This window comes from Pseudophryne corroboree, chromosome 10 (genome assembly GCF_028390025.1).
Source record: "Pseudophryne corroboree isolate aPseCor3 chromosome 10, aPseCor3.hap2, whole genome shotgun sequence".
NCBI lineage: Eukaryota > Metazoa > Chordata > Amphibia > Anura > Myobatrachidae > Pseudophryne > Pseudophryne corroboree.
The window spans coordinates 251461423-251605601 of NC_086453.1; the positions used below are offsets into that span (position 1 = coordinate 251461423).

General features: G+C 44.1%; 1 protein-coding gene and 1 pseudogene across 1 annotated transcript; one reads left to right on the forward strand and one right to left on the reverse strand.

The window, feature by feature from the left end:
• The first annotated feature begins 13710 nt into the window (after window positions 1-13710).
• LOC134965478 (5-hydroxytryptamine receptor 3A-like) lies at window positions 13711-85429 on the forward strand. Its single transcript, XM_063941890.1, has 9 exons — window positions 13711-14497; window positions 14988-15133; window positions 53988-54032; window positions 57862-57971; window positions 61717-61886; window positions 74752-74909; window positions 76036-76246; window positions 79137-79367; window positions 85032-85429. The coding sequence occupies exons 1-9, from the start codon at window positions 14431-14433 to the stop codon at window positions 85313-85315; spliced, it is 1422 nt and encodes a 473-aa protein (XP_063797960.1). The 5' UTR covers window positions 13711-14430; the 3' UTR covers window positions 85316-85429.
• Window positions 85430-129348: 43919 nt separating this feature from the next.
• LOC134967171 (5S ribosomal RNA) lies at window positions 129349-129468 on the reverse strand (annotated as a pseudogene).
• Between the last annotated feature and the right edge of the window lie 14711 nt (window positions 129469-144179).

Below are 144179 nucleotides of genomic sequence, written 5' to 3' on the forward strand. Positions count from 1 at the left end.
AAAAAAACACAAGACACACACACCGTGAAAGTATAATTTTATTACATACATACACACATACATACATACTTACCTTATGTTCCCACGCAGGTCGGTCCTCTTCTCCAGTAGAATCCAAGGGGTACCTGTTGAAGAAATTCTACTCACCAGATCCAGTGGTCCAGGCTCCTCGGATAATCCAGGGTTAATCCACGTACTTGAATAAAACAAAAAAACGGTTGCCCGACCACGAACTGAAAGGTGACCCATGTTTGCACATGGGTCACCTTCCCACGAATGCCAGAAACCCACTTTGCCTTCTGGCTAAGTGGGTTTCTTCAGCCAATCAGGGAGTGCCACGTTGTAGCACTCTCCTGATCAGCTGTGTGCTCCTGTCCTCACTGACAGGCGGCACACGGCAGTGTTACAATGTAGCGCCTATGCGCTACATTGTAACCAATGATGGGAACTTTCTGCTCAGCGGTGACGTCACTTTAGGTCAACCGCAGGGCACAAAGTTCCCATCATTGGTTACAATGTAGCGCATAGGCGCTACATTGTAACACTGCCGTGTGCCGCCTGTCAGTGAGGACAGGAGCACACAGCTGATCAGTAGAGTGCTACAACGTGGCACTCCCTGATTGGCTGAAGAAACCCACTTAGCCAGAAGGCAAAGTGGGTTTCTGGCATTCGTGGGAAGGTGACCCATGTGCAAACATGGGTCACCTTTCAGTTCGTGGTCGGGCAACCGTTTTTTTGTTTTATTCAAGTACGTGGATTATCCCTGGATTATCCGAGGAGCCTGGACCACTGGATCTGGTGAGTAGAATTTCTTCAACAGGTACCCCTTGGATTCTACTGGAGAAGAGGACCGACCTGCGTGGGAACATAAGGTAAGTATGTATGTATGTGTGTATGTATGTAATAAAATTATACTTTCACGGTGTGTGTGTCTTGTGTTTTTTTGGGTATTTTTTTAGTGGTAGTACTACAGGTACCAGCGGGCCCGTTTTTCCGCCGCATGCTGGTACTTGTGGTTCTCCAAGTACCAGCATGCGGGGGAGGCTTGCTGGGACTTGTAGTACTGCTACTAAAAACAATATCTTTTATTTTACAACAAAGGCTATCAGCCCTCCCATCCGCAGCCCATTGGATGGGGGGGGACAGCCTCGGGCTTCACCCCTGGCCCTTGGGTGGCTGGGGGGGGGGGACCCCTTGATTGAAGGGGTTCCCACTCCCCCAGGGTACCCCGGCCAGGGGTGACTAGTTGGATTTTTGATGCCACGGCCGCAGGGCACTATATAAAAGTGACCCCCGGCTGTGGCATTATCTGTCCAGCTAGTGGAGCCCGGTGCTGGTTTTAAAAATACGGGGGACCCCTACTCTTTTTGTCCCCCGTATTTTTGGGACCAGGACCAGGCGCAGAGCCCGATGCTGGTTGCTTAAATATGGGGGAACCCCTGTCATTTTTTTCACCATATTTCTGCAACCAGGATCGGCTCAAAGAGCCCGAGGCTGGTTATGCTTAGGAGGGGGGACCCCACGCAATTTTTTTTTTAAAAATAAGCACTTTCCCACCCCTTCCCACTGATATACATGCACGGATCTCATGGATCCGTGCATGCCTATCCAATCACGAATTAAAAAAAAAGTTCTGTTTTTTTTTAGCACTTTTTTACGAGTTGTAATTTTTCACGGCAGTGTTTGTTCTTTTTTGGCTTTGCACTTCTTAGTAAATGACCGAGATTCATACTTAAACAGCCGCGTTTTGACCGATGGTGTATTCATTCGTAATTTTTTACCTGAACTTGCAAAAAATTACGAATGCCCTCATCACTGCCGTGATTAGTGTTTAGTAAATGACCGAGATTAACCGAGATGACACTTTGAAGAAAAAACGGCATCTCGGTCAAAATCGGGAGCTTAGTAAATATACCCCACAGACTCAATATTCAAAGTGCTTCACCAATGCCAGTAGCAATGCCAGAAAGCATTTGCTAATGAGCATTTGCTGGAGTTGGAGGAGAGCGCTCTGCTCTGTCTCCTCTGAGCTGTCGTGACCCCATACTACTGAAGCTGCGTCACTGCAACTTTCGACCCTGCCAGCTTGATGTGCTACTGCGCACGTGCAGCTTCTTCGCGCGTCTTCAGCAAGTCCTTCATTGTGGAAGGAGTTCCCCATGTGCTTCGCTCCCATGCGGAGAGGAAAAGTTACACTAGAGACCCTGCAAGTGCCACTGTGTCACCATCGCAAATTGCTGGGTACAATCACGCATTCGATGCAATGTTACTTTTCAATTTTATCTATGTGCGGAGGTCCCAATCACAGTGCTGAAAAGCACGTGCACACCTATACTACTGTAGCTAGCTTACTGTCTAAAAAAAAATCTGCTGAAAAGACACAAAGGTGGCGCTGCTACTGGAGGAGCAGCCATAATGGCCAGTAGTGCATAGACACTTACTGTACCTTAAACCTGATCTTCAGATGTGACCTGTTTCTTCTGATAACCTGGTTAAAGCTGCATACACACTCTTAAGATATCTCATGAACGGGTCGGGAATCGAAAGTACAGCCTGACGATGTACAGGTGTGAACTGAGCGATACATGCCTCACTATGCAGCACACCAATAGCTGCCACTCGTAGTGTCACCAGAGTGAACACTATACTTTAACATTATAATTTATTTTCCTGGTGTCCTGGGCAGGGGGGCCCAGTGGTCCCAAGAAGTGCCCAGTGCAGTTCAGCATTGGGCAAGTTTCTCTAGGTGTGGGGGACCAACCAATTTTCAGGGGGTGAAGCCTCCTTGAAACATTGGGGCATATGAGGTAGGGTCTGAGCTTGTCAGAGGTGCGGGATGCTGGAAGATCTCTGCCTTTTTTCTAAGGCTGCATTCATTTACAAGGAATATCCATGCCTTGTAAGTGATTGAAGCTTTAAAAGAAACAAACTTTGAGATTGACAGACATCCCGCACCTCCGGCAAACTTGGACCCTATTACATATGCCCCATTGTCCATATTACTTGTCTATACAATAAAATAGCAATATCAGGCTTTTGGAAAGAAGAAGAAGAGAAGAAGAGTTGTTTGACTATGTGCCGACGGCATTTCTTTGTTTTCTGTGTATTTCCATTATCTTTTACATGTTATTTATTACCAGTTATTTAAGTGCTTGTTGTACTTCATAAAGCGAAAGGGAGATCACTAAAGAGCACCATATAGATTGTTCCCACTTGTGTTGTGTATGCAATGATTCAAACAGCACTTACTGTACACATAGGCAATACTGTCTGTGTATCATGTGTGTAGTATAAGTGATCTTTATTTACATTTCCCTTCAAATCAGATTTGTATTGATGTCATCCATTAGTTTCATGAGAATCCTCTGTTGTGTTGAGTTGATTACAGTGCCATATTAAATAGGGTACTACTGTATTACTAAAAGCAAATGCACTAAGTACAATCACATACAATGCTTTTTTTTTTTCGAAGTGGAGAAAGACATCAATTGATTGGCTGGCCTGATCATCATATCTATTGCTACTGCTATCTGCAGAACTGGTGTCAGCAGTTCTAGGGCTGATAATTGTTGTCTAATTGGATTAAGTTCCAGGGCGAGCTGGGGAGAGAGACTCACTTCCTGAGCTGTTTGTTTCTTATTAAGTTTGGATAATAAAAAGGGCATTTTATGCTCACACTGCTGTCTAAACGGTGTAAGCAGTGCGCTACATATCACTTTTATAAGGATTGCTTGCCACTAACGCTGTTAAATGCCTTCATATTCACTAGAGACTAATATAATACTAAATATAAATATTAAAAAATATAATTTGTGTGCATTGCCTGTTTTAATATCTATACTGTATATACATTTCTAGATAAACAATGAGACATTATAATAATACATACTAGTGGATCTAGCCAACTCATAGTGTTAACTCTAATTCTGTGTATGTATACAAATATTCCACAAGATGCAATATCAGTATATGACAGTTAATTCATTTTTCTTTTAGATAAATAGTGCAATCTGACATCCCCTAAAGGGCTGTGAATAGGTTGTATCAAGAACACGGAGGACATTGCTATATGCCGGCAGTGTCATAAACCTCCTGGCTCTGCAATCTTGGGCTCCTATCAGGCACACAAAGGGTTAGTGAATTTATTGGGAGGGGTTAAAGGAATAGTCATCGGAATGTGATTGGAAGTGGCTGTAGAGGAGGAGTTAGGATATAAATAGGTAGGGAAGTTTCTAGAAGGTTCAGCCTCTTTTTGGACATTGGACAGAGAAGTACAGTGTGCTCAGCACATATACTATTCACTTCTATTGTCTTTGATATTCTCTTCATTCTTCTACAACTACAACTATTCTGCTTTGCTCTTCTGCTCTATTTCTATATTATTCCTTCCTATTCTATATTCCTTTCTCTCTCTTTCTGTTTATTCTTAATAAATATCTCCCCCTACCAGGGCTGTTTCTAGCCAATTTGGCTCCCAGTGCGAGATTTAAAAATGCGCCCCCCCATGACATAAAAAAATGTGCCCCCCCACACACCTAGATAAAAAAAAACTTGCGTGCGCAACCGGCAAGGGGGCGTGGCCTCATCTAAATGGGTGTGGCCTCGTCTGAAAAGACTACCTCACAATCCAGTTTTTTGACCCTGCTCCAACAGATCACGACCACCAAAGGAAAGAAAAATTCTACCATATTAAGCCCCACACAGTAATGCCCCCTGCACCATATTATGCCACACACCGCAATGCCCTTGATACATTAAATCCCCACACTACGGCAGGCAAGAGTCCCCATTTCACACATTACAGCAGGTGTCCCCATTTTACACATTGAGAGAGAGAGAATACTTACAGAGGCGATTACCGCTCTTCGGCCCGCCTCACCTGTCGCTCCTTGTGCCGGCCTTTCCCTCTTCCTAACTTGGATCCCCCTCTTTACTCCGCTCGGGGGGGGGGGGGTGTTTCGCGGAGTGACGGGGGTTGCGTCGTGACGAAACGACGCAACCCCGTCATTCCGTGAAACTCCGCCCCCCGAGCGGGTTACTCGGGGAGAAATAGGAGGGGGAAGCTGGGAGCCACAGTTAGTGCCGCGGCGGGCGCCCAGTGCGGCTGCACTACTCGCCTGCCCCAAGAAACGGCCCTGCCCCCTACCTGTATTTATGGAGCCCCTCGCTGAGACCACTGCCAGGCCGCGTAGAGCGATTGATGCCCCCGCCCGTTACCTCTCATCACCCGGCCGGGATCAGGCGTCAGGTGGCGGGGCCGCGGACGGGGCCGGAGCGCCACTTCCTGTGCGCTACCTCGCGGGCTCCGGCAGGAGTCGGGTAGCGGGCAGCGCGGGGAGGGACGGGGGGGGAGCAGGACGCGGGTGCTCGCGGCTGCGGGCGGCCGTGACTGACACTGTGATGGCAGCAATTAGGGGTAGGGGCCGTCCCAGGGACCGGGCTGCGATCCGTGGCCTTTCAGGTTCTATGGGACGAGCCCCTGCTGCAGTGGCCGCTGGGTGCGCATCTCGGCCGAGACGCGGGGGGGGGGGGGGGGCTGTTAGGGAGGATGGCAGAGCCGGGGGCAGTAGGGCCAGCTCTGAGCGGGTGTATGCTCGGGAGCGACCAGCAGGGCGCGCTTCCGGCAATGGATCGCACAATGGCGCATATGGTGGAGGGGGGCGGAGCAGTTGCTCTGAGCAGCGCACTTAGGGCCAGGCGGCCCGCGGGCAGGGGTGACCCTCCTATAGGTGGAAGGGAGACGCAGGAGTCTGGGTCTACTGACTCGGACGTGGGGGTCAATGCTAGGGCCCGCAGGAGAATTAGGCGCCAGGGGCAGCATGAGAGCAGCAGCTCAGTATCAGGCAGCAGCGTCTCTTCCACGGAGAGAGGAGTGCTGGGGGATGACACCGTTATGGCATGTGCGCCCACCTCCCGTAATAGGAGGGGCTCAGCTCCCTCTTTGAGAGATGGACGGTCGTATGCCGCGGTGGTTAGGTCTCCGGCCAGGAGGGGGACAAGGAGACAGAGGGCTACAGACGGTGGTCGAGCGCTGGGGGCGTCAGTGGATACTGCGGGCGCGTCGGCTATATGCGCGGCGGTAGTGGCGGCCTTGGTCCCCCTGCTTACCACCGGACCCGGTGGGGCGCTAGGGGGTGGCGCCGTGGATGCTGGGATGGTGTCGTCCCGAATAGTGCATGCATTGGAGCCAGCACTGGCCTCCGCGTTAGCTGGCCCATCGGGTAATGGTTCGCTTGCAGCTCCTAGTGCCAGCAATGTTCCTGGGGTGACGGGTGTGTTAACCTCTTTCACATCTGCAGCAGCGGTTAATCGACCTGACGAAGACGGGATGGATCGAGACCGGGCTTCAGATTCCAGGTGAGTCCGCGTCTGACCCCGATTGGGTCGGCTCTGCAGTGAGCGTTGCGAGTGCATCTTCATCTGCTTCGCAGGGGTCCTCTTCCCCTGCATATGACAGAAGGCGTAGGCATAGACGGCGCAGGAGGGCGCGAGACAACACTAGTTTGTCCTCTACATCCTCTGGGTCCTTGGAATCTTCTAAGGAAAGGAGGCTCGGCTCCAGGCGCAGGGGCGGGAAGAAGCGCAGGCGCTCGTCGTCATCCAGCATGTCGGTGGAATCGGGGCAGTCCGACGAGGTGCGGTGCGCGAACACGGCGGTCCTTCGGGGTCTACGGCCAAGGGTGAAGGAGCGGATTAGAAAGGGCCATTATGTGAACATTTTCGCACTAACGGGCAAGACTAAAAAGGCGCTTGCAGCCGCTAGGAAAAAAGGTGGTGCGGCGGAAGATGCCTACATGTCCTATCAGAATTGTCTGCGAGGCATGTATGTCTTTGCAGCCTGTTACCTGGGGTCGCGACCGGATGAACATATTAACGTTGTTCGTTATATGTTCCTCATTCACAAGCTTTGCACCAGGGGTTCGGCATGGCGCTCCTATGATGAGGAGTTTCGCCGAAAGCAGCATGGGCGAGACGTGATGGACTTTGGCAAGAAGGATGTCAAACTCTATGTGGAGGTGACGAATGACGATGACTCACCGACCAAGGCGGTGCCGGCTCGGCGAGCGGGGCGCAGTTTCTGGAATGCGCCGGCCAAGACGGCCACCAGTAGGTCAGGCGGGTCGCGGATCGACCACGGAAAATGTTTCACGTTTAATAATTGGCAGTGTTCGTTGAGTGCAAAATGCAAATTCCGGCATCTTTGCATTCGGTGTGGAGGCCCACACCCGATCAAAGATTGCTCGCGGTCGGACGGCTTGGGGTGGGGGTAGGGGATCTGCAGGCCAGCAAAACCGCGGTCCCGCGGTGGCCAACTCTAAATAGAGCCCCCACTCCTGTCCGCGTGGAGGCGATGTCGGGGTGGCTCAATGATTATCCCGATCGTGCGGCAGCGGAATTTCTGAACTCCGGGTTTTCAGAGGGGTTTTGCCTGCCTATCACTGGGGAAGTCAGGTCAGGTACGGGCAAAAATTTGCGTTCAGCGAGGGAATTTCCTGGTATATTACGGGAGAAAGTGATGAGCGAAGTGGTTTTGGGACGCATGGCAGGTCCCTTTTAGGCTCCTCCGGTCGAAGGCTTACTGCTATCGCCGGTGGGCGTAGTACCCAAAAAGGCTCCGGGCAAGTTCCGGCTGATTCAGCATCTATCTTCTCCGGAGGGTTTCTCGGTGAATGATGCCATTGAGGGTGGCCTCTGCAGCGTGACTTATCAGTCATTTGAGTCTGCGTTGGCGTTAATCCGCTCTTTTGGTGCGGGTGCCCTCCTATGCAAGCTGGATGTTGAGTCGGCTTTTCGCTTGTTGCCATTACATCCGCCGGCATTTAAATATATGGGTTTTCGGTTGGACGACGGGTTTTATTTTGACAAGTGCTTGCCAATGGGTTGCGCCATATCCTGTGCGTATTTTGAACTCTTTAGTTCATTTTTGCACTGGTGTTTGGAGCAATACTCGGGGGAGGAAGGGGTCGCACATTATCTGGATGACTTCCTCCTGGTGGGTCCGGCGGGGTCCTCACATTGCGCTCAGCTCTTGGAAAAAGCGGAGAGGCTGTTCCGCGGTTTTGGGGTTCCCATAGCAGAGGACAAGATGGAGGGCCCTGCGGAAGTCATTACATACCTGGGTATTGAAATAGATACCATGGCAGGTTTATGTAGGCTTCCTCAGGAAAAAGTGGCGCGTTTGCACGACGGAGTCCTGCTGGCATTAGCCGGGGGTAAGGTTACACTTAAGCAAGCCCAATCACTCTTGGGTTTGTTTAATTTTGCATGTCGAGTAATCCCAATGGGGCGGGTTTTTTGCAGGAAGCTTGAGAGAGCTACGGTAGGGGTGCGACGTGCTCATCATTACATTCGGTTATCCAGGGAGATTCGGAGGGATCTTCTGATCTGGGACATGTTTTTGGTTAGCTTTAATGGGGTTTGGATTTGGTTGTCGCCCCCTATCGCCAGCCCTGTTCTCCAGCTCTTTACCGATGCGGCCGGGTCCACCGGGTTTGGAGCAATTTTGAATGGAGCCTGGTGTGCAGCTCCTTGGCCGGTTGAATGGGTGCAGCAAGGGCTGACCGTAAATCTGTTGCTGCTCGAGATTTTTCCCATTATGGTGGCTCTCGAGTTATGGGCTGGGGAGCTGGAGCACAGGCAGGTGGTGTTCTGGTGCGACAACTTGAGTGTGGTGCAGGCCATTAACAGGCAGCGGTCAACGTCGCTTCCCGTTATACGAGTGGTGGCGCAGATAGTATTGCGCTGCTTGCAACACAATATTGCGTTTAGCGCTCAGCATGTCCCAGGCGTGGATAACGGGATTGCGGATGCACTGTCGCGTTTTGACTGGCCGCGGTTTAGACGGCTGGCCCCAAATGCTAACTTATGTGGTGACTCTTGCCCTCCTTATGTATGGCAGGTTATCCATCCGACATGGAGGGACTAGCCCACCGTTCCTTGGCCCCGGCGACTTATGCGGCTTACCTGGCCGCTTGGGAGCAGTGGAGCAATTTTTTGATCCGCAAGGGTGCTGGAGGTAAGAGTAAGATGTCATTACTTTTGACTTTCGTTTGGGAATTTTATTCATCGGGAAGGTCCAGGGCATACGTCGTTAAGCTGCTGGCGGGAATATCCTATTTCCTCCGTTTACGGGGGGAACAGGATATTACCAAATCCTTCTTCTTGTCGCGGGTCCTAAAGGGTTGGGCGCGTGCAGCGCCTACCCCCCCCTCCGGACACGCGTTTGCCTATAGATGCGCCCCTCCTTGGGCGACTGTTACGTGCTTTACCTCTGATTTGCGCTTCTCGGTTTGAAGCGGCATTATTCAGAGTGGCATTTTCGGTGGCTTTCCATGGGGCGTTTCGGGTGGGGGAGCTGGTCGCACCCTCAAAGCAGTCGGCTTCTCCTCTGACGACGTCCCATGTGGTACTTCAAATCGATACCTTGTGGTGTCAGGTGCAGCGGTCCAAGACGTATCAGGTTGGTAGAGGATATTGGATCTCCATGGGTCGCTGCTCGGAAAGCAGGATCTGCCCTGTGGCCTTGGCAGCGGCTTATGTGGTTCTACATCCGTCGTTTCCTGGGTCTTGGCTGATTCATGCCGATGGTAGCCCGTTGACCCATTATCAATTCGGGTGGGTCTTGAAGCGTGTATCTTCCACCTGGGTCTTTCGCTGGATGTCTACGGTACGCATTCTTTCCGTATCGGTGCCGCTACGGCAGGTTGGTCCGTGGACGAGATCCGGGCACTCGGCAGGTGGAGGTCTGGAGTATTTCGGAGATACGTCAGACGTTGACCTGGTTGGTGCAACCTAACTTGAGGAGTAGCCACTCGTCGCCATTAGGCGGGGGTCTTGAGGAATTTTTTGTTTAACCGGCAGTTTTAGTTACGGTTTCTACCAGCTGTCGGATGTTTGCGTTTTTTGCCTCAAGTCAAGTTAGGAGACCCGTGCCCACTAAAGTCCTGTCCCGTCATCGGCTAGGGTTAGGAGTGTTGCCCAATTTTAGCACCCTCTGTTCAATTTAGTGGTTGTTGTTGCTTGGCAGTTGCTGGTTTAGTTTTTCCGTTTTAAATTTTTGTGAAGTTCTGGTTATTAATGAAATTTTATATTATTCTACAGGAAAGCATGTTGACGAGCAGTTTATTTGGGTGCTAGGGCACTCGTTTGTGCATTGGGCGGCTCGTTCATCATTGCTGGCGGATTGCGCCACTTACCCGGAAGTCGGTTTGATGCGCTGGCTTGGTTGGAGAGGCATGCGCTGGGAGGCTTTCCAGCAAAGGTTGAAGGAAGCCGTACAGAGTTTTGGTTTCCCGTTGTTCCTCATTGTCCATCTTGGGGGCAACGATCTGACGTCGAGGTCATCCCTGGACCTCAGAAGCCAGATCAGGCGTCAGTTGGTGGTGTTGGTGGCAGAATGGCCATTCTGCAGGGTAATCTTGTCGGATGTTGTACCGCGTTTGGTATGGCAGGGTGCCGACAGGCCGGGTGCCATAGATTTGGTATGGAGGAGAGTGAACGCGGTGGTGGGCCGCGTGGTTGTGGCTGCTGGGGGAAGCGTGATCTCGCATCCAGCCATCTCCTATAGGGAGCACACCCTGTTCCGAGGTGATGGTGTGCACCTGTCAGAGGATGGTATGGCTAGATTCCTGGAGGATATCTTTAGGGGGATTAGGTTAGGTTAGGGGTAAGTTGTAGGATAAGCGTTAGTGTATGGTGGCGGTGCAGGTTTGTCAGCAAACCTTTTTGTTGGCCGGTATCAGAACGGCTTAGGTATTGTTTTGGGTAGGCATTGGTTAATTTTCCCTGGGGAGCAGTTCAGTCACGGAGGAGTATGGGCATGGTAAGCAGGGGCGGAACGGAGGACATCATCGGACCCGGTGGGCCTCCTTTCTCCTTACGCATGGCTGAACTGCTGCCTCAAGTCGATGCTGATGTGGGCAGATGGCCTCATCAGTTTTGAGTGTTGTCCCTGCAAGGCGTGGGCAGTTGGTCCTGCCTTGGCGAGTTTAGATGGACAAGGAAAGTGGCAGTTGGCCCTTCCTTGCCTGTCGGGCAGTTGGCCCAAGTTCATATAGTTATGGTTAAGAATGTTTCGCTTATGCTAGGCCGTTCTTATCCCGCCACCATACCTTAGTTAGTTCTAAAAATAAATAAAATAGTTAGTTTAAACCCTCTCAATAAATAAGCTGACCCATTTCACCGCAATTACAGTTGTCCATGTATTTATTTATAGATAAGTTGGTGTGCATGGAGTGTGGGAGTGCATGAGCCATGGCATGAGCCATGGAGAGTTTAAGAACACGGAGGACATTGCTATATGCCGGCAGTGTCATAAACCTCCTGGCTCTGCAATCTTGGGCTCCTATCAGGCACACAAAGGGTTAGTGAATTTATTGGGAGGGGTTAAAAGGAATAGTCATCGGAATGTGATTGGAAGTGGCTGTAGAGGAGGAGTTAGGAAATAAATAGGTAGGGAAGTTTCTAGAAGGTTCAGCCTCTTTTTGGACGTTACCCTCCCGTCCCTCCCTTGTTGTGGAGCTGTGCTTATGTGTCGGCTGTTTAGTGAGTGGGTTGTCTGAGGTGGCCGGTATCAGAACGGCTTAGGTATTGTTTTGGGTAGGCATTGGTTAATTTTCTCTGGGGAGCAGTACAGTCACGGAGGAGTATGGGCATGGTAAGCAGGGGCGGAACGGAGGACATCATCGGACCCGGTGGGCCTCCTTTCTTTTTACGCATGGCTGAACTGCTGCCTCAAGTCGATGCTGATGTAGGCAGATGGCCTCATCAGTTTGGAGTGTTGTCCCTGCAAGGCGTGGGCAGTTGGTCCTGCCTTGGCGAGTTTAGATGGACAAGGAAAGTGGCAGTTGGCCCTTCCTTGCCTGTCGGACAGTTGGCCCAAGTTCATATAGTTATGGTTAAGAATGTTTCGCTTATGCTAGGCCGTTCTTATCCCGCCACCATACCTTAGTTAGTTCTAAAAATAAATAAAATAGTTAGTTTAAACCCTCTCAATAAATAAGCTGACCCATTTCACCGCAATTACAGTTGTCCGTGTATTTATTTATAGATAAGTTGGTGTGCATGGAGTGTGGGAGTGCATGAGCCATGGAGAGTTTAGGTCTCTCTGTATCCATGACCCCTCCACTGAACTTCAGTGGTATCACAATGGGGTTAAGCATGAAAGACACAATTGATGCTCAATGCCTCAGGCACTTAATAGCACAGTTTTCCTAAAAGTGCTCCAATTGGAAAAGTTCAAAAAGATTGTCATCGGTCATTTTATCAGTACAGGTTATGTTCTAGCAGTTACCTTCCCTGCAGACTCTCTATCTTCATGCAGCCATTTATAAATCCCTGTATTAGCAGCCGTGACATATGCTTTAAACTGGGCATACACTATTCAATTATCTGGCAGATTATCTGCTAGATCAGGCTGGTTGAAATGAAAGTCTGGTAATGGATGAGAGCAAATGACAATCGACTATTTGCTCAAAAACACTGAAAAACGGACAAAAACTATTGTTCATTCAAATTGGTTAAGGGGGGTACACACGGAGCGACGTTCACTTAATTTCTAAGACATCTGACTAGATTGCTTAGAAATTAGGAACACATCACTCCGTGTGTAGGGGTGCCGGCGACAGTGATGCGCGGTCCCGCGCGTCGCTATTGCCGGTGCTAGATTGGCCTGCATGCAGGCACAATCTAGCAGGTCGCTCATTTCACCGCTGGGTGAAATGAGCGGCCCCCAGTGCCCTCCCCCCTCGCTCAGCACATGGCGCTGTGCTGAGCGGTTCGCTCAGCACACATCTCCCTCCACATTTCCCCATCTGTACGGCCCTTAAAAGCCGTGATTTAACCAATTTGTCTGAACGACAGTTTTTGTCTGTTTGGGAGCAAATGGTCAATTGTCATTTGCTCTCATCCATTACTGGATTTTCATTCCAACCAGCCACATCTGGCAGATAATCTGCCAGATAATTGTATAGTGTATGCCGAGCTTTACAAATGTGGAATTACCTTTAAAGGCAAATTAAATTATTCAAATACATTTTGTTAGATATCCGTATCATATATATATATATATATATATATATATATATATTCTCCTAATATGCCATGTAAAATAGGAATATGCATTTCTAAAATAATATATATATATATATATATATATTCTCCTAATATGCCATGTAAAATAGGAATATGCATTTCTAAAATATATTGACTTAGCACAAATTGTTGTAGGTATAGCTTACATTTTTATGAGTAAAATCTGAGTTTAATGATTATAACAAAACATAGTTTCATTTACAATAAAATAAACACCACAAAAGGTTTAGAATTATAATAATTCAATAAACATAATTATATTTATTATAGATTCAAGGATCATTTACAAATGTATAAATGATAAAGTATGTACAAGAGGCACCTAGTGAGGAAATGAGGATTTGAGACAAAGAAAGAGACACCTTTATCACAATACTATCCCTGCATTGGGATCTGCAGTCTGCATAGGTAACCTGTTTAGTATAGATGTCTCTCGACCACATACATATTTTCAAGCTCCTTCTTAGCGGTCTCAAGGCCTACACTCCAGCAGTCACATATGAACAGGTCTGTAGGGTAGATGTGGCAGAAGAAGGGTTAAAAAGTTCTCAGGTAACTAATTGCTGTGTGCAAAACCATACGTCTGTCTGATTAGCATTGAGTGGACATGACAGTGCTAATGGGCAAAAGGGAGCAGGGGCAATAGGTTCAATCTGACTCCTTAGATTACAGGGTGACATCACGCAGAGGAGTGACAAGCGGGCAGCTGTGGACAGCAGAATAACATATCCAGGAAAGTTCCTGAACACCAAATAAAAAGGGACAGAAGAAGAGATGGATGGACAGTCAGAGAAGTATTGCTAGGATTAGATAGATATGTGAGTGATCACTAAATGGTTTATAGATTAAGATCAGCATTTCAGTGAGTTTGAGAAATAATAATTTATGTAAAGTATAAAATAACTGAGAGGGATAAGGTAGGTACAGGCTAGGAGGGAGCTTTAGTGCAGGCTGAAGGAGTGCTGTAAAGTAGCTTATGAAAACTAGAGATAGATAGGGGAAACCTAAGTAGTATAAATAGAAAAGACAGATAAAAAGAACCAATAAATTAAAAAAAGAAAAGAAGGAATAAGACAAACCTTTTTCTGATTTAGAAGGTCGAACATCTTATAATTGGGCCCGATTGACAAGCCCATAACGAGGGTTATATCAGGTATCTCTGGCTAACAGCTGAAGGAACGGTCTAGAGGCAGAGCTGGATGTTCTTGTGAGGTCTCTGCAATAAAAAAGATCCTAAAACGTATTATGCTTTGCTGAAAATCAAGAGCTTTCCAAGAAGGGTCCAGCGGATATATTGCTACAAGATTACGTGGATACTGTATTAGGCTAGCTGCCAAAATGGTGCCAAAAATAACCTGGATTCACCACAGTGTGCTTGTCCCAGCCCTCCTCATGATAAGTGCAGGTAGGTCAAGGTACTTCTTCATAACAGTATCATGTACATATCTATCGCCTTCTTGTCTCTCTTATGTTCTTATTTATGTTTAGGTTTTATTTAGTACATACATAGGTATACTGTACATTGTGCATACACACTCATTTCTTCAAATTAATTTAAGAAGATGACTAGCATGATTATCATTCAGTGTTTTGCTAATGATTTTATATATTTAAATGTAACTGAGTCATTTTTTATTTGAAATAGAATTTAATTTGCAGTAATACAATGTAAGACAATACATGTTAATCCTTCTATAGATGTTGCTGGTTGGTTTTAATAATGATATTGATAAGGCAGTCAGTCCTATATCTGCTGCAGTAATCAGCTGTACAGTTTCATAGCTGATAGATACAAATTTGCATATTGCAATGATTATTATTACAAATTGGAAAGTATAGAGATTTTTAAAATAGCTATTAGAGGTGTGAATTTTTCATTTGTTCATTTCTCAAAGCCCATGATAATTCCTCCAAGCCAACCCTACTGCGTCTCTCAGACAAACTGATGGCGGGATACAAAAAGGGTGTACGACCGGTGTATAACTGGAGGCAGACCACTACTGTGTTTATTGATGTCATGGTCTATGCAATATTAGGAGTGGTGAGTACAGCAGTAAACATGTATAAATAAAGTTATACAATTCAGAGACACATTTGTACCCTATACAAACATGTATAAATAAAGTTATACAATTCAGAGACACATTTGTACCCTATACAAACATGTATAAATAAAGTTATACAATTTAGAGACACATTTGTACCCTATACAAATTATTGACCATTTTATTTATCTTTGTGTTTTATTTCTATATTTTATGTTTGTATTGAAGGATCAATGAAATAGCTTTAGAGGGTTAATTTTAGCAGTTTCCATCTAATTATATCTAATCTAAATAGGCAGCTAAATTCACATAGGTGTATTCAGGACTTCCCATACCATGAAAGGCATTAAGAAATGTATTTTAGATTTTATTCCGCAATCCATCTACTAGTACCATTCATCTAGATCAGTAGCAAGTAACCCATTATGCATGATAAATCTTAATTGAAACACTTACTTGAAATACTTACATATGAGTTTGTTAACATTTGTACTGTAGTACTCATTATTGTCAATTGGGTTTTAGGTTACTATTTCATATAGTGGTATGCTATAGTCGGATGACTTCATTTAAAAACACACACATTGCAAGACTGCACTTATCCTGTTTTTCTCAAATGCAAAATCTTAAATTCCCTAAAGTTACTGAACACATATGATAAGGCAGAATGGAGAATTCCATAAAAAGGGGCATTTTAAATGTTAATCTCTAACCTCCCAAATACCAGAACAGATTCAGTACATATAGGGCTAATGCAGACCTGATCGCTGCTGTGCGTTTTCGCCCAGCAGGCGATCAGATCTGAAATGCGCATGCATATGCACCGCAGTGCACTAGTGTGTTGGACGGCTACAACGGGCATCACTGGTCAGTGACGGGATGGTGCGAATGATCCATTCGCACAGGCGTTCGCAAGGTGATTGACAGGAAGAGGCCGTTTGTGGATGGCAATTGATAGTTTTCAGGGAGTGTCCGGAAAAACGCAGGCGGTCTCAAGCGTTTTCAGGGAGGGTGTCTGACGTCAGCTCCGGCCCCGATCAGCAGGATTCAATTGCACGGGATAAGTAAGTCCTGGGCTGCGCAGAGACTGCACACACTGATTTTTGTACAGCTCTGCAACACATGCGATCTCACACTTGCATAGCGATAATACACTCCCCCTGTAGGCATTTGATCGCAGGGCATCAAAAAACGCAGCCCAGCGATCAGATCTGAATTAGGCCCGTAGTACACTCACCCTTGCTGGATATACTAACAGATGACCTAGACTGGTTTTATAACACAAACTGCTGTGCAGAATTATCGGAGAGACTATCATTGGCCAAGACCACGATGAGGTGTGGATAACCTTTGACTTCACTATTTGGGGGATGGCAGTTTAATATTAAACATGAGTTTCTGCATAGAGTTTGTACCATGTTACACGCACACACCTGAGTTTCTGCATAGAGGGGGTAATTCCAAGTTGATCCCAGCAGGATTTTTGTTAGCAGTTGGGCAAAACCATGTACACTGCAGGGGAGGCAGATGTAACATGTGCAGAGAGAGTTAGATTTGGGTGGGTTATTTTGTTTCTGTGCAGGTTAAATACTGGCTGCTTTATTTTTACACTGCAAATTCGATTGCAGATTGAACACACCACACCCAAATCTAACTCTCTGCACATGTTAAATCTGCCTCCCCTGCAGTGCACATGGTTTTGCCCAACTGCTAAAAAAAAATCCTGCTGCGATCAACTTGGAATTACCCCCAGAGTTTGTATCATGTTACATGCACACAGGGCCGGCTCCAGGCCTACTAGCACCCTGAGCGAGAAAATGTAAAAGCGCCCCCCCCCCCCATGCGCGCGCCGAAGGCGCGCGCGCTCCCGGAAAAGTGGGTGTGGCCTCTGGAAAAGTGGGCGTGGCCTCATAACTTCATATCATCAAACTATAAACATATTTTCACACAATTAGCAGCCTTACACATAGCCACAGTAGTGTTCCTTACACACAATGTCTCCAGTATAGTGCCAGATACACGACATGCCCCGCAGCAGTGCCAGCTACACATGACATGCCCCGCAGCAGTGCCAGCTACACATGACATGCCCCGCAGCAGTGCCAGCTACACATGATAGTGTTCACTTTTTAAGGCATGGTGCTGATCACAGGGAGGGCACATTTTTAAGTTAGGAGGGCAAAATGATGTACATACTGCTTGTTGTTCCCATACCTATATGTCAAAGAATGGACAGTGCGCGCCGAAGGCGCGCAGCAAAAATTAAGGGGAGTTACTTCGTGGGGAAGGTACGTGGCCACATAATAGTGGCAATTTGCATTACACCACACAGTAGTGCAGCTAATACACACTGCACCAGGTAGAACCTCCTATACACTTTGCGCCAGGCACAGCACTGAGACACATTGCCTAGCCACAGACGCCTAGCGGGAACACTACATGACACGCCCCCCAGCAGTGCCAGCTACACGCGACAAGCCCCCCAGCAGTGCCAGCTACACGCGACAAGCCCCCCAGCAGTGCCAGCTACACGCGACATGCCCCCCAGCAGTGCCAGCTACACGCGACAAGCCCCCCAGCAGTGCCAGCTACACGCGACAAGCACCCCAGCAGTGCCAGCTACACGCGACAAGCCCCCCAGCAGTGCCAGCTACACGCGACATGCCCCCCAGCAGTGCCAGCTACACGCGACATGCCCCCCAGCAGTGCCAGCTACACGCGACATGCCCCCCAGCAGTGCCAGCTACACGCGACATGCCCCCCAGCAGTGCCAGCTACACGCGACATGCCCCCCAGCAGTGCCAGCTACACGCGACATGCCCCCCAGCAGTGCCAGCTACACGCGACATGCCCCCCAGCAGTGCCAGCTACACGCGACATGCCCCCCAGCAGTGCCAGCTACACGCGACATGCCCCCCAGCAGTGCCAGCTACACGCGACATGCCCCCCAGCAGTGCCAGCTACACGCGACATGCCCCCCCCAGCAGTGCCAGCTACATAAATGGCCACAGAGTGCCAGATACATAAGTGCCCACACAGTGCCAGATATAAAAATGCCCACACAGTGCCAGATATGTCCCCACAGTGCCATATATAAAATTGTCCCCACAGTGCCATATATAAAATTGCCCCCACAGTGCCAGATATGCCCCCACAGGGCCAGATACATAAATGCCCCCAGTGCCAGATGCATTATTTCCCCCCACAGTGTCAGATACATTAATGCCCCCAGTGCCAGGTATGCCCCCACAGTGCCAGATATGCCCCCACAGTGCCAGATATGCCCCAGTGCCAGATATGCCCCAGTGCCAGATATGCCCCCACAGTGCCAGATAAATAAATGCCCCCCACAGTGCCAGATAAATAAGTGCCCCCACAGTGCAGATATACCCCCACAGTGCCAGATACATAAATACCCCCACAGTGCCAGATACATACATGCCCCCACAGTGCCAGATACATACATGCCCCCACAGTGCCAGATACATACATGCCCCCACAGTGCAGATACATAAATGCCCCCACAGCGCAGATATGCCCCCACAGTGCCAGAAATGCCCCCACAGTGCCAGATACATTAATGCCCCCTCACAGTGCACAGATAAATGCCCCCCCCGCAGTGCCAGATAAATGAATGCCCCCCACAGTGCCAGATAAATGCCCCCACAGTGCCAGATACATAAATGCCCCCACAGTGCAAGATTCATAAATGCCCCCACAGTGCAGATATGACCCCACAGCGACAGATATGCCCCCACACTGTGCCAGTGCCCCCACAGTGCAGATATGCCCCCACACAGTGCCAGTGCCCCCACAGTGCAGATATGCCCCCACACAGTGCCAATGCCCCCACATAGTGCCAATGCCCCCACAGTGCAAGATTCATAAATGCCCCCACAGTGCAGATATGACCCCACAGCGACAGATATGCCCCCACACTGTGCCAGTGCCCCCACAGTGCAGATATGCCCCCACACAGTGCCAGTGCCCCCACAGTGCAGATATGCCCCCACACAGTGCCAATGCCCCCACATAGTGCCAGTGCCCCCACACACAGTGCCAGTGCCCGGCCCCGACGATCCCAACATACCTGCGGCGACGCTGGGAGGGGAGGGGACGTGCTGCTGTTGAGCCTGAGGGCCACCGACTGTTCCCGGCCGCTTGGTGCGCGCTGCGCGGCGTCTGACGTCAGACGCCGGCGCCGCGCAGCGCAGCGCAGCGCACAGTTTTGAAAGGCCGGGGACGGTGGGGAGAGCTGCCAGCAGTGTACAGGGCCGGCTCCAGGTAAGACTATGGCGGCGCCAGCGCGCGGCGCCCATTAAGGGTGGCGCCCCGCGCGGCCGCTCTAGTCGAACGTGCCTAGAGCCGGCCCTGCATGCACACACCTAAGTTTCTACATAGAGGTTTTACCATGTTACATGCACACACCTGAGTTTCTGCATAGAGGTTGTACCCAGTGGCGTAAGTTTGTCACAGTTGCCCGGAGGCAAGAAAAATATTGGTGCCCCCCTATTTCCTATATTAAGATAAATATATGTATGTATGTATGTATGTGTGCGTATGTGTGTATATATATATATATATATACGTGTGTGTGTGTGTGTGTGTGTGTGTGTGTGTGTGTGTGTGTGTGTGTGGAGTGTTCTGAAAAAAAAAGTATATACTGTATTTATACATTTAATTGTCTTTTATTTTAAATCACACATTTCTTAGCAGTCATACCCAGGATTATAAACCATGACCTGTTACACTACCAGCAGATACTTTACTGATGGAGAGATTTGCTCCTGTAGAGGAAGCATGAGAATTCTAACTATATGAAGTTACGTGTAATTGTCAGAGAAGTAACTTCATATAGTTAGAATTCTCATATTTCCTATATAGGAACAAACAGCTTCATCAGTAAGGTTTCTGCTTCCAGTGTAATAGGTTGTGGTTTCTAATCCTGTGTGTGATACTTGTAAAATGTGTATATTCAGTATAATAAAGAGGGTGTGATTTGTAAGGTGCAGGGACCAGTGAGGAAGTCGGCCACTGAAAAGACAGCGACAGCTATCAATTAACTTAATTCAATGGTGTCACAGAATAGGAGGAGAGGTGCCCCCCTACAGAGCAGGAGCCCGGCGGCAGATGACTCCATTACCTCCCAGAGTTCTGCCTCTGGTTGTACCATGTTACATGCATACACCTGAGTTTCTGCATAGAGTTTGTACCATGTTACATGCACACACCTGCGTTTCTGCATAGAGGTTCTACCATGTTACATGCACACACCTGAGTTTCTGCATAGAGGTTGTACCATGTTACATGCACACACCTGAGTTTCTGCATAGAGTTTGTACCATGTTACATGCACACACCTGAGTTTCTGCATAGAGGTTCTACCATGTTACATGCATACACCTGAGTTTCTGCATAGAGTTTGTACCATGTTACATGCACACACCTGAGTTTCTGCATATAGGTTGTACCATGTTACATGCACACACCTGAGTTTCTGCATAGAGGTTTTACCATGTTACATGCACACACCTGAGTTTCTGCATAGAGGTTGTACCATGTTACATGCACACACCTGAGTTTCTGCATAGAGGTTGTACCATGTTACATGCACACACCTGAGTTTCTGCATAGAGTTTGTACCATGTTACACGCACACACCTGAGTTTCTGCATAGAGGTTGTACCATGTTACATGCATACACCTGAGTTTCTGCATAGAGGTTGTACCATGTTACATGCACACACCTGAGTTTCTGCATAGAGGTTGTACCATGTTACATGCACACACCTGAGTTTCTGCATAGAGGTTGTACCATGTTACATGCACACACCTGAGTTTCTGCATAGAGTTTGTACCATGTTACATGCACACACCTGAGTTTCTGCATAGAGTTTGTACCATGTTACACGCACACACCTGAGTTTCTGCATAGAGTTTGTACCATGTTACATGCACACACCTGAGTTTCTGCACAGAGGTTGTACCATGTTACATGCATACACCTGAGTTGATGAATTGAGTTAAACAGAAAAAAAGGGAAGAACAGGTGTGATTATACAAACATTTGGAAGTAATAGTAAGATATTGTCACTCATTGTTTTTTTTTATCCAACAGAAAATACTTATAACTTTCTGCTTATAATCATTTTGACTTAGCAAATGACGTCATTAATTTGATGCAGTGCAGTGGTGATTCCATGCACACCAATGCTTGTGTCCCTTACACTGATAACCACAGAGATTTGGCAGTTCTTGTTAAACTTCAAGCAAGGACACATCTAATTGAAAACCTATTCTTACTGACATTTTACCAGCAACAAACAGACACAGCTTTATGGGGGAGATGTATCAAGCCATGGAGAGAGATAAAGTGGAGAAATTGGCCAAAGCAACCAGTAAGCTTCCAAGGGATAAATTCAATTAACCACAAGGGGGGGTGAGTTGCCAATGTAATGGCATCGAAACCCACCAATGGCACCCCAACTTGCCACACTTGGGGCCCAATCTTGCCAGGAGGGAATTCACTAATTCTAATTGAATAAACTACTTACTGCCATTCATCTGGCACAGTTTTTGAAATTAGTTAGAAGCTGATTAGCTACTTTGGACAACTTGTCCACTTAGGGGTGTATTCAATAATTGTCGGAAGCTGCCATCTTGTCGGAAAGACGGCAGCTTCCGACAGTTTTAGGTCGGAAGGGGTTCCGACCTGTTCATTATGGCCCCATTTTTTTAACCCGACTTGTCGGAATGCACAGCCACCGATCAGCGTGCATTGTCGACAGGTTTTAGCCCCGTTTCCGACAATCTCAATCCGACTTTAAAAAACGTCGGATTGACATGAGGGAAATGAGAGCAGGAGACAGGGAGAGCAGGAACCCAGCGCAGCATCCACCTGGCTCCAGCAAGCGATGTCCCACTTGCTGGAGCCGGGTGGACGCTGCCGTGAGCTTCCAGTTATGCTGCTGCAGCCACTGCTCCTCCTCTCCTCCCCCCGTCCGCTCCGTCTCCTCCGCTGCTCCCTCCCACTGCCGCAGACATCTCTCCCCTGGCGCTGCAGACATCTCCCCCCGCGCTGCTGACAGCTCCCCCCCCCGGCTCCGCTGACAGAAACCCCCCCCCCCGCTGCCAGCGCACCTGCTGACAGCTGCAGCAGGACAGGACACCGGGAATGGTCAAATCCGACAGTCGGATTTGGCCGCTCTTTGAATAAGGGTTGTCTGGTCCATTCCGACAACTACATGTCGGAATGGACCAGACTGTTATTGAATATACCCCTTAATCTCTCTCTATATGGCTGATACATATATGTGTGCATATATATATATATATATATATATATATATGTAATATAGGTAGTAGGCACTCTTATGCTATGCCCTGTTTACATACCATATACAGTGGGGTTCCCTGGAGTGAACTTTCATACCTGCCTGCTCTGGGGGATATGAAAGCTATCTCCAAGGACGGGAACCGTGTGTGTGTGTGTGTGTGTGTGTGCGTGCGTGCGTGCGTGCGTGCACATATATATATATATATATATATATATATATATATAATGAGGGGTACCCTACGGCGCTGTGTGAATGTGAACTGAGCTGCACCTCAGAAAGAACCTCCTGTTAGACAAGGTTCAACCAATAAAGATACAAAAAAATGATTCCGAGTGCGCTAAAGAAGAATGTACTGTTGATCAGATCAGTCTAGTTAGCATACACAGCATTTGATAGACTCATTTTTCAGTTTTTATTGAAAAAGAAGTTTAACACAATATAAAAATTCACAGTAAAGTTTTTCATACAAAACAATTCACACCATTATATGGTATACATCCAATGTGGACTTGGTGTCTTTGATTGACTTATATTCACAACAGGTGGCGACAGATGGATACAGTACTTGAGAAAACCCAACGCGTTTCGTCCCTTTCTGGGACTTCCTCAGGGGTATAAATCTAATGCCAGATATTTAGATAATATCCTGAAAGGATATGGGCCTCACTGTGTGTAACGTTAAAAATAGGTAAAACGCCAATCACTCTGAGTTCTGAGAGGACCACTATGTGCTAATCTTGTCTTCTTATTGTGGTGTGATTATCATTAGACGTTGTCCATCAGCTACCTACTCAGAGCCAGAGTTAGTCTGTATCTAGACAGAAGTTTGGTCACTAGACCACATTTCTAAAAACATGGTTCCTTCCTAAAATGTAGAATCTTGTCCGTAGACCATTTGATATAACCATTATTGCCGTTTTCTCAAGTACTGTATCCATCTGTCGCCACCTGTTGCGAATATAAGTCAGTCAAAGACACCAAGTCCACATTGGATGTATACCATATAATGGTGTGAATTGTATTGTCTGAAAAACTGAAAAACTCTACTGTGAATTTTTATATTGTGTTAAACTTCTTTTTTAATAAATACTGAAAAATGAGTCTATCAAATGCTGTGTATGCTAACCAGACTGATGTGATCAACAGTACATTCTTCTTTAGCACACTCAGAATAATTTTTTTGTGTATGTGTGTGTATATATATATATATATATATATATATATACTGTATATATGTATGCACACACACACACACACACACACACACACACACACACACACATATATAGATATAGATATTTATATAATCCATTAAGCTCTGGGGGGATATGGTAGGAGGGCAGACTGTGGTGGGGATGCATTGGGGGGTATGCTGTGTTGGGGATGTGGTGGGAGGGCAAGCTATGGTGGCGATGTAGTGGGGTTATATTACTGCAGGGGCAGGCTGTGGTGAGGATGCAGTGGTAGGTGGTACAGTAGGCTGTGATGGGGATGTGGTAGGAGGGCAGACTGTGGTGGGGATGCATTGGTGGCTATGCTGTGTTGGGGATGTGGTGGGAGGGCAGGCTATGGTGGTGATGTAGTGGGGGTATATTATTGCAGGGGCAGGCTGTGGTGAGGATGCAGTGGTACAGTAGGTGGTACAGTAGGCTGTGATGGGGATGTGGTGGGAGGGTAGGCTATGGTGGTGATGTAGTGGGGGTATATTATTGCAGGGGCAGGCTGTGCTGAGGATGCAGTGGTAGGTGGTGCAGTAGGCTGTGTTGGGGATGTGGTGGGAGGGCAGGCTATGGTGGCGATGTTGTTGGGGGTTATATTATTGCAGGGGCAGGCTGTGGTGAGGATGCAGTGGTAGGTGGTACAGTAGGCTGTGATGGGGATGTGGTGGGAGGGCAGACTGTGGTGGGGATGCATTGGGGGGTATGCTGTGATGGGGATGTGGTGGGAGGGCAGGCTATAGTGGTGATGTAGTAGGGGGTATATTATTGCAGGGGCAGGCTGTGGTGAGGATGCAGTGGTAGGTGGTGCAGTAGGCTGTGATGGGGATGTGGTGGGAGGGCAGACTGTGGTGGGGATGCATTGGGGGGTATGCTGTGATGGGGATGTGGTGGGAGGGCAGGCTATAGTGGTGATGTAGTAGGGGGTATATTATTGCAGGGGCAGGCTGTGCTGAGGATGCAGTGGTAGGTGGTGCAGTAGGCTGTGTTGGGGATGTGGTGGGAGGGCAGGCTATGGTGGCGATGTAGTGGGGGGTATATTATTGCAGGGGCAGGCTGTGGTGAGGATGCAGTGGTAGGTGGTACAGTAGGCTGTGATGGGGATGTGGTGGGAGGGCAGACTGTGGTGGGGATGCATTGGGGGGTATGCTGTGATGGGGATGTGGTGGGAGGGCAGGCTATAGTGGTGATGTAGTAGGGGGTATATTATTGCAGGGGCAGGCTGTGGTGAGGATGCAGTGGTAGGTGGTGCAGTAGGCTGTGATGGGGATGTGGTGGGAGGGCAGACTGTGGTGGGGATGCATTGGGGGGTATGCTGTGATGGGGATGTGGTGGGAGGGCAGGCTATAGTGGTGATGTAGTAGGGGGTATATTATTGCAGGGGCAGGCTGTGCTGAGGATGCAGTGGAAGGTGGTGCAGTAGGCTGTGTTGGGGATGTGGTGGGAGGGCAGGCTATGGTGGCGATGTAGTGGGGGGTATATTATTGCAGGGGCAGGCTGTGGTGAGGATGCAGTGGTAGGTGGTACAGTAGGCTGTGATGGGGATGTGGTGGGAGGGCAGACTGTGGTGGGGATGCATTGGGGGGTATGCTGTGATGGGGATGTGGTGGGAGGGCAGGCTATAGTGGTGATGTAGTAGGGGGTATATTATTGCAGGGGCAGGCTGTGGTGAGGATGCAGTGGTAGGTGGTGCAGTAGGCTGTGATGGGGATGTGGTGGGAGGGCAGACTGTGGTGGGGATGCATTGGGGGGTATGCTGTGATGGGGATGTGGTGGGAGGGCAGGCTATAGTGGTGATGTTGTAGGGGGTATATTATTGCAGGGGCAGGCTGTGCTGAGGATGCAGTGGTAGGTGGTGCAGTAGGCTGTGTTGGGGATGTGGTGGGAGGGCAGGCTATGGTGGCGATGTAGTGGGGGGTATATTATTGCAGGGGCAGGCTGTGCTGAGGATGCAGTGGTAGGTGGAACAGTAGGCTGTGTTGGGGATGTGGTGGGAGGGCAGGCTATGGTGGCGATGTAGTGGGGGGTATATTATTGCTGGGGCAGGCTGTGCTGAGGATGCAGTGGTAGGTGGTACAGTAGGCTGTGTTGGGGATGTGGTGGGAGGGCAGGCTATGGTGGTGATGTAGTGGGGGGTATATTATTGCAGGGGCAGGCTGTGCTGAGGATGCAGTGGTAGGTGGTACAGTAGGCTGTGATGGGGATGCAGTTGTGAAAGGCAGGCTTGAGATGCAGTGGGTATGTGAAAGCTGGAGTAGGGATGCAGTGCCCCTACCTCTTTTTCCAACAGCTGCTCTCTGTGCACTGTCTGTGCAATTCGAGTACACACTTCCAATAAAGAAGTGCACATAGAGAAAAGAGGGGCACAGAGAAAACGAATGAAGAGGAAGAGGGGGATTGAACAAGAGTGAGATGGAGAGCAAGAAACAGGGAAACGGGGTAAAGATATGGAGATTAACAAGAAAGAGATCTGGGGAGATGATACGAGATAGGGAACATGTTTCATTTACCTACCCCTTTTGAAGTTTAAACATATTGATTGGCTTCCCACTATATTTCTAAAGTTTATATACTTTATTAGTTAGCAAATGATTTCCCTGTATCCTTCAGAGTCATAGTAGTTTATTGTTGCTGTGTCTAATTCTTTTGGAAATCAGCCATGCAATTCACCCTGAAATTGCACATTTTGGTTAGCAACCACATAGGGGTATGTACATTAAAATAAGCAATACCGGGCTTACCGTAGGTGCAGCATTTGTGCATACAGTAGATCACAGGCATCATGGGGCATAGTTCATAGCTGTTCTGCGCTTTTCTTGTCTGTAATCAGTTCCATAGGGCAATAGAGTGCTCTTGGATGGCGGTCTGGTTATTGATAGACTGGATGCAATGAATCTGCCAGTTTTATTATTATTGTTTTACTGAAAAGAAAATTGACCAAAGAAATGGAAGTAAAACTAGTGATGTCGATCTCATTAACTGAATGGTGAGGTGGCAGAAACAAAACCATTTGGGCACAAATATCCATAACAAATACAATATGACTAAACAGTGGAGGGGAGAGCTTGTGTAGTACAGTATAACAACATTGCTGCGTTCTGAGACAAAGCCAGCATGTGCATTGTATAATCTCTTTTATGTCCAAGTGTTACATTTGTGAATTTCAGAAATATTATACAGGTTGTTTTTAGAGATGAGCGGGTCCGGTTTCTCGGAATCCGAACCCCCCCGATCTTCACCCATTTTACACGGTTCCAAGGCGGACTCGAATCTTCCCGCCTTGCTCGGTTAACCTGAGCGCGCCCGAACGTCATCATCCCGCTGTCGTATTCTCGCGAGATTCGTATTCTATATAAGGAGCCGCGCGTCGCCGCCATTTTCACTCGTGCATTGGAGATGATAGGGAGAGGACGTGTGCAGCGTTTTCTCAGTTGTGTTCAGTGTGCTGCAAATATCTGTGCTCAGTGTGCTTGCAAATATCTGTGCTCAGTGTGCTGAAAATATCTACGTTCTCTGCCTGAAAAACGCTCCATATCTGTGCTCAGTGTGCTGCAAATATCTGTGCTCAGTGTGCTTTCTTGTGGGGACTGGGGACCACCAGTATTATATAGTAGGAGGACAGTGCAGAGTTTTGCTGACCAGTGACCACCAGTATTATACGTTCTCTGCCTGAAAAACACTCCATATCTGTGCTGCATTGTATAGTAGGAGGACAGTGCAGAATTTTGCTGACCAATGACCACCAGTATTATATCAGTACGGTACAGTAGTCCACTGCTCTACCTACCTCTGTGTCGTCAAGTTACTATCCATCCATACCTGTGGTGCATTTTAGTTGTGCGCAGTATATATAGTAGGAGGACAGTGCAGAATTTTGCTGACCACCAGTATATAATATATAGCAGTATGGTACAGTAGGCCACTGCTCTACCTACCTCTGTGTCGTCAAGTATACTATCCATCCATACCTGTGGTGCATTTTAGTTGTTGTGCACAGAAGTAGGAGGACAGTGCATAATTTTGCTGACCACCGGTATATAATATATAGCAGTACGGTACAGTAGGCCACTACTCTACCTATCTCTGTGTTGTCAAGCATACTATCCATCCATACCTGTGGTGCATTTTAGTTGTTGTGCGCAGTAATAGGAGGACAGTGCATAATTTTGCTGACCACCAGTATATAATATATAGCAGTATGGTACAGTAGGCCACTGCTCTACCTACCTCTGTGTCGTCAAGTATACTATCCATCCATACCTGTGGTGCATTTTAGTTGTTGTGCGCAGTAGTAGGACGACAGTGCATAATTTTGCTGACCACCAGTATATAATATATAGCAGTACGGTACAGTAGGCCATTGCTATTGATATATTACTGGCATATAATTCCACACATTAAAAAATGGAGAACAAAAATGTGGAGGGTAAAATAGGGAAAGATCAAGATCCACTTCCACCTCGTGCTAAAGCTGCTGCCACTAGTCATGGCCGAGACGATGAAATGCCATCAACGTCGTCTGCCAAGGCCGATACCCAATGTCATAGTAGAGAGTAAGTAAAATCCAAAAAACAAAAGTTCAGTAAAATTACCCAAAAATCAAAATTAAAAGCGTCTGATGAGAAGCGTAAACTTGCCAATATGCCATTTATGACACGGAGTGGCAAGGAACGGCTGAGGCCCTGTCCTATGTTCATGGCTAGTGGTTCAGATTCACATGAGGATGGAAGCACTCATCCTCTCGCTAGAAAAATGAAAAGAGTTAAGCTGGCAAAAGCACAGCAAAGAACTGTGCGTTCTTCTAAATCACAAATCCCCAAGGAGAGTCCAATTGTGTCGGTTGCAATGCCTGACCTTCCCAACACTGGACGGGAAGAGGTGGCGCCTTCCACCATTTGCACGCCCCCTGCAAGTGCTAGAAGGAGCACCCGCAGTCCAGTTCCTGATTGTCAAATTGAAGATGTCACTGTTGAAGTACACCAGGATGAGGATATGTGTGTTGCTGGCGCTGGGGAGGAAATTGACAAGAAGGATTCTGATGGTGAGGTGGTTTGTTTAAGTCAGGCACCCGGGGAGACACCTGTTGTCCGTGGGACGAATATGGCCATTGACATGCCTGGTTAAATTACAAAAAAAAATCACCTCTTCGGTGTGGAATTATTTTAACAGAAATGCGGACAACAGGTGTCAAGCCGTGTGTCGCCTTTGTCAAGCTGTAATAAGTAGGGGTAAGGACGTTAACCACCTCGGAACATCCTCCCTAATACTTCACCTGGAGCGCATTCATCAGAAGTCATTGACAAGTTCAAAAACTTTGGGTGACAGCGGAAGCAGTTCACTCCCAACTAAATCCCTTCCACTTGTAACTAGAGATGAGCGGGTTCGGTTTCTTTGAATCCGAACCCGCACGAACTTCACTTTTTTTTCCACGGGTCCGAGCGACTCGGATCTTCCCGCCTTGCTCGGTTAACCCGAGCGCGCCCGAACGTCATCATGACGCTGTCGGATTCTCGCGAGGCTCGGATTCTATCGCGAGACTCGGATTCTATATAAGGAGCCGCGCGTCGCCGCCATTTTCACTCGTGCATTGAGATTGATAGGGAGAGGACGTGTCTGGCGTCCTCTCCATTAGAATAGAGATAGATAGATTAGATAGAGAGAGATTGTGCAGAGTCGCAGACAGAGTTAGTTTACCACAGTCAGTGACCAGTGCAGTTGCTAGTTAACTTTTATTTAATATAATATATCCGTTCACTTCTCTCTGCTATATCCGTTCTCTGCCTGAAAAAAAACACGATACACAGCACAGTCAGTCACACAGTGTGACTCAGTCTGTGTGCACTCAGCTCAGCCCAGTGTGCTGCACAGTCATCAATGTATAAATTAAAAGCTTATAATTAATTGTGGGGGAGACTGGGGAGCACTGCAGGTTGTTAGCAGGAGCCAGGAGTACAATTATATTAATTAACAGTGCACACTTTTGCTGCAGGAGTGGTGACCAGTGCCTGACCACCAGTATAGTATTGTTGTATACTACTAATATCTCTTTAAATATCAACCAGTCTATATTAGCAGCAGACACAGTACAGTGCGGTAGTTCACGGCTGTGGCTACCTCTGTGTCGGCACACGGCAGGCAGTCCGTCCGACCAGAATTGTATTATTTATTATTATATACCTACCACCTAACCGTGGTTTTTTTTTCATTCTTTATACCGTCATAGTGTCATCCTAATTGTTACGAGTATACTACTATCTCTTTATCAACCAGTGTACAGTGCGGTAGTTCACGGCTGTGGCTACCTCTGTGTCGGCACACGGCAGGCAGTCCGTCCGACCAGAATTGTATTATTTATTATTATATACCTACCACCTAACCGTGGTTTTTTTTTCATTCTTTATACCGTCATAGTGTCATCCTAATTGTTACGAGTATACTACTATCTCTTTATCAACCAGTGTACAGTGCGGTAGTTCACGGCTGTGGCTACCTCTGTGTCGGCACACGGCAGGCAGTCCGTCCGACCAGAATTGTATTATTTATTATTATATACCTACCACCTAACCGTGGTTTTTTTTTCATTCTTTATACCGTCATAGTGTCATCCTAATTGTTACGAGTATACTACTATCTCTTTATCAACCAGTGTACAGTGCGGTAGTTCACGGCTGTGGCTACCTCTGTGTCGGCAGTCGGCAGGCAGTCCGTCCATCCATAATTGTATTATTATTATAATATATACCACCTAACCGTGGTTTTTTTTTCATTCTTTATACCGTCATAGTGTCATACTAGTTGTTACGAGTATACTACTATCTCTTTATCAACCAGTGTACAGTGCGGTAGTTCACGGCTGTGGCTACCTCTGTGTCGGCAGTCGGCAGGCAGTCCATCCATCCATAATTGTATTATTATTATAATATATACCACCTAACTGTGGTTTTTTTTGCATTCTTTATACCGTCGTCATAGTGTCATACTAGTTGTTACGAGTATACTACTATCTCTTTATCAACCAGTGTACAGTGCGGTAGTTCACGGCTGTGGCTACCTCTGTGTCGGCAGTCGGCAGGCAGTCCGTCCATCCATAATTGTATTATTATTATAATATATACCACCTAACCGTGGTTTTTTTTTCATTCTTTATACCGTCGTCATAGTGTCATACTAGTTGTTACGAGTATACTACTATCTCTTTATCAACCAGTGTACAGTGCGGTAGTTCACGGCTGTGGCTACCTCTGTGTCGGCAGTCGGCAGGCAGTCCGTCCATCCATAATTGTATTATTATTATAATATATACCACCTAACCGTGGTTTTTTTATACCACCTAACCGTGGCAGTCCGTCCATAATTGTATACTAGTATCCAATCCATCCATCTCCATTGTTTACCTGAGGTGCCTTTTAGTTCTGCCTATAAAATATGGAGAACAAAAAAGTTGAGGTTCCAAAATTAGGGAAAGATCAAGATCCACTTCCACCTCGTGCTGAAGCTGCTGCCACTAGTCATGGCCGAGACGATGAAATGCCAGCAACGTCGTCTGCCAAGGCCGATGCCCAATGTCATAGTACAGAGCATGTCAAATCCAAAACACCAAATATCAGAAAAAAAAGGACTCCAAAACCTAAAATAAAATTGTCGGAGGAGAAGCGTAAACTTGCCAATATGCCATTTACCACACGGAGTGGCAAGGAACGGCTGAGGCCCTGGCCTATGTTCATGGCTAGTGGTTCAGCTTCACATGAGGATGGAAGCACTCAGCCTCTCGCTAGAAAACTGAAAAGACTCAAGCTGGCAAAAGCACCGCAAAGAACTGTGCGTTCTTTGAAATCCCAAATCCACAAGGAGAGTCCAATTGTGTCGTTTGCGATGCCTGACCTTCCCAACACTGGACGTGAAGAGCATGCGCCTTCCACTATTTGCATGCCCCCTGCAAGTGCTGGAAGGAGCACCCGCAGTCCAGTTCCTGATAGTCAGATTGAAGATGTCAGTGTTGAAGTACACCAGGATGAGGAGGATATGGGTGTTGCTGGCGCTGGGGAGGAAATTGACCAGGAGGATTCTGATGGTGAGGTGGTTTGTTTAAGTCAGGCACCCGGGGAGACACCTGTTGTCCGTGGGAGGAATATGGCCGTTGACATGCCAGGTGAAAATACCAAAAAAATCAGCTCTTCGGTGTGGAGGTATTTCACCAGAAATGCGGACAACAGGTGTCAAGCCGTGTGTTCCCTTTGTCAAGCTGTAATAAGTAGGGGTAAGGACGTTAACCACCTCGGAACATCCTCCCTTATACGTCACCTGCAGCGCATTCATAATAAGTCAGTGACAAGTTCAAAAACTTTGGGTGACAGCGGAAGCAGTCCACTGACCAGTAAATCCCTTCCTCTTGTAACCAAGCTCACGCAAACCACCCCACCAACTCCCTCAGTGTCAATTTCCTCCTTCCCCAGGAATGCCAATAGTCCTGCAGGCCATGTCACTGGCAAGTCTGACGAGTCCTCTCCTGCCTGGGATTCCTCCGATGCATCCTTGCGTGTAACGCCTACTGCTGCTGGCGCTGCTGTTGTTGCCGCTGGGAGTCGATGGTCATCCCAGAGGGGAAGTCGTAAGCCCACTTGTACTACTTCCAGTAAGCAATTGACTGTTCAACAGTCCTTTGCGAGGAAGATGAAATATCACAGCAGTCATCCTACTGCAAAGCGGATAACTGAGTCCTTGACAACTATGTTGGTGTTAGACGTGCGTCCGGTATCCGCCGTTAGTTCACAGGGAACTAGACAATTTATTGAGGCAGTGTGCCCCCGTTACCAAATACCATCTAGGTTCCACTTCTCTAGGCAGGCGATACCGAGAATGTACACGGACGTCAGAAAAAGACTCACCAGTGTCCTAAAAAATGCAGTTGTACCCAATGTCCACTTAACCACGGACATGTGGACAAGTGGAGCAGGGCAGGGTCAGGACTATATGACTGTGACAGCCCACTGGGTAGATGTATGGACTCCCGCCGCAAGAACAGCAGCGGCGGCACCAGTAGCAGCATCTCGCAAACGCCAACTCTTTCCTAGGCAGGCTACGCTTTGTATCACCGCTTTCCAGAATACGCACACAGCTGAAAACCTCTTACGGCAACTGAGGAAGATCATCGCGGAATGGCTTACCCCAATTGGACTCTCCTGTGGATTTGTGGCATCGGACAACGCCAGCAATATTGTGTGTGCATTAAATATGGGCAAATTCCAGCACGTCCCATGTTTTGCACATACCTTGAATTTGGTGGTGCAGAATTTTTTAAAAAACGACAGGGGCGTGCAAGAGATGCTGTCGGTGGCCAGAAAAATTGCGGGACACTTTCGGCGTACAGGCACCACGTACAGAAGACTGGAGCACCACCAAAAACTACTGAACCTGCCCTGCCATCATCTGAAGCAAGAAGTGGTAACGAGGTGGAATTCAACCCTCTATATGCTTCAGAGGTTGGAGGAGCAGCAAAAGGCCATTCAAGCCTATACAATTGAGCACGATATAGGAGATGGAATGCACCTGTCTCAAGTGCAGTGGAGAATGATTTCAACGTTGTGCAAGGTTCTGATGCCCTTTGAACTTGCCACACGTGAAGTCAGTTCAGACACTGCCAGCCTGAGTCAGGTCATTCCCCTCATCAGGCTTTTGCAGAAGAAGCTGGAGGCATTGAAGAAGGAGCTAACACGGAGCGATTCCGCTAGGCATGTGGGACTTGTGGATGCAGCCCTTAATTCGCTTAACAAGGATTCACGGGTGGTCAATCTGTTGAAATCAGAGCACTACATTTTGGCCACCGTGCTCGATCCTAGATTTAAAGCCTACCTTGGATCTCTCTTTCCGGCAGACACAGGTCTGCTGGGGTTGAAAGACCTGCTGGTGACAAAATTGTCAAGTCAAGCGGAACGCGACCTGTCAACATCTCCTCCTTCACATTCTCCCGCAACTGGGGGTGCGAGGAAAAGGCTCAGAATTCCGAGCCCACCCGCTGGCGGTGATGCAGGGCAGTCTGGAGCGACTGCTGATGCTGACATCTGGTCCGGACTGAAGGACCTGACAACGATTACGGACATGTCGTCTACTGTCACTGCATATGATTCTCTCAACATTGATAGAATGGTGGAGGATTATATGAGTGACCGCATCCAAGTAGGCACGTCACACAGTCCGTACTTATACTGGCAGGAAAAAGAGGCAATTTGGAGGCCCTTGCACAAACTGGCTTTATTCTACCTAAGTTGCCCTCCCACAAGTGTGTACTCCGAAAGAGTGTTTAGTGCCGCCGCTCACCTTGTCAGCAATCGGCGTACGAGGTTACATCCAGAAAATGTGGAGAAGATGATGTTCATTAAAATGAATTATAATCAATTCCTCCGCGGAGACATTGACCAGCAGCAATTGCCTCCACAAAGTACACAGGGAGCTGAGATGGTGGATTCCAGTGGGGACGAATTGATAATCTGTGAGGAGGGGGATGTACACGGTGATATATCGGAGGGTGAAGATGAGGTGGACATCTTGCCTCTGTAGAGCCAGTTTGTGCAAGGAGAGATTAATTGCTTCTTTTTTGGGGGGGGTCCAAACCAACCCGTCATATCAGTCACAGTCGTGTGGCAGACCCTGTCACTGAAATGATGGGTTGGTTAAAGTGTGCATGTCCTGTTTTGTTTATACAACATAAGGGTGGGTGGGAGGGCCCAAGGATAATTCCATCTTGCACCTCTTTTTTCTTTTCTTTTTCTTTGCATCATGTGCTGATTGGGGAGGGTTTTTTGGAAGGGACATCCTGCGTGACACTGCAGTGCCACTCCTAGATGGGCCCGGTGTTTGTGTCGGCCACTAGGGTCGCTAATCTTACTCACACAGCTACCTCATTGCGCCTCTTTTTTTCTTTGCGTCATGTGCTGTTTGGGGAGGGTTTTTTGGAAGGGACATCCTGCGTGACACTGCAGTGCCACTCCTAGATGTGCCCGGTGTTTGTGTCGGCCACTAGGGTCGCTAATCTTACTCACACAGTCAGCTACCTCATTGCGCCTCTTTTTTTCTTTGCGTCATGTGCTGTTTGGGGAGGGTTTTTTGGAAGGGCCATCCTGCGTGACACTGCAGTGCCACTCCTAGATGGGCCCGGTGTTTGTGTCGGCCACTAGGGTCGCTTATCTTACTCACACAGCGACCTCGGTGCAAATTTTAGGACTAAAAATAATATTGTGAGGTGTGATGTGTTCAGAATAGGCTGAAAATGAGTGTAAATTATGTTTTTTGAGGTTAATAATACTTTGGGATCAAAATTACCCCCAAATTCTATGATTTAAGCTGTTTTTTAGGGTTTTTTTAAAAAAACACCCGAATCCAAAACACACCCGAATCCGACAAAAAAAATTCGGTGAGGTTTTGCCAAAACGCGGTCGAACCCAAAACACGGCCGCGGAACCGAACCCAAAACCAAAACACAAAACCCGAAAAATTTCCGGCGCTCATCTCTACTTGTAACCAAGCTCCTGCAAACCACACCACCAACTCCCTTAGTGTCAATTTCCTCCTTAGACAGGAAAGCCAATAGTTCTGCAGGCCATGTCACTGGCAAGTCTGACGAGTCCTCTCCTGCCTGGGATTCCTCCAATACATCCTTGAGTGTAACGCCTACTGCTGCTGGCGCTGCTGTTGTTGCTGCTGGGAGTCGATCGTCATCCCAGAGGGGAAGTCGGAAGACCACTTGTACTACTTCCAGTAAGCAATTGACTGTCCAACAGTCCTTTGCGAGGAAGATGAAATATCACAGCAGTCATCCTGCTGCATAGCGGATAACTCAGGCCTTGGCAGCCTGGGCGGTGTTAAACGTGTTTCCGGTATCCACCATTAATTCACAGGAAACTAGAGAATTGCTTGAGGTACTGTGTCCCCGGTACCAAATACCATCTAGGTTCCATTTCTCTAGGCATGCGATACCGAGAATGTACACAATCCTCAGAAAAAGACTCACCAGTGTCCTAAAAACTGCAGTTGTACCCAATGTCCACTTAACCACGGACATGTGGACAAGTGGAGCAGGGCAGACTAAGGACTATATGACTGTGACAGCCCACTGGGTAGATGTATTGCCTCCCGCAGCAAGAACAGCAGCAGCGGCACCAGTAGCAGCATCTCGCAAATGCCAACTTGTTCCTAGGCAGGCTACGCTTTGTATCACCGCTTTCCATAAGAGGCACACAGCTGACAACCTCTTATGGAAACTGAGGAACATCATCGCAGAATGGCTTACCCCAATTGGACTCTCCTGGGGATTTGTGACATCGGACAATGCCACCAATATTGTGCGTGCATTACATGTGGGCAAATTGCAGCATGTCCCATGTTTTGCACATACCTTGAATTTGGTGGTGCAGAATTATTTAAAAAACGACAGGGGCGTGCAAGAGATGCTGTCGGTGGCCCGAAGAATTGCGGGCCACTTTCGGCATTCAGCCACAGCGTGCCGAAGACTGGAGCACCAGCAAACACTCCTGAACCTGCCCTGCCATCATCTGAAGCAAGAGGTGGTAACAAGGTGGAATTCAAACCTCTATATGCTTCAAAGGATGGAGGAGCAGCAAAAGGCCATTCAAGCCTATACAGCTACCTACGATATAGGCAAAGGAGGGGTTATGCACCTAACTAAAGCGCAGTGGAGAATGATTTCAACGTTGTGCAAGGTTCTGCAACCCTTTGAACTTGCCACACGTGAAGTCAGTTCAGACACTGCCAGCCTGAGTCAGGTCATTCCCCTCATCAGGCTTTTGCAGAAGAAGCTGGAGAGATTGAAGGAGGAGCTAAACCAGTATTCACGGGTGGTCAATCTGTTGAAATCAGAGCACTACATTTTGGCCATCGTGCTCGATCCTAGATTTAAAACCTACGTTGTATCTCTCTTTCCGGCAGACACAAGTCTGCAGAGGTTCAAAAACCTGCTGGTGAGAAAATTGTCAAGTCAAGCGGAACGTGACCCGTCAACAGCTCCTCCTTCACATTCTCCCGCAACTGGGGCTGCGAGGAAAATGCTAAGAATTCCGAGCCCACCCGCTGGCGGTGATGCAGGGCAGTCTGGAGCAAGTGCTGACATCTGGAACGGACTGAAGGACCTGCCAATGATTACTGACATGTCGTCTACTGTCACTGCATATGATTCTGTCACCATTGAAAGAATGGTGGAGGATTATATGAGTGACCGCATCCAAGTAGGCACGTCAGACAGTCCGTACGTATACTGGCAGGAAAAAGAGGCAATTTGGAGGCCCTTGCAGAAACTGGCTTTATTCTACCTAAGTTGCCCCCCCCTCCAGTGTGTACTCCGAAAGAGTGTTTAGTGCAGCCGGTCACCTAGTCAGCAATCGGCGTACGAGGTTACTTCCAGAAAATGTGGAGAAGATGATGTACATCAAAATGAATTATAATCAATTCCTCCGTGGAGACATTCACTAGCAATTGCCTCCAGAAAGTACACAGGGACCTGAGATGGTGGATTCCAGTGGGGACGAATGAATAATCTGTGAGGAGGGGGATGTACACAGTGAAAGGGTAAGGAATCGGACGATGAGGAGGAGGTGGACATCTTGCCTCTGTAGAGCCAGTTTGTGCATGGAGAGATTGATTGCTTCTTTTTTGGTGGGGGCCCAAACCAACCAGTCATTTCAGTCACAGTCGTGTGGCAGACCCTGTCGCTGAAATGATGGGTTTGTTAAAGTGTGCATGTCCTGTTTATACAACATTAGGGTTGGTGGGAGGTCCCAAGGACAATTCCATCTTGCACCTCTTTTTTTCTTTCATTTTTCTTTGCACCATGTGCTGTTTGGGGACTATTTTTTGTAGTGCCATCCTGTCTGACACTGCAGTGCCACTCCAAGATGGGCCAGGTGTTTGTGTCGGCCACTTGGGTCGCTTAGCTTAGTCACACAGCTACCTCATTGCACCTCTTTTTTTTCTTTGCATCATGTGCTGTTTGGGGACTATTTTTTTTTAAATATATTTTTATTGACAAGTGAAATATTGACAAGTCAAAATAAAATCAATATGCATTATATACGAGTGTCAGGAAATACATACAGTGGTAGGTAGGGTATTCCAAGTAAGCCCTAAAACTAGAGATGAGCGCCGGAAATTTTTCGGGTTTTGTGTTTTGGTTTTGGGTTCGGTTCCGCGGCCGTGTTTTGGGTTCGACCGCGTTTTGGCAAAACCTCACCGAATTTTTTTTGTCGGATTCGGGTGTGTTTTGGATTTGGGTGTTTTTTTCAAAAAACCCTAAAAAACAGCTTAAATCATAGAATTTGGGGGTCATTTTGATCCCAAAGTATTATTAACCTCAAAAACCATAATTTCCACTCATTTTCAGTCTATTCTGAATACCTCACACCTCACAATATTATTTTTAGTCCTAAAATTTGCACCGAGGTCGCTGTGTGAGTAAGATAAGCGACCCTAGTGGCCGACACAAACACCGGGCCCATCTAGGAGTGGCACTGCAGTGTCACGCAGGATGTCCCTTCCAAAAAACCCTCCCCAAACAGCACATGACGCAAAGAAAAAAAGAGGCGCAATGAGGTAGCTGACTGTGTGAGTAAGATAAGCGACCCTAGTGGCCGACACAAACACCGGGCCCATCTAGGAGTGGCACTGCAGTGTCACGCAGGATGGCCCTTCCAAAAAACCCTCCCCAAACAGCACATGACGCAAAGAAAAAAAGAGGCGCAATGAGGTAGCTGACTGTGTGAGTAAGATAAGCGACCTTGTGGCCGACACAAACACCGGGCCCATCTAGGAGTGGCACTGCAGTGTCACGCAAGATGTCCCTTCCAAAAAACCCTCCCCAAACAGCACATGACGCAAAGAAAAAAAGAGGCGCAATGAGGTAGCTGACTGTGTGAGTAAGATAAGCGACCCTAGTGGCCGACACAAACACCGGGCCCATCTAGGAGTGGCACTGCAGTGTCACGCAGGATGGCCCTTCCAAAAAACCCTCCCCAAACAGCACATGACGCAAAGAAAAAAAGAGGCGCAATGAGGTAGCTGACTGTGTGAGTAAGATAAGCGACCCTAGTGGCCGACACAAACACCGGGCCCATCTAGGAGTGGCACTGCAGTGTCACGCAGGATGGCCCTTCCAAAAAACCCTCCCCAAACAGCACATGACGCAAAGAAAAAGAAAAGAAAAAAGAGGTGCAAGATGGAATTGTCCTTGGGCCCTCCCACCCACCCTTATGTTGTATAAACAGGACATGCACACTTTAACCAACCCATCATTTCAGTGACAGGGTCTGCCACACGACTGTGACTGATATGACGGGTTGGTTTGGACCCCCCCCAAAAAAGAAGCAATAAATCTCTCCTTGCACAAACTGGCTCTACAGAGGCAAGATGTCCACCTCATCATCATCCTCCGATATATCACCGTGTACATCCCCCTCCTCACAGATTATCAATTCGTCCCCACTGGAATCCACCATCTCAGCTCCCTGTGTACTTTGTGGAGGCAATTGCTGCTGGTCAATGTCTCCGCGGAGGAATTGATTATAATTCATTTTAATGAACATCATCTTCTCCACATTTTCTGGATGTAACCTCGTACGCCGATTACTGACAAGGTGAGCGGCGGCACTAAACACTCTTTCGGAGTACACACTTGTGGGAGGGCAACTTAGGTAGAATAAAGCCAGTTTGTGCAAGGGCCTCCAAATTGCCTCTTTTTCCTGCCAGTATAAGTACGGACTGTGTGACGTGCCTACTTGGATGCGGTCACTCATATAATCCTCCACCATTCTTTCAATGGTGAGAGAATCATATGCAGTGACAGTAGACGACATGTCCGTAATCGTTGTCAGGTCCTTCAGTCCGGACCAGATGTCAGCATCAGCAGTCGCTCCAGACTGCCCTGCATCACCGCCAGCGGGTGGGCTCGGAATTCTGAGCCTTTTCCTCGCACCCCCAGTTGCGGGAGAAGGAGGAGATGTTGTTGACAGGTCGCGTTCCGCAATTTTCTCACCAGCAGGTCTTTCAACCCCAGCAGACTTGTGTCTGCCGGAAAGAGAGATCCAAGGTAGGCTTTAAATCTAGGATCGAGCACGGTGGCCAAAATGTAGTGCTCTGATTTCAACAGATTGACCACCTGTGAATCCTTGTTAAGCGAATTAAGGGCTCCATCCACAAGTCCCACATGCCTAGCGGAATCGCTCCGTGTTAGCTCCTCCTTCAATGTCTCCAGCTTCTTCTGCAAAAGCCTGATGAGGGGAATGACCTGACTCAGGCTGGCAGTGTCTGAACTGACTTCACGTGTGGCAAGTTCAAAGGGCATCAGAACCTTGCACAACGTTGAAATCATTCTCCACTGCGCTTGAGACAGGTGCATTCCACCTCCTATATCATGCTCAATTGTATAGGCTTGAATGGCCTTTTGCTGCTCCTCCAACCTCTGAAGCATATAGAGGGTTGAATTCCACCTCGTTACCACTTCTTGCTTCAGATGATGGCAGGGCAGGTTCAGTAGTTTTTGGTGGTGCTCCAGTCTTCTGTACGTGGTGCCTGTACGCCGAAAGTGTCCCGCAATTCTTCTGGCCACCGACAGCATCTCTTGCACGCCCCTGTCGTTTTTTAAAAAATTCTGCACCACCAAATTCAAGGTATGTGCAAAACATGGGACGTGCTGGAATTTGCCCATATTTAATGCACACACAATATTGCTGGCGTTGTCCGATGCCACAAATCCACAGGAGAGTCCAATTGGGGTAAGCCATTCCGCGATGATCTTCCTCAGTTGCCGTAAGAGGTTTTCAGCTGTGTGCGTATTCTGAAAACCGGTGATACAAAGCGTAGCCTGCCTAGGAAAGAGTTGGCGTTTGCGAGATGCTGCTACTGGTGCCGCCGCTGCTGTTCTTGCGGCGGGAGTCCATACATCTACCCAGTGGGCTGTCACAGTCATATAGTCCTGACCCTGCCCTGCTCCACTTGTCCACATGTCCGTGGTTAAGTGGACATTGGGTACAACTGCATTTTTTAGGACACTGGTGAGTCTTTTTCTGACGTCCGTGTACATTCTCGGTATCGCCTGCCTAGAGAAGTGGAACCTAGATGGTATTTGGTAACGGGGGCACACTGCCTCAATAAATTGTCTAGTTCCCTGTGAACTAACGGCGGATACCGGACGCACGTCTAACACCAACATAGTTGTCAAGGCCTCAGTTATCCGCTTTGCAGCAGGATGACTGCTGTGATATTTCATCTTCCTCGCAAAGGACTGTTGGACAGTCAATTGCTTACTGGAAGTAGTACAAGTGGGCTTACGACTTCCCCTCTGGGATGACCATCGACTCCCAGCAGCAACAACAGCAGCGCCAGCAGCAGTAGGCGTTACACGCAAGGATGCATCGGAGGAATCCCAGGCAGGAGAGGACTCGTCAGAATTGCCAGTGACATGGCCTGCAGGACTATTGGCATTCCTGGGGAAGGAGGAAATTGACACTGAGGGAGTTGGTGGGGTGGTTTGCGTGAGCTTGGTTACAAGAGGAAGGGATTTACTGGTCAGTGGACTGCTTCCGCTGTCGGCCAAAGTTTTTGAACTTGTCACTGACTTATTATGAATGCGCTGCAGGTGACGTATAAGGGAGGATGTTCCGAGGTGGTTAACGTCCTTACCCCTACTTATTACAGCTTGACAAAGGGAACACACGGCTTGACAAATGTTGTCCGCATTTCTGGTGAAATACTTCCACACCGAAGAGCTGATTTTTTTGGTATTTTCACCAGGCATGTCAACGGCCATATTCCTCCCACGGACAACAGGTGTCTCCCCGGGTGCCTGACTTAAACAAACCACCTCACCATCAGAATCCTCCTGGTCAATTTCCTCCCCAGCGCCAGCAACACCCATATCCTCCTCATCCTGGTGTACTTCAACACTGACATCTTCAATCTGACTATCAGGAACTGGACTGCGGGTGCTCCTTCCAGCACTTGCAGGGGGCGTGCAAATGGTGGAAGGCGCATGCTCTTCACGTCCAGTGTTGGGAAGGTCAGGCATCGCAACCGACACAATTGGACTCTCCTTGTGGATTTGGGATTTCGAAGAACGCACAGTTCTTTGCGGTGCTACTGCTTTTGCCAGCTTGAGTCTTTTTATTTTTCTAGCGAGAGGCTGAGTGCCTCCATCCTCATGTGAAGCTGAACCACTAGCCATGAACATAGGCCAGGGCCTCAGCTGTTCCTTGCCACTCCGTGTGGTAAATGGCATATTGGCAAGTTTACGCTTCTCCTCTGACAATTTTATTTTAGGTTTTGGAGTCCTTTTTTTACTGATATTTGGTGTTTTGGATTTGACATGCTCTGTACTATGCCATTGGGCATCGGCCTTGGCAGACGACGTTGCTGGCATTTCATCGTCTCGGCCATGACTAGTGGCAGCAGCTTCAGCACGAGGTGGAAGTGGATCTTGATCTTTCCCTAATTTTGGAACCTCAACATTTTTGTTCTCCATATTTTAATAGGCACAACTAAAAGGCACCTCAGGTAAACAATGGAGATGGATGGATACTAGTATACAATTATGGACGGACTGCCGAGTGCCGACACAGAGGTAGCTACAGCCGTGGACTACCGTACTGTACTGTGTCTGCTGCTAATATAGACTGGATGATAATGAGATGTAGTATGTATAAAGAAGAAAGGAAAAAAAAACCACGGGTAGGTGGTATACAATTATGGATGGACTGCCGAGTGCCGACACAGAGGTAGCTACAGCCGTGGACTACCGTACTGTGTCTGCTGCTAATATAGACTGGTTGATAATGAGATGTAGTATGTATAAAGAAGAAAGAAAAAAAAAACCACGGGTAGGTGGTATACAATTATGGATGGACTGCCGAGTGCCGACACAGAGGTAGCTACAGCCGTGGACTACCGTACTGTACTGTGTCTGCTGCTAATATAGACTGGATGATAATGAGATGTAGTATGTATAAAGAAGAAAGAAAAAAAAAAACCACGGGTAGGTGGTATACAATTATGGACAGACTGCCGAGTGCCGACACAGAGGTAGCTACAGCCGTGGACTACCGTACTGTGTCTGCTGCTAATATAGACTGGTTGATAATGAGATGTAGTATGTATAAAGAAGAAAGAAAAAAAAACCACGGGTAGGTGGTATACAATTATGGACGGACTGCCGAGTGCCGACACAGAGGTAGCTACAGCCGTGGACTACCGTACTGTACTGTGTCTGCTGATAATATAGACTGGATGATAATGAGATGTAGTATGTATAAAGAAGAAAGAAAAAAAAAACCACGGGTAGGTGGTATACAATTATGGATGGACTGCCGAGTGCCGACACAGAGGTAGCTACAGCCGTGGACTACCGTACTGTACTGTGTCTGCTGCTAATATAGACTGGATGATAATGAGATGTAGTATGTATAAAGAAGAAAGGAAAAAAAAACCACGGGTAGGTGGTATACAATTATGGACGGACTGCCGAGTGTCGACACAGAGGTAGCTACAGCCGTGGACTACCGTACTGTACTGTGTCTGCTGCTAATATAGACTGGATGATAATGAGATGTAGTATGTATAAAGAAGAAAGGAAAAAAAAACCACGGGTAGGTGGTATACAATTATGGATGGACTGCCGAGTGCCGACACAGAGGTAGCTACAGCCGTGGACTACCGTACTGTACTGTGTCTGCTGCTAATATAGACTGGATGATAATGAGATGTAGTATGTATAAAGAAGAAAGAAAAAAAAAAACACGGGTAGGTGGTATACAATTATGGACGGACTGCCGAGTGCCGACACAGAGGTAGCTACAGCCGTGGACTACCGTACTGTGTCTGCTGCTAATATAGACTGGTTGATAATGAGATGTAGTATGTATAAAGAAGAAAGAAAAAAAAAACCACGGGTAGGTGGTATACAATTATGGACGGACTGCCGAGTGCCGACACAGAGGTAGCTACAGCCGTGGACTACCGTACTGTACTGTGTCTGCTGCTAATATAGACTGGATGATAATGAGATGTAGTATGTATAAAGAAGAAAGAAAAAAAAAACACGGGTAGGTGGTAAACAATAATGGACGGACTGCCGAGTGCCGACACAGAGGTAGCTACAGCCGTGGACTACCGTACTGTACTGTGTCTGCTGCTAATATAGACTGGATGATAATGAGATGTAGTATATATAAAGAAGAAAGAAAAAAAAACCACGGGTAGGTGGTATACAATTATGGATGGACTGCCGAGTGCCGACACAGAGGTAGCTACAGCCGTGAACTACCGTACTGTGTCTGCTGCGACTGGATGATAAATAATGATATAAAAAATATATATATATCACTACTGCAGCCGGACAGGTATATATTATATAATGACGGACCTGCTGGACACTGTCTGTCAGCAGAATGAGTTTTTTATTTTATAGAATAAAAAAACACCACACAAGTCACACAACGTGTGTTTAACTTTTACAGGCAGACAGTCAATCACAATACAATATAGTATACTATACTGGTGGTCAGGTCACTGGTCAGTCACACTGGCAGTGGCACTCCTGCAGAAAAAAAGTGTGCACTGTTTAATTTTAATATGTACTCCTGGCTCCTGCTATAACCTAACTGCTCCCCAGTCTCCCCCACAATTAAGCTGTGTGAGCACAGTCAGATATTATACATAGATGATGCAGCACACTGGGCTGAGCACAGATATGGTATGTGACTGAGTCACTGTGTATCGTTTTTTCAGGCAGAGAACGGATTATATTAAATAATATAAAACTGCACTGGTGGTCACTGGTCAGTCACTAGTATAACTAACTAATACTATCAGCAAAATTCTGCACTCTCTGTCTGAGTACTCCTCCTAAGCTCCAGTAAATGAAGTGTCACTGTCTCACTCTGTCACTAGTATAACTAACTAATACTATCAGCAAAATTCTGCACTCTCTGTCTGAGTACTCCTCCTAAGCTCCAGTAAATGAAGTGTCACTGTCTCACTCTCACTCTCCTATCTATTTCTTCTCTAAACGGAGAGGACGCCAGCCACGTCCTCTCACTATCAATCTCAATGCACGTGTAAAATGGCGGCGACGCGCGGCTCCTTATATAGAATCCGAGTCTCGCGATAGAATCCGAGCCTCGCGAGAATCCGACAGCGTCATGATGACGTTCGGGCGCGCTCGGGTTAACCGAGCAAGGCGGGAAGATCCGAGTCGCTCGGATCCGTGTAAAAAATCATGAAGTTCGGGCGGGTTCGGATTCCGAGGAACCGAACCCGCTCATCTCTACCTAAAACCATATCAATAACAAACATTAGAGGAAGTAATCACACATCCTAACGGTAAAGGAACAAAGCGGGATATGTAAACAATAAGAAATCTCGTAGTCAAAAGGGGGCTACAGTATCGAGGGTCTCGAGCATGTACCATTTAGTATCTTTAAAACATTTCCGTAGAGACTCCTTTATAACCGGGGAAAGTGTTTGAATATAGGGTAGCCAAATTTGGAAGTATTTTTCAGTCAACCTATCTTTCTGTAAAGCAGTATTGGTCCAGTCTAGGTGAAAAAGATGAGAAATCCTGGGGTGTAGTAGTGAAATGGGAATGGGGTCAGGGGAGATCCATTGTGAGAGGATCGTCTTCTTAGTGGCAGCAGCCAGTTTAATTAATAAAATGCGCTGCCCTTTGGATAAACTATTTGTCGGGAGTTTCGGGTATATACCCCAAAACGCCCATGTCTTAGTGATAGTAAATTGTAACTGCAGGTCATTTGTAACGTATGATTGGAGTGCCTGCCAGAGTGCTTGTACCCTAGGGCAGGACCACAGACAATGCACAAGATCCGCTTCTGGTGTAGTGCACTTGAAACAGTGAGATGAAGGGGCGGCTCCTATAAGATACCTTAGCTTAGGGGTGACATAATCTCTATGTAGAATTTTTTTGATGCATTTCAGAATATGAGACTGAACCCAGTATCTTATCTAAGTATGCATTAGCCTCTAAAATCAATTTCAAAGTGAGATCTGGGAATTCCAGCTTCCATTTCAGGAGACCCACTGAGCCAGTTTCTATGTTTAGTAAGGTGCGAGAATGAGAGTGTATAAATGCCGTAGGGAAATTACTATTCGGAGTGAGACATAATGTTTTGTCCAGGGTATGGGAGTTGTCTTGTTGAAATAATAAAGATAGGACCCTCTGCACATAGCTGCATGCTTGAAGAAAGGGAAATAATGGATATGAAGAGATGGGAAACGTGCCATAATTTGTGAGAGTGTGAGTAAGTCCAAAGTCTCAGTGTTTAGAAAATGATGTATATATTTTAGTCCTCCGTCGTACCATGTCCGAAATGTAGGAGAAGTAGTGTGAGGTTTAAAGTCTGGGTTGCCCCAGAGAGGTAGGAACAATGATGTGTGCTGTGATAACTGCAGTCGTGATCGAAGCTGCCGCCAGGCAGCACAGGTAGAAGATATAAGTATGTTGTCCCTCACACAGTGTGGCATGGAGGCAGGAGTGGTGTGTAGTAGGGATGTCAATGTTTGGGAGGGTATGAAGGATTGTTCCAGTCGTATATTTGCATATGTGCTTTGTCCGCTGATCCAGTCCATGGCAACCCTATAATTGGCAGCTAAGGCATAGGTGCGAAGGCATGGTAGATTTAAGCCACCAAGGGATCGGGGAGTTTAATAGGGAGGTTTAAATAGGGAGAATCTAGGGTGTTTACCTGCCCAGATAAATTTAGACAGCGCCTTGTCCAATTGAGCTAGTATGTCTCTGGGCGGGACCAGCGGGAGCATCTGCAGCACGTAAAGGAAGCAAGGGAAACTGATCATTTTATATAAGTGACTTCTGCCAGTATATGTGAGGGGAAGGTGGGCCCATCTGGCAAAGTCCGCATACGTTTTAGTGAATAGTAGGGGGAAGTTAAGAGAGTACAGTTTGGAGGGGTGGTTGGGGAATACGATCCCTAGGTAAGTAATACGGTTGTTTGTGGCCCAGTGAAAATCGCCCCAACCCATTTTAGCTGAGGGAAAGAATGCCACGGCCTCCGTTTTGGAGTAATTAATTTTAAAACCAGAAACTAGTTCGAATGAGTTCAAAATATCAAGTAAGTGTGGTATGGCCGTGTGGGGGTTGCTGAAGTAAAGCAAGATGTCATCGGCAAATGCTGAGAATTTAAGTTCTTGGTCAGTTAACTTTATGCTGTGCCACCTATTTTCTTTCAAGAAGTGACGGAGGAGAGGATCTAGGGCCAGATTAAACAAGAGAGGGGATAATGGGCAGCCTTGTCTGGTACCTCGGTGTAGGGAAAATGGTCTAGAATTATGACTATTAATTGTCAAAAAGGCTTGGGGAGTTTGGTAGATAGTGTGAAATACTTTGATAAAATCAAGGCCAAAATTTTGAAGCCTAAGTATTCTAGTTAGATGAGCCCAAGAAACTCGATCAAAGGCCTTGTCTGCGTCACAACTCAAGACCATATTTCCCGTCTCCAGTGATCCATGTGTTTTGAACATGGCCGCTAGCAAAGAGCGGACATTATGTACTGAATGCCTATTGCGCATAAATCCTGTCTGTGCAGGATGCAACAGTTTAGGTAGGACCATTTGAAGGCGGGAAGCAAGAATCTTCGTGAATATTTTAAAATCTTGATTCAGTAACGAAATTGGTCGATAGGACGAGACCAGGGTGTGATCTTTATTGGGTATAGGGAGTATTATGACTCGAGCCGTGTTAAACCCCTGTGGGGCTGGGTGACCGGTCAGAAGTGCATTGTATAGTTTTCTGAGGTGAACACTTATATGTGGAAGAAGTAGTTTATAGTAGGCTGCCGACAGGCCATCAGGGCTTGGAGATTTCCCATTGGCCAAGGCTTTGATAGTTGATTCCAATTCCGCTTCAGTAATGGGGGTAGTGAGAGATTCCCTATCATCTGCAGAGAGAACAGGGAGATCAGCGTGTGTCAAAAAGTCTATGCCAGCTATAGGTTGGTCAGGCGGTGCAGTGTAAAGGGCCTCAAAGTAAGTCAAGAAGGTGTCACTAATCTTTTCCTGTGTCAATGAGGGGGGATTGGGAGTGTCTCTAATCGTGGAGATATATTTAGGTGTTGCATGAGCTTTCACCATGTTCGCCAATAGTTTTCCGGGGCGGTTGCCCCATCGGAAATATTTGTTAGAATGATAGGAAAGAAACTGCTTGGCTTGTTCAGTACAAAGAATATCGTGAATTGATTTGTATAGGGTTCTGTTAGGTTCAGATGGGTCGGCCAACAATCGAGAATAAGCAGAGGCAACCTGTAGGGATGCCTCCGCCAGCCTCTCTTGGATTTTCCTTTTCTTGGCAGCAACATATGAAATTATCTGTCCTCTAAGAACAGGTTTAGAACAGGTTTATATGCCTGCCAGAAAAGATTTATGTCATCAATATGTGTGGCATTGTCATGTGTATAATTAAGGTATGATTGTGTCAAATAAAGCTTGAAGTCCTCAGAGAGAGCTAGGTATTCCGGGAACCGCCATATATGAGAGTAAGTGCGGGGTGTAGTCAGAGCAATTGTCAGGGTGATGGGGGCATGGTCGGACAGGAGAATATTAGTTATGGTGGAGTCCACTATTCTATGGATCAGTGAGGCAGAAATTAACCAATAATCCAACCTAGAAAATGTTTTATGTGGGTGTGAGAAGAAGGAATATTCTCTAGAGTCAGGATGGAGAAATCTCCAGGGGTCCAGAAGCTGTAGGGAATCCAACATTAGGGACAGTGGGGGTGGCGTGGATCTGTTGAGGCTCAACTGTCTGGGGCCACCTGACACATCCAATAATGGGTCTAGAACAACATTGAGGTCTCCCCCCAATATCAGAGATCCCTCCATCCAGCCCTGTAGATTAACAAAGATATCAGAACAAAAGGAAGCATTTGGTACCGTGAGGGCGTAAATACAAGCTAGTGTAAAACGTTCCCCTTCGACCTCTACCTTTAAGAACAAAAACCTACCCTCTGGGTCCACTCATTCATCCCTGATCTCATAACGTAGGGATTTGCAAAATAGTAGGAGTACTCCCCTTGTTTTAGTGGAGTAAGAGGCACTTCTAAAGTCCCCGACCCAGGTGTCTCTAAGTCTGTTAGGGTCAGTAAGGCGCCAGTGTGTCTCCTGTAGAAACACTATGTCAGGATGACATTTTTTGAGGTGTCAAGATTTTTTTCCTCTTAATTGGTGTGTTCAAACCCTCCACATTCCACGAGACTAGTTTCAGAGCTGTCTTTGAGCCATCAATGGATGTCTCAGTGTCTCTAGGGCCCGGCATTATCCAATACCCAGTCTAATGGAACGTAAAGAGAGAAGCCACAGTCGAGAGTCCAATTCCCCATCCCAGCACGCAAGGGGAGGACAAAAGGAGTATACCGGGCAAACAAGTAGGATTGAAGTAAACATGTAATAATAAAAAAATTGCGTAATGCATGCAGAGAACATCAACCAGTATAATATAGGCCACCAGTCAAAACTTTTAGTAATTTTTTTTAACCCAAGAAGACAGTAGGAATAACCATCTATATACAACAGAAACTTTGGTTTGATTAGAAAGAGGGGAAAAAAACAAGACTGACAGTAAGGATGAAAGAAAGACATTCCACCACCCCTGCAGCCGCAGTAGGCGGGGAAAGTTCCCCTTTAACCGTATTTGCAAGAACCAAATATAAGTAATCAGCAATGCATTATCCATTAGAAAAGAAGAAGAGAGAAAACGAAATAAAGGGATACTTAGTTCTAAGAGAATCAATCAGCATCGTCCAATCGAGAGTCAGACTGCGATGCATGCAAAGATTTGAGAAAGTTCCGAGCAGATTCCGGGGTGTCGAAGTAGTGTGGTTTGCCAGCATGGTAGACTCTCAGTTTTGCAGGATATAGGAGGGCGAATCTGACATTTTTAGTGAAGAGTTCCTTGCATATAGGAGAGAATTCCCTCCGTTGCATCGAAACTTGGAAGGAAAAGTCCTGAAAAAGAAGAAGTTTAGAGTCCACGTAAGGTAGCTCAGAGCTCCTGCAGTAGGCTTCCATGATCTTCACTTTGTCAAGATAGATGGGCTCGTTCTACTAGATAGAAGGTGGGTGAGGATGGGAGATCAAGGGTTGCGGGGAGCCAGCGGGTAACCAAGTCTAGCAGATCTTTGTTTAATGGATTCTGGAAAACCAAACAAACGCAGGTTATTCCGGAAATTCCGGTTTACCAGATCTTGGATCTTATCGGTCATGGCTACTAGAGTGTTAGCATGCTTTTGCTGTAGTGATTGTATCGCTTGTTGGTCATCCTCCAATGTGGATATTCGATCCTCGGCCTCTGCCAAACTTTGAGTGTGTTGGGTGTTGCCTTATAGGTAATTGTCTGCACTTAGTATAATATTAGGGCAATGGATATTGTCTGAATTAAAATAATTCATTATAAATAAGTGATGTAACCATAGTGTATAGTGGATATATATAGTAAGGAATAGATATGAAATAAATTTGAATGTATGAGGTAATGTTTAGCTGATTTAAGAGATTAGGTTTGTGTATGTGTTTATATAGATATACTGTATATTTGTGTTTTACTGCAAGATGGTAAAACAGTGTAGGGAACAGGTTTATTCTGCTCTAGTCATAAATAAGGCTAGAGAGGTCACAGTAAGATCAAGAGTCATTGTAGAGAAAAGGTATTAGGCCATAAATGATAATAGGTGTGTGACAGAGCTCTGTTGGTCATTGGAATTCCCAGGTGTGCTTACAGTAGATCAGAATCAAGATTGCAATACCTATCGCAATTATAAAACTGGTTTGTCTATTGTCCAGTAAAGGTTAAAGCTAGGGAGCATAAATTAACTACTATGAAAAGAGATCACATCCATTGATAAAACATGGTGTAACCCACCCCAGGAAAACTTGTCAATACAACAGAACTTTGGATGAAAAGACATTCCAGATTTTACAATACTATACTTGCTTAAGGCAGTGTGGACACCACACTTTTATGACACCATGCCTCTGTGAACAGGACACGACAGCCCAGTTCAATGTTTGTATTATTACACCTTGGAATCTGACAAACCTATAATTACCTATTCCATTGGAAACTATGAGAATATGATAGTTTGAATTGGTAAAATATGGGATAAAAAGCAGCAGACTTTTTAGTTAGGAGTTAGAGGAAGAAAGGAGGAAGGAGAAGGAGAAGGAAGGAAGTCAGTCAGGAGGAGAAGTCATGGAGAACATGCAGAAGGAATGATTCTTGGGATGGCAATCTTTAACTTGCAAGTATAAATATGATAGTAATTGAAACTGTTTGTGAAACTTATGTCATGTTGTTTTATGTTATGTAACGAAGGAAGCATAGCATAGCTTAATATAATAATTAGTATATATATCACTACTGTGTATATCTTATTCTGTACGATTTGATCTGCCTGTAAATAAATAATCATATAAAAAGAGCGGTAATATTCAAGCTTGAACTCTCTTTAAGGAATCTTAATTTCATAATTTCATAAGTCATATATATATATATAAGGACTGCATATATTTATCAGCCAATTAATTTGTAAGCCTGACATAATATATTTGCAGATATATATGATAACGCATATTAATTTAAATATATCCATATATTAATAACCATATATGTTATATTAAATATTAATATTCATAAATATGATTCCATAAATCAATATGGGTTAGCTGAGCCGCTGCCGACGTAATGGCCTCCATCAGAGGTGCCAGTTTTGCGTCTAGTAAAGGTGATATGATATCCGATATTTCTCCGGCTCTCTGTATAGAGGTAGGGCTGGCCTGGATGTCGGTGAGTACCATGTCGTCAGTGCCCCTTCCGCCAGGAGAGGTCGGAGATCTTTGCTGAATAGGGCTATGCTCTTTTTCTTTGGCTGCCGATTTATTTTTGTTTTGGGAATTCTTATTCGTGCGAGGTGCTCTGGCCACGTACCTTTCCATACCAGGAGTTACAATGCAGTCGCTGTTCAGCAAGAAGAATGGAGAGCTCAGTGCACGAGGATTACAAGGAAAAAGCACTGTTATGAATATATGCCGGAGTGTCAGTGCGAGGAACCCTGCAATGAGGCACACAAGTAGTAATGCGTGAGGGGTGGCGGGGGATGAGAATCCACCTGTAAGCTTTATCAGGTCTAGGGTCAGGCAGCGACCAGCACGGTACCTGTGAGACCTTTTGCGCGGAGTATGGTCATCGCCCACAGGTGTGTAGGTGGGGGGTGACAGGTTATTTACTTTGCCACCAGTACCCGTCTGTCAGCGGCCCTGCTCGGTGGAGTAGAGCAGGTGCCGTCGGAGCCCAGCTTATCCTCATCAGGAGCAGGAGGCACTATATGCTCTAAGGCTCCGGCCATGGGGGGCCAGAAATCACGGCCGCCGCAGCGGTGAGGTGTGTCACACGCACCTGGTCAGAAGAGGGGGGGTCGCCAGTCAGCGATGCTGGGTCCGCCGTCATCTGTAGCACACAGCGTGTGCGGACTTCGGTGGGTGCAGCGCGGGGGGAGCGAGCCGGTACGCACGCCACTTTGCTCCCCGCTATCTCCGGGGCCCGCTGGTGAGATTGTGGGGTCTTTTGTCCAGGGAGGGCCGCTGTTTCAGGCTAACGGGGACACCTGGATGGAGAGCTCGTGATGGAAGCAGCCGGGTCGTTCGGCCCGCCCACCGGAAGTCTGGGGCTATTCTTTAAATCTGCCATCCTGTCTGACACTGCAGTGCCACTCCTAGATGGGCCAGGTGTTTGTGCCGGCCACTTGGGTCGCTTAGCTTAGTCATCCAGTGACCTCGGTGCAAATTTTAGGACTAAAAATAATATTGTGAGGTGTGAGGTGTTCAGAATAGACTGGAAATGAGTGGAAATTATGATTATTGAGGTAAATAATACTATGGGATCAAAATGACCCCCAAATTCTCTGATTTAAGCTGTTTTGGAGGGGTTTTTGTAAAAAAACACCCGAATCCAAAACACACCCGAATCCGACAAAAAATTTTTTAGGGAGGTTTTTCCAAAATGCGTCCGAATCCAAAACCAAAGCACAAAACCCGAAAAATGTCCGGTGCACATCACTAGTTGTTTTATGCATGTCTTGGTGTATCAAGACGTCATCCATACGTGATAGATGTGCACAGTATTACAATAGGTCTGGTCAGGGCCGGTGCAAGGTCTCTCTGCACCCTAGGCAAAGCTTCAGCCTTGGACTTTTAAAGTGATAAATTATATTGTAAACGACTTTGTTGACAATATACTTTCACTTTAAAAGTCCTTGTGTGCTGTCAATTCTTTATATACTGTAAAATACTGTATATGGGGTCTAGTGGGGATATTTAATTGGGGTTGGGTACAGGTTGCCGCTTTCAGAATACTGACAGCACCATCCCGACCACCATAATACTGACATTTTGAATGAAATTAATGAACCTTACTCTAACCCTCCCCGGCATACTAACATTCAGGATGCCGGCTGACGGGATGCCGGCTGTCGGAATTCCAGTGTCGGTATTCTGATAGGTGTAGGGATTTTGGCGTATTCCGCATGCCAACATCCCGTCAGCCGGACTACATCCCTATAACTTTATGTATATACATACATATATACGTCTATGTATATACACATACAATTACATTTTATTTTGTTCCATCACCCCCATCTATAAGTTCATTACTAACCCGCATAAAGAGACATCCTTCAGTTTTTTGCTAGATGAATTCAGTGGTGCCCCCCAGTGGCCGGCACCCCTAGGCAGCTGCCTAATGGTAGAACCGGCCCTGGGTCTGGTCAGGCCTTAGGTGTAAAAACATTAAAGCCAAAAGCTGCAGCAACAAAAAAGTGTATTTCATAGAAAAAATGGGTGTTAACAGGAACAGCAGGTTCCTATTCATCCTGTGGTTTTGGTAGGCTGTCTGCAACCAGACCGCAGAGGTGGGGCTTACAAATGAGTCACAGTCCCACCTTAGCAGAAATACTGTGCAAATGATTTAATTGGTTGGACATGTATGTGATCAACAGATCAGTATGTAAAAGAGCACAAAAGAGATGCACATGTTTGTTTGTGTTTATGACTGTTATTGTTTGTCCTCTTGCCTAGAGATATAATATTAATACTGCACAAGTTATCATACTAATCATACAGTAATAAGCAATTTGAGCAATTTTCACCATAAAGGGTACTGTATATTCCAAGTTCCTATACCACATATCAGTTTTCTATAATATTTTCATTTATTTTTCTACCTAGGATGAGAAGAACCAAGTGCTAACAACGTACATCTGGTACAGACAGGTAAAATAACTCACCTGGTCTTCATTGCGAATAACTGTAACATTATACTATATACTATAATATATTGGTACTAAAGTACTGTATGTTTAGTGAATTAAATGTTTTCAATTGTCCATTCATTGTATTATTCTGTTAATTTTAGTTATTTATTCATTTGTGATGTTTGTCTAGGTATTTAATATATCTATTTGTTTTATTTGCCAAGGCATTAAAATATTTAAAATTTGAGCTGAAGACCTGGGGGGCTAATTCCAAGTTGATCGCAGCAAGAAATTTTTTAGCAGTTGGGCAAAACCATGTGCACTGCAGGGGGGGCAGATATAACATTTGCAGAGAGAGTTAGATTTGGGTGGGTTGTTTTGTTTCTGTGCAGGGTAAATACTGGCTGCTTTATTTTTACACTGCAATTTAGATTGCAGATTGAACACACCACACCCAAATCTATCTCTCTCTGCACATGTTTAATCTGCCTCCCCAGCAGTGCACATGGGCCCTCATTCCGAGTTGTTCGCTCGTTCTTTTTCATCGCATCGCAGTGAAAATCCGCTTAGTACGCATGCGCAAAGTTCGCACTGCGACTGCGCCAAGTAACTTTACTATGAAGAAAGTATTTTTACTCACGGCTTTTTCATCGCTCCGGCGATCGTAATGTGATTGACAGGAAATGGGTGTTACTGGGCGGAAACACGGCGTTTTAGGGGCGTGTGACTGAAAACGCTACCGTTTCCGGGAAAAACGCAGGAGTGGCCGGAGAAACGGTGGGAGTGCCTGGGCGAACGCTGGGTGTGTTTGTGACGTCAACCAGGAACGACAAGCACTGAACTGATCGCACAGGCAGAGTAAGTCTGAAGCTACTCTAAAACTGCTACGAGGTTTGTGATCGCAAAATTGCGAATACATCGGTCGCACTTTTAAGAAGCTAAGATACACTCCCAGTAGGCGTAGGCTTAGCGTGTGTAACTCTGCTACATTCGCCTTGCGAGCGATCAACTCGGAATGAGGGCCATGGTTTTGCCCAACTGCTAACAGAATTCCTGCTGCGATCAACTTGGAATTACCCCCCTGGTGCGATACAAGAGCTAGTGTAGATTTAATGCACTAGATACTACTGTGACATTTCCAATGCAATTTTAAATACAATTATGCAAAAATGATTGATTATTTGTGCCCGAAATGATTCCTGATCCTAATGAATCTGACTGGGATTAACCAGATGTTAATTAACCAAATTAGCCAGGTATCCAGCCATTGTTGGGTCAATCAGCTTTCATACAGAAAACTTGATTTGGTTTAGTCATCTCAAAAAGTATATCATACTCCAGCTTCCAGTACAGTCTGTTGTATAATGTACTTTTTTTCTAATATTGTAACCGTATGTGTTTAGGTGTCAGTAGTTTGTTTGATATAATAGACAGGATTGGCAGGATGTAATGGAGTCCAGGATCGCCGGATATGTGGGGTGCCGGCCGATCTCATATGTTTTTATTAAAGGGACAATCACTTGCCAAGCAAAAACATGTCTTTTAAGTGATTGCCCCTATAAAAAAAAGTCTGAGATCGTCCTGTATCCCGCACCTCCGATGACGTCGTACTTCATGACATACTGCCATTTGTATCAAAAGGTAAAATTTAATTACCGCAACAATTATGGCTACCCACATATATTAAAAAGGTCTACTGCAGATATCTCCAATAGGGTTCTATTGGGATGCGTGTCTTCATGCATCAAGCTCTGGGAAGCATCATTTTCTGGGGCTTGTTCCTGCTAGCCACTGTCATCAGTAGATGGCATTGTCTATTGAAGCCTGTCAGATTCTTTTCACAAAATTCTCGTGAGATGAACACAAAGGATTCCTCTATATTACCTGTGACTTGCGTAATGATAGCGCAGATGGCTGCACATAAGTATTTCTGGCACCAGTTCCATTACCAAGAAGTCTATGCATTGTCAGGACAGCTCTATATCAGAAAAGTTGTTCCGACAAGTAGGTAAATTCAGCATACCTGTGATATAAATTGCTAGCATGCAGGCAAATACAGGGGGAGATGTAATTGTATCTATTTATGTATTTGTATCTATTTTTTTGTGTGACAATTGATATATCTCCCCCATATGTTTTAATTTCAAATGAAAAGTGTTTACAACACTAAGAGCCAAATGCAGAATTGGTCAAAATACAGTAGCTGCATGAAAAAAAAAGTGTCTTAACAACCATATGCCTGGGCGCACGCAGCTGTATACAGGTTGACACCAGTACCATGTACAACCACTTTATGCCAGGCATATAACTCACTGTTTTGCTTACTTGATAAGTATTTGTTACCAGGCATAAATAAAACATGGGGGGTTCAGTTCAGACTGCACACCCTAATGCTTAACATAATGAGAGGTACTACCATTCTGAGACTTGAAGTTCCCCAGAGAAAAAAAGAGAAAATTCTGGTGCACATTCAAATACTAAGCGCTGATATTCAAAATAATTATAATGGATGCTACAATATAAAATAGAGTGAATTTGAGGTGCTTAGAATAATTTCGGCCAAAATTATGGTCCCACCAACCGTAGCCAGGTGACATCATCTGGTGGGTGCCTAACACTAAGGACTTGAGCCTTAGCGTTAGGGACCCACCAGATGAGGCCACCTGATTGTGGTTGGTGTGCCCATATTTTTGGTAAAAATTATGCTAAGCACCTCAAACTTACTCTTTGTTTTATTGCAGAGTTTATTATAATTATTCTGATTAGCAGTGCTTAGTATTTAGAGTGTGCACCTGAATTTTTTTATTTTTTTTCTGTATAAATTAAACTATAAAAGCCTCTCGGCAGAAACAATTTGAGGACTAAAAAAATAAACAAAATAAATTGTAAAACTGCTTATACAAAAGCATAATATGTACAAGCAACTAAGAAAGCACTTATAACTGTAGCATCAGTACTGCATGTGCAACCAGCCAATCACAAGCATTTCACTAGTGCTGTTGGCCATCATCATCATCCAGCATTCATCTTCATCATCTGCCTTCTAATAATATGCATTCTTAATTCTTAGGCATATACTGTTTTCATCGGTGTCCCTGTCTGCATGTGTTCTCTATAGCTCACACATGCTTTTACTATCCTTGGCTAACATTACACCCTCAAGTACCAAAATCATACAATAATGTACAATAAATGTGAATAATGATCACGCCACCTTAGTGGTGCAGTCTTTGGAAAACAAGACTCTTCACCATTCTCAAATCAACTAATAGCATACAGAAATTTCCCAAATTGGTGCAAACACATAGAATTCTTTCTAAAGGAGCAGGACATTTTAAGATACCTTTTAAGCAAGGACGATTCTATGTGTTTGCGCCAATTTGGGAAATTTCTGTATGCTACCAAAATCATACAAATTTGTGGCCATCTGCCATCTGAGCATGTATACAGCAATTTCACACTAAATGCACTTTGCAAACTGGTGCAGCATACACACTGTACCAGCCCCTAGAGGGCTATCATAGGAAATCCACATAAGCTCTAACTTGTCATTTTCTTTTCATAGATTTTACTGTTTTCTATTCTATGAAAGGTAGTTACAGCTGTATTTGTCAAATTGCATTAATGTATAAATCTTACTGCCTTGATGTTACGTGGAAAGAAAGTTTTTTGAAAGCTGGTCTTAAAAAAGAAATAAAAATTATCACTAAATATTACCGCACTCTACTGAGTACTTCGCTAGATTTATTGCACAGAGTAACTTCTGGCTTTTTGTGTATTGGTTGCTCATGTTTTGTGTAAGCAATGTGTACTATTGATTTTAGGATCTCACTTTGTGCTTTTATTAGTTTTGGGTGGATGAGTTTCTCACCTGGGATCCCAAGGAATATGAAAACGTGTCTCAAATTTCCATCCCTACTGAAAAGATCTGGGTTCCGGATATTCTGATCAATGAATTGTAGGTAACAGCATGTATGTGTTTCTTCCACACTGCAGAATAAAAGTACAGGTTTTGCTTCAAATGTACCATAGTTTTAGCATCATAAACAAAGCAAAAAATAAAAAAATGGGTACATCAAGCAAAAATATAAAACAGCTTGTTTGACTCAATGTAGAACCTTCCAATGGCCCCAGATTGCTTCCTCTCCCCCCCCCCTCTCTCTCTCTCTCTCTCTCTCTCTCCGTTTCTCTCTCTTTTTCTTGCTAAAAATATACACAAAATAGTAGAAATGCAATGATTTAAGCAATATAGGGCCTAATTCAGACCAGATCACTGTTGTGCGAATGTGCATGTGCAGAACGGGTCCTGTGATCGCATCGCAGGGATGCGAAAGCCTCTGCCTGATTGACAGGCAGAGATGTTTGTAAGGAGGGATGGGGGTACCCCCATATCACCCCCATGTCGCCCCCATTTTCTGAGAGTGGTAAGATCAAGGACTGCGTTTCCTTAGCCTCTCAAGCCACACTGCAACGGCAAGCCTGAGTAAGCACAGATGAACATTGCGACCAATGGTTGCGATATTCAACTAGATGCGATTGCATTGCAAATACAGTATTGGGGTACTATACCTCCTCCTGCACTTGTATTACAAAGGATTGCAATTGCAAAGCTGCTGCATTTGCATTGCAATCCTTACTGATTTAGGCCCAGATATCGCAATTGCAATTAAATTGATCTGTCTGTCAAAGGAAAATGCTAAATATAAAATGAGCATTTCCCAGTTCATGGGAGTGTTGTGGGTAGGTACTCCAGCTTTGTTGCATGAGGATGGCATTCAGAAGGAGATAGGAAGTCTGTTTCTGATGGATCATGTGCAACTAGCATGGGGCTTCTGAAAGTCCAGATGCCGTTGATGACTACTGCACCTGCTGACAGACGGCTATCAGGTGGGCGGGACAGGCTTCCACCTTCAATCACACACATTTTCTTTATACTTCATTGGATTCTCGCATTAGCATAAGAGTCTGTAGAATGGCATAGCTGTGCAGGAAAGCGGCCGCAGATGCATAAGATTCAGATTCAGGGCCTCAGTTTGTACTGTTTTCACAGATGACAATCAATAACCAGCTTCTTTGTACTGTATATAGTACTCACAAAATGATGATTAGTTATCTGCATTGGACATTCATTTATCATCCCACTATCTGTTGGTTTCTTTTAACCGAAATGAAAATAATCTATTTACCATACTAAATCCAGATACGGTATGCTTTATAATGGGTTATTCAGGATGAAACATTCATAATGTGACCAATAAAACTTAATCACTGATAATGTGCATGATGACCTAAAGAGGCCTCTCACATTCCAATAGGTGGTAACTCAGTTTAGGGTTCTGGAGGCCTATTCCATGGCATACCTTCAGGCTCAACACTATACCATTACCCCAGTCTGGAGTTTCTAGGAAGCAGACTGGCAGCACCACATGGACACTTTACTACGAGACTCACATTTGACCAGGAAGGCAATTTATGTATACTAGAAATTAGAACATTCTTTATCTTCTCAGGGATTATTGCACTGGTTTACTAACTTTCCACATCTAAATTTACTTAAAGCCCATGTGCGCACATGCAAATTGTTACCTTCCGCAATGTACTCTGAATTTCACTTAACATTTTACACAGAACATATTTATCTCCCCATAGGGGCTTTGTCATGGGTCAGTCATCTACGAATAACTGTTATAGATGTATGGAGCCCATGTCGGATATATATCACTGTCTTTGGCAATGTCCTTTAATTCTGAGTTTTTGGCTGCAGGTTAAAGCATATACAGAGGCCTCCCATGTCAATTTCCTGACACCCGAATGGGCTGTCTTTAGGATTATCCCCTAATCAACCCCGGGGGTGGATGACTGCAGATTAGTGCAGCTACTCGTAAGGCCATCCTTCAAACGTGGAACCACTCAGTTGCTCCAGCTCTATTCGTTTTTAAAGAAAAATTCTTTTATCTCTTTAGAATGCACGGGTAGAGGTGCTCTTAGATAAAGAATCCAAGACCCAAAAGTTTTTGATATGTTGGAAAGCTTTATAGATACTCTCTCACCTGAAATTAAGAGTCAAATCCATTGAAGCCTACATTATACCTCTTGGTATTAAACTCGAGTGGTGACTGGTGACCCACCTATTTTGACGTGATTATGAAAATGTTTTTATTTTATTTTTTGTACTAGTGTGAGGCATATTCCTCCTGGGTGTGTGCAGAGGGAATGGGATGGAATCTTTTTCTTCATGTTTGAATATGATCATTTAATACTAATATATTGTAATTTTTCTTTGCTGGGTCATGCTATTTTACTTGTAATTCTACTGATCATTGCTTATTCATGTTTCCTACAACTATTCATTGGTATAACTATATTTGACACTTCTATTGGGTCTATGGCCTTTTGGCAATATTGTGCATTGCTTTTGTTACCTTCCGCAATGTACTCTGAATTTCACTTAACATTGTACACAGAACATATTTATCTCCCCATAGGGGCTTTGTCATGGGTCAGTCATCTACGAATAACTGTTATAGATGTATGGAGTCTTTAATCATACACGTGAAACTTCTATAAAAAATTTTTAAGCATGACTGATATAGTGACACCTTTGCTTTCAGATGGCTCAATGTACATAAACTTTGTTTCATGCAGAAAATTATCAAAAACATTTTATAAAATTACCAAATCTGATATACAAAATACTTCTGGTCCCAAGCATTTTTGATGTGGAAAACCCACCCTTTATTTACAAGTAGATAATAAATAAAACTAGTACAGAACATAAAAAGTACATAAGGATAATAAAAAGATGGATGCTAAAGTGAAAGAACAGGTATGTAACCTCAATATGTGCAGCACTATGACTGTCCAATGCACATACACAACCAGCAAGGGGTGAGTACAGTATTCAAAGAAGCTTGTTATGGATTGTCATCTGTTTCACCATTTCTTCCCTTTTTGACCTTCTCTGAGTAGTGGGAAGAAGGATTCAGTCACACTAAAGAAGCAACACAATACATTGTGTCACGTAAATACCATTGGGTAACGGTGTGAGATTACGCTATGCCCGATTTCATCTGAAGCACAGTGACCATCACATGCCACTTTTCTTACACCTGTTACACACAGGGAAAAAAAAAAGTACTTTATCAATATTCAAGACTCTAGCTGGATTATCAGAAAGTAAATTCTATTATGGAAGATTACTTACTTGGCATTCCAAATGGTCGAAAAGTTAACTCCATGTCTTTCATGTTGTCAACACTACTCTCCATAATGCAATCGGCAGAATGTTTTTAATAAAGAAGACTGGGACAGCAGAAGTAATGATATAGCACCTTTCTTGTGGGAGAAATTAGATAATAGGCACGTGGAAAACATTAGTGGACATTGAGATACCTAACAAATCATGTTTAACTTCAAACTCAGTAAGTGATCTTCTGTAATGGGGTTTGCTTTGTGATATTCTAGCAAAAAATATTTTCTGCTTTGGGTGCAATAATTAAAAAAAAGAATAATATTATAATCTCAACAAAGTGTGTCATTCCTAGCACGGTGCCATTGAGAGTATGGTTTCTAACCTCAGGATCCAGATGTCTCTGCATAAACTAGAAGTTAGATCTCCAATGCTTTGTCTGGAATGCTTTTTTTAAGTCCTGTTTATAATAATTTGTGTGGTTCCTTAACTAGGTACATTTGTGTCTCCTCAGTGTTGATGTTGGAAAGTCTCCAGATATCCCTTATGTCTATGTCAACTATGAAGGCAGGGTGCAGAACTACAAGCCTATCCAAGTAGTGACAGCCTGCAGCCTTAATATCTATAATTTCCCTTTTGACCTCCAGAATTGCTCTTTGACCTTCACCAGTTGGCTTCACACAAGTATGTTCTATATTTAACAAGAGTAGGCTTTGGTCTGTATTTAAGATAAACATAGCACATCAACAATACAATCATGGAATATGCATTAAGGGGCAGATTTACTAAGCCTTAGAGAGTGATAAAGTGGAGTGAGATAAACTACCAATCAATCAGCTCCTAAGTACTAAGGTACTTTATCTCTCTCCAAGGCTTAGAACTTCTCCCCTAAATACATTATGTGGAGAGTAGCAATGTGTACATCCAGGGCCGGCTCCAGGCCTACCAGCACCCTGAGCGAGAAAATTTCAAAGCGCCCCCACCCCCCTCCCCATGCGCGCGCCGAAGGCATTCGAGCGCGCTCCTGGAAATGTGGGCGTGGCCTCACAATTTCATATTATCAAACTATAAATAAATATATTTTCACATCCCCTCTACGCACGCAATTAGCAGCCTTATACATAACAGCCACAGTAGTGTTCCTTTACACATAATGTTTCCAGTATAGTGCCAGATACACATAATGTCTACAGTATAGTGCCAGATACACATAATGTCTACAGTAGTGCAGTGCCAGATAGACATGACATGCCCCCCAGCAGTGCCAGATAGACATGACATGCCCCCCAGCAGTGCCAGATAGACATGCCATGCCCCCCAGCAGTGTCAGATAGACATGCCATGCCCCCCAGCAGTGCCAGCTACACATGATATGCCCCCCAGCAGTGCCAGCTACACATGATATTCCCCCCAGCAGTGCCAGCTACACAGGATATGCCCCCAGCAGTGCCAGCTACACAGGATATGCCCCCCAGCAGTGCCAGATAGACATGACATGCTCCCCAACAGTGTCAGATAGACATGACATGCCCCCTAGCACTGCCAGCTACACATGATATGCCCCCCAGCAGTGCCAGCTACACATAATGTGCCCCCCAGCAGTGCCAGATAGACATGATATGCCCCCCAGCAGTGTCAGATAGACATGACATGCCCCCAGCAGTGCCAGATAGACATGACATGCCCCCCAGCAGTGTCAGATAGACATAACATTCCCCCCAGTAGTGCCAGCTACACATGATATGCCCCCCCAGCAGTGCCAGCTACACATGATATGCCCCCGAGCAGTGCCAGCTACACATGAAATGCCCCCCAGCAGTGCCAGATACACAGGATATGCCCCCCAGCAGTGCCAGCTACACATGATATGCCCCCCAGCAGTGCCAGATGGACATGACATGCCCCCCAGCAGTGTCAGATAGACATGACATGCCCCCTAGCACTGCCAGCTACACATGATATGCCCCCCAGCAGTGCCAGCTGCACATGATGTGCCCCCCAGCAGTGCCAGATAGACATGATATGCCCCCCGGCAGTGCCAGCTACACATGACATTCCCCTCTGCAGTGCCAGCTACACAAGATATGCCCCCTCAGCAATGCCAGCTACACATTTTATGCCCCCAGCAGTGCCAGCTACACATGATATGCCCCCCAGCAGTGCCAGCTACACATGATATGCCCCCCAGCAGTGCCAGCTACACAGGATATGCCCCCAGCAGCAGGGCCGGCTCTACCATTAGGCAGCTTTAGGCGGCTGCACATAATGTGCCCCCCAGCAGTGCCAGATAGACATGATATGCCCCCCAGTAGTGTCAGATAGACATGACATGCCCCCCAGCAGTGTCAGATAGACATGACATGCCCCCTAGCACTGCCAGCTACACATGATATGCCCCCCAGCAGTGCCAGCTACACATGATGTGCCCCCCAGCAGTGCCAGCTACACATGATGTGCCCCCCAGCAGTGTCAGATAGACATGACATGCCCCCCAGCAGTGTCAGATAGACATAACATGCCCCCCAGTAGTGCCAGCTACACATGATATGCCCCCCCCCCCAGCAGTGCCAGCTACACATGAAATGCCCCCCAGCAGTGCCAGCTACACATGAAATGCCCCCCATCAGTGCCAGATACACAGGATATGCCCCCCAGCAGTGCCAGATACACAGGATATGCCCCCCAGCAGTGCCAGCTACACATGATATGCCCCCCAGCAGTGCCAGATGGACATGACATGCCCCCCAGCAGTGTCAGATAGACATGACATGCCCCCTAGCACTGCCAGCTACACATGATGTGCCCCCCCAGCAGTGCCAGCTACACATGATGTGCCCACCCAGCAGTGCCAGATAGACATGATATGCCCCCCGGCAGTGCCAGCTACACATGACATGCCCCCCTGCAGTGCCAGCTACACATGATATGCCCCCTCAGCAATGCCAGCTACACATGGTATGCCCCCCAGCAGTGCCAGCTACACATGGTATGCCCCCCAGCAGTGCCAGCTACACATGGTATGCCCCCGAGCAGTGCCAGATACACATGATATGCCCCCCAGCAGTGCCAGCTACACAGGATATGCCCCCCAGCAGTGCCAGCTACACATGATATGCCCCCCAGCAGTGCCAGATGGACATGACATGCCCCCCAGCAGTGTCAGATAGATATGACATGTCCCCTAGCACTGCCAGCTACACATGATATGCCCCCCAGCAGTACCAGCTACACATAATGTGCCCCCCAGCAGTGCCAGATAGACATGATATGCCCCCCGGCAGTGCCAGCTACACATGACATGCCCCCCTGCAGTGCCAGCTACACATGATATGCCCCCTCAGCAATGCCAGCTACACATTTTATGCCTCCAGCAGTGCCAGCTACACATGATATGCCCCCCAGCAGTGCCAGCTACACATGGTATGCCCCCCAGCAGTGCCAGATACACATGATATTCCCCCCAGCAGTGCCAGATAGACATGATATGCCCCCCAGCAGTGCCAGCTACACATGATATGCCCCCAGCAGCAGGGCCGGTTCTACCATTAGGCAGCTTTAGGCGGCTGCACATAATGTGCCCCCCAGCAGTGCCAGCTACACATGATATGCCCCCCAGCAGTGCCAGATAGACATGACATGCCCCCCAGCAGTGTCAGATAGACATGACATGCCCCCTAGCACTGCCAGCTACACATGATATGCCCCCCAGCAGTGCCAGCTACACATGATGTGCCCCCCAGCAGTGCCAGATAGACATGATATGCCCCCCAGCAGTGTCAGATAGACATGACATGCCCCCCAGCAGTGTCAGATAGACATAACATGCCCCCCAGTAGTGCCAGCTACACATGATATGCCCCCCCAGCAGTGCCAGCTACACATGATATGCCCCCCAGCAGTGCCAGCTACACATGATATGCCCCCCAGCAGTGCCAGATACACAGGATATGCCCCCCATCAGTGCCAGCTACACAGGATATGCCCCCCAGCAGTGCCAGATGGACATTACATGCCCCCCAGCAGTGTCAGATAGACATGACATGCCCCCTAGCACTGCCAGCTACACATGATATGCCCCCCAGCAGTGCCAGTTACACATGATGTGCCCCCCAGCAGTGCCAGATAGACATGATATGCCCCCCGGCAGTGCCAGCTACACATGACATGCCCCCCTGCAGTGCCAGCTACACATGATATGCCCCCTCAGCAATGCCAGCTACACATTTTATGCCCCCAGCAGTGCCAGCTACACATGATATGCCCCCCAGCAGTGCCAGATACACATGATATGCCACCCAGCAGTGCCAGATAGACATGATATGCCCCGCAGCAGTGCCAGCTACACATGATATGCCCCCCAGCAGTGCCAGCTACACATGATATGCCCCCAGCAGCAGGGCCGGCTCTACCATTAGGCAGCTTTAGGCGGCTGCCGAGGGGCGCCAGCCACGGAAGGGCACCACTGAATTCATCTAGCAAAAAACTGAAGGATGTCTCTGTATGCGGGTTAGTAACGAACTTATAGATGGCGGGATGGAACACAATAAGGAGCATACATATATATGTATGTATACACATACAATTAAAGGGGTGTAGATGGCATACCGGCAGACTGGATGTTGCATTCAGAATCCAGATAGCCAGCATCCTGAATGTTAGTATGACGGTGAGGGTTATGGTTGGGCTGGGGTGAGGGAGGGTTAGGCTAAGGGGTAAGGTTAATTAATTTAATTCACATTTCAGTATTATGGTGGTCAGGATGCTGCTGTCTCTTTTGTGGCCAGTGGCATCCCGTACCCAACCCCAATTAAATATCCCCACCAGACCACATATACAGTATTATAAAGAGTATATAAAGAATAGATGGCACTCAAGGACTTTTTAAGTGAAAGTATATTGTGAACAAAGTCACAAAAACATAAAAAATCCTTGAGCATTGTCCCTTTTCTCTGTATATGTATAATGATGCAATTCACCCCGTCCCACCTAGTGGCCACCTGTATCTCCCCTCCATTAGGTGGTGGTGGGGGTTTGCAGGTTAGGGGGTACTAGGCTGAAGATTTGCCTAGGGTGCAGCAAGACCTTGCACCGGCCCTGCCCAGCAGTGCCAGCTACACATGATATGCCCCCCAGCAGTGCCAGCTACACATGATATGCCCCCCAGCAGTACCAGCTACACATGATATGCCCCCCAGCAGTGCCAGATCCACATGATATGCCCGCCAGCAGTGCCAGATACATAAATGCCCCCACAGTGCCAGATACATAAATGCCCCCACAGTGCCAGATACATAAGTGCCTCCACAGTGCCAGATACATAAATGCCCCCTCAGTGCCAGATAGATAAATGCCCCCACAGTTCCAGATACATCTATGCCCCTACAGTGCCAGATACATATATGCCCCCACAGTGCCAGATACATAAATGCCCCCACAGTGCTAGAAACATAAATACCCCCACAGTGCCAGATACATAAATGCTCCCACAGTGCCAGTTACACAAATGCCCCCACAGTGCCAGATATGCCCCCACAGTACCTGCTGTGCCAGCGGCGGTGAGTCAGCAATGAGGAAGGGGGAGTGTTGTGGGCTGTGGGCGGACTAAAGCTAAACTATTCAGTGAGCGTTATGCGCGCCGGCATCTGACGTCAGATGCCAGCGCCGCACAGCGTGCACAGAGCAGTTTAGGCTGTTAGCAGACTGGCTCCAGGCTCGAATATGGCGGCGCCAGCGTGCGGCACCCATTAAGGGTGGCGCCCTGCGCGGTCACTCAATTCTAACATGCCTGGAGCTGGCCCTGTTTACATCTAATGGTCTTTTGAACAAAGGGCCTGATTCTAATTTAGAAGAAAAAAAAGCAAGTAACTTTGTATCTGGAACAAACCATGTTACAATGCAAGGGGAGCAAACATATTTATATTTTTTCAGTGCAGGGTACTCGTACTGACTGCTTTTACATGTACTGTAGCCCACAAATGCTAGACAGCTTTATTTGTATACTACAGTTTAGACTTCAGTTTGGACACGCCCCACCCAAATCAAAATCTCTGCACATGTTACATCTGCCCACCTGCAGTGCAACATGGTTTTGTACAGGTGCATAGTTACTTTTTTTTTGCTTTACTACCAAATCAGAATCAGGCCCAATTCCTTAACATATGCGGTGGGATGTAATGCCGACTGAGTCAGGTGGTCGTGCGGGCTCCCGGACGAACTCAGACATTTTTTTAAAGGGGCAATCACTTACAAGGCAAAACCATGGCATGTAAGTGTTTGCCGCTTTATAAATGTCAGAGTTCGGCCTGCATGGCCGCCGGACGCGGCCGGCATTACATCCCACCGATGTTCTTTAGCTCTTGCTCTATTAATAACCCAGTGCAACTACAGTATAACAAATATGCATTAACTAGCCTAACATATATCCTGTTTAAAGAGTTTTCCTCTAAATACAGTAGCTTAATGTCCAAATTAACTGCTCCACCAATCAGCAGACAGATTAGATACAGTTGCTGTGTTAGCTCTGTTCTGTTTTTGGGGAGTATTGAGCAGAAAGTGGTCAGTAGAAAACGACATGATTTTCTGCCGCTTCATTTTAGCATAAATGTATTGGACACATTTTCAAAATATCCTTTTTAAATTAAATGTTGCTATTATACAGTATCTGTGAAGGGAAACTTCATTTTTTTCTCTAAATGAAATATTACATTATCTACAGTATAGTTTATTAATATAATTATAACAATTTTCCAATCACTGTTTCCATTTTAAGATATCATCATTTGTCAGGATCAAATATCATCTTTTGTCAGAATTATGTGTGAAGAGTAATTATACAAAGTGATGTGTGACGAGTGACTGGTCAAAAGTCATGAGTAGTGACGGAAAATTGACAATTTGAGGGTTCTGTGATGAATAAGTTGTAAATGAAGTGTGAGAAGCTTTGATCCATAAGTTAGGTAGAGAAGAAACTTCAATGCATAAGTTTTATTTTTAAATAGAATATAAAAGAACTGCACATTGCTGATAGTTCTACTATATAAAATATTTGCCCCCATTTAAAATGCATTTACCAGTGTAATGCAACCAAATTGCTACAGACGGATGTGGTATGGCTGACCGATGGTCTCCTGACCGCCGGTCAGCATACCGACGCTGGGATCCCGGCAGCATACCGACGCCGGGATCCCGGCGGGGAGGGGCTAGTGCAGCAAGTTGGTTGCCACAGGAAATAGTCCCTGTTGGTTGGCATGCCGACCATCGTAATAGTGAGGGGAAGGGATTTTGGGGTAGGTCATGTGATCATCGGTCTGCTGACCGCTGGTCACATGAATACTACCCGCTACAGACATATGTCAATCTTATATTATATATTGCCCCTCATCACTTGCTATGTTGTATGATTCTTACAAATAATGATGCTTTAAAATGGATAAGTTGCTTATAAACCAACTTACTGTAACTAAAATAAAACATGGACACATGATTATCAATAAAAGGTCACAGCTTTTATTAATTGCATTAGTAATAGTAAGATGGGCGGCTGAAAAAGCATTGCAGGCAATCTTCTCCAGTGATAACAATAAATAGCACATGGGGTCATTCTGTATGTAACCTGTGTTGCGGAAATCTCTTCATACAACTGGCACAGTACTTGGCTCTATCTCAACAAAGGTATGCAGGTCCCCTCTCACTGGTAATCACAACTACCATTCCCACAACCTCTTGCAGCATTTATGGTCGCTGAAGAGCAATGCTTCCCCGTGAAGCTGTAATAAAAGTCATGTTAGAACAAGACATAACGGTGGTCATTCCGAGTTGATCGCTAGCTGTCGTTGTTCGCAGCACAGCAATCAGGCTTAAAATCTGCATTTCTGCGTATGCACTGCAATGCACACGCGCGACATACGGGTACAAAGCCATTTGCTGTTTCGCACAGGTTCTAGCGAAGTTTTCAGTCGCACTGACGGCCACAAGAAGATTGACAGGAAGGGGGCGTTTCTGGGTGTCAACTGACCGTTTTCAGGGAGTGTTTGCAAAAATGCAGGCGTGTCTGATAAAACGCAGGCGTGGCTGGGCGGTCGCTGGGCGGGTGTATGACATCAAATCCGGACACGAATAGGCTGAAGTGATCGCAAGCGCTGAGTAGGTTCAGAGCCACTCGGAAACTGCACAAACTGTTTTTACAGAGCTCGGCTGCACAAGCGTTCGCACTTCTGCTAAGCTAAAATAAACTCCCCAGTGGGCGGCGGTATAGCGTTTGCATGGCTGCTAAAACTAACTAGCGAGCGATCAACTCGGAATGACCCCCAACATCTTCTAAATAGAAGAATAAGCAAGGAAAACAGTAAGGCTAACCATGACTGGGGCTATAATAAAGGGAGGTGATGTCAAATTACAAAGACAGAGGCACCTCCCAGAACTAGACTATTTATTCTACCAGTAAATCCACCCCATTGTACATAATAGGCTACTGCAGCTGTAGCAGCCTGTCCATCCACTCAGTAACTGATTTAACAGATACCCAGTCTGTGCCACACACACAGCTCCACCCTGGGTGCTTATTTGCCATCAGGCTTTTTCAGCCCTCAATTTTAATTGACTTGCTGATAGATTATCATCTTTGGTGATTTATCTAAACTTGGAAAAAATTGAAGTGGAGGGAGATAATGTCCTGACCAATCAGCTGCTGTCATTTTACAGGCTGTACTTGACAAATTACATTTAGGAGCTGATTGGGACTTTATCTCTCTCAACTTTATCTCTCTCCATATTTTGATAAATCTCCCCCATAGCCTGGTATAATTTTAATGTTTATCTCTGATAAATGATGATCTCCTAAAATGGATAACAACACAATTTATTTCCTGATTTGTAATGTTTTCCGAAACTTATTTACAGATACACATGTAGTATGTACTAATCGAATTACAATATAAAAACTGTGAAAAGCGTCCAGCGCTATAATCAATGTGCAGCTACTTAGTGAAAAGGGGAGATTAAAATGCAATAATGTAAAATATGAACCTTGTGTAATGTGAAACAAATAGAGGAAAAAGACAGATTAAGAATATTATAAAACCAATATTGTGAAGAAGTAGGCAATTGTTAACAGATCTTCTTTGAAAAGATGGTTGGGAGCGGCAGCTGTAATTGGGGAACCGTCACAGTATAGTGGTGGTGGTACAGCATTCAGACAGCATTGCGTTCTGTCCCTACCTTACCCTACAATGTGCATTATTCTCCTTTCGTCCCGGTTACAAACCGATAAGCCCTTGGTCTGTGCAGCGTACTCGGCCGGGGCGCACCATTATGACTTCACTGACCACCTGATATCTGGAGGGAGATGTCCAAGCTGTTCTCGACTATTAAAAAGAGGATTGGAAACTGATAACATCTCAGCACACTCTGAAAATCTGTAACAAAGATATGATTAATATTGGTATACAAAATGTATCACCTTTAGTTTCTATAGAAGTAATGATATACTTACCACTTTGAAGCAGAGAGACACAAAATGGATCTACTACCTAAAAACCTTGGAAGCTTATTGATTGAATATTGATATAGAATAAGAATTATCCACATTATTATGAAAAAACATACACACAACTATTTTTTTTAAATATGTTTTTTATTAGACAAAAATAAAAATTCTGTACAGAGTAAACAGTATCGACAGGAGTACAGTAATCAGTGAATGACCTACGAGCAGTAGACATCCAAGAATCATAGGAAAGTCAGCAGCGGCAGAGTAACTTACATAGAATCATTGGAGAGAACTGTTAAATGTACTGAAATAATACAATTCTAATGCTTGAACACATCAATAAAAATACAATACTGTGCTGTGCTGTACAAGTGTCATAATTGGAAGTAAAGGATTCAGGCCCTCATTCCGTGTTGTTCGCTCGCTAGCTACTTTTAGCTAGCTCGTTAGCTACTTTTTCACTTTGCAAGTGTGCGAACACGTGTGCAGCCGAGCGACCCAAACTCATTTTGTGCAAAACAAGACCAGCCCTGTAGTTACTTATCCTGTACGATGATTCTAGCGACGGAGGTCCCAGAATTGACGTCAGATACCCACCTTGCAAATGCTTGGACACGCCTGCATTTTCCCTACCACTCCCAGAAAACGGTCAGTTGACACCCATAAACACCCTCTTCCTGTTAATCTCCTTGCAATCGCCTGTGCGAATGGATTCTTTGCTAGAACCATTGCACAGCAACGATGCTCGTTGTACCTGTATGACATGCGTGCCCAATGCAGCGCATGCGCAGTTTTGCCATTTTTTACCTGACAGCTGCGCTTCAAAACTCAGCAGCGAGCAATCAACTCGGAATGACCCCCTCAGTGTTTTTTTTTTATAAAGTTTAACCTCAAACTAACAGAAAAAGAGAAATAGAGAAAAATAAACCAATGACCAATAGACAATTAGTGTCTGCATATCAGGTAGTAAGGTTAAGAAGTAATAAGATATGAAGATAACAAATGGAGATGAACCAGGTCATGGGGACATGGCGGTCCACCAAAACACTACAGTTATTAATGCCAGAAAAAATATATAGAATCTGTCCATTTAGACCAGATGCTATCATATTTAGAGAGTGCACCACGAGACATGTATACATACTTTTCATGTTCTAGAGATGCATTAACCAAGCCTGTCCAAGCTTCAAAAGCAGGACCCGAGGGAGCTATCCAAGAGTGGGCTATGCACACCTTGGCAAGGGAACATAGATTAATGACATATTGTCTATCCGGTTTATTAAGTAATACCCCATCCCAAGCACCCAATATACACAATTTGGGAGTGAGAACTGGTTCATGGATGCCAGTATCCACCATTGCAGATTTTATTCGAGACCAGAAAGAACAAGCTATGCCACATTCCCAGATGAGGTGGCAAAAAGTGCCTGCGGTAAACCCACACTTAGGACAGTTAGAGGAGGAGCAGCCACCAAATTTAACCAATCTAGCAGGGGTTAAGTAGGTCCTATGAAAAATAAAAAACTGAATTTTTGAAATCTGATAGAAACTGTTGCCAAGCGTGAGAGTTCTCTAGCCGCATCTCATTCTTCATCACTCATAGAACCCAACTCTCCCTCCCAACGCACCCGCAGCCCGTGTAAGGCCTCTGCGTAGTGTTCAGCTAAAAGGAAGGAATAAGTTAGAGAGACAGATTAAACCCGGCCCAATTTAGTTAAAAAGGTTTTTAATAGTGAAGGGGTAAGGACTGGAGGGGCATCCCTAAACTGAGCCTGGAGAGCATGTCTAAGCTGTAAGAAACCTAAAAAAAAAAGCATGGGGAAGATCGAACTCATCCTTTAAATTTTTAAAATACTTCAAAATATTTGCATTGTATAATTGCCCAATTCCTTCAACTCCCTTAGTTTTCCATGCCTGTTCTCCTGATAAGTTATACAGTTCAGGGAGCCATTGGGAGTGCCAGAGGGGAGTATCGGGATCAACATCCTTATACTTAAACATAGTCTGAACCTCCTGCCAAATCTTAGTAGCTTGAGCTAGGATAGGAGAACAGTGTGAGAAAAGGTGGCCACTTAGCAGTGCTTGTAACGGTGTGAATCCCGAAGCATCTTGTTGAACTAGGAGGTAGGGAAGGGCTACCTGACTGGTATCCTGTAGCCATAGGCAGATATGTGCTAGTTGAGAGGCATAATAATACAGTCTAAAGTGAGGAAGAGCCAGGCCACCATCCATTCTAGTTCTAGTGAGGGTGTCCAAACTAACTCTGGGGCGTTTATTAGCCCAAATCAAGGAGGACAACATACTGTTAAGATGTCTAAAAAAGGAAGCAGAGACATAAATTGGAGATTGTTGAAGGACATATAGGAGCTTAGGTTGGAGTATCATCTTAATTAGGTTTACCCTTCCTTTCACCGAAAGGGGCAATTTACACCAGACTTTAGATTTTTCTTTCAAATAGGAGAGCAAAGGGGAAAGGTTTTTGGTAATAAAATCAGTACAGTCATTAGTGATCACTATTCCCAAGTATTGAAACTGAGCAACCCAGGGCAATGGAAGAGATAAGTGAGGGGTAGTTGGGTGGGAGCCCCATAACGGTAATATTGAGGATTTGTTCCAGTTAATGGAGAGGCCAGAGTATACGCCAAATGTCTCAATTACATCTAATACAGCAGGCATAGAAGATCTGTAATCATGCAGAAACAACAATAAATGATCTGTGTACAGAGCCACTGTGTCTGTTCTTTGCCCCAATGTAAATCCCACAATATCAGGATGAGTATGTAAGACACAAGCCAGTGGCTCAATGGCTAGAGCGAATAAAGTAGGGGATAATGGGCAGCCCTGCCTAGTACCTCTAGTCAGTGAAAAGGGGGTCGAAACGAAACCATTTACAGAAATATACACACAACTATTTTAAAGAAAATCCTTTTATTACATTTAATTATCTATATAAACCAACATCCCACTCTTCTTAACCCACTACTGTTTATACATTTTAAACTACATCTCATCAAAAAGCAAGCAGAATAAAACAGTCCCTGTAATTAGAAGACATTTAATAGCCGTGTGCTCGCCACCTTATTTAGCCATTTCCGGCTTTTTAGCTTCCTGTATATAATAAAGTTTTAGTAGTATATATTGGACCACAAGGAAAGACTGCCCAAACTTGACAAAGCACCATTTGGTGTGTAAAATGCATTGGATGATGCAGGATACCAGGACTAATAGCGGAGAACAGCCGAGACATCTTCCTCCAGACATCGGGTGACCGGTGATGTTATAACAGAGCGCCACAGCCGAGCACGCTGGTCAAACCTAGCACTTACCGGCTTGTAACCAGGAGGAAAGGAGGACAATGCACACTGTAGGGTAAGGTAGGGACAGTACGCCATGCGATCTGAACGCTGTATCACCACCGCTATATTGTGGTGGTCCACCAATTACAGCTGCCGCTCCAAATCATCTTCTCAAAGAAAAGCTGTAAACAATTCTTTACAATATTGCTTTTATAATATGTTTAATCTGTCTTTTCTCCTTTACTTGCTTCACATGGCATACAGTAATGCTCATATTTACATTATTATGCTTTTTACAATATAACTGTTTGTTGGTGAGGATGATTTTGCCTACAAAAATCTGTAGGTGAATCTGAAATCTAGAATTAAATAATCGTCATGAGTCAAAATTAGAAATATTGTCTTCATTTTCTCCACAGCGTAAAACATTTGATATTCTGACTTGTTAAATTGCATGAGCATTATCCATTTGTGAAAACAACCTTATTGGATGTTGTTTAATGTAGGACATAGATACTGAAGCTGAAAGCAAATGGCACCATGAGAATTTAAATTTTAACCTTTAACTGTTGCTGAACTTCAAATCCCAGGATGCTCAGCAAGCCACTGATCAGCTGATAATTAACTTGATCATAGAATGAAGACTTAGGACCAGCTGGAGTGCTGAAATAATCGAAGCATTCTCCACGTAATCAAAGTGAAATATGTTTATTCCATGTGTTTAATTGCTAGAGAACATCATGTAACATTGATCTGTCTGGTCTAGTTCAGGACATTAATGTTTCCTTATGGAGGACACCAGAAGAAGTAAAGGAAGACAAGAGCCTATTTATGAACAAGGGAGAGTGGGAGCTGCTCTATGTCCTGTCCCAGTATAGGATGTTTGTGGAAAATGAAGACAGCTTTGCAGAAATGAAATTTCACGTGAGTTCTGTGACTTATGCCTTATTTCTGATTTGTTGTTTTAATCAGTATATAAGCTTTCTGGTGTTCTCGTATATTTCTGGAACTCATGGAAATTTAATAACTAATACAGTATATTGAAGCAGTATGAGATATTTTTTTATTTATGTCACAAATCAATTATTTCTGTAGTGATTATCATATACAATTATTTAGAATAATTGTGTCATCATCTCTTATTTGAACTCATTTACAGTGCCATAAGTGAGAAGGTGGCAATACAGTACATTCTGTAATATTGTCAGTGATTTTCCAATGTGCCCCCTAGATTGTAAGCTCCTTAGAGCAGAACCTTCTTCCCTCCTGTTCTCACAGCCCTCTTCTCTTGCACTTCAGTTACAGCTCTCTCCTACTCAGTGACTGTCTATACCTGCATTTACTCCTACTGTTCATCTCTTCCAATGGCTGCCTGCCCCCCAGTAGTAGGCCGATTACTCCTTTGCTTCCTGACATATCAGCTGTATTGTGTAATGAGAACTGAGATGCTAATTGTTACCTGTGCTCTGTTTTAGTTTTCTGTGATGTTAAGTTCTGTATACCCTGTATTGTTCTAATGTGTGTTGTATGTACGGCGCTGCGAGACACTTGCGGCGCCCTATAAATAAATTGTAATAATAATAATAATAATAATAATTATTATTATTATTATTATTATTATAATACTGCACTGTGCTTGGCATACAACTGTGATGGTATTTGGCATACCCATTAGTCCAGTTGGATGATTGCTATTGCTACGATGCATTAAACAAGTGGCCTAAGGGGCAGTGATCATGTCTCTCTGTGCTTGGATTAGAGCACAGGTTCTCAAACTCGGTCCTCAGGACCCCACATGGTTCATGTTTTGCAGGTTGCCTGTAGATTTTTAAAATGTGACAGTTGGTGATACACAGTGCACCTGCTGGGTGAAATGGAAAACGTGAACCATGTGGGGTCCTGAGGACCGAGTTTGAGAACCACTGGATTAAAGTATATAGTCACCTTTAGGTCCACAAAGAATTTTCTGATAACAATAACAGTAAACTTGCCATATGTGTGATGTCTATTTCCATATGGTCACTGAGATATATCTATTGTTATCTTACAGGTTGTTATTAAGAGAAGACCCTTGTTCTATGCTGTAAATCTACTTCTCCCAAGTATGTTCCTGATGGTCATGGACATAATTGGGTTCTATCTGCCTCCTGACAGTGGAGAAAGAGTCTCCTTCAAGATCACCCTTCTCCTAGGCTACTCTGTCTTCCTTATAGTCGTGTCCGACACATTGCCAGCCACAGCGATTGGAACCCCACTAATAGGTAACTGAGTTTATCTGTGATTTTCTTGCTGTCATCTGACATTATCTCTAGTACTTTGTTGTTTGATTAATATTCTTTACATGAAATTGTTTTTCCACGTGAGATATTTTAAAATGTCTACTACATCCCCCGGTTTCTCTCCTTGAGCTAACATGGTCCATTGTGTCCCTGAGTCTAATTACTTTTTTAAGGGCTGTCGCTATTTTATTACAGCTAAAAACGATATCAGTGCAGAACAATCAAATAGTAAAATGATGTCTGAATATTATTGAGATGTCGAAGCACCATAAAAATTAACAATGTGAACAGATACATCAATGTCTTTCAGGTAATAAAGGGAAACAGATGCAATGAAGGAAAGAACATTAGAAGCAAAGCAAAATATATATATATCATTTAAGCAAATATAAATGTTAAGTAGTTATAGCAGAATACCAATATCTTGTCTTGATATGATGCATAATTAGGCTGAAATAAGTATGGCAGGCCTTAATTCTTAAAGAAGAACATTAGTTTTTATTCTCACACTAAACTCCTCTATGCTCCAAACTAGCAAAATTGTAAGCATCCAATCATCATCATCATCATCATCATCATCATCATCATCATTTGGAAGAAATTTTATATGAGAATAAGTTAAATACTGTAAAATAACCTTGGGTATGCACATAAACTACATTATATCATGGTAGATGAAAGTGAGGCATCACTCATTTCTTATTAATCAACATAGTACATGTTATATAATCAACATAGTACATGTAATATAATATTAATTGTCAGTGACATACAATATATTGTCACTCATTTTAGTATCTGATCAATCAACAATAAAAAAAGAAGTTTTAATCCAGACAAGGGCAAAAAAAATATGCATTTTAAAACTGAGATGACAGAACTCCTCAGTCTTTTTTTACAAAGGGAAGATCTCAATATACAGTACAAGCTCACTGTAAACCAAGCAAAATCTCTAGACTGAGTGCTGTTTACAGTGCATGAGCAAGAACTGGTTATACATCAGGTGATTGGTCTTTAATAAAAAGTCATAAAATGGAAGCTGTAGGAGGGCAACATTTTTCTAAACTAAGAGGAGCTCCAATCAGACATAGGCAATCCGGAAAGATCCAATGTGGTCCATGCAAGCAAAAGTAATTAAATAATACACTTTGGGTCTGTTTCATGAATGCTGCAGCATCTGGATCTGTTTCTATTGCCTTATTTGCATATGTGACTTTATGCAAATGCAATTATAAGACTTTCCTTGATGTCAGAAGAAGATTTAGGGGTCAGGCTGCTCCTATGCACAACATTATTCCCCCCCCCTAAAAAAAAGAGTATATATCTGTTACCTCACTCCATATCTCCCCATAGCCTTCTCATTACCCCTTTTATAGCTCTTTCCAGTTCCTTCCATATCTACCTGCCCTCCCCTCCTCCACAGCTCACTCTGCTCTCCTCATACCTCACTGCCCCAACATCTCACACATTGCCCTTTACACATTACTGGTCCCCCCACCCCAGCGTAATACACCATCATACCTCATTACCCACATAATTGCACCCCCTACCCCTCACTGCCCCCTTCTGCTTACATTGCTCCCATCACAGCCTACTGCCACATCACTGCCCCCATGCACACTGTCCCCCTACTGATCACACTGCATGCACACACACACACACACACACACACACACTGCACACATACTGTACAAACACTGCACACATGCATGCACAACCTGCACACATACAAAAACTGCACATACACACACAAGTGGGAGACATCCACTTTCAGCATCTTTAGATTTTCAAATACAGTTTGTTGCATTTTTAGATACAACAACTGGTTGCACAATGCTAAGTGCATATTCTCCATCAGAGTATGGCCTCTAATGTACACGTGATCTGCGCCCACAACCACTACTGTGATATGCCCACAAAACTCCTATTAAATGCCCATAAGACAGACCATCTGCATGGATCTGAAGAGACACCTCCCAGTCTCTGCCCATGAACACCCATTACATTTTCAATACATTTCCAAGTCCGAGCTTCTAAACTTTGTGCGACTTTGTGCGCACACACTGATTTACATATGCGGCGTGCAACTTTTTCATGACTGACACAATCATGCACAGTTGAAAAACATCAACCATTTGTGTAAATATCAGCATTGCATCTGACTCAGAACAGGCCTTTTGACTCAATTCACCGTTCAGACTCAATGTTTCAGCACTGGACAGCGACATTTAAAAACATACCTCTCCCTGATGAATGTACTTATCTAAGACTAAAAGACTCATTTTTATATAAACGGCTGAAAGTAACGAAGTCCGAGGTAGCCACAGGTGCCGGATCCAGGCCAATCCCTGATGTTTTTTTAACAGGGCAATCACTTACAAGGTAAAACCATGCCCTGTACATGATTGCCTCTTTAAAAAAATGTCAAAGATTGGCCAGCATCCTGCACATCCCGTGACTGCGGACTGCATTACATCCCGCAATATGTTTAATATTACATGTGTTATACTGAATTTAGTATCAGGCAATGTTATAACAAAGGTGAATGTTAACAATCCACATATTTTACCACAACTGTAGCAATGTGTTCATTTTTGTATTATTATTCAATGTCTTACCCACATTGAATATTATTACATTTTATCCTGCAAGAACAATAAGTGTGTATAAATCATACATAAGGTAATTGGTTAGTTTCAAACCTTTAGAACACTGTAAGAATAAGTGTCCAGAATATAACTATATAAGTTTGCCAATGATGTGTGGTACATACTTATAGACATACATAGTTTTTGAAAATAACTGATTTGTTAACATTTTTGTCCACTTACGGTATTTCATGCTGCTTTTCTGTTATTGACCTATTTGGCAGGTGTGTACTTTGTAGTTTGTATGGCACTGTTAGTGATCAGTCTAACAGAGACTATACTCATCGTCCGACTAGTACACAAACAAGATCTCCAACCTCATGTTCCTGAATGGATGAAGAGGCTGGTCTTGGAGAAGATCACAGTTTTATTGTGCATCCGAGACAAGAAGAAATTTAGTACATCTCGTATCAACAGTTCTGACATGTCCCAACAAATGGAGAACAGCAGCACTGGTAAGATTATCTTATTTCCCTTATTTTGTTAAAAAATGTCACATAGAATAAATGACAAGAGGAGAAATGTGAATTTAGTAATACATAGGAAGAGAATATAAATGACAGTGTATGAATGATATGTAACATGCACTTTATGCACTTGCTATACATCTCGTACTTGCCCAGTGTGACAAATATCTTTATATATATATATATATATATATATATATATATATATATATATTTATTTGGAGGAATTAGTGAAAATAAGCGCCCAAGAGTGTGAATTATAAAACAAGGTGAATATAAATGAAGGTATCGATGGTGGGTATATTAAAACCAGTTAAAAAACTTATCTGAAAAACCAGAGAAGCTAAATTCAGGCGATGCTCCTTTGACGCTTAATACATGTTAAAAGAGAAGAAGAGCAGACATAGTGTGTACTGTTTTTTTGTACAATATCAAAATATATCACTGGCTATGTAACAATAGGCTTAATTAGGGAAATAGCATATTCCCAAGTATGCAGTGAATATATAGCCTAGGCAGTGTATATATAAAAGATAAATTATTTAATACACAAAATGACATAAAAATACATAAAAATATGAATGGCTGTATATCATGCGTACAGGATAAAAGATTATATCAAGCTTATCTGTCCATAAATAACTGGAATGCATGCGTACAGAATTCAAAATGATAAATGGCTTATCTGTCCATTAGAGGAAATGTCAGCAGGTAGTCCCAACGCGTTTCGTCCGTCATCAACAGGACTTCATCAAGGGAATAGACAAACAGAACAGGCATGCTTCATTTATACCCTCCTAAGGCAATTTGTGATGACATCACTTCCTGTGATGTCATGTAGCTGGAGCATTAATGTAAACTTTAAACAAGGTTTTAATTTGCACTCAAAAGGTGACAATACGGTATAGTGAGGTATGGAGATAGAAGGAAGAGAAAAAACAAAGGAAGAACGAGGTGGAGAGGTGGCTAAATCGAAGAAAACGTCCGGAGTTTAATGTGGAACGCATGTGGAACACATGCGTCATTTCCGTAAATGGCACTGACGTGACTTCCGGTCGGCGTATTACGATTAAAAAGGGTCTAAACAATATAATGACCGTGATTGTGAATGTGTGTCATAACTACAAAAGGAGTATGAGGCTGGAGTACTGGGCTGGAAAGTGTTAAGTGGTGACGTCCAGGAGGTGATCCGTCTGGTATGGCGGTCACGTGACTTCCGTTATAGACACGGAAGTTAGTGTATGGAACGCAAATCAGAATAGTAACTTCCGCTAAAAGACGGGAATGCATCGAGAATAGAATATACATGTGGGCCCTTTTAAATATAAATTGCCGAGCTATGAAGTTAAGAAGGTGACGTTACGGGATGTGTGTGATCCGTCTAGTATGACGGTCATGTGACATCAGTAACAATTAAAATGTGTGTGGACCACAAGTGAGTGACGTGACTTCCGCTAGAACACGGAAGTAAACAAGGGAGAGAAAGTGATGAGCTTATTTAGTAAATAAACCTCCATATTAAGAATTGGAGGATTAAATTAAAGCTGTGTATAGTACACAGCTATAGTGCAAGTTTTGTCCCACAACCTACTATAACAGGTGGGATTAGCGTGACAAATTATCGGTGAATAACACCGCCATTGTAAAATTAGTATCTATATATATCATAAATTATTATAATACATTTTTAAAAAATAATTTAATATGTGAAAAATAAAATAAAAAATATATAAAATATATATAAAAAAAAAAAAAAGGGACATAATTTGCGTGTAGTTTTTGAGTGCAATTTAAAAAGGTTAATCAAAATCATAAAAAATGATCATAATAGACCGGATATAAACTGATTAAAACGTGACCCAAGATGAGTATTTTGAGTAGCAGCATTATAATTATATAGTAGTTTCCTTCGGTAAAGAGTACATAGTCTTATCGCATTTTGGATGCGCATCATGTGTTCTTCTTTGGAGACAGTCTTGGTTATTATCCACATCAGGCAAGGGGTTGGTAATTTACTGAAAGGAATAATAAATATTGACTATTGATAACTAATTTAAAAGGTAATAGAGTTACTATGAAAAATGCTGGATAAAAAGAACCGAAAATTTGTGAAACTTGGGGATTATGTGGAAAAAGGAGTGAATGGAGACAGGCAAATTAGAGGAAGGGAGCAATCTCGAAGGCTTCGTTAAGTCCAAACGGTGATAAGGTCTTGAGTTCATGGATCCAGAACATTTCTCTTTTGGAGAGTTTGTTCAAGATATCACCCCCTCTTTCACCGGATTTGACAAGTTCTATTGCTTTAAAGGAGATGTTTTCTGGATTCGATTGGTGTTTTTCAATGAAATGTTTAGGCACTGTATGATTGTCAATCTTATTTTTGATGTTCCGAATGTGCTCTTGGATTCTTAGTTTTAAGACCCTTTTGGTTTTACCGACATATTTAAGTCCACATGTGCATTCAAGCAAATAAACTACCATTGTTGAGTTGCAATTAAGGTAGTCTTTAATGCTGTATTCTTTTGTGTTGTTGTGGTTGCTGAATTTTTTCCTGACTGGATGGAGGTATTTACAAATGTTACATTTTCCACATTTAAAGCAACCTTTACAATTAATAAAGGTGTTATTTCCAGGTTTATTTTTGCTTCGTAAATGACTAGGTGCCAGGATATCTTTCAAATTGCTGGTTTTTCGGAACCCGATGTCTGGTTTTGGTGGAAGGATTTCTCTTAGTATTGGATCCATCAGCAAAATATTCCAATGTTGATTGATGGATTTCCTAATTATTGGTTCTTGGTTACTAAATGTGGTGATGAAGGGAGTGAAGTTGTCAGATTTCTTTTGTGTCCGTTTAGTAAAGAAATCAGATCTTGGTTTGTTAGCAGTTTTTTCCAATGCTTTGTTAATCACATGCTCTGGATATTTCCTATCTTTAAATCTTGTAGCATATGTTGTGAGTTGTTTTTGACAATCTTGGTCATCGCTGCAGTTGCGTTTAATCCGGTAAAACTGTGAGTAAGGGATATTGGTTTTCCAGTTCTGAGCATGACAGCTGTTGAAGTGAAGATAACTATTAGTATCTACTTCTTTTATGTAGTTGCTCGTTAAGATCTTGGATGAAGTATTGGAGAGGGTTAGGTCCAGATAGTGCACATTTTCTTTACTAATCTCATACGTGAATTTTAGATTATATTGGTTCGAGGTGAGTATTGAAAAGAATGATTTAAATGAATTTTACAATGGCGGTGTTATTCACCGATAATTTGTCACGCTAATCCCACCTGTTATAGTAGGTTGTGGGACAAAACTTGCACTATAGCTGTGTACTATACACAGCTTTAATTTAATCCTCCAATTCTTAATATGGAGGTTTATTTACTAAATAAGCTCATCACTTTCTCTCCCTTGTTTACTTCCGTGTTCTAGCGGAAGTCACGTCACTCACTTGCGGTCCACACACATTTTAATTGTTACTGATGTCACATGACCGTCATACTAGACGGATCACACACATCCCGTAACGTCACCTTCTTAACTTCATAGCTCGGCAATTTATATTTAAAAGGGCCCACATGTATATTCTATTCTCGATGCATTCCCGTCTTTTAGCGGAAGTTACTATTCTGATTTGCGTTCCATACACTAACTTCCGTGTCTATAACGGAAGTCACGTGACTGCCATACCAGACGGATCACCTCCTGAACGTCACCACTTAACATTTTCCAGCCCAGTACTCCAGCCTCATACTCCTTTTGTAGTTATGACACACATTCACAATCACGGTCATTATATTGTTTAGACCCTTTTTAATCGTAATACGCCGACCGGAAGTCACGTCAGTGCCATTTACGGAAATGACGCATGCGTTCCACATGCGTTCCACATTAAACTCCGGACGTTTTCTTCGATTTAGCCACCTCTCCACCTCGTTCTTCCTTTGTTTTTTCTCTTCCTTCTATCTCCATACCTCACTATACCGTATTGTCACCTTTTGAGTGCAAATTAAAACCTTGTTTAAAGTTTACATTAATGCTCCAGCTACATGACATCACAGGAAGTGATGTCATCATAAATTGCCTTAGGAGGGTATAAATGAAGCATGCCTGTTCTGTTTGTCTATTCCCTTGATGAAGTCCTGTTGATGACGGACGAAACGCGTTGGGACTACCTGCTGACATTTCCTCTAATGGACAGATGAGCCATTTATCATTTTGAATTCTGTACGCATGCATTCCAGTTATTTATGGACATATAAGCTTAATATAATCTTTTATCCTGTACGCATGATATACAGCCATTCATATTTTTATGTATTTTTATGTATTTTTATGTCATTTTGTGTATTAAATAATTTATCTTTTATATATACACTGCCTAGGCTATATATTCACTGCATACTTGGGAATATGCTATTTCCCTAATTAAGCCTATTGTTACATAGCCAGTGATATATTTTGATATTGTACAAAAAAACAGTACACACTATGTCTGCTCTTCTTCTCTTTTAACATGTATTAAGCGTCAAAGGAGCATCGCCTGAATTTAGCTTCTCTGGTTTTTCAGATAAGTTTTTTAACTGGTTTTAATATACCCACCATCGATACCTTCATTTATATTCACCTTGTTTTATAATTCACACTCTTGGGCGCTTATTTTCACTAATTCCTCCAAATCCTTATGTGTACATGCCAAGCACATTTGTATGTATTATAAGCTGCCACTCATTTAATATTTTGAGAAGTGTTTTTATTCGATATTTATATTCTATCTATACAAAAGGTTATTTTAAATTTAAGGTATAGAAAACACATAGCCGCACCGAAGCGCCGTAGACTTTACTTCTATATATATATATATATATATATTTTTTTTTTATATAGTCTTTATTTAGGGCCTGATTCAGAGATATATGCTAGGGTAATGGTGGGAGGACTGTGCATGTGCAAGATGTGTTCTGCGCATGTGCAACCCTCGATCTGCATGTCCGCTTACAGTGTTTCCAGCCACAGCTTGATCGACAAGTTGTGGCATTTGGGAGGTAGAGAGGGGTGCTATTGGCCAGCATTCCCGGAAACGCTTGTTGCCACCGTTTTCCGGGAGGGATGAGGCCAGGGTCTGCATGGCTGCACACATATATCCTGGCCTCGCAAGCTCCCAGGAACCAGTCAGGCTGAGATAGCTTTAGTTTATGCAGCTTGGCCAAATCTGCAACCATTGCAACCGATGCTGGTGATCCGAGGCAGCATCTATGGACCCTACACTCGGATTGCAAATGCAATGCAAGAGAAGTCTATTTCATATAGACACCTGCTGCTGCATTTGCACCTTGATGGACGGAATTGCAAAGCCACTTGTGTGTGGCTCTGCAATTCTGTCCACCTCTGAATCAGGCCTAGTCCCTACTAAGTACTATTTGATGGAGCACTCCAGAGGACAGCATTCTACAGGGGGGAGAACGGTCGCCAGAGGAGTAAGTTTGCGCAATACTCCTTCAGCGACTCTTATTTGGACACATTACAGAGTAAACACCTCCTGAATTGCTGAGATAAGTGGTGAAGCAGGATGTGTCTGCGCTGAGGCAAAGGGCTTGTTGATATATTGACCTCAAACTTCTCAAATAGATGATCATTTGTTATGTTTTTCTCTTACAGATAAATTGGCTCATTACAATTCTGAAACTATTAAAGACTATGATAAATCAATGGGAGTAATTTTACCTACTAAAGAGAGCTCTGTAGTGGTGGATAGTATCCTCCATGAGATTGCATCAATTCGGCAATATCTAGAGAAAAGAGATGAATATCGTGATATAGCCAAAGAGTGGTTGCAGATTGGATATGTCCTAGATGTCCTCCTTTTTCGTGTTTATCTGGTAGCAGTATTGGCTTACACTGTTACCTTGGCGACTATGTGGTCTTACTGGCAGCATGCCTGAAACTGTCCTAGAAGAAAGGACACTACATATATATATATTACTAACTACTAATATGGTCTATACAGAATAGGCTTGTAGTTATGTATGTATATACCTATATATATATATATATATATATATATATATATATTTATTTATTTTATATATATATATATATGTTGCAGAGTCCACACTCACTGTTTCAAAATCACCAATGGCGGTGCTCCATAAAGGTTTGTAAGGCCAATTAATAAATAAATGCAGGTATAGGCACTCACCACTATTGCACTATCACAATTTTATTGTAACTCACATGTACTGTACTTCATCACAGAAGATAGCGTTGCATGAATATGTGACATATTCATGTGATGTTATCTTCTGTGATGAAGTACCTGTGAGTTACAATAAAATTGTGATAGTGCAATAGTGGTGAATGCCTATACCTGTGTGTATGTATGTATATATATATATATACACACACACACACACTCACACCTCAGTAGAGAAGTAATATGACTTGCTGGGAAATGGTTGACCATTACTATACTGGCACACTGGCATATTGCTGGATCATATTGCTATGCTATTACTGTCACTAATGGTCATTGATGCTTTTGCTGATACATTGCAAGGCACTACTATTATTTCCTTATAATGCTCTCTGCTATTTTTACTAGGTACTTTGAGTAATGGTGGCTTATAATGTGCTTTGTCATTGATTTAAAGTCTGTCTTTTTACTAGAAACTCTTATTATTATGAATATATTATTTATTTAATTTTAAGCAAAATAAATGTAATGTTTGAGCCATTATGATGAGTCACTTGGGAGGCCTCAAACTTCAGTAGTTTAAATACAAGCTCCTGCGCTAAGACTGTACTAAATGGAAAGCTTTTTAATCAAGCATGATTGTAGTTCCACTCAGTAGATTCTTGAGATGAACCTAACACTGTATTACTGGAATTGTTTATTTCAGAAGTATTAAATTATCTATATAGGTTGAGTATCCCATATCCAAATATTCCGAAATACGGAATATTCTGAAATATGGAATTTTTTGAGTGAGAGTAAGATAGTGAAACCTTTGTTTTTTGATGGCACAATGTAAACAAACTTTGTTTAATACACAAAGTTATTAAAAATATTGTATTAAATGACATTCAGGCTGTGTGTATAAGGTGTATATGAAACATAAATGACATGTGTGAATGTACACACATTTTTTAATGCACAAAGTTACTAAAAATATTGGCTAAAATGACCTTCAGGCTGTGTGTATAAGGTGTATCTGAAACATAAATGTATTCTGGGCTTAGACTTGGGTCCCATCACCATGATATCTCATTATGGTATGCAATTATTCCAAAATATGGAAAAATCCGATATCCAAAATACTTCTGGTCCCAAGCATTTTGGATAAGGGATACTCAACCTGTATCACCATTTGTATTGTTAAAGAAAATTGTCTCTTGCTGATCCTGGATTATATAACATAAATGATTAGTATTGTATTAAATGTGTTATTATGATTCCAACAGTTATAAAAGAGAAACAGTAGTAGTATTTGTCACTCCCAACAGCAAGGACATTTTGGTGATCTGTCACCAGGTAGCCTTGTATTTGTACCTACAATATAATAAATTGTTAGTATTCAAATGATAATATCACATTAATGTAGCATGGATTTTGGCACTTAGAGGCCTATGGATTTTTCAAGAACACAAAGAGAAGTATGCTAAATTAATAAAGTCTAATTAAATCAGACTAACTCACTATGAAATATGAAGTATGAACTGATGTGTAGGAGATCATTTAAAAATTAATGGGACACCTCAGCATCTCTGCTTCTCCTAGAAAGTAAAAAAAATCACATAGATTCACCAGATATATTAACTTTTCAGCAAGCTGCTCCTGTGCCCCACCTCTGGGTTCAAGTCTCTTAGTACAAAAATGAATTGATTGACACAGCCTTGTTTAGAGGTGAGCCAATGTAACTTGGGACATCTCTCTCTCTTCAGCCCCCCTCCTTCCTGAGTCCAAAGCTTGTTTTGATTGGCTCACAGCCCTCTGTTCTTACAACACCGGGTTTCCATGTCAAACAAACAGGGTCACTTAATTACTTGCTTAATTCAGCATGGAGGCTAGGAACCTCTGACTTTTCACTCCTATGGCCAGATTTATGGATTTATCAGGAAGAAATTCCCCTGACAAATGTTTCTCAGATACTTTAACCTGGCTGAAATTTATGAGATTATGCCCTTTTTAAAACACTTTTGTCACCTATGTAGACTTAGGGGGACATTTACTAAGCAGTGATAAGAGCGCAGAAGTGATCCAGTGGAGAAATTTCCCCATCAACCAATCAGCAGCTCTTTATCATTTTATTGTATGCAAATTATAGATGTTACTTCAGTGCTGAATCGTTGCCATGGTCAACTTCTCCACTGGCTCACTTCTCCGCTCTTATCACTGCTTAGTAAATGTCCCCCTTAGATTCTGTGGACAAGGAAATAGGTGAGATTTCTCGATAGCTGACACATGGCCCTCTACTGTGAAGCGTATATATGCATTCTTTTCAAATCTGGGAATTCACAACAAGACCAAACCAAATGTCTTTTGGCTTAGTTCAATTACCCAGATTGCTAATTACAGAACTGCAATTAACATAATATAGTTTGAAAATACCATATATTCATAGAATATACACTGGTAAAAAAACATAGAATTAAACAATACCATATTTTGGAATCAATAACATGGATGATCACGGCAACATCATAATGTATAAACATTTTTTGTTGTGCTGATGCCCAAATTGTTAAGTATTTCACCCTCTAATAAAAATAATGATGAACCAGTAACTACTGTAGTATCCAGAAATAGATAACCAGATAACATGTTTTTCCAATAATGAACGGCCTCCTGATGATTTGTGTATGTTTGAACATTCTGACACTCTGACAATATGTAAGATAAATTAAAATAAATGAATGTACTCTTTTTAGCTAATGCAAATGTCTTCTCTTGTCTATATGTCAGTGGCTCTATTCTGTGTCTTTCAACAGGAGCATAACATTACTTCTGTAGAAGAATGGTTTCTGCTGCTGAATCCTAGCTCTGTCTGTCTTAAATGTGCAAAGCTCCTTTTCTTAAAATGTAACTGTGCATATTATGGGTAGCGCTTTTATATATAGCAAATTTTCTTTTAGTGGTTCTTCATACAATAGGCTACTTCAATAAAATCAGTACTAGTTACTAAGTGTGTTGTGTCCATTTATTGTTAGTATAGAAATTTTGGCTTGAAAATAAAACCTGTCTGCTGGGCATCCTATGTACATTCCTATCATATCCACTGCTTGTACTACTTAAAGTGTTGTGTAAATTAATTGGGGCAAAGCTTGTTTTTTCTTGTGCTTTGTTTTTATTGAAAAATACATTACATATAATTAATTGCAAGTAACCCATGGGTCCATTTGCAAAAATTCAGTTAACCTACTAGTATGTTTTTGGACTGTGACAGGATATGGAAGCACCCAGAGCAAGTACACATAAGCCCACCCAATCACATGGAAAACATTTAAATTGCACACAGATAGGGTTCTGTTCAGTGTTGAACCCAAAACTCCAGCTGTGAAGCAGAAATGCTAACCACTTTGCCACCATGCTGCCCCATATTACACAAAGACCCCTCTTCCCAGTTTTTAATATATATCACACATACAACCTTTCACATATAGTATATCATATCAAACAACTACTCACCAAAGCATGGGCCAGTCCATCTGTGTCTGTATAAAAGCATGCAGTCTCATGCCCTTACACTGTCCTGGAACTCCTCAGTGACTTACTCTGTATAATATCTTTATAATTTACAGTAGAGGGTTCTGTACATTACTGGCATAATGCCAGGGTCTACTGCGCATGCGCAGGTCTCCAGGAACATGGCGCCTGCACCTTGTTCCCGGGGACGTCTCCAGTGCACATGCGCAAATCACTCGGAAATGGCTGCAACAGCAGTTTTCCAAGTGATTTGTGTCCTCACTGCAGGAGTGCCGCCGTGGGACTCTGGACGGGCAAGTATAATATATGAGTGCAGGGTGTGCGGTGTGGACCCGTCTGGTCCCAAGGGCCCGTGTGCACCGCACATACTGCACCCATTATAGAAACGCCGATGACATTATCCTTATATACATCACCATTTCACAACAGTAGTAATCCAAGATAATTATCTATTTCTTTCCAGTGTTCGGCTATGCCTCTTCCATGTAGCTTTATGTGACATACTGTATGTAATAGGGTCCGAGTTTGCCTGAAGTGCGGGATGCCAGATGATCTCTGGGGATTTTCTTTTTTTAATGCAGCAATCATTTACAAGGCATCCCGCACCTTCGGCAAACTCAGACCCTATTACATATGCCCCAATATACTTTACATTTACTATACCTCAGTTACGCATTAGACTGATAACAAAGTCAAAGAATATAATCTGCCCTGCACCAGCCTTTTCCCCTGCAGCTTCACAGATATAAAAATAAACTTCACATGACACAGCTGTGAGATTGATTGACAGTTTTATGTTGGTTACAAAATTATAAAATACATAAAAATGAATAACATGATAATTAATATAAAAAATTTTTTTACTTTCAGAACTACTTTTAATATACTTCTAATGTGCTCTCTACCATGAAATATAAGGATATCTTATGGTTTTATGACATATCTAAATTAAAAACACTATGTTTGCAGCTTAATGTTTTTATATTGTCAAGGCAATACTATTTATGCAAGTCTTTGCAGAAATGTTAAATCTTCGGGCTTATAAAGAGGTTGAAAGCTAATACTTTCCTATGAAATCTTTCAGGTATATGTATTCTGCTATTACTTAATTTTATGTATAAAGGACTGATAGAGTATCCAAAGAATGCCAAATTCCAGAGTGTCTTGGAACACACTAAGAAGTTTATTCAGCATTGTTAGCAAACCAAAAAAAGTTAGCAAGTGGACAAAACCATGGCCCTCATTCCGAGTTGTTCGCTCGCAAGCTGCTTTTAGCAGCTTTGCACACGCTAAGCCGCCGCCTACTGGGAGTGAATCTTAGCTTATCAAAATTGCGAACGAAAGATTGTCAGAATTGCGAATAGACACTTCTTAGCAGTTTCTGAGTAGCTCCACACTTACTCGGCAACTGCGATCAGTTCAGTCAGTTTCGTTCCTGGTTTGACGTCACAAACACTCCCAGCGTTCGGCCAGACACTCCTCCGTTTCTCCAGCCACTCCCGCGTTTTTCCCAGAAACGGCAGCGTTTTTTCGCACACACCCATAAAACGGCCAGTTTCCACCCAGAAACACCCACTTCCTGTCAATCACATTACGATCACCAGAACGAAGAAAAAACCTCGGAATGCCGTCAGTAAAATACCTAACTGCATAACAAATTTACTTGGCGCAGTCGCACTGCGCATGCGCATTAGCGACTAATCGCTCCGTTGTGAGAAATATATAACGAACGAACAACTCGGAATGACCCCCCATGTTGCACTGCAGGTGGGGCAGATGTAACATGTGCAGAAAATTAGATTTGGGTGGGGTGCGTTCAAACTGAAATCTAAACTGCGTGAAAAAATAAAGCAGTATTTGCCATGCACGGGAACAATATAACACACCCAAATCTCTATCTCTCTGCACATGTTACATCTGCCCCACCTGCAGTGCAACATGGTTTTGCCCAATTGCTTACTTTTTTGGTTTGCTAACAAACCTGAATAACCCCCTAATTCATTATTTATTCATAGTCTGTTCAAATGAATACAGAGTGATGCGATACTTATCAAAATGAGGTGTTCCCGGATGCTTAGGTGGTATTCCTTTCAGGAATTTTTTGTCCTAGCTGCAAAGAACTGCAGCTTACTCCATTCTCCTTTCCACAAGTATGTATCCAGTATTGAGAGCTAATTAATGTATCACAAAATCACACATATTTGCCAAGTGACATTCCAAAGCACCTTTGATTGTAAACTTGTGAACAGTACCTTCCTACTGTTCCTCTTTGTCTGTCTATTATTACCCAGTTTTGTTCTATTACTGTTGTTCCAATTGTAAAGAGCAACAGAATATGCTGCACGAGATAATACACTTTATAATAATAATGCTGTTTAGGTATCAAAGTGTTCTGGGGGTAACCAAGCAATGCCGCAGATAATTACAAATTTTCTAATAGTAAATCTTTTTGCATTTCTTTGCATCTGTGCAATTTCAGCAAATGAAATGCATCAAATTGTAAGAACTGAAAAGGAGAAAATATTACATAATGATATATTAAATTGAACAAATAGGTACTTGAGTGTGCAATACACGTTGGAATTATGAGCAATATAATAATCCTTCATATATAAAATTAAGTAATACAGTAATCGTAGTGTAATATTGGGCTATACTGAAAAAAAAAGAGTACCGTTAGATTATACAGAAAAATTTACAGTTCTGCAATTTTCATCCTTATTTATTCAATACCGTGTTTCAGATGCATCAAGCTACATAGAGCCAATGAGCAACTTGGGAAATAATTAGAAATTTGTTGCAAAGAAATCTAAAAAAACAACCAAACAAACAAACAAACAAACAAACAATATTTTTAGATGAGAAGGGGAAATTAGAAACCTAAGTCCTGAGTGTACTACTAATTTCTACCAATATGGCTAAAACTATAAAGCTAAAGATTCTTATTGATTCTAAAACTTTTAAATACCTAACCCAAATTAGTTTAATTTTCATTGCACAATATGTACATTAATATTGTACTAATTTATAATTAATTTACTGTTACTGTAAATAAAAAATATTTTGTTTCTAGATTTAATGAATAAGGAATTTGAAAATTGAGTAATAATTTGTACAACTTCATACCATTCATAATTGATGAGAAAATGGAGAAACCCTGGGAAATCAGAATTCAGGTGTAAAGTACAGTCTGCTTTCTCTGACGTCCTAAGTGGATGCTGGGACTCCGTAAGGACCATGGGGAATAGCGGCTCCGCAGGAGACTGGGCACAACTATAAAGAAAGCTTTAGGTCTAACTGGTGTGCACTGGCTCCTCCCACTATGACCCTCCTCCAGACTTCAGTTAGAATCTTGTGCCCGGCTGAGCTGGATGCACACTAGGGGCTCTCCTGAGCTCCTAGAAAGAAAGTATATTTTATTTTTTTTATTTTACAGTGAGATCTGCTGGCAACAGACTCACTGCAGCGAGGGACTAAGGGGAGAGGAAGCGAACCTACCTAACTGGTGGTAGCTTGGGCTTCTTAGGCTACTGGACACCATTAGCTCCAGAGGGATCGAACACAGGACCCGACCTCGATCGTTCGGACCCGGAGCCGCTCCGCCGGCCCCCTTACAGAGCCAGAAGCAAGAAGTGTTCCGGAAAATCGGCGGCAGAAGACTTCTGTCTTCAACAAGGTAGCGCACAGCACTGCAGCTGTGCGCCCATGCTCCTCATGCACACCTCACACTCCGGTCACTGATGGGTGCAGGGCGCTGGGGGGGGCGCCCTGAGGGCAATATAATACACCTTGGCTGGCAAATCTACACCATATATAGTCAGGAAAGCTATATAGGTGTAAAAATACCCCTGCCAGAATTCCAGAAAAAGCGGGAGAAGTCCGCCGGAAAAGGGGCGGGGCCATCTCCCTCAGCACACTGGCGCCATTTTTCCCTCACAGCTCCGCTGGAAGGACGCTCCCTGGCTCTCCCCTGCAGTGTCAAGCTACATAAGGGTAAAAAAGAGAGGGGGGGCACTAAATTTAGGCGCAGTATATATATATATATATAATATAAGCAGCTATAAGGGAAAAAACACTCATTTATAGTGGGATCCCTGTGTTATATAGCGCTCTGGTGTGTGCTGGCATACTCTCTCTCTGTCTCCCCAAAGGGCTTTGTGGGGTCCTGTCCTCTGTCAGAGCATTCCCTGTGTGTATGCGGTGTGTCGGTACGGCTGTGTCGACATGTTTGATAAGGAGGCTTATGTGGAGGCGGAGCAGATGCCGATAAATGTGATGTCACCCCCTGCGGGGTCGACACCTGAGTGGATGGTTCTGTGGAAGGAATTACGCGACAGCGTCGAATCCTTGCATAAAAGGTTTGACGACATACCAAATATGGGACAGCCGGCTTCTCAGCCTGTGCCTGCCCATGCGTCTCAAAAGCCATCAGGGGCTCTAAAACGCCCGCTACCTCAGATGGCAGACACAGATGTCGACACGGATACTGAATCCAGTGTCGACGACGATGAGACTAATGTATCTTCCAATAGGGCCACACGTTATATGATTGAGGCAATGAAAAATGTGTTGCATATTTCTGATGTTACCCCGGGTACCACAAAAAAGGGTATTATGTTTGGAGAGAAAAAACTACCAGTTGTTTTTCCTCCATCTGAGGAATTAAATGAAGTGTTTGAAGAAGCGTGGGCTTCCCCCGATAAGAAACTGGTAATTTCTAAGAGGTTACTAATGGCGTACCCTTTCCCGCCAGAGGATAGGTCACGTTGGGAAACATCCCCTAGGGTGGATAAAGCGCTCACACGCTTGTCAAAGAAGGTGGCACTACCATCTCCGGATACGGCCGCCCTGAAGGAATCTGCTGATAGAAAGCAGGAGGCTATCCTGAAGTCTATATATACACACACAGGTGTTATACTGAGACCAGCTATTGCTTCAGCATGGATGTGTAGTGCTGCAGCTGCGTGGTCAGATTCCCTGTCGGAAAATATTGATACCCTAGACAGGGACACTATATTGCTAACCGTAGAGCATATTAAAGACGCACTCTTATACATGAGGGATGCACAGAGGGATATTTGCCGGCTGGCATCTAAAATAAGTGCAATGTCCATTTCTGCCAGGAGAGGGTTGTGGACTCGGCAGTGGACAGGAGATGCAGATTCTAAAAGGCACAAGGAAGTTTTGCCTTATAAGGGTGAGGAGTTGTTCAGGGATGGTCTCTCGGACCTCAATTCCACAGCAACAGCTGGGAAGTCTACATTTTTACCCCATGTTCCCTCACAGCCAAAGAAAGCACCGTATTATCAGGTACAGTCCTTTCGGCCCAATAAGGGCAAGCGGGTTAAACGCGCGTCCTTTCTGCCCAGAGGTAGAGGGAAAAAGCTGCAGCATACAGCCAGTTCCCAGGAGCAAAAGTCCTCCCCCGCTTCCTCTAAGTCCACAGCATGACGCTGGGGCTCCACAGGCGGAGCCAGGTACGGTGGGGGCCCGTCTCAAAAATTTCAGTGATCACGGGTGGATCCCTGTATCTTTCAAGTAGTATCTCAGGGGTACAAGCTGGAATTCGAGACGTCTCCCCCCCGCCGTTTCCTCAAATCTGCCTTGCCAACAACTCCCTCAGGCAGGGAGGCAGTGTTAGAGGCAATTCACAAGCTGTATTCCCAGCAGGTGATAGTAAAGGTGCCCCTACTTCAACAAGGACGGGGTTACTATTCCACAATGTTTGTGGTACCGAAACCGGACGGTTCGGTGAGACCCATTTTAAATTTAAATTCCTTGAACACGTATATAAAAAAATTCAAGTTCAAGATGGAATCGCTCAGGGCGGTTATTGCAAGCCTGGACGAGGGGGATTACATGGTATCACTGGACATCAAGGATGCTTACCTGCATGTCCCCATTTACCATCCTCACCAGGAGTACCTCAGATTTGTGGTACAGGATTGTCATTACCAATTCCAGACGTTGCCGTTCGGTCTATCCACGGCTCCGAGGGTCTTTACCAAGGTAATGGCCGAAATGATGATACTCCTTCGAAAGAAGGGAGTTTTAATTATCCCGTACTTGGACGATCTCCTGATAAAGGCGAGGTCCAGGGAGCAGTTGTTGGTCGGGGTAGCACTATCTCGGGAGGTGCTACAACAGCACGGCTGGATTCTAAATATTCCAAAGTCACAGCTGGTCCCTACGACACGTCTACTGTTCCTGGGGATGGTTCTGGACACAGAACAGAAAAAAGTGTTTCTCCCGGAGGAGAAGGCCAAGGAGCTGTCATCTCTAGTCAGAGGCCTCCTTAAACCAAAACAGGTGTCGGTGCATCACTGCACGTGGATCCTGGGAAAGATGGTAGCTTCCTACGAAGCAATTCCATTCGGCAGGTTCCATGCAAGAACCTTTCAGTGGGACCTGTTGGACAAGTGGTCCGGATCCCATCTTCAGATGCATCGGCTGATAACCCTGTCTCCAAGGACCAGGGTGTCTCTGCTGTGGTGGCTGCAGAGTGCTCATCTTCAAGAGGGCCGCAGATTCGGCATACAGGACTGGGTCCTGGTGACCACGGATGCCAGCCTTCGAGGCTGGGGGGCAGTCACACAGGGAAGAAACTTCCAAGGACTATGGTCAAGTCAGGAGACTTCCCTGCACATAAATATTCTGGAGCTGAGGGCCATTTACAATGCCCTAAGTCAGGCAAGGCCCCTGCTTCAAAACCAGCCGGTACTGATCCAGTCAGACAACATCACGGCGGTCGCCCATGTAAACCGACAGGGCGGCACGAGAAGCAGGACGGCGATGGCAGAAGCCACAAGGATTCTCCGATGGGCGGAAAATCACGTGTTAGCACTGTCAGCAGTGTTCATTCCGGGAGGGAACAGGCGATAGCTGTGGACGCTCTAGTGACACCGTGGGTGTACCAGTCGGTTTATGTGTTCTCCCCTCTTCCTCTCATACCAAAGGTACTGAGGATAATAAGGAGAAGAGGAGTAAGAACTATACTCATTGTTCCGGATTGGCCAAGAAGAGCTTGGTACCCGGAACTTCAAGAAATGATGTCAGAGGACCCGTGGCCTCTGCCGCTCAGACAGGACATGCTGCAGCAGGGGCCCTGTCTGTTCCAAGACTTACCGCGGCTGCGTTTGACGGCATGGCGGTTGAACACCGGATCCTGAGGGAAAAGGGCATTCCGGAGGAAGTCATTCCTACGCTGATTAAAGCTAGGAAAGAAGTAACCGCAAACCATTACCACCGCATATGGCGAAAATATGTTGCGTTGTGTGAGGCCAGGAAGGCCCCAACGGAGGAATTTCAGCTGGGCCGTTTCCTGCACTTCCTACAGTCAGGGGTGACTATGGGCCTAAAATTGGGTTTCATTAAGGTCCAGATTTCGGCTGTATCGATTTTCTTCCAGAGAGAACTGGCTTCACTACCTGAAGTTAAGACTTTTGTTAAGGGAGTGCTGCATATTCAGCCCCCTTTTGTGCCTCCAGTGGCACCTTGGGATCTCAACGTGGTGTTGGATTTCCTAAAGTCACATTGGTTTGAGCCACTTAAAACCGTGAAATTGAAATATCTCACGTGGAAAGTGGTCATGTTGTTGGCCTTGGCTTCGGCCAGGCGTGTATCAGAATTGGCGGCTTTGTCATGTAAAAGCCCTTATCTGATTTTCCATATGGATAGGGCAGAATTGAGGACTCGTCCCTAGTTTCTTCCTAAAGTGGTATCAGCTTTTCATTTGAACCAACCTATCGTGGTGCCTGCGGCTACTACAGACTTGGAGGCTTCCAAGTTGTTGGACGTAGTCAGGGCCCTGAAAATCTATGTTTCCAGGACAGCTGGAGTCAGAAAGACTGACTCGCTATTTATCCTGTATGCGCCCAACAAGTTGGGTGCACCTGCTTCAAAGCAGACTATTGCTCGCTGGATCTGTAGTACGATTCAGCTTGCACATTCTGCGGCTGGACTGCCGCATCCTAAATCAGTGAAAGCCCATTCCACGAGGAAGGTGGGCTCTTCTTGGGCGGCTGCCCGAGGGGCCTCGGCTTTACAACTTTGCCGAGCAGCTACTTGGTCGGGGTCAAACACATTTGCTAAATTCTACAAGTTTGACACCCTGGCTGAGGAGGACCTAGAGTTTGCCTATTCGGTGCTGCAGAGTCATCCGCACTCTCCCGCCCATTTGGGAGCTTTGGTATAATCCCCATGGTCCTTACGGAGTCCCAGCATCCACTTAAGACGTCAGAGAAAATAAGAATTTACTCACCGGTAATTCTATTTCTCGTAGTCCATAGTGGATGCTGGGCGCCCATCCCAAGTGCGGATTGTCTGCAATACTTGTATATAGTTATTGTTTAACTAAAGGGTTATTGTTGAGCCATCTGTTGAGAGGCTCAGTTGTTGTCATACTGTTAACTGGGTATTGTATCACGAGTTATACGGTGTGATTGGTGTGGCTGGTATGAGTCTTACCCGGGATTCTAAATCCTTCCTTATGGTGTCAGCTCTTCCGGGCACAGTATCCTAACTGAAGTCTGGAGGAGGGTCATAGTGGGAGGAGCCAGTGCACACCAGTTAGACCTAAAGCTTTCTTTATAGTTGTGCCCAGTCTCCTGCGGAGCCGCTATTCCCCATGGTCCTTACGGAGTCCCAGCATCCACTACGGACTACGAGAAATAGAATTACCGGTGAGTAAATTCTTATTTTATATATCTACTATGAGGTGTTGTTTCTTGATGTGACCTATGGGCAAGGACGGATTGGGATGGAAAACCAGCCCAAGAAATTTATGGAAACAGCCCTAATGGGGGTGCAGTCTGATGAGGGGGTGGGGTCTGTTGAGGGGGCAGGATCCCTTTACATAGGGCCTGATTGTACACAATTGCGGCCTTCCTTGCCGCTTGTCTGCAGTTGTGTCTGAGACCAGGGGCAAATTGTGAATTAAAAGTGGCCCTGTAATATTTTATAGGTGTGGCCCAACATGGGCAGCATCACTGGATGGCAGAGTTACTGTACTGCAGAGATGGAATAACAGAATGAATGGTGGCAATGCAGTATACTGAATGCAGTGGACTTCTTGTCTTGAGCAGGGTCGGGCCATGTGACAACACACAAAACAGGCCACACTGAGGCGTCGGCCTACCAGGAATCTCCCTGGTGAGCCCTATGGCCAATCTGTCGCTGCCTATGGGAGAGATGTATCAAACCTTCTAAATAGGACTAGTAGAGCTGTTGCCCAGAGTAGACAATCTGTGATCATTTATCTAGTACATTCTATAAAATAATAGTTGACTGGTTGTGGTGGGCAACTTCTTCACTTATCCAAATTATAAAGTTTGATAATTCTCCCCTAATGTCCATGTTAGCCAGTTTATCTTCAAGGTCATAACCCAGCAATTGGTACGTTTTCTAATCATTTCCATCACTCAGATCTACTTGTTCATTTATACTAGTGGTTCCCAAACTCGGTCCTCAAGGACCCCCGACAGTTCATGTTTTCCAGGACACTTAGCAGGTGCACAGGTGTATTTATTAGTCCCTTACACATTTTAGAAGATCCACAGGTGGAGCTAATTATTTCACTTGTGATTCTGTGAGGAGATCTGGAAAACATGAACATGTTGGGGGTCTTTGAGGACTGAGTTTGAGAACCACTGCTTTAGACCAACAACATCTCCCCAGGTTTGGTGGGTTATTTCTGGCTGGCTGCAAGGAAATATCTGTCCTCTGTCACAATAGGCCTAGCCTGCATATAAAATCTAGGAATGTAAATGATCTTCATTTTAAACTGAAATATAATTTAGCAGGCTGTGGTACAATGCTAACACCAAGTAAATGAGAAGAGGATTAGAGGCCTGGCCAGAACAATCACAAATAGAAAAAAAGCTCTCGTTTGCACATTTAGTGAAACATGGCTGAAATGCACTCCCTGAAATTATAACAGAGAATCTTGAAGCAACATATAACCAAATACTGTATATCAAAATATTTTGTATGCTCTTTCCTTTGTGGTTACGAAAAGAGAGGCACTTTGGTCCAAATGCTTTAAAATATCCTCTTTGCGGAGTAAGATATATTACATTATTAAGCATTTGATTTAGAAATCTTGAAAATGTGTGTGGGTGGTTTTATGCAAAAATTGTACACAAATAACTACACATTTCTGACTTATTAAACTGTTATTTAAATCAACATTTAGTGTGTAATATAAGGAAAGGATTAAAGTGCTTTATTAACTCTGTAAACACTAACTGTCAATTTTTCCCCCAAATCCGCACATAAATTGTTTTTTAATATAAAAATAATACTGTGTCCATAGGTCACCACTGTAATTTCAATTCCCACCCTCTATCTGAAATATTCCCCCTAGTGGCATAAGATCCCCTGAATTGAATTGTCAACCCCCACATCCCCTGGTGGTAACAGATCTCCTGAAAGAGTCCCCACCCTCACCCCCAGCATCAATGGGCCCCTGTTAAATACTCCCCGCCTCTCCATGTGTTACTATAATAATATATACCGGCCTGCCCAAAAAATCTTTGTACGTGGCAGCATAACCCCCCTGGAGACACATGACTCCCCCCATATACGAGGGTGTCATGCGACCTGGCCAAGTAATGCATTCCTGGCCACGGTCACATCACATACGGTAGTGCCAGATAAGTGGTTAAATAACAATTTTAGCATGAAACATTTCTTGCCACATTTAGTAACCTCACTCAGTTCAAACATTCAGTTAGTCCCTTACGGTGATTTGAAGCTCATGTTATAATATTGATTCACTTGTAATTAAAGTACTATTCCTTACATGGAGCCTGAATTGTCTGTTCGTAATAATGACATACAGTAATATAATAAGTCAAGAATAATTATGTATTTAAAAAGGTTTGCGTTTCAATAAGGACCTCAATGAAGCCTTAGAACCTCAAGAAGACTGTGGCCCTCATTCCGAGTTGTTCGTTCGCTAGCTACTTTTAGCAGCGTTGCACATGCTAGGCCGCCGCCCTCTGGGAGTGTATCTCAGCATAGCAGAATTGCTAACGAAAGCAATTTCCTTGCAGTTTCTGAGTAGCCCCAGACCTACTCCTAAATTGCGATCACCTCAGTCCGTTTAGTTCCTGGTTTGACGTCACAAACACGCCCTGCGTTCGGCCAGCCACTCCTCCGTTTCTCCAGCCACTCCTGCGTTTTTACCTGGCACGCCTGCGTTTTTTAGCACACTCCCTGAAAATGGCCAGTTTCCGCCCAAAAACACCCACTTCCTGTCAATTACACTACGATCAGCAGAACGATTGAAAAGCTTAATTCGCCCTTGAGTAAAATAGCACAGTTTTGTGTAAAATTGCTTAGCGTGTGCGCCCTGCTGTGCATACGCATGCGCAGAACTGCCGGATTTTAGCCTATTACCAATTCTGCTAAAATTAGCAGCGAGCGAACAACTTGGAATGAGGGCCTGTGTAAGGATTATTATTATAGACCTTTCTAGATCCTGAATCTAATGGAGCAATATATCACTTTAGAGGGGTCAGGTGCGATATGTTATAATGTCAACATTCATCATGTCAACCTGAAAATGTTGACATGGTCATAATCTTGACATTGACCATGTGGACATTCATCATGTAGACAGTGAGGAAATGTCAACATGTTACAATGTAGACATATCAGGTGGGAAGTAATGGAGCTCAAGTTCGCCCGAGGTGTGGGATGTCGGTCGACCTCAGACTTTTTTTAATGTGCAATCATTTACAAGGCAGGGCTATGTCTTGTAAATGATGCCCCTTTAAAAAACATCCTAGTTCGGACTCCATTACATCCCACCAATTGTCCCTGTTGGTCCAGGAGTGACTTATCTTTTCCTGGAGGATGAAATGACTCCAATGGCATCTTCTGGGTCCCGGTGAGCATGTGACCATCACTTACGGGTCAGACCTCTGATGCTGCAGCAGCCCAGTAAGTATTTCTACCCTATCACTAACCCTAATCCCTACCACTAAACCTAACCCTAGACTAATACTAATTTCTATCTATTATAAATTCTTATAATCTTATAATCTTGTAATTTTCTGGAAGATTCTCCTCGCTCCACAGAGGAATGCTGTAGCTCTGACAGAGTGACCATCGGGTTCTTGGTCACCTCCCTGACTGGGGCCTTTCTCCTCCGATCACTCAGTTTAGGTGATGGACCAGCTCTAGGAAGAGTCCTGGTGGTTCTGAACTTCTTCCATTTACAGATGATGGAGTCCACTGTGCTCATTGGGACCTTCAAAGCAGCAAATATTTTTCTGAACCCTTCCCCAGATTTGTGCCTCGAGACAATCCTGTCTTGGAGGTCTACAGACAATTCCTTTGATTTCAGGCTCGGATTGTGCTCAGACATGCACTGTCATGTGTGGGACCTTATATAGACTAGAGATGACCGGGTTCGGTTCATCGAGATCCGAACCCCCCCGAACTTCACGTGGTTTTCACGGGTCCGAGGTAGCCTCGGTACTTCCCGCCTTGCTCGGTTAACCCGAACAAGGCCGAATGTCATAATCCCACTGTCGGATTCTCGCGAGATTCGTATTCCATATAAAGAACCGCGTGTCGCCGCCATTTTGACTCGTGCATTGTAGATTGAGCGGAGAGGACGTGACTACATTCTCTGCCTGAAAAGCTCAATATCTGTGATCAGTGTGCTGCATTGTGGTGACCACCAGTATATTATAGTAGTACAGTAGAGTAGGCCATTACTGTATCTTGCAGCTACGTGACAGACTCAGCTCTAGTATCCTGATCAGTGCTCAATAACTGCTGCATTGTTGTGACCAGTATATAGTAGTACAGTGCTGCATTGTGGTGACCACCAGTATATAGTAGTACAGTAGGGCATTGCTGTATCTTGCAGCTCTGTGTCACTTCTAGTATCCATATCTGTGCTGCATTGCTGTGACCAGTATATAGTAGTACAGTGCAGCATTGTGGTGACCACCAGTATATAGTAGTACAGTACAGTAGGCCATTGCTGTTTCTTGCTGCTCTGTGTCACTCTAGTATCCTGATCAGTGCTGCATTGTTGTGACCAGTATATAGTAGTACAGTGCAGCATTGCGGTGACCACCAGTATATAGAAGTACAGTACAGTAGGCCATTGCTGTATCTTGCAGCTCTGTGTCACTTCTAGTATCCATATCTGTGCTGCATTGCTGTGACCAGTATATAGTAGTACAGTGCTGCATTGTGGTGACCACCAGTATATAGTAGTACAGTACAGTAGGCCATTGCTGTTTCTTGCTGCTCTGTGTCACGTCTAGTATCCTGATCAGTGCTGCACTGTTGTGACCAGTATATAGTAGTACAGTGCAGCATTGTGGTGACCACCAGCATATAGTAGTACAGTACAGTAGGCCATTGCTGTTTCTTGCTGCTCTGTGTCACTTCTAGTATCCATATCTGTGCTGCATTGTTGTGACCAGTATATAGTAGTACAGTGCAGCATTGTGGTGACCACCAGTATATAGTAGTACAGTACAGTAGGCCATTGCTGTTTCTTGCTGCTCTGTGTCACTTCTAGTATCCTGATCGATCAGTGCTCAATATCTGCTACATTGTTGTGACTAGAGATGTGCACCGGAAATTTTTCGGGTTTTGTGTTTTGGTTTTGGATTCAGTTCCGCGGCCATGTTTTGGATTCGGACGCATTTTGGCAATACTTCCCCGAATTTTTTTTTGTCGGATTCAGGTGTGTTTTGGATTCGGGTTGTTTTTTTTCAAAAACAGCTTAAATCATAGAATTTGGGGGTAATTTTGATCCTATAGTATTATTTACCTCAATAACCATAATTTCCACTCATTTCCAGTCTATTCTGAACACCTCACACCTCACAATATTTTTTTTAGCCCTAAAATTTGCACCAAGGTCGCTGGATGTCTAAGCTAAGCGACCCAAGTGGGCGGCACAAACACCTGGCCCATCTAGGAGTGGCACTGCAGTGTCAGACAGGATGGCACTTAAAAAATTGGCCCCAAACATCATATGATGCAAAGATAAATTAAAATAAAAAAAGAGGTGCAAGATGGAATTGTCCTTGGGCCCTCCCACCCACCCTTATGTTGTATAAACAGGACATGCACACTTTAACAAACCCATCATTTCAGCCACAGGGTCTGCCACACGACTGTGGCTGAAATGACTGGTTGGTTTGGGCCCCCACCAAAAAAAGAAGCAATCAATCTCTCCTTGCTCCAACTGGCTCTACAGAGGCAAGATGTCGACCTCATCATCATCCTCCGATTCCTCACCCATTTCACTGTGTACATCCCCCTCCTCACAGAGTATCAATTCATCCCCACTGGAATCCACCATCTCAGGTCCCTGTGTACTTTCTGCAGGCAATTGCTGGTGAATTGATTATAATTCATTTTGATGAACATCATCTTCTCCACATTTTGTGGAAGTAACCTCGTACGCCAATCGCTGACAAGGTGACCGGCTGCACTAAACACTCTTTCGGAGTACACACTGGAGGGGGGGCAATTTAGGTAAAATAAAGCCAGTTTGTGCAAGGGCCTCCAAATTGCCTCTTTTTCCTGCCAGTATACGTACGGACTGTCTGACGTGCCTACTTGGATGCTGTCACTTATATAATCCTCCACCATTCTTTCAATGGTGACAGAATCATATGCAGTGACAGTAGACGACATGTCAGTAATCGTTGGCAGGTCCTTCAGTCCGGACCAGATGCCAGGCTGCCCTGCTTCACCGCCAGCGGGTGGGCTCGGAATTCTTAGCCTTTTCCTCGCAGCCCCAGTTGCTGGAGAATGTGAAGGAGGAGCTGTTTACGGGTCACGTTACGCTTGATTTGACAAGTGTCTCACCAGCAGGTCTTTGAACCTCTGTGTCTGCCGGAAAGAGAGATACAACGTAGGCTTTAAACTTAGGATCGAGCACGTGTGGCAAGTTCAAAGGGTTGCAGAACCGTGCACAACCTTGAAGTCATTCTCCACTGTGCTTGAGTCAGGTGCATTCCTTCTCCTTTGCCTATATCGTAGGCAGATGTGTAAGCTTGAATGGCCTTTTGCTGCTCCTCCATCCTCTGAAGCATATAAATGGCTGAATTCCCCCTCGTTACCACCTCTTGCTTCAGATTATGGCGGGGCAGGTTCAGGAGTGTTTGCTGGTGCTCCAGTCTTCGGAACGCGGTGGCTGAATGCCGAAAGTGGCCCGCAATTCTTCGGGCCACCGACAGCATCTCTTGCACACCTCTGTCATTTTTTTAAAAATTCTGCACCACCAAAATCAACGTATGTGCAAAACATGGGACGTGCTGGAATTTGCCCACATGTAATGCACGCACAATATTGGAAGCGTTGTCCGATGTCACAAATCCCCAGGAGAGTCCAATTGGGGAAAGCCATTCTGCGATGATGTTCCTCAGTTTCCGTAAGAGGTTGTCAGCTGTGTGCCTCTTATGGAAAGTGGTGATACAAAGAGTAGCCTGCTTAGGAAAGAGTTAACGTTTGCGAGATGCTGCTACTGGTGCTGCCGCTGCTGTTCTTGCTGTGGGAGGCAATACATCTACCCAGTGGGCTGTCACAGTCATATAGTCCTGAGTCTGCCCTGCTCCACTTGTCCACATGTCCGTGGTTAAGTGGACATTGGGTACAACTGCATTTTTTAGGACACTGGTGACTCTTTTTCTGATGTCTGTGTACATTCTTAGTATCGCCTGCCTAGAAAGGTGGAACCTAGATGGTATTTGGTACCTGGGACACACTACCTCAAGAAATTCTCTAAGTCCCTGTGAACTAACACCGGATACTGGACGCACGTCTAACACCAACACAGCTGCCAAGGCCTGAGTTTTCTGCTTTGCAACAGTATGACTGCTGTGATATTTCATCTTCCTTGCAAAGGACTGTTGGACAGTCAATTGCTTACTGGAAGTAGTACAAGTGGTCTTCCGACTTCCCCTCTGGCACGATGATCGACTCCCAGCAGCAATAACAGCAGCACCAGAAGCAGTAAGCGTTACACTCAAGGATCCATCGGAGGAATCCCAGTCAGGAGAGGACTCGTCAGACTTGCCAGTGACATGGCCTGCAGGACTATTGGCTTTCCTGTCTAAGGAGGAAATTGACACTGAGGGAGTTGTTGGTGTGGTTTGCAGGAGCTTGGGTACAAGAGGAAGAAGGGATTTAGTTGTCAGTGGACTGCTTCCGCTGTCACCCAAAGTTTTTGAACTTGTCAATGACTTCTGATGAATGCGCTCCAGGTGACGTATTAGGGAGGATGTTCCTAGGTGGTTAACGTCCTTACCCATACTTATTACAGCTTGAAAAAGGCAACACACGGCTTGACACCTGTTGTCCGCATTTCTGTTAAAATAATTCCACACCGAAGAGGTGATTTTTTTTGTAATTTGACCAGGCATGTCAATTGCCATATTCATCCCACGGACAACAGGTGTCTCCCCGGGTGCCTGGCTTAAACAAACCACCTCACCATCAGAATCCTCCTTGTCAATTTCCTCCGCAGCCAGCGCCAGCAACACCCATATCCTCATCCTGGTGTACTTCAACAGTGACATCTTTAATTTGACTATCAGGAACTGCACTGTGGGTGTTCCTTCCAGCACTTCCAGGGGGCGTGCAAATAGTGGAAGGAGCCACCTCTTCCCGTCCAGTGTTGGGAAGGTCAGGCATCGCAACCGACACAACTGGACACTCCCTGGGGATTTGTGATTTAGAAGAACGCACAGTTCTTTGCTGCGCTTTTGCCATCTTAACTCTTTTCAGTTTTCTAGCGGAAGGATGAGTGCTTCCATCCTCATGTGAAGCTGAACCACTAGCCATGAACATAGGACAGGGCCTCAGCCGTTCCTTGCCACTCCATGTCGTAAATGGCATATTGGCAAGTTTACGCTTCTCCTCAGATGCTTTTAATTTAGATTTTTGGATCATTTTACTGAACCTTAGTTTTTTTTATTTTACATGCTGTCACACGCCATAGGCGGCGTTCACCGCGCTTACCCCTGCGTGCCTGCTGGCCTGTGTTGCGGCCTCCGCCTTTGGTGGTCCACGGGCTCTGGCGTCTGGCTGGCGCGGCTCCCGGCGGTTCCCCGGGGCAGGGGCGCCGCCATGACACCCGGCATCACGTGGGCGGGGAGCAGGTGACGTCATCAGACTGTTCCGCCAATCCTGCGGAGGCGCGAGATTCAAAGTCAGACACCGGACAGAGCCTCGGCGCCTGAGTATCGTCTTTTCCCCTGACGTGGATGCCAGTGCTCATGTTCCCGACGTATCTCTCTACAGTCGTACCCCAGTGTCTCCGGCACTTCCAGGTGCCAGTTGCTGCAGAGTTCAGCGTATACTGCGGCTGGTGTGTTTCTCTGCAATCCAGTCACCAGTGCTTCTTGGAGTCAGCGTGTGCTGCGAGCTAATCACCGCTCTCAAGTTCTACAAATCATCAGTGTCTTTAAGCACCGCTCTCAAGTCTACAAATCATCAGTGTCTTTAACCACCGCTCCCAAGTTTTGCAAGTTGCCAGTGTCTTTAACCACCGCTCTCAAGTTCTACAAATCATCAGTATCTTTAACCACCGCTCTCAAGTTCTACAAATAATCAGTGTCTTTAATCACCGCTCTCAAGTCATACAAATCATCAGTGTCTTTAACCACCGTTCTCAAGTTCTACAAATCTTCAGTGACTTTAATCACCGCTCACAAGTGTTACAAATCATCAGAGTCTTAAAACCACCGTTCACCAGTTCTTCAAATCACCAGTATCTTTAAAAACATCACTTGCAAGTTCTTCAGTTATTATTATCTTGTACCAACACTCACAAGTACTTCTTTTCCTGGAATCCTCAGCATTGCTTACAAGTTCTCCTATAGGCCTGGACATTTCCCCATACGTTCCTTTTCTGCCATGTGACATTGTGTTGCTCTCTTCCTGCAATAAAGTTCTTTAATATTTTCACCAAGCTTAACTGTCAGAGTCCTGTATGAGAAAGACCTATATTAAGCCATCCCTGTTCCGACCCAACTGTGGTTCCTCTCCCCTACCATCGGGAGAACCCCCGAGTTCACAACACCCCCAACCTAGGTCAGTGACAGTATACTCAGGCCTAATGGACCCGGGGGATCGGAGCCCAGAGGCAAGTACCATCCATGACTTGATTTCTCGAGTACAAAGTCAGGAAGCAGCACAGGGCCAGGTGATGCATTATCTTCAGGAATTGTCTGGACGGCTGGATCAAATTCAGACTTCTCTGGCTTCAGTAGTACCGGCCCCAGCTCCATTATCTACTCCAGTGGTTGTTTCTAGTAATGTTCCATCTTCCCCTGGAACCAGGTCATGCCTTCAGCTCCCTACTCCTTCTCGCTATAATGGGAATCCTAAGAATTGCCGTGGTTTTCTCAATCAGTGCGAGGTACACTTTGAACTTCTTTCACATAACTTCCCTACTGATCGGTCCAAGGTGGCATACATTATTTCTTTGCTCGAGGGTTCAGCATTGGATTGGGTGTCACCGTTATGCGAGCGATCTGATCCATTGGTTTCTAGTTACACCAATTTCATTGCGTCATTCCGGAGGATCTTTGATGAGCCCGGCAGGACGACCGCTGCCTCTGCAGACTTGCTTCGTGTCCGACAAGGCTCTCGTTCAGTGGGACAGTATGTGATTAATTTTCAGGCCATAGCCTCAGAACTGCGTTGGAATAATGATGCCCTTCGGGCTGCCTTTTGGAACAGGCTCTCCGATCGTCTAAAGGACGAGTTGGTCACTAGAGATTTGCCGGATTCTTTGGGACAGTTGATCTCGCTCTGTGTAAAGGTGGATCTTCGCATGCAGGAACGAGGTGGCGAACGTAGTCGGTCAGTTCGATTAAGGGTCCGGTCTTTTACGTCTAAGCAAACGGTTATTCCAAGTCCTGATGAACCCATGCAGATTAATCGATCTCGGCTGTCCCCAGAGGTACGTCAGCTTCGTCGTGAGGGTAGACTCTGCCTCTACTGTGGAGCCGCGGATCATTTTCTCAAGTTTTGCAAGTCTCGTCCGGGAAACGGGCAGTCCTAGCTTGTTCCGGAGGAGTCGAGCTAGGGGTTTCTTCTAAACCTTCTCCATCAGTGGACTGTTTACTCTCCGTGTCTCTGTTCTCTGAGTCAATAGCCAAACCCGTAAAGGCCCTGCTGGACTCTGGGGCTGCAGGAAATTTTATTTCCCTTTCCTGTGCTCAGAATTTGGGTTTTCAGCTACGGTCGGTCGAACGACCTATTACGTTGACTGCTATCAATGGTACCCAAATTTCTAACGGTCTGATTTCAAGTTGTACAGTACCAATCAAACTGCAAGTGGGAGCTCTGCATCAAGAACATCTGGAGTTCCTAGTGATTCGGGAGATGCCCCACGATCTGGTTCTTGGCCTTCCATGGCTTAAACTTCACAACCCTCACGTCGACTGGAGTTCGAAACAAATAACATCTTGGAGTCCTTTTTGTCATTCAAATTGTCTCACCCCTGTCTATCCGCTGTCAAAGTCAGAAAAATATCACTATGCACACTGCCATATTTGCACCTCATACATGTCCGCGCTGCGCATGCGGGCGCTCTCCCGTGCGTGCGCATACCCGCTGTTACGTGCACCCGCAGGCGCACTGTATGCGCATTTACGGTGGAGTTTCTGTGTGCCCAGCGTGCGACTCAATCGTTACATAATTCAACCATATAATGTATTTTATAAGTTAATATTCCCCTGAGTCCAACAGGTATCAGTGGGTCTCAAATGGCTCTTTGACCTTAGAGATCCCCCAAACAATAGTTTGCATGTTGTGAGGGCTTCACATCTTCATATGCATAGCTAAAGCACAGGAATAGTAATTGAAGATTAATTGTATTCCGAATCAGTATCTTTCCCGCAGACAGAGTACAATAGCCTTTAATTACACTGAGCTTTGAGACTCAATGAGGAGGGCCAACACCTGTGTTTACGAAATGGGGCTGGATTTGTATACAGAAGAATGATTGCTGAGATGTCATTGTCTCAACTGAGAGTGGACAGTGGGACAGTATTCGCCAAACAATAGCTTCCCACAAGACAGGAATGTGTCGGTCATCACCCATTGTTTTGCATAACCAAGGCCACTGATGCAGCTGGCTCACATGCTGTGAGGGACACACACACACATCTTGTTGTTGACACACCCCCAGAGCTGGAATGAGGGTATGATATACCCACTGGAGATCACAGGGCTCACTCACTCACTCACTCACACAGCTACCTGACACACAGCAAGCATGGCTGGATCATCACCAGGCTCCTTACGAAAGGCTAAGTATCATAATTTCAATATCTCATGGCTGATTGGCATAGAGTAGTTTTAAATGTGTGTTTTGTGGTGGGGTAGTTGTGGAATGATGGGTAAGCATAGAGTGGTTGGTTTGGAGAAACAAATGGCTTGGGGATGGTGAGGCTTGCGCAGCTGTGTGATTGTAACTTGTTTGTGCTGAATACTCTGTGAAGTCTGTGATGAAGTGGAACATTAGACAACCTGTAGCATAGCATTTGTGGTATTTGTTTGCCTATGGAGATTTAATAAGATGGTTCTAGGAAGTTGGATTGAAATTGTGAAAGGTGATTTAGATTGTTTGGAATTGTAAAATCAGAACATATGCATTGTTTTGAGGCTTGGACATTTTGGAATAAAATGGAGTCTTGTGTTTTCTGCTATGTGATTGTGGTGTAGTAGAGAGTGCCATGTGTTTGGACCTGCAAATCTAAAATGGCTGCTGCCGGGTATTTTCCCCTCCCCCTTTCAGCCATGTGGTGTAGTCTTTGGAATCAAGTGGAGTTTTCCCAAAATGGAGTCTAGCTTCTGCCCCATGCGGCATTGTAGGGACAATTGTGTTGCTGGGTGTTGTGTATATAGGGACAGGCAGCATGGGTAAGCTCAAGTACTTTCTAAACAAAGATTCTCAGCATTGACTGACTGCGCAGCGATTGTTCCTCACATGTGTAAGCTTTCTCTGCAATCATATTTGTCTTCTTGTTATTGTGAGCCATTTCTTTCTCTCTCTCTCTTCTCCTCTTCCCCTCTTATTTTCCCTTAAACGTAATTGTATTGTATTGTATTTCCCGTGTAGTTATCTGGTTAGGTAGTCTATGTTATATTGTAGTGTATGACTTGTATTGTGTTAAATTCTTTTGCAAGTATATCATTCATAATATATATTTAGGCGTTGGACCCTGAGCACGGTATCTGTGTATTTCTTATAGTATTAAGTAATCTCAGAGCGTCAGTGACGCTCGAACAGCTTTAAAGGTAATACGGTTATACTGTGTTGCATCTACACTCTCCCACTACACAGAGGTTTACAGTATAAGTACATTCCTTAAGGTGTATAGTTAAGGGAGTACCCTTGCGGTACTTTTTACGCCAATTGCGTACTGTGTTCTTTAACCTTTAACGTGTTTTTAATAGGACAAATATTATAGACATTGTCAATTGGGGAGCTCCTCCGGTCTTCACATATCTGCACTAGGTAACTTCAGCAGACATTATCGGTCAGCAAAGAGTGGAAGGTAGTATCCCTCGTTAAACCGTTTGGAGGTCGGGGATACTGCAGTGCTGACCAGATAAGCGCCTGCTTCACTTGGTAAGGAGTGCTGAGGGAATTCGGGAACTGGAAGGTAAGAACAGTACGTTATTGTCTTTGTAAATCTGGTTTTTATTTCTATTTGGTGCCAACTGCACACGCAGATTGGATGGTTTGTCTGTTTAAATAGGTTTAAAATTATTTTTAATCGCTCTGCATAGCGTGATAACTAAAAGGGGCTGGCATGATGATTTTTCTTTGTGACAAAAGGTCTGTCCCCCATTTTGTGTAAACCTCATGGATGGGGGAGGAGCAGCGGCCATTTTGGGAAGGTCAATTTTATCCCCCCTAAAATGGCTGATTTTCAAGAAATAATCAGCCATCCACTGTCAAAAAGAAATCATCATTTAATGAGGTTTTTTTCAATGCATTTGTTTAGTCCATATCATAGTCAATCATAAGTAGTTCAGATACAGTTTAATAACAGTTAATAATAAATTAAATATTTGATTTAAGAACGATACACAGATAAAACAAAGTTTTTTTTTTTTCTTTTGGTTTCCTTACCACCCTACTCTGCTTGGTGCAGGATGGCCATTGAAATGCAGATGAACCTGTGTGACTGGTTAGGTTCCCTAGCAGTGTTGAAATAAATCGCCTTTTACAGAGTTACTGTAGTTAAAAAGCAATTCATATGCAAATTAGAAGCACTGAATAAGGTCTAAATGTCTATATGTCTGTGCTTACATCAATGTATGTTATTAGATTAAATTTAGAATTGCATTTTCATCTGTGTACTTTCACATATCTCACCTTCCTGTTTGCCATTTGCATTGATAAACGTGCTAAAAGAGATTTGCCGCTATTTTATAGTTTAAGAGTAAAGGTAACATAGTTAAAGTATAGACAAACACACAGTTTTTGCCTGGGAGATAAGGCGAAGTCAGTGTGGTGTGCGGTAGATGATCAAGGATCATCTACATTGATAAACATATAAATTGTGTTACGGTGGATCTTTATTTTGCGTACACGTGTCTCTAACAAAAACTGAGATTTGTGCACGCAAACCAAAGGCCGACGCACGCAGCGTAAATTACGCAACGGAGCGTCCGGGTACGCCCACGTAACTCAAAACACAAGTTTTTCTCCTCTCCTCTCAACGCGATAAGTAGCGCCACGCGGTAAATAACGCCAGGCGATAAATCGCACAAATCTAGTTTAACATTCCAAATTTAAATTAACAGATCCTTCTCCTAATTGGTAACACATCTGGTCTAAAGAAAAAAATTTCTGCGCAGAAATAGAAATAGAAACAAAAGTGTATATGCGGTGAGTGAGTGTTTGTTTTTACAATTTTTAAGGTTGAACCACAAGAAAAGTCGAGTACTCGTGAGGTACATGCGTGTAAGTGACGTACATGGTGGCTAGGGAGGCATCCCTGGTTAAATATACAATTTGAGCATTAGAGTGTAGCAGACCAGGAGGTCATACTGTAACAGACCAGGAGGTCATAGCAGACCAGCAGGTTTAGGTACAGCAGACAAGGAAGTCCGCTATACAGTCCACAGGCACAACACCAAGAAAGGGTTGGTGCAACACCCATATAGGCCATACAAGCTCTGGCTGAAGGAATTCGCAGCCGTAATTTTCGATTCCGTTGGTCGCTCAGTACATAAGATTAGTTGCTTGTGCACTAAACGATTGTACCGCACGTAATTGTGTACATTAGTTAGTAATCTGACCTAGTACCATTAGAGTAAAGGGGTCACAAACGCTATTTGTACATTCTAACGTGATTTGTGTAAATTTTTTTTATTTTAAGGGAAGTTCGCTGCTCACTCAGGAACTATCCAGCAACCAATAGTTACTGGAAAGAGTAAGTGTTCTTCGGATCACCCTCACAGGTTCCAGTAAATAGAGGTTCAGGTCGCAGGGGCCCTAGGTCGAGTACGCCAGCACCATATCGGTGTGATCAGGTCGTATTGGTCGGCGTGGGCGAGTGAGTGGGGTACTCGGTAAACCGCCACCGTCAGCCTATTTTGAACATTTTGGTTTGCGTAAGGGTTGGCTGAATAAAGCAACACTTTCGAACTATGGGGGCCACTTGTTCAGGTAGGGGGCGATCAACCTCGGTTCGGGTTGATTCAGTGAACCGACCAATTGGGTCGGCAAGGTATGTAATGTGTGAGAAATACGGAAGTCACACAGAAAGTTTATGTGATGAATGGGAGAGAATGACTAGACATGACGGGGAGAAATTCCCAAGAGTAGGTAGCTTCAGCCTAGAAGTGGTAACGAATTTAAGGAGAAGGATAGGTCTCATTAAATCAGCAAAGAGACGAATCAAGCATTATGATCATTTGCAGTTATGGCAACAGGAAGGTGAATTACAAAGAGATTTAATTGACTTACCTAACTTTCATCTTGAGAGGAGAGACATGGCAATGGAGAGGATTATGGTTGCAGAGAAATGGCACAATGTTGTACGATAAAAATGCACTTAGTAACTGTATTAAGAATGAAAGTGTTAAATGTAATAATGTTTATGAAAATGAAAGTGTAAAAATTACAAATGTTAACCTGTGCAAGTCGCACCCCATGTTAAACTTCCCTCAGGATTACCAACAAGAAAGTGAGCCCAGAACGATGTCGGCACCTCTTCCAGAAGCCATCCTACAAGACATCCAGGTGGACGCGACCAAATTGGTAAAGGCAATAATCAAACCCCCTAACGGAGGGTCAGGTGAGGTCGTGTCCACAGGTACGTACAATGTTTTATATCACGCACAAACAAATGTACCCCATATTGTAAGACCAAAACAAGGTGATGTAATTGAGTTTAGTCCTGTCAGGGTGATCACAGTCCCCAATGGGAAGACTGACGATCAGGGAACCATTCCCGTCAAGGACAGTGCAATGCGCCATCCCTGGTCCCGGACAGAATTGAGATCAATCATGTCTGATTACCCAGATCCTAGGAAAGATCTAAGTGTATGATCAAAGATTCACAAAAGGTATATGAACCCCCTAGACAACGACATAATCATGGTATCCAAGGAGTCAGAGAAGTACAGGGAAAGCGGTTGATGGTGATGAGCATCCAAGCGTTTGAGGAGGCATCAAATCAACCAAAACCCCAGGCCATTGGCACATGGAGGAACTTAAGGATTTGTGATCTGTGCAAAAGAGAAGGGCATTATGCCAGTAACTGCAACAGCCCACATAAAATCAGACCCCCTAGACATGAAAATGAGCAAAAGTTAGGACACACCAAATTATAATCAGGGATCATATAGGAAGAATTTTGGGCCACACCCATAATATGTGGTCAGGAAAGGTGATCATTAGAACTGATGGTAAGCCTGAGGTAACGGTTAATAAATTGGGAGGTCATTCCCTGAAGACACAGGAATGACCGGGTGAAACGTTGTAAATGTATCTGTGAAATGTTTTCTTTTTCTCTCTCCCCACCTCTGACGATTATTAGTAAGGACTCAAACATTGCATATCCGCTTGGTCTTTGCAGAAGTCTACCAAACCCCAGCATGACCTATCCGCACCAATGTATTCTGGCCAGATACAGACAATGGAATATGGAAGTGCTGGGGGGAGGGACGGCGCAAAGAAACCATTGGACATGTAGATATGACAGCCTGACGATCTGACAATGTTTAAAAAAATGTTTGAAAAATGTTTGAAAAATGTTTTTTTTCTCTTTTCCTATTGTATTGTTGGTTATTGGAGATTTATGTAATATATATATATGCATATGAAGTGTTCTCTCTCTCTTTTTTTTTCTTTTCTCTCTTCTCACTCATGTTTTCATGTTTTAAAGATGGTATGTCACACATCAGTTAGACAAATGGTAATGCAAGATTTTTGCTCCTTACAGAAAGATCGCTGGTTTGGAGGGAATATTGCATCACCAGAATGTTCGTTTGGAAGACTGAGAGACAGCACCTTTGAGAAGACAGCAGAACAAGAAGAACAACAAGACGAGAGAACTAATTATCGTAACAAGTTACTCTCCCCCTCAAACTGATTTTCTGTACCCCATTACAAATTTCTTCTTTTCTCCTCCTGTAAGATGGACTTGCCCCGAGAGACTGTGATATGGATTTTCCTGTTGACCATGATGTTAACCAGAACAGTCTGTTCCGGCGAGAGTACCAGTGAGGTCGAGAAAGGATCCAGAAAGGTTCCGATGACTGAGACGGAGGTGTAAATTTCCAATAGCAACACAACCACCAAGCAAAGGCGAGTACCGGAAACGATCTAGCAGCCATGTTATTTGTAAACATTGTGAAGGATTGTTAGTTGAAGAAAACTGTATCTGTAGGCTCTGTGACAACGTAGTGGAGGATGGGTGCATTAAGAAATCCCAATCCAGTTTTAATATCCATATGGACCGGCATCCATTGAGTGACTATCACTCCTTAGTGGGTAGTGTGTTAAATAAAACAGATTGTTGGGTATGCTCTCAAGTACCTCAAGGTCATAGCAAACCAGGGCTAGTACCATTTCCTTTAACGTTAGGGGAGGTACTTGAGTTAAGTGGTGGGAGACCGGTGGACAGGAGGTTTAATATCTCCAGCCCTCCTAGTTTGAAGCTCCACCAATACCATGTGGATAGGTCCCTATTATGTTTTAACATCTCCAATCCCCGAAAGCCGGGAAATTGGGAAGTGTCATGGAGTAACCAAACCATGACCTTTTCGCATAGAGCAGATAGAATGCCCACAGATACAGAGCTTATACGCCACATAGCCAGTAGAGGAAAATCTTTCCGATATAGGTATACCTTAGGAAATAGGATTACGAGAGTTGGAGAGGTATCACCAGGATACTGTGCACATATCGTACAACCTGATACGTGTACTAAGCAGATGGAAGAATTAGGGTTAGGAGATTTCACATGGAAGGTGTGTAATATGGTTATGTCCTACTCCGTCCCATATGTTCTCCCCGATGATGCATATTTCACATGCGGGAGAAAGGCGTATGAGCGGCTTGCCCCAAACTCAGAAGGATTGTGTTATATTGGAAAAGTACTACCTGAGGTAATGAGTCTAAGGAGTGAGGAAACTGTAATCCCAATGGACTTGATTTATGACCCAACGGTAGAAACAATGATGTAATGAAAATGCGATTATACGGTCCGTTTCTTTCACCTGTTTTTCCGTTTTCCTCCAAGGTAAAAAGACCCACTTGGACGAGGAATTTGATGAGCCGATATACAGACAACAGATGGATTAAAGAAGAAGTTCTGACAACCTTATACACAGATTTTTGATGAACTATGCCATGGATCCCCAGTTTCCCTAGAAATTTTAAAATTACGCTAGCCCAACACTTTTGTAAATCTATGGACATTGACAGCTTTTGCTCGCACCTAATGGGCAAAAGCACAAAGAAGACTGCATTCAACAGACACCGAACAAGACCTCAATCGACAAATGTACATTAACCTGACATAGAATACCACTGCATTTACCATAAGTGTTCTTTATCTTCATTTCTACAACCCTCAGGTAATGACACACATAGTCGATAGGGAATACAGGCACAGATATCAGCAATCACATATCTCCCCCATTCATGTGTCATCAACTAAAATGTGCTCCCCCATTTTGTTGCAACCACAGCCGAAAAGAGCTCGGTAGAGTTTGACAGCCCATCCACAGACCCTTAATACGGGATAAGAAGGAATTCAAATGTATACTTCGCAATACCTCGAAGCTTGATTTAAAACACGTACGGCACGATGATACATGACCCCCCCAAACATGGATTCATACACACATGCTTTTGCTATCTCACTAGGTCATACCCTTTTCACACCTTCTCTTTCTCCTCCCCAACCCAACCATGGAAATGTATTTACACTTGACATATATTTTTCTCCTTTTGAAATGTTTTAGGAAGTGGCAGTTATTGTTGACTGCCAAAGAGTGGACTGTCAAAGTCAGAAAAATATCACTATGCACACTGCCATATTTGCACCTCATACATGTCCGCGCTGCGCATGCGGGCGCTCTCCCGTGCATGCGCATACCCGCTGTTACGTGCACCCGCAGGCGCACTGTATGCGCATTTACGGTGGAGTTTCTGTGTGCCCAGCGTGCGACTCAATCGTTACATAATTCAACCATATAATGTATTTTATAAGTTAATATTCCCCTGAGTCCAACAGGTATCAGTGGGTCTCAAATGGCTCTTTGACCTTAGAGATCCCCCAAACAATAGTTTGCATGTTGTGAGGGCTTCACATCTTCATATGCATAGCTAAAGCACAGGAATAGTAATTGAAGATTAATTGTATTCCGAATCAGTATCTTTCCCGCAGACAGAGTACAATAGCCTTTAATTACACTGAGCTTTGAGACTCAATGAGGAGGGCCAACACCTGTGTTTACGAAATGGGGCTGGATTTGTATACAGAAGAATGATTGCTGAGATGTCATTGTCTCAACTGAGAGTGGACAGTGGGACAGTATTCGCCAAACAATAGCTTCCCACAAGACAGGAATGTGTCGGTCATCACCCATTGTTTTGCATAACCAAGGCCACTGATGCAGCTGGCTCACATGCTGTGAGGGACACACACACACATCTTGTTGTTGACACACCCCCAGAGCTGGAATGAGGGTATGATATACCCACTGGAGATCACAGGGCTCACTCACTCACTCACACAGCTACCTGACACACAGCAAGCCTGGCTGGATCATCACCAGGCTCCTTACGAAAGGCTAAGTATCATAATTTCAATATCTCATGGCTGATTGGCATAGAGTAGTTTTAAATGTGTGTTTTGTGGTGGGGTAGTTGTGGAATGATGGGTAAGCATAGAGTGGTTGGTTTGGAGAAACAAATGGCTTGGGGATGGTGAGGCTTGCGCAGCTGTGTGATTGTAACTTGTTTGTGCTGAATACTCTGTGAAGTCTGTGATGAAGTGGAACATTAGACAACCTGTAGCATAGCATTTGTGGTATTTGTTTGCCTATGGAGATTTAATAAGATGGTTCTAGGAAGTTGGATTGAAATTGTGAAAGGTGATTTAGATTGTTTGGAATTGTAAAATCAGAACATATGCATTGTTTTGAGGCTTGGACATTTTGGAATAAAATGGAGTCTTGTGTTTTCTGCTATGTGATTGTGGTGTAGTAGAGAGTGCCATGTGTTTGGACCTGCAAATCTAAAATGGCTTGGGGATGGTGAGGCTTGCGCAGCTGTGTGATTGTAACTTGTTTGTGCTGAATACTCTGTGAAGTCTGTGATGAAGTGGAACATTAGACAACCTGTAGCATAGCATTTGTGGTATTTGTTTGCCTATGGAGATTTAATAAGATGGTTCTAGGAAGTTGGATTGAAATTGTGAAAGGTGATTTAGATTGTTTGGAATTGTAAAATCAGAACATATGCATTGTTTTGAGGCTTGGACATTTTGGAATAAAATGGAGTCTTGTGTTTTCTGCTATGTGATTGTGGTGTAGTAGAGAGTGCCATGTGTTTGGACCTGCAAATATAAAATGGCTGCTGCCGGGTATTTTCCCCTCCCCCTTTCAGCCATGTGGTGTAGTCTTTGGAATCAAGTGGAGTTTTCCCAAAATGGAGTCTAGCTTCTGCCCCATGCGGCATTGTAGGGACAATTGTGTTGCTGGGTGTTGTGTATATAGGGACAGGCAGCATGGGTAAGCTCAAGTACTTTCTAAACAAAGATTCTCAGCATTGACTGACTGCGCAGCGATTGTTCCTCACATGTGTAAGCTTTCTCTGCAATCATATTTGTCTTCTTGTTATTGTGAGCCATTTCTTTCTCTCTCTCTCTTCTCCTCTTCCCCTCTTATTTTCCCTTAAACGTAATTGTATTGTATTGTATTTCCCGTGTAGTTATCTGGTTAGGTAGTCTATGTTATATTGTAGTGTATGACTTGTATTGTGTTAAATTCTTTTGCAAGTATATCATTCATAATATATATTTAGGCGTTGGACCCTGAGCACGGTATCTGTGTATTTCTTATAGTATTAAGTAATCTCAGAGCGTCAGTGACGCTCGAACAGCTTTAAAGGTAATAAGGTTATACTGTGTTGCATCTACACTCTCCCACTACACAGAGGTTTACAGTATAAGTACATTCCTTAAGGTGTATAGTTAAGGGAGTACCCTTGCGGTACTTTTTACGCCAATTGCGTACTGTGTTCTTTAACCTTTAACGTGTTTTTAATAGGACAAATATTATAGACATTGTCACCGCTCCGTGTATCTTCCAAGTCAGATGATGGGCTCATTCCGGAGGCCTATCGGGAGTTTTCTGACGTGTTCTCGGAGCAAGCGGCCGATCTGCTACCACCGCATAGACCCTGGGACTGTCCCATTGAGCTAATTCCGGGGAAAATGCAACCTCGGGGTCGCACTTATCCCTTATCATTACCCGAGACCCAAGCTATGTCGGACTATATCAAGTCTAATCTGCAGAAAGGATTCATCCGCCCCTCTACCTCCCTGGCGGGGGCGGGTTTCTTTTTTGTGAAGAAGAAGGACGGAGGGCTAAGATAATGTATTGACTATCGTGGTCTAAATGATGTCACCATTAAGAATAAGTATCCTTTGCCACTCATTACGGAGCTCTTTGATAGAGTTCGCGGAGCCCGAGTTTTCACCAAACTTGATTTAAGGGGAGTTTATCATTTGATACGTATCCGACAGGGAGACGAATGGAAGACGGCCTTCAATACCAGAGACGGGCATTACGAGTACCTGGTAATGCCGTTTGGCCTCAGCAATGCTCCTGCCGTCTTCCAGGGATTCATTAACGAAGTCTTTCGGGATATGCTATACCTAAATGTTGTGGTATATTTGGATGACATTCTGATATTTTCTAAAAATCTCACTGAGCACAGAATAAAGGTCAAAGAGGTACTTCTTCGATTATGAGAGAATCATCTTTATGGCAAGATTTCCAAATGTACCTTTGAGGTTTCTTCTATTCCATTTCTTGGTTACATCATTTCAGGCACAGAGCTTCGTATGGATCCAGAGAAACTCACAGCCATCCGGGACTGGACTCAGCCTCTTTCTTTGAAAGCGGTACAACGATTTCTGGGCTTTGCAAATTACTACCGGAAATTCATAAAGGGATTCTCTACCATCGTGGCACCTATTACTGCCCTAACCAAGAAGGGTTCTGACCCAAGTCATTGGTCCTCCGAAGCTATAGCAGCGTTCGCTCAGTTAAAGGCAGCCTTTATGTCTGCTCCAGTACTTCAGCAACCAGATTTTTCAAAACCATTCTTTTTGGAGGTTGATGCTTCCACGGTAGGCATAGGTGCCGTGCTTTCGCAGTACGCTCCAGATGGGAAGTTACATCCATGTGGTTTCCATTCTCGCAAATTCTCTCCTGCGGAACAGAATTACACCATTGGAGACAAAGAACTTTTGGCAATAAAATCTGCCTTGGAGGAATGGAGATATCTTTTGGAAGGTGCTAAACACCTAATTACAATTTTCACTGATCATAAGAATTTGCTGTACCTCAAGACGGCCCAGTGCATTGAATCCCCATCAAGCTAGATGGGCGCTCTTCTTTACTCGGTTTTCGTTTGTCATTAAGTACCGGGCTGGGACTTTTAACACCAAGGCTGATGCTTTATCCCGTTCCTTAACAGCTTCGGATGAGGAGAATTCCGTTGAGAAGGCTTTGATTCTCAGTCCAGTTTCTATGTCGGCAGCTCCCACCGCTCTGGGTCCTCCTTCTGGGAGAATGTCTGTGCCAGCTAAATTTCGACCAAGGTTGTTGCAGTGGGCTCATATTTCCAAGTTTTCCGGTGATCCTGGAGTTCAAAAGATGTGGGAGTTTCTACGAAGGTCTTACTGGTAGGACACTATGAAGAAGGATATTCAAGATTATGTCAACTCATGTCCTCAGTGTGCTCAGCACAAAATTCCTCGTTTGCCTCCTGCGGGGTTGTTGCATCCACTGTCCATTCCTCAGAGGCCTTGGACCCATATCTCTATGGACTTTGTCACTGAATTGCCCCTCTCCAAGGGTCACAATACTGTCTGGGTAATTATCGACCGATTCTCTAAGATGGCACATTTTGTACCTTTGACCGGGTTACCATCAGCGCCCAAGTTGGCTTTGTTATTTATCCGAGAACATTTCTGCCTGCACGGTTTACCTCAGGAAATCATCTCTGACCGGGGGGTACAATTCACTGCAAGATTCTGGAGAGCTCTTTGTACGGCCTTACAAATAAAACTCAAGTTTTCATCCGCTTACCATCCACAGACCAACGGGCAAACTGAATGCGTCAATCAAGATTTAGAGACTTTTCTCTGTGTTTATCTCTCTCCCTCGCAAGATGATTGGGTGGAACTGTTGCCATGGGCAGAGTTTGCCCATAATCATCTGTACCACTCTTCGACTGGTGAGTCCCCATTTTTCATTAATTATGGGTTCCATCCTCAAGTTCCTGAATTACCCATTTGTTCTCCAGAGGATGTTCCTGCTGCAGCCTCTACTCTTCGGCACTTCAGTCAAATTTGGAGTCGAGTTCATGCTAATCTCAAGAGAGTCTCCGTCCGCTATAAGTTATTTGCGGATAGGAAGCGACGAGCAGCTCCCCAATACAAGGTTGGTGTCAGGGTATGGCTCTCCACCCGCAACCTCCGGTTAAGAGTGCCCACCATGAAGTTCGCCCCAAAGTTTATTGGTCCTTACCCCGTGTTACAAGTCCTGAATCCGGTTGTCTGCAAATTGGGATTGCCTTCCCACCTCCGGATACCAAACTCCTTTCATGTTTCTCTCCTTCGCACCCTTATTTTAAACAGGTTTTATTTAAAGTCCCCGAGGCCAACCTCTGCAGAGTCTGAAGCTGGAACGGACTTTGAAATCAAATCCATTCTTGACTCTCGTTATCTTCAAAAGAATCTACAGTATTTAGTGGAGTGGAAAGGTTTTGGCCCCGAGGAGAGGAGCTGAGTCAAGGCTACTGAAGTTATGGCTCCCCGACTGGTGCAGATTTTCCATTCCAGACATCCAACAATACCTGGAAAGTGTCCGTGGGCCACTCCTGGAGGAGGGGGTACTGTCACACGCCATAGGCGGCGTTCACCGTGCTTACCCCTGCGTGCCTGCTGGTCTGTGTTGCGGCCTCCGCCTTCGGTGGTCCATGGGCTCCGGCGTCTGGCTGGCGCGGCTCCCGGCGGTTCCCCGGGGCAGGGGCGCCGCCATGACACCCGGCATCACATGGGCGGGGAGCAGGTGACATTATCAGACTGTTCCGCCAATCCAGCGGAGGCGCGAGATTCAAAGTCAGACGCCGGGCAGAGCCTCGGCGCCTGAGTATCGTCTTTTCCCCTGACGTGGATGCCAGTGCTCATGTTCCCGACGTATCTCTCTACAGTCGTACCCCAGTGTCTCCGGCACTTCCAGGTGCCAGTTGCTGCACAGTTCAGCGTATACTGCGGCTGGTGTGTTTCTCTGCAATCCAGTCACCAGTGCTTCTTGGAGTCAGCGTGTGCTGCGGGCTAATCACCGCTCTCAAGTTTTACAAATCATCAGTGTCTTTAATCACCGCTCTCAAGTCTACAAATCATCAGTGTCTTTAATCACCGCTCTCAAGTCTACAAATCATCAGTGTCTTTAACCACCGCTCCCAAGTTTTGCAAGTTGCCAGTGTCTTTAACCACCGCTCTCAATTTCTACAAATCATCAGTATCTTTAACCACTGCTCTCAAGTTCTACAAATCATCAGTGTCCTTAACCACCGCTCTCAAGTTCTACACATCATCAGTGTCTTTAACCACCGCTCTCAAGTTCTACAAATCATCAGTGTCTTTAATCACTGCTCTCAAGTCATACAAATCATCAGTATCTTTAACCACCGCTCTCAAGTTCTACAAATCATCAGTGTCCTTAACCACCGCTCTCAAGTTCTACACATCATCAGTGTCTTTAACCACCGTTCTCAAGTTCTACAAATCTTCAGTGACTTTAATCACCGCTCACAAGTGTTACAAATCGTCAGAGTCTTTAACCACCGTTCACCAGTTCTTCAAATCACCAGTATCTTTAAAAACATCACTTGCAAGTTCTTCAGTTATTATTATCTTGTACCAACACTCACAAGTACTTCTTTTCCTGGAATCCTCAGCATTGCTTACAAGTTCTCCTATAGGCCTGGACATTTCCCCATACGTTCCTTCTCTGCCATGTGAAATTGTGTTGCTCTCTTCCTGCAATAAAGTTCTTTAATAGTTTCACCAAGCTTTACTGTCAGAGTCCTGTATGAGGAAGACCTATATTAAGCCATCCCTGTTTCGACCCAACTGTGGTTCCTCTCCCCTACCATCAGGAGAACCCCCGAGTTCACAACACCCCCAACCTAGGTCAGTGACACATGCTCTCTACTATGACATTGGGCATCGGCTTTGGCAGACGACGTTGATGGCATTGAATCGTCTCTGCCATGACTAGTGGCAGCAGCTTCAGCACTAGGTGAAAGTGGATCTTGATCTTTTCCTATTTCACCCTGCACATTTTTGTTCTCCATTTTTTAATGTGTGGAATTATATGCCAGTAATATTCTTATATCAATAGCAATGGCCTACTGTACTGTACAACTATATACTGTTGGTCACCAAAATGCTGCACTGTACTACTATATATACTGCTCACAAAAATGCAGCACAGATATGGAACGGATACTTTCAGTGACACAGAGCTGCAAGATACAGCAATGGCCTACTGTACTGTACAACTATATACTGTTGGTCACCAAAATGCTGCACTGTACTACTATATATACTGCTCACAAAAATGCAGCACAGATATGGAATGGATACTTGCAATGACACAGAGCTGCAAGATACAGCAATGGCCTACTGTACTGTACAACTATATACTGTTGGTCACCAAAATGCTGCACTGTACTACTATATATTCTGCTCACAAAAATGCAGCACAGATATGGAATGGATACTTGCAGTGACACTGAACTGCAAGATACAGCAATGGCATACTGTACTGTACAACTATATACTGTTGGTCACCAAAATGCTGCACTGTACTACTATTTATACTGCTCACAAAAATGCAGCACAGATATGGAATGGATACTTGCAGTGACACAGAGATGCAAGAGACAGCAATGGCCTACTGTACTGTACAACTATATACTATTGGTCACCAAAATTATGCACTGTACTACTATATATGCTACTCACAAAAATGCAGCACAGATATGGAATGGATACTTGCAGTGACACAGAGCTGCAAGATACAGCAATGGCCTACTGTACTGTACAACTATATACTGTTGGTCACCAAAATGCAGCACACTGAGCACAGATATTTGTAGCACACTGAGCACAGATATGGAGCTTTTCAGGCAGAGAACGTAGATATTTGCAGCACACTGAGCACAGATATTAGCAGCACACTGAGCACAGATATTTGCAGCACACTGAGCACAGTTATGGAGCTTCTCAGGCAGAGAACATAGCCACGTCCTCTCCGTTCAATCTCCAATGCACGAGTGAAAATGACGGCGACGCGTGGCTCTTTATATAAAATACGAATCTCGCGAGAATCCGACAGCAGGATGATGACGTTCGGCTGCGTTCGGGTTAACCGAGCAAGGCGGGTAGATCCGAGGCTGCCTCGGAACCGTGTAAAATAGGTGAAGTTCGGAGGGGTTCGGATCTCGACGAACCGAACCCGCTCATCTCTAGTTGTGACCAGTATATAGTAGTACAGTCCAGCATTGTGGTGTCCACCAGTATATAGTAGTACAGTACAGTAGGCCATTGCTGTATCTTGCAGCTCTGTGTCACTTCTAGTATCCATATCTGTGCTGCATTGTTGTGACCAGTATATAGTAGTACAGTGCAGCATTGTGGTGACCACCAGTATATAGTAGTACAGTACAGTAGGCCATTGCTGTATTGTGCAGCTCTGTGTCACTCTAGTATCCATATCTGTGCTACATTGTTGTGACCAGTATATAGTAGTATAGTGCAGCATTGTGGTGACCACCAGTATATAGTAGTACAGTACAGTAGGCCATTGCTGTATCTTGCAGCTGTGTCACTTCTAGTATCCATATATGTGCTGCATTGTTGTGACCAGTATATAATAGTACAGTGCAGCATTGTGGTGACCACCAGTATATAGTAGTACAGTACAGTAGGCCATTGCTATTGATATATTAATGGCATATAATTCCACACATTAAAAAATGGAGAACAAAAATGTGGAGGGTAAAATAGGGAAAAATCAAGATCCACTTCCACCTCTTGCTGAAGCTGCTGCCACTAGTCATGGCAGAGACGATTCAATGTCATCAACGTCTTCTGCCAAGGCCGCTGCCCAATGTTTTAGTAGTGACCATGTAAAATCCAAAAAACAAAAGTTCAGTAAAATGACCCAAAAATCTAAATTAAAAGCGTCTGAGGAGAAGCGTAAACTTGCCAATATGCCATTTACAACACGGAGTGGCAAGTAACGGCTGAGGCCCTGGCCTATGTACATGGCTAGTGGTTCAGCTTCACATGAAGATGGAAGCACACATCCTCCTGCTAGAAAAATGAAAAGAGTTAAGCTGGCAAAAGCACAGCAAAGAACTGTGCGTTCTTCTAAATCACAAATCCCCAAGGAGAGTCCAATTGTGTCGGTTGCGATGCCTGACCTTCCCAACACTGGACAGGAAGAGGTGGCTCCTTCCACCATTTGCATGCCCCCTGCAAGTGCTGGAAGCAGCACCCTCAGTCCAGTTCCTGATATTCAAATTTAAGATGTCACTGTTGAAGTACACCAGGATGAGGATATGGGTGTTGCTGGTGCTGAGGAGGAAATTGACAAGGAGGAATCTGATGGAGAGGTGGTTTGTTTAAGTCAGGCACCCGGGGAGACACCTGTTGTCCATGGGATGAATAAGTCCATTGACATGCCTGGTCAAAATAATAAAAAAAAATCACCTCTTCGGTGTGGAATTATTTCAACAGAAATGCGTATAACTGGTTTCAAGCCGTGTGTTGCCTTTGTCAAGCTGTAATAAGTAGGGGTAAGGACGTTAACCACCTAGGAACATCCTCCCTTATACGTCACCTGGAGAGCATTCATCAGAAGTCATTGACAAGTTCAAAAACTTTGGCTGACAGCGGAAGCAGTCCACTGACAACTAAATCCCTTCTTCCTCTTGTACCCAAGCTCCTGCAAACCACACCACCAACTCCCTCAGTGTCAATTTCCTCCTTAGACAGGAAAGCCTATAGTCCTGCAGGCCATGTCACTGGCAAGTTTGACGAGTCCTCTCCTGACTGGGATTCCTCCGATGGATCCTTGAGTGTAACGCCTACTGCTCCTGGCTCTGCTGTTGTTGCTGCTGGGAGTCGATCATCATCCCAGAGGGGAAGTCGGAAGACCACTTGTAATACTTCCAGTAAGCAATTGACTGTCCAACAGTCCTTTGCAAGGAAGATGAAATATCACAGCAGTCATCCTTTTGCAAAACTGATAACTCAGGCCTTGGCAGCTGTGTTTGTGTTAGACATGTGTCCAGTATCCGCCATTAGTTCACAGGGACTTAGAGAATTTCTTGAGGTAGTGTGTCCCCGGTACCAAATGCCATCTAGGTTCCACTTCTCTAGGCAGGCGATACCGAGAATTTACACAGACGTCAGAAAAAGAGTCACCAGTGTCCTAAAAAATGCAGTTGTACCCAATGTCCACTTAACCACGGACATTGGACAAGTGGAGCAGGGCAGACTCAGGACTATATGACTGTGACAGCCCACTGGGTAGATGTATTGCCTCCCACAGCAAGAACAGCAGCGGCAGCACCAGTAGCAGCATCTCGCAAACGTTAACTCTTTCCTAAGCAGGCTACTCTTTGTATCACCACTTTCCATAAGAGGCACACAGCTGACAACCTCTTACGGAAACTGAGGAACATCATCGCAGAATGGCTTTCCCCAATTGGACTCTCCTGGGGATTTGTGACATCGGACAACGCTTCCAATATTGTGCGTGCATTACATGTGGGCAAATTCCAGCACGTCCCATGTTTTGCACATACGTTGATTTTGGTGGTGCAGAATTTTTAAAAAAATGACAGAGGTGTGCAAGAGATGCTGTCGGTGGCCCGAAGAATTGCGGGCCACTTTCGGCATTCAGCCACCGCGTTCCGAAGACTGGAGCACCAGCAAACACTCCTGAACCTGCCCCGCCATAATCTGAAGCAAGAGGTGGTAACAAGGTGGAATTCAACCCTCTGTATGCTTCAGAGGATGGAGGAGCAGCAAAAGGCCATTCAAGCCTATACATCTGCCTACGATATAGGCAAAGGAGGGGGAATGCACCTGACTTAAGCGCAGTGGAGTATTAAAAGGATGGGGAAAATGAGATGAGCTCTGCACTAGCTGGATAATTAATAGTATTAACTTACAAGGAAAGAGCCCCGATCAATATCCATCAATAAGTCTGTCACTATTTCTTGGATATTCGAGGGTTTACCCAGAGACAATTATATTGTACAAGAGAGAAAAAGAGCAAAGAATGTCTCTTTGTTGGCGCACGTAGAATAATTTAAAAATTTAACTTTTAATAGATCTGTTAAGACTGTTCAAAAAATACGAAATCAGACATATACAATACAACGAATATTACGTTAACTACATACAGTGAGTAAATTGACTAAATAAAGTGAATTTTAAAACCAAGGCTCGCTACCTGTGTCATGTCTTATGTTACTTCAATTGTATTGGTATGATAAGGATCACTACGGATCTAAGTACTCCAAGATGATTGTTCAAATGAAAATGTAATCAGTCTATAAATTCAGTATCTGGACAAATGTCCAATTAATTCCTAGAGAGTTGCTGTATTGTGGTAAGTATACTGTGATAACTAATAGGAGTATAATATTATATAGTGATCACTAGGGATCCAAATACTCACACTTCACATACAGAAATAAATTGGCGTGTTTTAGATAATTGGGAATTCCCTCCATATAGTGTCACTTCATCAGTGACTTATGTAGTTAGATCATTCATAGATATGGTAATTTCCCACAACCACAAGTGATTCAGGTACACAAATATTCAGCAACTTATTAAATATAAATAGTTATATGCTGCCTTTATTAATGGCAGCTATGCAGTGTAAAGATATGTAACTGTTATTGAGTCTCTTATAAAACAGATACTTTCAGCAAATAGCTGTACCGTTTATTCTTACATATAGTGTAACTACTGAAATGAGACTGCATGTGTATATGTATTATGTTCACTAATGTAGATATATCCTGCAATGAATAGCTGCACCATTCACAAATGGACCTTAAGACATGGACCTTAAGACATAGCAAAAGATGTACTATTTAATGGTACTATATACATTACACTGTTTTAAGACTAAATATATATATATATATATATATATATATATATAAGAGATAAAGACAGCACTCAAAGCCATAATGTCAGATATATTGGTGGTGCAAGGCAGCAAAAGAGTATAAGAACACTTGCTTTCCCAGCACATTGGAAAAGCAAAAAAGCCAGCACTCACAGTTTGTGATGAAGAATTGAAGAGGATTTATTCCATTTCAAAGCCACATGTGTGGGTACAGAGTCACAGTCGCAGCCCGACAGCTGTTTCAACCAATTTAGGTTTTCCTCAGGGGCTAACAGAGCTGCATCTAGTGCATGAATATATACACATATTGGCGGCAAAAACACAAATCACCGTCACCCAGTGGGATGAGAGGGAGGCAGGACAAGCCCTGCGTGCGGCTCTCCCGTCTCGCCTGCTCAGCCGCAAGGTCGTCAAGATACACAAAGCCGGCGCCTATCATAGCAACGGAGCTGTAGCGCTGTGCGCGAAGGGGAAGGAAATACCAGCGCAGCCGGTCAAGAACATGCACATGGGCTAGAGACGGGGAGCAAAGGATCACACAATAATAAACACTCTTTAGTGAATACAATAGTAGATGGTGAATGATAAAAGAACGCTCTCTCCACTGTGTTGCATAGGTGACATATTGCTAGGAACCGGAGGCACCCAAGTGTCTATGCAGTGTGAATTATCTGTGCGGGGCCATGCAGCAGAGCCAGACTGTAGGTGGCCCATGATCAGAAGCCATAGCTCAAGGCACCCCATATCGGTGTCCCGAAGTCATTACAAACAAAGGCTATAAGCATAACTGCAGAATATCAGCTAAATAAGAAAAAAATGATTAATCATGCCCCACACTGTGCTCCACACCACAAAGCACTTGACATGCAGTAAACAAAAATAACAACAATAATACAACTGCTCATACAATAGTGCAAAAAGAATGGTCACCGGCAAACAAGCTGATATGCAACGCGGAGAGCTGGACGCACGGCGGTGTCCACAAAGAATAATGAACAGTAAACCAAGGTGGCAGATGGGGTAGGATGTAGCCAACACAAAAGCAGACTACCCACCGTATGCAGTGTCAAATGACATAAAGATGAAACCCATAATAGAGATAAAACAATAAAGTGAAGGAGTTAGGAAAGCACTGCTGGTACCCAGGCGTAGAACAGTGGCAAAGGCCAAGGACATGTGTAAATAGTCACAAGCTTATGTGGTATCAAAAAGAGAGATGACCAAAGCGCACCCAATTGGTAGACCACCAATTGGACTAAGGACTAAGTGAAACAGACACAGCACCCAGTATTCCCAGGTTGTCTCCAAAGCTGGTACTAACTGGGCCCAACACTGCTTAGTTTCCAAGATCGGACGGAATTGGACGTTGTCCAGTGTGGTATGGATGTAGAGATCACTTTAGAGCCACTTGTTAGGCCAGAAGGGTACTATACATTCTGGGGCCGCACTTGAAATTAGAAGATGAAAGCAAAGATAAAGACATGATAGGAAAAAACTTCACAAAAAGAGAAACAGTCCTGGCAAAAAGCTTGTAAACTGAATAATGCAAAATGACTGACACATGGCAGTGTCAGTCACCTAAACAGGGGAAGCCAGCAGGTGAAATAAACATGCATGACACACGGCGGTGTCTAAAGAAATAAAACCAAAAAACAGGATGGACAATATCACAGGTAACATCCCAAGCGAAAGACCTCATTGAGGCCATTGGGAGTCAGTGTGTTCAATCTTTGAATCCATTGGAGTTCTCTTTGCAGCAACAGTCTATCACGATCACCTCCCCGTTGTAGTGGTGGTATCTGGTCTATGATGCAGCACTTAAGTTGGTTAACCATATGGTACGCTTGTTTGAAGTGTCTTGCGACAGGTAAATTAGTGAAATCCTTCGTAGCATCTGTAGTTGTCATGCATTTTTTGATAGAGGAGCGGTGTTGACTAATCTGTTCCTTAAGCATTCTACTGGTTTTCCCAACATACAACCTATTGCAGGGACAATTAAGTACATAGAACACGAAGCAGCTGTTGCAGTCAAGTCTCTGTTTAATTGAATATTCCTTATTGTCAAAGGGGTTAGTAAAACGATTGCCTAAGGCCAGAAATGGACAGTTGAAACATCCCGTGCATCTGTAATCCCCCGGTTTTAATGTTAGCCAGTTAGACATTTTATTGGTCTTCCTTTGGGAAAAGTCAGTCTTGACTAAAAGGTCCTTCAAATTTGGTCCCCGTCTGTAAGCAAGTCTGGGAATTGTAGAAAGTTCTTTAGTGAGAACTGGATCACTCGCAATTATGTGCCAATGTTCCCATATTTTCTCACGGATGAAGCCAGAGGCTATGGTGAACATACTGCTAAAGTTCAATCTGTCCAATTTGTTCTCAACAGAAACATCTTTCTTGCGTAAAAGATCTCTTTAGTTTGTCCAATCCTGAATAGGGCGTGATCAATCTCTGTCCTGGGATAGCCTCTGTCTAGGAATCTCTGACACATGGACTCCAATGCAGCTGGTATTACAGCAGGATCCGAGGTGATCCGGATTACTCGTAGTAACTGTGAAAAGGGTAGCCCTCTTTTCAGAGGCACTGGATGAAAACTTGAGTGTAGCAGCAGAGTATTTCTATCGGAGTCTTTAGTGTAGATGTAGGTCAATAGTTTGTTGTCTTCCTTTTTGATGGAAACGTCCAAGAAGTTGATGTGAGTTTTGCTGAACGTCAAGCTGAATCTGATTGTGCCCAGAAGGGAGTTGAGTTCATTGACAAATGCCAAAAGGTTATCTTCACTGCCTTGCCAAATGAAAAATAGGTCATCAATGTAGCGTACATAAAATGACAAAAATTGACCAAAAAGAGGATTACCAGTAATATTCACCTTTTCGTAGACCGCCATGAATATATTGGCGTTAGAAGGCGCCATATTCGATCCCATGGCGGTCCCCTGCTTTTGTAGATAAAAGCAATTTTCAAAAAGAAAATAATTTTTATTAAGAATGACATCGATCAACAACAGCAAAAAAGGCACAGGTGGGGCAAAGTAAGCGTCATTGTCAGTGAGGAGCTCTCCGCATGCTTCCATCCCTTGTGTGTGCGAGATATTCGTGTAGAGACTTGACACGTCGAGTGTTACCAGCAAAATCTCATCCGTAATGTTTTGTACTTGTTCTAGTCTCCTCAAGAAATCTGACGTGTCTTTAATGAAGCTGGCCGTTTGCTTGACCAATGGCTGTAAGTAAAAATCAACTAGTTGAGACAAAGGCTGACAAAGGGACCCCCTGGCTGAGATGATGGGGCGTCCAGGAGGTTGAGTGAGAGATTTGTGGATTTTGGGGAGTGTATACAAAAAGGGTGTCCTAGGGTGTGCAGTAATCATGAAGTCAGCTGTGCTCTTATTAATGTAACCATTGTTAAGTCCCATCTGAATGATGGAGTCAATCTCAATTTTTTAAGTGTCCGTCGGGACATGGCCAAGCTTGTGATAACAAGTGATGTCTGCCAACTGGTTATTAGCCTCCATCACGTAATAGTCGTAATCTAGTAGCACAATGCCGCCCCCTTTGTTCGCAGCTCTAATAACCAATTGGGTATCACTGCGAAGAGATTCAATGGCTTTCCGTTCACCCATCGTGATGTTGTGGTGTGCTATCTTCTGTTTTGATATATAAGGTATGGTGTCCCTCTTGAGTACCCTCATAAAGGTTTGTATTGAGGGATTCACAGATGGGGGATCAAAAGTACCCGGTTTTTTCAAAGGGCAAATCCCTATTTTCAGAGTTGTTGATCCAGAGTCGGTGACGTTGCCAGTGAAGAATCTCGAAGTTGTAGTTGCCTGCCCAGCTTGTATAGATCTATTTGCCACTTGAATTCATCCTGAGCCACTGTGGGGATGATTGAGAGGCCCTTGTTGAGAATGGCAAGTTCATCTGCTGTAAGGGGGTGTTTAGAAAGATTAAAGATTACCGTGTCTAATTGTGTTTTTGCTGACGTCCTCGTTCTTTTCCTCCCACCTCTGCGGGTGGGTATAAGGTTTTTTTTGGAGGTTGTCTATTTCTTGCTGATCTGGACAGAAAGGTAGTATTCTGGCCAGAGGCGGATGGGGCATCAGAATCACTCGCCGAAGTGTGTGACTGACTGTCAATGTCAGTGAAAGGTTGTGCGGGTCTTTGTCCACGTTGGTACGTTGGTCTAAACTTCCTTGATTCGCTGCGTGAATACCAGGACTATACCCTATTTTCTTTGTAGTCTAGCTTAACCTGTTTGTATTTATTTTTCTTAAATTTAAGCAAATCTCCCTTAAATTTCTCAATGTCCTTGTTGAGATTGGACAGAAGGTCACAGTCAGGAGTCTGAATTACCCTATAAAGGTCAGAGGTCTCAAGCTCCAAGATGTCTTTCTTAATATTATCCAAATCTATGCTTGCTTGTTCAATCACTAAGAGCATTAAATCGAAAGAACACTTGTTCAGTATGTTACACCATTTGGTGCAAAACTCATTATTGTGCCTTCCAAGTGTAGGTTGATTGTGTAGTCGAAATCCCCTCGGTATAAATTGTTCCTTATAGTACTGTGAGGGGGTGAGCCCATGAAGGTGTAGTTCCACCTTCCTTTTCTTCAACCTAAGTAGATCGCTCGTGAATTCCTCTGGACTGTCCTTGTGGAACACCAGAGACTCAGTGTCATCAAAAATAATTCTTTAAGCATCTGCAGTGTCAAATTGCAAAAAAGACGTAAGTTCCTTGTGTGTAGACATTTATACAGTCAGAAGAATAAAGGATTCTGTGCAGAGGCTGGTCGTTCCAAACTGGAAAACCCCCCTAAGCGACTGTACAAAACATAGTATTGACGAAACTTGAAAAAGATGAAAAATATGTAACAAAAAATATAAAAAGAGAGAACGTATAAACTCCACAAGGCAGGTGCAAGTCTGGCAATGGTTAATTACAAAAAAGAGAAAAAGACAGCACTCAAAGCCATAATGTCAGATATATTGGTGGTGCAAGGCAGCAAAACAGTATAAGGACACTCGCTCTCCCAGCACATGGGAAAAAGCAAAAAAGCCAGCACTCATAGTTTGTGATGAAGAATCGAAGAGGATTTATTCAATTTCAAAGCCACATGTGTGGGTACAGAGTCACAGTCGCAGCCCGACAGCTGTTTCAACCAATTTAGGTTTTCCTCAGGGGCTAACAGAGCTGCATCTAGTGCATGAATATATACACATATTGGTGCCAAAAACACAAATCACCGTCACCCAGTGGGAGGAGAGGGAGGCAGGACAAGCCCTGCGTGAGGCTCTTCCGTCTCGCCTGCTCAGCCGCAAGGTCGTCAAGGTACACAAAGCCGGCGCCTATCATAGCAACGGAGCTGTAGCGCTGTGCGCGATGGGGAAGGAAATACCAGTGCAGCCGGTCCAGAACATGCACATGGGCTAGAGACGGGGAGCAAAGGATCACACAATAATAAACACCCTTTAGTGAATACAATAGTAGATGGTGAATGATAAAAGAACGATCTCTCCACTGTGTTGCATAGGTGACATATTGCTAGGAACCGGAGGCACCCAAGTGTCTATGCAGTGTGAATTATCTGTGCGGGGCCATGCAGCAAAGCCAAACTGTAGGTGGCCCATGATCAGAAGCCATAGCTCAAGGCACCCCATATCGGTGTCCCGAAGCCATTACAAACAAAGGCTATAAGCATAACTGCAGAATATCAGCTAAATAAGAAAAAAATGATTAATCATGCCCCACACTGTGCTACACACCACAAATCACTTGGCATGCAGTAAACAAAAATAACAACAATAATAACAACTGCTCATACAATAGTGCAAAAAGAATGGTCACCGGCAAACAAGCTGATATGCAACGCGGAGAGCTGGACACACGGCGGTGTCCACATAGAATAATGAACAGTAAACCAAGGTGGCAGATGGGGTAGGATGTAGCCAACACAAAAGCAGACTACCCACCGTGTGCAGTGTCAAATGACATAAAGATGAAACCCATAATAGAGATAAAACAATAAAGTGAAGGAGTTAGAAAAGCACTGCTGGTACCCAGGCGTAGAACAGTGGCAAAGGCCAAGGACATGTGTAAATAGTCACAAGCTTATGTGGTATCAAAAAGAGAGATCACCAAAGCGCATCCAATTGGTAGACCACCGCCACGTAGGACTAAGTGAAACAGACACAGCATCCAGTATTCCCAGGTTGTCTCCAAACCTGGTACTGACTGGGCCCAACACTGCTTAGTTTCCAAGATCGGACGGAATTGGACGTTGTCCAGTGTGGTATGGATGTAGAGATCACTTTAGAGCCACTTGTTAGGCCAGAAGGGTACTATCCATTCTGGGGCCGCGCTTGAAATTAGAAGATGAAAGCAAAGATAAAGACATGATAGGAAAAAACTCTGTACCCACACATGTGGCTTTGAAATGAAATAAATCCTCTTCGATTCTTCATCACAAACTGTGAGTGCTGGCTTTTTTGCTTTTTCCAATGTGCTGGGAGAGCGAGTGTCCTTTTATATATATACAGGTTGAGTATCCCTTATCCAAAATGCTTGGGACCAGAAGTATTTTGGATATCAGATTTTTCCGTATTTTGGAATAATTGCATACCATAATGAGATATCATGGCGATGGGACCTAAGTCTAAGCACAGAATGCATTTATGTTTCATATACACCTTATACACACAGCCTGAAGGTCATTTTAGCCAATATTTTTAATAACTTTGTGCATTAAACAAAGTGTGTGTACATTCACACAATTCATTTATGTTTCATTTACACCTTATACACACAACCTGAAGGTCATTTAATACAATATTTTTAATAACTTTGTGTATTAAACAAAGTTTGTGTACATTAAGCCATCAGAAAACAAAGGTTTCACTATCTCACTCTCACTCAAAAAAGTCTGTATTTCGGAATATTCCGTATTTCGGAATATTTGGATATGGGATACTCAACCTGTGTATATATATATATATATATATATATATATATTTTAAGGACATAGAAGCATAACACCTTGAGAAAAATGCCCTGCATGGCGTTGAAACGTTGGTGATGGAGATGCTTGCACTTTATTATATTATCAAGGCCTGCAGTCAGGACTTGGCCTGCTTGCATTTGTGAAGAATGCATTTGTTAAGGATGTATTTTAAGGATGAAGTTAGAACCGGAACTGAAAACCATCTCTCCTCTCTTTACAGGTAAATACACCACCCTCATTCTTGTATATCTGAGTCTCTCATCTCTCTCTGGCTACTCTTTTCACACCCCAAGAAAGTTTGTCTGCAAATGTCTGTGATCCTTCTACAATGCAAAATACCCTCTGTTAATTAGCTGAACTTCTGATTGCACACCTCCCCCTTTGCCAGTTGATATAGTTGGAGCAATTAAGGGCAAGATTAGCAAGGCCTGCAGTCAGGACTTGGCATGCTTGCATTTGTGAAGAATGCATTTGTTAAGGATGTATTTTAAGGATGAAGTTAGAACCGGAGTTTGAACTGGATTTGGACTACGCTAACATTTCTAATTAAAGTAGTTCACCAAACACTGCAACTCAGGACCATTATGTTCCTACTTCAAGGATAAGATTGATAAAATCCGAGATGAAATGGTATGCTCTAACTCAGCCAGTGACCTGCTCAATTCCCTACCTGAACTCTCTGGCACTTTCACTTCATTTGATCCCACAAGTGAAGAGGAAGTATCAACACTCTTTTCATCCTCCTACTCCACTACCTCTCCTCTTGATCCTATACCCTCACAGGTCAGTAAAACTTTGTCTCCTGTGCTTATCCCAACCTTAACTAAAATCTGTAATCTCTCTCTCTCTCTACTGGTATCTTTCCCTCTCTGTTTAAACATTAATCTCTCTCTCTCTACTGGTATCTTTCCCTCTTTGTTTAAACATGCAGTCATTACTCCCATTCTAAAAAAACACACTGACCCAAACACACTCTCTAACTACCGTCCCATTTCTCAGCTACCCAGTCCCTCCAAGCTACTTGAGAGGCTTGCCTACACTTGCATTACACACTTTCTTAACTCGCACAACTTATTGGACCCACTTCAGTCAGGCTTTCGTGCCCAACACTCCACAGAGACGGCACTGACCAAAGTAGTGAATGATCTAGTCACTGCTAGATCAAAAGACCATTACACACTACTTATTCTTCTAGATCTCTCTGCTGCTTTTGACACTGTTGACCACTCTCTTCTCATACAAACACTACAATCCCTAGGTCTTCTGGACACAGCCCTTTCTTGGTTCTCATCCTACCTATCTAATCGCTCTTTCAGTGTTCACTTCTCTGATTCTACCTCCTCTTCTCTACCTCTATCAGTTGGAGTACCGCAAGGCTCAGTCTTAGGTCCTCTGCTTTTCTCAATCTATACCTCCTCTCTTGGTAAACTAATCAGCTCCTTTGGATTTCAGTATCATTTGTACGCTGATGATACTCAAATCTACCTATCCTCCCCAGATTTGTCACCACCAGTATTGGCTCGTGTCACTGGATGCCTGTCTGCCATTTCATCTTTGATGTCATCTCGCCACCTCAAACTCAACATTTCCAAAACCGAATTAATTATTTTCCCACCAGCTAAGAGTAGTTACCAACCTGATATCTCTATAACTGTTGACAATGCAACTATCCACCCTACCCCACAAGCTCATTGCCTAGGTGTCACCCTTGACTCTGAACTGTCCTTTGTTCCACACATTCAATCTGTCTCTAAATCATGTTACATGCACCTTAAAAACATATCCAAAATACGCCCTTATCTTACACAAGACACTGCAAAAACTCTAATCCATGCACTCATCATCTCCCGCATTGATTATTGTAATAGTCTCCTTACTGGTCTTCCCAAACATAGGCTATTACCACTTCAATCCATTTTAAATGCAGCTGCGAGGCTAATCTTCCTCGCCAGACGTTCTTCATCTGCTGATCCGCTCTGTCAGTCCCTCCATTGGTTACCGATATTCTACCATGTCAAATATAAAATACTTTTACTTACATACAAGGCTATTAACCAAACTGCACCATCATACATCTCCTCACTCATCTCAAAATATCTCCCTACCAGACCTCTCCGCTCTGCACAAGATCTGCGTCTCTCATCCACATGTATTACCTTTTCCCACTCAAAATTACAGGACTTTACCCGGGCTTTACCCACTCTGTGGAATGCACTCCCACGCACAATAAGACTCTAGTCTCCAAACCTTTAAACGTTCCCTGAAAACTCATCTCTTCAGACAAGCCTACCAAATTTCAGACCCACACACATAACCTTTAATGCTTCCCTATCCAGTTACATCCCCTCTGTACAGTGCACATAACCTCACATTTTGTCTTCCAACATTGCTGGGTGGTCATATCATACAACCCATTAAGAACCTAGCAATCTGGGGAACCATTATGTAACAGGTAGCATCTATCCTTGTGTATCAATGCCTATTTCCCTATAGATTGTAAGCTTGCGAGCAGGGCCTTCCTACCTCTGTCTGTCTGTCTGTCTGTCTTTGCCCAGTTTTGTTCTATAACTGTTGTTCTAATTGTAAAGCGCAATGGAATATGCTGCGCTATATAAGAAACTGCTAATAAATAAATAATAAATTATGTGGCCTCTCCTCACCTCTGCCATGAGAACACCAGGACCAATGCCTACTACTCCTCTGTCCAAGAACATCATGACTACCCCCGGGGCTACCCCTCAAGCCAAGCACAGAAATGAGGGGCGTGCGCATCAGGACCAGACTTTGCTGGGTCAGTTCCATTGGACATTAGTGTGCACCCCACATTCTCACACCCACCCGCACTGCTCTCATGAGACCAGGACATTTATCATTTTCACAAAATAATGTTAGTACAGTTTTCCTGCAAATGTGTCTTTCTTTTCTCTTTCTTCTTACAGGGTACTTCCACCCCACTGTGTGCTAGTCCTGTAATGTGTACCTCCATTGGTTGCACACCCTGCCAGCAGTAAACTACACAGTGCGCCACACATAGCTGCCTTGGATGGTTCCTCCGTGGGCAGGGTGTGCTTCATTTGGATCTTTCCATGCAGGGTATAGCATACTCCTACACACGTGTCAGTTTTCCCATACATGCATTTGGCCCTTGTATGGCTCATCTCCCACTGTGTAACCTTCATAGTGCACCCAACATGGCTGCCTTATCTGGTGTACTTGTGGATGGGATGAAAAATACATGGACCTGATGGTTTTGTTGGAACCCTACTCTGAACTTTAGGACTCTGCAATCTCCCCATTTTGTGTTCTCTTCTAGGGGTGGACTATTCCACCCTGAGTAATCCTACGCAGTGCGCCTAAGATGGCTGCCACACCTGGTACCTTGTGAGGGTGAAATACACAACCCCTGGAGGTTATTACCCAAAATGCCTACACCAATTATGTATTATTCTTTCTGAGTGCTCAAGGTTTTTTTTATTATTATTGTCTGTGTTGTTTATCTTTTGATGTAATACTTAAATCTTCTATCGTATTTGCATTGTTTGAGTTCTAGTTGGTGCCGCGGATGGCTGCCTGGGTGTTGCTCTGCCATGCAGCCTTTGTATTTAGTTTTACATGTCTAATATGTCTAATATGTTGAGTCTATTGTACAGTTGCAATGTGCAGTATGAACTCATACGTGTAATGTTTGTAATGTATGCTACGTCTTTCCCCCTTTTTATGCTATGTATTCCCCCTTCATGTTGCTGCTTGGCGATGCATTGTACCACAAAGAACTCCTAGTTTACGTTAGTACCCCTGGCCAATAAAGCTGATTCTGATTTACCATTAGATGTGAATACACTTTTTTTCCCATTTGAAAAAAACGCTGACTGCCGCCTGGTTCTTCTATTATTGAATAGGAGAGTATTGCAAACTACCTCCAGGGAACTTTTTCTGGTATGTATATATTTATATACTGTATATGAGATTTGTTGAGAAGACATTTGTGGTGCTACATACATATAAGCTTAGCTATCTTGGAATTACCAGCAGTAGCTATGTCTATGCATACCAGCAATCACAGGCTCAACAAATCAGTAAATAAGCTGCTATATCTCCTGATAGACACATTAGTAACATTTCCCAATAATCTAATGCAGTGGACCTGATGTTGGTAAATAAGGTTATTGTTTACTCTGTGTACACACATTGGTGCCCTTGAAGTGTTTTGTAAATTGACGGTCAAATAGCAATGATACAATGTTGATATGTAAAGTAGGAACCGTGTCTCTATGACTCACATACTGTAAAATTTGATATTACTCAGTTTTATTACTTAAATTAGGATGCTGTATCCCCTCCAGAAAGTAGCACAGCAAACAATTGGATAGAACTCTCAACTTGGCATCCTACTGTATGTATTACCACAAATGTCTCCTCAACAAATCTCTTAAGCACTCTTGCTGCTTTCTGCCTGCCTCTTTACCTCTGTTGTTGGTTCCTTTCTTTTTTTTCTCCCCACTCTTATATAATATTTATCTCTGATTTATTACTGATAGATGGAGTTGGACCCATTACAAAATGCCTACAGTTAAGTGTCTGATATTAATCAAATAGAAATTGGCTATCCCTAAAATCTGTATTGTAATGGCAGAGTTTGGCAATCTCTGCAATAAAAAGTTATTTTTTTGTACCCACAAAAAGATTTGACAACTTTCAGTGGCAAGTTGACTTGACTCACCTTAACAGGCAAATAAAACCTAAGGAATATTTTGTTGATACTATAGCAGCTGCTTAAAATGGCTGTATTCACCCACTCTCCACCTTTGCTTCTAGCTTGTATAATAAACATAAAGTGCTTCAAACACACGTTGGACCCCACAACAAAAGAATTGGATAGAAATAACACATAAACACATACCAATCGTTCCAAAGAAGAAGTTGAGGCTCTTAAAAATCTATTAGACTCAAACTCAACTGCCATGTTCAAAAAAGAACTGGAAGGCATACTTGTGACAGCAATAGAAAACAACTTAATCTCTGTGGTCACATTCAATGCATTATTGGAAGAATGCTCTATCACACCCATCTTATATATTATCCTTAAAATTCATGAGAATGCTCAAAATCCACTATGCAGACCGATAATCTCATCCAGAGGTTCGTTATACTAAAAGTTTATCCAGTACTTGGATTATTTCGTGCAGCCTTTTATCCAAAAGCAAAGGAATCTATGTAATTTCTGCTAACACTTAAAATCTCCTTCTACTCCCTCCAGGATCCTGGCTATGCACATTAAACAAGATAAGCCTATACAGTATATTATTATCCTTTACACCAAAGGCACAGATTAATTAAAGTCTGGAACATTCCTAGACAAATTATATTTATGAGTAAGCCTAATGACATGGGTTCTAAAAAAATGCTTGGGTTAATCAATACCATTCCAATAGACAACAAACTCAAAAGATCCAAACAACTTTGGCCTATAATTGCAGAAGACCCTGAATAATTTGGCCTTACATAGGACATCTGTGATGCCCTTATATAAAAGATCTACAAATATATCAAAATTGGGTTGTACGGAATTATATTTTTTAATTAACTCCAGTAATTCTGGACATTTTTGTAAGCAGGAAATCAGGATGATAGGCATAAACTGCTCCACATGCAGATACCTAGAAGTAGATAATAATTTTGCTCATCCAAGGTCTGGTAAAAGGTACAGTATTCAATTAGACACATTCTTACCTGTATGAGCTGCTTTGTGGTATACTACTGTAGATACATTGTCCCTGTTGATTATTCTATGTCAAAAGGACAATGAGGGGTATATTTACTAAGAACAGAGTTTGGTCAATTTGCTGGTTTTTGTTCAATTTTCAGTCAACTTTGCAAATTGGAGATTTACTAAAGTCATAACCTACTGAAAATTGATAAAAAAAAAAAGATTGCAGAATGAGTTAGAACACCACAGCGACAATCAATACTTTTTAATAGACACCTATAGAAACAGTGAAAAGCCATAAAAAATGCACTTAACAAGCCAAGCACTCACAAAAGTCAATAATTGTATAGACAATAGGGACAAGAATTATATAAAGGAAAAAAAGGAAAAAAGAATGAAGGGATTAGTTTTTAAATACCACAAAAACTTTCCTTCTTTATGTGAAACAGAGGGGGAGATTCAAATGTTTGAAAAGTCGGTTGGGTGTCTTTTTTCCCCTGTCTATTAGATAGGAAAAAACAGACTCTCAACTGACTCCCAACTGACTTTTCAAACATTACTGTACACCAGGAAACCATGGTGAATAACCATGAGAATACCAAAAGCAACACCTTATGTATAGAGCCACCAAGAAATGTTCATATAATGTGAAAGAGAAAAATATATAACATATTTGTAATATTGCTAAACAGATTTAAAAACAAAAAAAGTAAATGAAAATGCACTTACCCTTTTCAGGGCTATATACAGCCCTATATGATAATGGTACAAGCAGTGGTGACGATAGAGGAGGTAAGAGGGTACAAATTACCTGGGCCCAGGTCTGATGGAGGGGCCCAGTGGGGGCCCAGGTCCCCCACAACCCCCTCTTACCTGGATGCAGCAGCTGCAGCTTTTCTTCTCAGCCCAGCACACGCTGCTGTATGCCATTGCCATTCCTCCTGTCATTAGGACATGTCCCCTGAAAAGTACCTGGGCTAGGAGGCATGCGATGCTCCTGTGAGTGGGTGCTTCTTATGTGCTAGACACCCCCCCAAAGAGGTGGGACCATGCCTCTAGCATGCTGGGGTCGCACCCCCTCCAGGGGGTGTGTGAGAGCCTAGGAAGTTGTTGTACCAGGGCCCAGGATTTCTCTTGGCAGCACTAGGCACAAGTGTTCTCCAAACTTTTCTCAATGCGGTTCACAACTCAAGGCCCATACTGTATGTATGGAGAGAAGGAATTGCCTGATATACTGTAACTTCTTCAGTTAAAAGAAAAAGTTATTCCATGCAGCAGAAATAAAACATATCCCACAGGAGAAAAACTGCTCAAGTCAAATTGTGTTGGCAGATGAGGCTAGGTGGTGTTGCCCTGATACACAACTCCTGTATAACATCTGGATGATGGTGGATTGGACCTTTGGTGACTTTAATGTACTTTAATGACCTTCTCACCATTTTTGTGTTGGGCTATCCTCCTCTTCTCCTAAGGGAAATAAAAAAAATTATGTGCAATATCATTGACCATTGTTTTATCACAATGCAGCTACCCATAAAATGGTAAATATATATTGAAATCACAACAAGGAAAATGTATTTTATTATTTTATCTTTTTCTTGTAGGGTATGGTACAGGGGTGAAACATCACAACTTCATGTGTGTCTGTCCACCACAGGTTCTTTGCTGCACTGGGCACACCAGGTGTGCTGCTCACAGAACTTGGCAGAGTTTGCTCAGGTCAGTGATACAGTTGCTGCTGTTTATGAGCTGGTATATTGCATTTGTATAAGTATCTTATAAAGTGTGAGTCATTTTTTACAAATGTTATCAGACCTGAAAGCTTACTGTGATTATATGGTTAATGTTTCTTGTGTGTGAGCCATAACATTAATTAGTGCTTCCTGCACTCTGCTTATAACTATTCTCTGAGCCTTAATGCCTTTAGCCAGCTGTGTGAAATTGTTATTCATACTACTTAATATACTGTATGTGAAAATGATGATTCTGGTGGCTGTTTTCATACATTTGAATAGCTTTGGAATCACCCTGAGTAAGCTGAAATGATGAAACTGCTGCCATTATATCTGAGGACCTTTGGTGGAGATTTATTAGCATGCATTCTCTGGCCGGTATCTGAACAGACCCGCTTCACCTCCAGATCACGGTGAAGCGGGTTCAGATAATAACGGCATGTATGAATCCCTGAACAGCTGAAGAGGGAGAGTGTTAACCCACCTACCCGGCAATTTCCACCCTCCCTCTACAGGCTTGTAACCAACGTTTGCAGAGCTTCTGTGCATGCTCCGGTCATTTTTACCCAGAAGCGCAGGCTGCTTTTGAAGAGAAAAATAAAACTTTATTGTTCTTTTGTATGCATAGTCCCTGGGTGTAGGAGCAAACAGCCAGGGGCAGTGCTGCCGTGAATGGGAAACAACAGCTGCAACTGTTAAAATCGATAGCTGCAGTTGCCGGAAACAGTGCCACTGACCGGTCTTACATTGCCCTGCATATCGGCATGCTATCTTACAGATAGCAGCGCTGATAATGACAGGGGTGCATAGCGCCCTTGTCACTTGCCACACACCACAAAAGTCATACATGGGGGAGAAGTGATATCAGTGCACATAACATGCACTGGTACCACATCTCCCCCATAATGACTATTCTTACCTTTATCCCTTTGTCTTTCAGGTGGTGGTGTTTGTGGCCTGGCGTGTGTGGCAGTTTCTGCCTCATCTTCTGGTAGTAAGGTGACTGGCATCATGTGAAGAGTAAACATTTGGTCGTCTTCCACAGGTGTGTTTGTTTCATTTCTGGTGGTTTCCCTAAACAGTGATGGTTCTGAGTCTGAGAACATATTACATTTGTTTAGTGTCATTTATTTTCTTGAGTGCAGTCAGTATACTATAGTGCAGCATTATCAATGTGAATGTATTCATTTACACTTTGCAGCTGAAAAAGAAGTGGGAGATGTACTGTATGAAACCTTTCAACAATATAAAGTGGTGATAGAAAATGTACCAAGCAATGAGCCCCTAACTCATTTTTCAATAAAACAGAGGCTAAAATGAGAGCTTGAAGGTGATAATTTTGTTCTTTAACTAACTCCACTTTCTCTTGCTCAAAGGTTTGTTACTTCTCCACCAAATCTAGTAAAACTTAAATAACAACATCTCTTTAATTCGCACTTTACAGATCGTTATCCATTATCGGGTGACTCGACAATAGTCTGTTTAAATTGGCTTTTGACCAATATCTCACCCTCCTTGTGGCAGGTGCAGATGGTGGTGGATTAGAGGGCTACTGATGGTCATACAGGTGTTTCCTGCTACAGTGTTGCTGCGTATAGCAGATTTATGCTATACACTATGGTACATAAAATGATAGGAATTGTTATATAAAAACCATTACACTCAATTTATGCTG

Coding starts and splice junctions, on each gene's coding strand:
- LOC134965478 (XM_063941890.1), top strand. CDS start 14,431: ATGGTGCCAAAAATAACCTGGATTCACCACAGTGTGCTTGTCCCAGCC. Junction 57,972..61,716: donor GATATTCTGATCAATGAATT/GTAGGTAACAGC, acceptor GTGTCTCCTCAG/TGTTGATGTTGGAAAGTCTC. Junction 61,887..74,751: donor CACCAGTTGGCTTCACACAA/GTATGTTCTATA, acceptor TGTCTGGTCTAG/TTCAGGACATTAATGTTTCC.